Raw genomic sequence first — 139,910 nt, 5'->3', positions numbered from 1 at the left:
TATAAAGTGTACAGAGGTCAGTCTCCTCTTTCTCAACTGTGTCTTCCAGTGCCTAAGCACGAAGAAGTTTTACTAGAAACTATTCAATGCATCTTCACATAGGGCTCTTAAATGCTACCTCATCAAAATGAGTTTGTCATAGCCACTGTAAAAGTTTGTTAAAACAAAGAGTTACTAAAGAGTATGTACAGCTATGATTAATATATTAATATATTTTCTGTAATCAGAGCTGAATAGATGCCACCATTTTGGAGAAAATAGCGCATTAAGTTACATTATTTATATCTGGATCACATCAAATCATAGAAGTATTGCATGACAGCATACTATTCTATTTTGTAGTTTTGAGAGTATAAAAGCTTAGAATATTCTCTTAAACTCTAATATTTAGAGTTTTGTATAAGCGGTCAGCTTTTATTTATGTCAGAGCAGCCTACAAGAACAAATGTATGAGCTGTGTACAGAAAGATTACCTTCATTCTACTGCTTGAGAGAATTTCAGTTGTGCATGATGTTTAAAAAGCAGGCTTAGGACAGATTTGAAAAAGACAGCAATTTTTCTGTTAATAGGTATATAGCCGGCAAGTTACAAATGCCCCACGAGTGATTTGTGGTATATTATTAGTCTTTTTCCCCCACAATCAGCGTTTGTAAGTGTTAGCTCTTGCATGGCAGCCAGTAGAGGTCAGTGTCTCCGTCTGCAGTTGCCTCTGTTGGGTAGCATTAGGGAGTAATTTTAAGCCAAATTATTATTTTCTGGCTACATCTTTTTAGAAGGGCGTTTGCGTACATAAATCCAGGTATTCTACATAAGACAACAGAGATTTAAAAACAGTATTGTGCTCTTTTTATTTGATTTACTTACTCTTCCTCCCCAAAACAAGCCGTTTCTGTATCTGTCCTATAGGCTTTGCAGAATGTGTAACATCTCATAATGTCAAATGTGTTTATCGAGCCAAAAGTAATGGAATGCTTGTTATTCACACAATTGCCACTTAAAATACATTGATATAATACTATTGATCACAAGTAGTTTAATCCATTGGTATATGATGTAACAGAATAGTTTCAGAGTGCCAGAGTTTGTGAAACATTTGTTCATGCTGAGAATTCCTTCAAATCAACCTGATGAACCTCTTACCCTTTAAAATAAATATGACATAAAAAATGCATGTTGGTTGAGGTTTTTTGCCTTCTTGATTTGAGGAAGAAGGAAGGTGCTTGGCACAGTGTTCAGTTCCTATATATATATATATATACACACACACTTATTCACTTACTCTTAAGACATTCCTGTGAGGATCCTTCATGGAAGAAACCTTCCAATGGAGGAAGACTGGGCAAAACACTCTCATGATAGCAGTTGCCCCTTATCAGCCAGCTTCGTAGGGGTAGTGTGCGTTTTCTTTGTTCTTCCTGGTCTTCTAAACATTTGAAGCCACGTATGCATTTTAAATTCCCATAAGCAATAGCATGGAGTAGCACCTTCACACACACATGATCATAAAAATAAATGCAAATAAACTGCTTTAAAATGATGGCGTCCTTATATATTTTATTAATCTGCTACTGTCCACTGTTCCACTTTACTGGGCTCTCTGACTCGCTTTTTTAGGTAAGCTGGTACAGTGGTAACACTGAGGCAGATCAATTTATAATCATAAATGGTACAGATGTCTTCAAGTTATTCAGTGCATACAGTATCAGTTCCTAGATATGCTGTATGTATTTTTAAACTTGGTGCCAAGTTGTTTGGTTTTACATCCTTGAGTATTTGAAACTGAGCCATAGGATTTGTACTTGCCAGTTCTAAATTTAAATCTAATTTATTATCTTTGTCATGCCAAGGAGAGCAAACCTGCAGGCACCTGCTCACTCGACGCACCTGAGAGATTTGCTGCTGAGTAAGCTGTATGTGTGTAACTTTTGTGGCAATGGAAAAAGGAATAAGTGTACTGTCAACATAAAGGCTTGAAGTTGGTCATGTGAGATGTCTGTATGGTTTTCATCAGTTTTCTTCTTTGGAAGCCTTGTAAAATCTGGTGGATTTGTTGTTTTCTGGTCACTTTATTAGATTCTTGCAGTATTATTCCATCAGTAAGAAGAGAATGAGGTTGTAACTCATGAATTTTTAGCAGTTATAATAAATGTTTATTTTATTCATCTGTGCCACCTTTAGGTTTTTAAGAAGCTTCTTGTATTTAGTTGCAGTGCTGCATCCACCGCATATACTTGTTAGTAGCCAAACTCCCTGCAATTTGCGTCATTAGTTTGTACTGGCAATGAGAGGTGTAATTGCGAGGAGAGACTTGGCTCAGTCCTAGGCTCTGAGCTCTGTAGAAGCACCATGCTCAGAAGTCTTAGAAAAGACCTTCAGAAGTATGTATTCAACTGTCCTTAATTCTCTTCTGAAAGGTTAAACTGAAGTAAATAGGTCTGCTCTGTACTCACCCAGCTGGCAGCCCTCTGTGATACTACACTCAGCCCGGCTGGTGGTTGAAGTGGTTCCCATCCCTAGCAAACACAAGAGCACCTGGGTACCCTCGTGCATGAGTAGGAACAGCTGTGGAACTATTTGTCCCTGTCCTGTAAGAAGATTATTTCACCAGCCACTGGTTCCGTCTTCCTTCTCTTGGAGCGGTGAAACTGCTCATGCTGATACTTGAACTGTGGCAAGCTCTTTACATTCCAAGTGTCAGCACCAGCACCTTCCCTCAGCTGATGCCAACGAGCACCTGGCACACCGAAAGGCACAAACCTTCTGAGAGGGAAAAGTGTAAAATTTTGCAACCATGAGAAATTTCAAAGAAATATTCAACGAAACATGTTTTCTGACCTTTGTATTATACACAGCGTGCTGGGAAGAATGAGATGAGGATGACTCATCTCTAAAATGGGCTTTTTTGGTTATAAACCAAGAGTTATAAACTGTTGACAGAGGGATCAGCATATGCACCTACCTCTACAACCACATACAGGCAATTCTGTATTTCAGACAAGTGGGTACGATCTTCACCTCTTGAAGAGAAAGGCCTGTGGAAGCTTAAGGACATTCAAATTTTGATTGAGTAGAATTACGAGGATACTTCCTCCTGTTGGTGCATATACTTGACAAATTCTGATGTATTTCCCATGCCTCTTTTAAACACAGTGAAACACTCTATTTGTTGTTAGGCAAACTCCTTTAGGCTTCATGTCATGACAAAGGCTTTCTGTCAAGGGGATAAAGAAGAAAGAAGTCCATGCTATTGTGTCACAGGAATATTTCTCCTTTAAGACAGTGGTGTAAATGAAAATTATTCATCCCTACTATTAAAGATCTGAGTAAAACCAGTTGATTTTTCTCCTGGACCTCAATGAATGTGTTCTGTAATTAGTATTGTTCCTACAGGAATGATCCTGTTGCCAAAGTGAAACCCTTCATTTCAGCATTTGTAAAGATGGAGCTCTGGAGTCTAGTGCACATGTGACATCAATCCTACTTTTCCAGGACATGGCTCTGCATCCTTTGGATGAGTGAATTTGGAATCAAGAGCGTTTCTCTGCTGAGTGTCTTTGAATGGTGAAGTACTTGGGGTGTAGTCTTACACTTTAACCTTAAAATGCTGACAGGCTTGTCATGACAGAGCAATCTCAGCCCATGCTCCATTTGCCGGTTCTCATATTCATAAAAGACAACACTGCCCGTGAAGCCCAAGAGTCCTTTTCTGGGTGGTGAAGGTCAGTGCTTCACATCCCTTCAGATGGAGGAAGCAGGTGGGGCTTCTGAAAGGATGCTGAAGGTGTGCTTTCATGTTCTCACATAGGGTTTCAAATGCAATTGATCTGAAACAGCATGTTGCTGCCAACATGACAAAGTCTTTTCTCTGTCCTGCCTTTCCATTCCCTTTTTTCTGGTTTCTCCCCATCTGAAAGCAGTTGTATGTACACTGATGAGAGGACACCAAAGCTCCATTTTTATATGTGTTAATATTTACCAAACATTTTTTGCCAGCTCTACTTGTTTTTTTTCCTATTGTGAGTAGGCATGGTAAGTGAATACTTATCCATCTTAATGGAGTTATTGTATTTTGGTTGTGTTTAAGATTGCAAGTGTGATATTTTACAAATAATTCTCTCTTTTGGGGGGAGTAGAGTTAGTTATCATTGTGCTTGACCTACCTCTGCCCAGAAAGCTCATAGTGGCTCAAAGTACCACATGAAAAGGAGATGATGTGCAATTAAAAAATTAAATAAAAGCTAAACTCTTTGTTGCGTGTTCCGTTCTGTAGACTTGAAAGATAGAACTTCTGTGAAATTTTCTTTTTAAGGCTGTTTTCATTACAGCCTTATTTCTGAAACCAAAGATTTTGTTCCTAATTTGGGCTATCTCACGAGCAGCCAAGTGTGCGTGCAACAGGGTAAAGTCTTCAGGAGGCAAAAGGGCAGTGCAACTGCCAGCCACGTTCAGAAGGAAAAGATAAATGGAAAACTAAGAATAGCTTTGCCCATTTTCAGGAAGGAACCTTCCATCTGATGAAGCCCTTGCTAGCTCTCCACTGTGCCTCAGCAGGTGATTCCTTCTGTCCTTGCTTTGCAAGTTCAAATTCCCTTCCAAATTGTAATGCTCTGTGGGAACAGACAAGGTCTGAGGGCCACAGAAGGGTGCATGAACCTGTATTGGATCCATCAACACGAATGCCTCTGCTTGGTGTATTTTCTGTAAGCTGTGTTGGCCTTGGCTTTCCATTTTGAGTAGTCGCTTTCAGACACGCAGAACCTGAGGTAAATCTGACAGTGCAGAGGTGACTCTAAGATTACCTGTATGTCACTGAAATGCCCCAGTTGTGGGAGGTGATGCCTGGTCCCATAGCCATGCAGGACAGAGGGGATGACATCCTCTCTGCTCATCGCAAGGTATCTATAGAGCAGGCTGGCCATGGCCCCACTGTAGAACCCTTGGCCCTGCATCTCCTCTGGTTCCTGCATAGTGCCCCTGCTATCCTAAGGCATAACTGCCCTTTTTCGTTTTTAATTCCTAGCAATGAAGGCACGCTTCTGTTCCCCAAGTCCTAGTCTTTTATAAAAAGTGTACTAACAGAGGCTACTTTCACCGCTTTGGCATCTTATTTTTTATAATGTAGAATAAGGATGGTGATGCTCATGTGTGTTCTGAAAGTGCATTAAGGTTTCTTGTGAAGTACAGTGATATTTCTACACATCGATAACTCAGTCCATAATTAACTGCTTATTGCTCTGGGTGATAGGAGGATGCATCCCTCACGCTACTGGCCTTTTCCATCCGAATAGTAATTAGTATTGCTTTCTGGAAAAGATCAAAAGAAAACAAAGACATTTCCCCGCGTATCCTTTATCAAAATTGCAGTCAAGCCAATCAAAGCTTTCCGTTTATCTACCTAAGTTTATGCTTACATTTGTACTTCTGTCTGTAAAGTAGTAGTAATTTGCAAGTTTTTAGGACAGCATGGATGGTGACTTGGACCCACGATCTCAGTCAGTCTCAGCAGACCCCTTGAAGGAAGATGCTGAGCGTACAGAGAGATGTGTTTGTGGGCAAAATACACTTAAAAGCTGCAAGACTGCAGAAGTCCTTCTTGCTCTGCATGGCAGAAGCACAATAAAAAGAGCAATAGCAGAATGAAGTGTATAATTGGACAAGTATCAAGTTTGAATGGATGTTATTAATAAGGCTTGGGTCTTATTACATGAGATTTCTTCATACGTGAGCTTTCTTAGACTTGTAGGATGCCATTTAAAGGCATCTTTCAAAATAGTTTCTTTCCAGAGTCCAAATCTGGGCTGCACCTGAGCTCGACCTTAGGAAAAAGTCAGTCTTTGCCAGGGAATAAGAGGCACAGGATTGAAGTTGGTATTTTGCTCAGTGTCTATCCAGGGGTGCAGTGAATTAGCAAAACATTCTTCTGATAGATAAACAGAGTAATAAAGCTGTTGACAAAATATTACCATAGTGCATAATTAGAAATGGGAGAGGTCGTTTACATTTGACCAGATTTCTTACTGCCTAACCTCGATGTAGTATTTAGAGAGTTTGGAAACTCCTTTTATCACAGACTTTCCTTCTGACTGGTCCCTGAAAGGGAGGCTGACCCCCGCACATCAGAAAAGGGCAGGAAAATGTATTAATTTACAAGTTATTAAATAAATAAACAACCCTGCAGAGGCATCTGTTTTTCTGGGTGTAGAGTTACTTGTGCTGGGTAGGGTGAAGGATTTCCTGGCTTGCTTTACGCTGGGTTGCAGAAACGAGTCTTTTGAGCTTCACTTTGCGGATCAGCTCTTGCAGTTTCATTGAACAAAGCCCCTGCAAAATCCCTGGGTTATGAAATATTTCCTCTCCGTCAGATCCTGGACAAGAGATGGCATCTGCAGAGCCAGAAAAGGAAGTCCTTACCTTATAGAGAATGCTCTCAGTGTGACACAATGGCTGATATAAAGTGTCGGGGAAGCTGAGCTGAAGGCAAAGGAACAAAGGAAGATCAAGATTCGGTAGCTGTCTTGGACAAAAGGAAAGCGGAAATCGACTCAGGGATGGATAAATTCAAGGCTGCGCTTGTGCTGGCTGCGGTAGGAGATGCTCTCGGTTATCGTAATTTCTCCCGAGAAAACAATGCCTTAGGAGCAAAAATCCAGCAGGAGCTGAAGGAAATTGGAGGGCTTGAGAACCTGGTGCTCTCCCCCGACAAGTGGCCAGTAAGCGACAACACGCTCATGCACATGGCTACAGCAGAGGCTGTCATCACAGGTAGGTACAACAGGAGTGGCAAATGCAGTCTAGAAAGGAACAAAACTGCCAAGCTGCTGCATTTCTTAGAATAAGCCTGAATGCTGGGGAAGTCATAAGAAAGTGTGTCAGAAACGCTGCTTCTGTGAATGATAAATGTGCATTAACTTTTGCTCCTCTGCGAGCATAACCTTGCAACCACCACGCAGACTGGAGAGTTTTGATTTCTTGAGTATGGAGGGTGTCCCCCTATATTTTCCCTAGATTTGTTCAGTTGGTTAAAGCTTAAAGACTAAAATGCTATGTCCAGCACAATAAAAATAATTACTAAGTAGATTATCTGTACACTGGAATACATCAGGGAATAATATAGCCATTAGAAATTCTTCTGTAAGAGATAAGAGCTCTTCTAAGTGCATTTTTAACAGACTTGTGCCCAGAACACCAGGCTGGAGTGGAATCACCTTAGTATCTCTTTCAGGGTAAAATCAGTAGCGCTGTCTCCTCTTTACTGCCCCTTGGGCAAAAGGTTGCACCTGGAAGGCCAGAAATGGAACAATTTGCTCTAATAGGAGATGTCTGTGTCTTCAGTCCAAATAATATTCTAACGTACTATGTTTATAATAAAGTCTATCAGAATAGTGAAAATTATTAATATAAGTCTTCTAAGATCAGAATAGTCGGAAAGCAAACCTTTGTTTTCTGCTTGAGGTAGGAACAGTCTTTTTTAAGACACAACAATATTTATCTCGAGACCTACCCACTGAACTAGAGCTCCCTGAGACTGTGAAGATCATAGAATCATAGAGTGATTTGGGTTGGAAGGGACCTCAAAGATCATCCAGTTCCAACTCCCCTGCCATAGGCAGGGACATCTCCCACTGGATCACGTTGCTCAAAGCGTCATCCAACCTGGTCTTGAACACCTCCAGGGATGGGGCATCCATGACTTCTCTGGGCAACCTGTTCACAGTTAAAAATGTCTCCCTATTATCTAATCTAAATCTCCCCTCTTTCAGCTTAAAACCATCACCCTTCATCTTATCCCTGCACTCGCTGATAAAGAGTGTCCGTGTCCCCCGCCCCTCCACAGCTTTCCTGTATGCCTCCTTTAAGTACTGGAAGGCTGCTACAAGGTCCCCCCGGAGCCTTCTCTTCTCTAGGCTGAAGATCATCATCAAAAGTACAACAGAAGACAGTAGCATTCAGCAATATTTTGCCTCTTCAGAATGAATTTTTTTTTTTTTATCTCTGTAAAAAAAAAATCCTCATTTTTCTCTAAACACATTAACACTGGACAACTAACAGTAGCAGAAGCTCACAATGTAGCTGAGTATCCTTCACATCAATGAAATTTCCTTTGTGCTTCTGTTTCGCCACTTTATCTGCCTGCTTCCAATGTGCTCTAAATTTAGCACATAGAGATCAGTTGAAGAGTGTGTTGGATGCTTCATACTTGGCTATTAGCTAGCCAATGGTTTAAGGGGTAGCTAAGACCCTAAAGATAAGGGTAAGATGTCAGCCTATCAAGAAAAAAGATGACTAACATATTTCTGAATATAGGCTATGATTAAATACGTGTCATATGTTTGTTGTTTATTGAGATCTCTAAAACTATAACTTCTGGTTAATCAAGCCAGTTAGACTAACACTAAAACAATAAATCTTATTTCTTAAATATAGCAGGAGCACAGTGGCTCTAAGGAAAAAACTTCTGAGCTATAATTCCCATTATCTCTGTTTATCTTGCACTCTCATTTATTTAGCTTTATCAGGCAAGCTTTTTAGAAATGTGCTTTTATAGGCTGGTGAGAAAGCAACAAGCTGGAGTGGGGAATTTTAGTAAGAAATCTTCATTTCTTTGTAATGTTGATGAATGGGGGAAAGCAAATCCTACTTTTTGCCTCCTATAAGGGAAACAGAACTGCTCCTGCCCACAGCAGTGCCTCCTGCTGGCAAGGGGAATGCCAAAAGTCACTTGGGCTCGCTCATGGCACAGCCCGCATGCAAAATCACTCGAGTCAACAGAGTCAAGATAGAGGAGGGGAACGTGAGCCTGTGAGGCCGAAGGCAGCTGGCACTGGCCCTGGGAACCTGCCTTCCTCATGTGGCAGGGAGCTGTTGCAGCCATGAGGCTGAGATTTTAAAAAAATATATTGGGTGTCTGAAACACGACCAGCCAAAAAAAAAGGAGAGGGAATAAGTAATAAAAATATTCCTGTCCCTCATTGCTCCGCTCCTGGCGTGTCTTGTTCACCTGGCTGGCCGCCTGCTGGACACAGGCAGCATCCCCTGAGCGTATACCTCCAGGTACATGTGGGATGCTTGCAGGCTTGGGGAGACATGCCCAGGACTTAGGCTCACCATGGTGTCTCATTACTGAGGAGCTGCCCTCAAGGTTGATCCGAGCAGCAGCCATGTGCAAAGTGAGGGTTTGCGCTGAGGATGGAGGAACTTCTCAGCCACAGAGGCAATTTTGGCTAGTACTTTGCCAGTTGTGTGAGAACATAGAATCATAGAATCACCAGGTTGGAAAGGACCCACTGGATCATCGAGTCCAACATTCCAAACACTCCCTAAACCATGCCCCTCAGCACCTGTGGCCAAGAAGGCCAACGGCATCTTGGCTTGTATCAGAAATGGGGTCACCAGCAGGTCCAGGGAGGTTATTCTCCCTCTGTACTCGGCACTGGTGAGACCGCACCTTGAATACTGTGTTCAGTTCTGGACCCCTCACCACAAGAAGGATGTTGAGGCTCTGGAGCGTGTCCAGAGAAGAGCAACAAAGCTGGTGAGGGGGCTGGAGAACAAGTCTTACGAGGAGTGGCTGAGAGAGCTGGGGTTGTTTAGCCTTGAGAAGAGGATGCTGAGGGGAGACCTTATTGCTCTCTACAACTACCTGAAAGGAGGTTGTGGAGAGGAGGGAGCTGGGCTCTTCTCCCAAATGACAGGGGAGAGGACAAGAGGGAATGGCCTGAAGCTCCATCAGGGGAGGTTCAGGTTGGATATCAGAAAAAAATTCTTCACAGAAAGAGTCATTGGGCACTGGAACAGGCTGCCCAGGGAGGTGATCGAGTCACCTTCCCTGGAGGTGTTTAAGGAATGGGTGGATGAAGTGCTGAGGGACATGGTTTAGGGAGTGTTAGGAATGGTTGGACTCGATGATCCAGTGGGTCCTTTCCAACCTGGTGATTCTGTGATTCTGTGTGATCCCTTAAACACCTCCAGGGAAGGTGACTCAATCACCTCCCTGGGCAGCCTCTGCCAGTGCCCAATGACCCTTTTTCTTAAATTTTTTTTCCTGAGTCCAGCCTGAACCTCCCTTGGTGGAGCTTCAGGCCATTCCCTCTTGTCTTGTCCCCTGTCACTTGGGAGAAGAGGCCAGCTGCCTCCTCTCCACAACCTCCTTTCAGGTAGTTGTAGAGAGCAATGAGGCCTCCCCTCAGCCTCCTCTTCTCCAGGCTAAACAACCCCAGCTCTCTCAGCCGCTCCTCGTAAGACTTGTTCTCCAGCCCCCTCACCAGCTTCGTTGCTCTTCTCTGGACACCCTCCAGAGCCTCAACATCGTTTTTGTGGTGAGGGGCCCAGAACTGAACACAGTACTCAAGGTGCAGTCTCACCAGTGCTGAGTACAGAGGGAGAATAACCTCTCTAGACGTGCTGGTCACGCCATTTCTGATAAAAGAAAGGCCACAGCCAGAAGCTGTGGTGGCTACAGACTAAGCTGCAGACTAAGCTGGCACTCCCCAAATCCACCATGTGCAGAGACTGATCCCACAAAGAAGGATAAATGAAACACCTGCTTTCAGCAGGAATCTTTTCCATAGGAGAGGAACAGAAACATCATCACCAAAAGCAAAACTACACCAGCAGCAGGGAAAGCCTTTCCCTTTCCTTCTCTGACTTAAATGCAGGTTTGAAAAACGTATGGATTAATTTTTAAAGAAGGAGCCTGTCCTACAGACTTAACGGCTGAGACGGTGTCCTGGCTCCAGGAGCAGGAACCATACTGGCCCAGGCAGCCCATTGCTACTGGACCTCAGGGACTCCGGCTGTAGGGACAGGGCTTCTGCAGAAGCTGCAGGGCTGTAAATCCGGCTCCTGGCTCCCATATGGATACAATGACACCTAATTCCTAAATCTGGAAAGAGTCGGCAGCTTGAAAGTATCTTGTGCCTTTATAATTGTATGTGGAATGGCCAGCGTAATGGATAGGGTGCTTTTTTATGTGAAAGGAGGAGAATTTTGGTTTTACCCTGCATCATCTTTATTTGCCTATCTGCAGAACTGGTAGTTTTGATGGGCTCTGGCTTACAGCGCTCCAGACTTTATTTTAAATTAAACCTTTCTTGTGGATTCCAAGAAATCACCAGTCTTTGCTCATTTGTTGTCATTTGATCTGTGTGTCAAACCAAGTTTTAAGCGGGGCTTCTTTAAGTACATAGAAAATATATAAATGGACAAATCTCAATGGCCTCCTCAGCTCTCGCTGATTACACGACTGTGATGGATGCCAGTGGAAGATTTTTCTTGGAAAGGATGAAAGGCAGGGCTCTTCAAGTCCAACAGCAGCCAAAAGAAGTAGCTATACTGAAGAAAAAGCATGTGTTTAACAGGGAAAATATTCCTCCTTAGACAAGACTACAGGCCTTAGCAAAAATAATCAGAAAATAGATATTGCTAGTGATGTTATTCCAGAGTCATAGAATGGTGTGGGCTGAAAGAGATCTTAAAACAACAGTCCTACACACCCTGCCATCGGCAGGGACACCTTCCTGGTTCAGGTTGTTTAAAGCCCCATTCAACCTGGTCTTGAACACCTCCTGGGATGTTGCTTCCACAACTTCTCTGGGCAATCTGTTCCAGTGCCTCACCACCCTCACAGTAAAAAATTTCTTCCTAATCTAAATCTCCCCTCTTTCAGCTCAAAACTGTTACCTTTCATCTGCTGGAAACACTATAGACAATAAGGATTTACTACTCTGAATTATCTTTATAATCACTTTTATAAAAGCTCTTTTTTTTGGTTACTGTACTGACATAAGATATTGGAACTCCTGCATGAAAGATCTACAAATTTTAGACAAAATAAATATAAAATACAGATTAAATTACAAGGTCACTTATTTGGGTTTGCATTTAATCATGCATACCTCATTTTAATGATTCAGTGTTGATTTAAATAAAACAGACTTTCATGTTTAAATTGGATTCATATATGCAAGGGATGGCAAAGGCACAGATTGAACCAGGCACAGCTTGCTTCAGGTGTACATCCAGTCCCTCCAGCGACAACGCACTTACCTTACAATTGGACACCTCTGTAAATGCTTCACGCCATGAAGCCTAAATAAAACCCCTGAGCAGCCACTATTGATGTACAGAATGCCTTCACCTTTCTGATTAAAGGAATTAAAATTGGAAAGGAAAGTGGGAAAATACAAGAACAGAAAGATGACACCATTATCCCTCCAGCCCATTGTCACAATGCGTAAAAACATGTTGACAGTGGCACCAGAAACATGACTCAGTGTATTGGAAATGGAAATAGGAACATTTCTTAAATGTGTAGTGTGCTTGTTTGCTGGTTTTCGGCGCTCTCTTGCTCTTATGCCTTCATACAGCAATCTTCTCTTCCTTCTTCTGAGCAGACTACTGGTGTTTAGAAGACCTGTACCGGGAGCTGGTAAAACGCTATGTGGATGCTATTGACAAGCTCTCGGGGAGGCGGCCAGACCCCGCTACCATCGAAGGCTGCAAGGAATTAAAACCAGACAACTACCTTCTTGCTTGGCACACACCATTCAATGAAAAGGGTACAGTACCACTTTCCATTTGTAGATCCTGGCTTGAATAATGCATGCTTTCGGGGTTTGTGGCTATATGGAAATTGTTTCCTTTTTCCTCCTGACATCAAAGACTACTGCCCCGAAATATTTCCATGTTTGCCTGAGGATGGCAAGAGATCTGCCAAGAATTCCTTCTGTAGGGCACTATGTCCTCTTGTAAATGAACCCTTCCCTCTTTAACATCTATTTAAAGAGACTTTGTTCTTGGCTCTGTGCCTCTGGGTCCAGATCTTTGTCCTTGAGTCTAATGGTTATTTTAAGAAATATTTCCTGCCATTTTTCATTTAAGCATTTGTAGACTTGGATATTTTCGGCGACAGCAGATCTGAAACAAAAAGGCGAGCCTGTGAAACGCTCAATCCACCAATATGTCCACTGGAGGGAAAGCAGGGATTTTTCTCCAGGTGGATGGCTGTTTTGCTGATAATCCCCAATATTCCTAGCCCTGTTTCCTTACTCACGACCCTCTGTTTCTATCTCTTTAAGATAATTTCATTTTATGACAAAATGAATTTCTGTTTCAAGTTAAATATCATACAAGCAGCTATGTGCACGCACATAAGCATGTAACGATTCCCATACAGTGCAATTAATCTTGAAAGACTGTACAGACACCACATCATCAGAAGAGGTAGACACAGAGAGCCACAAGACAATGGCAGTTCATGTAGATATCACGCTGTGTTGGTGTGACACTCTACCACTGCAGTACGTAATGGCACCTGTCAACAGGACTACATATTGATGCAACATCGTGGCAAAAACCCAGTGGCACAATGCCATGGCTATTTCTGGGCCTCTGTAGCAAGTTTTCTCTGACACAAAAAGCACCCTTCATGCAGTCAGTGCTCCTCACAGCAGCTGCCACAAGGGAAAAGGATCCTCTCTCTGTTTATTCTGCTCATCCTGCTGTTAGCCAGACAAATCTGAGAAAGTGCCCCTTCGACACTTGCCGTATGTTTTCTGATTGACAGTAAGTAAAATTTGGTCTAAATAATTGTGGGAACTGATAGTGGGGCTCTTGACACCTCCAGCAATGGAACACAACTATTCCCTGAACCATTGCCATGTTGGAATCACACCTTTTCTCTTAGCCTTCCTCCTCCCCACTTTTCCATGCCAAGCTATTTGCTCTTGTGATATTCTAGGCTAAAATGATCTAAAATGGATTCCTGCCTTGAGACCTGGTGGCTGAAGTCCACCTTCTCCTCTAATTTGACAAATATCATCCTGAACATCTCAAGAAGCCTTTTTTTCACCCTGAGAGCAAAAGAGCCAGTGACCTGAAGTGGATATATGCAGCCTACTATGGGACGTGAGACTGCTATGGACATAATTAGCTTTCTTCTCAAGGCAAAAACATTCCACAGTGTTGAATGCCTAGGAGTCGGATAGTATCTTGCATAGGGTGCAACAAAAGCGCTCTTTCCCCATGGTCATTCTGTCTTATCTCATTTTTAGCAAAAATTTACATTACATTCTTCACGCAATAGTGAAATAGCTAATTTCTAATTGCTTATATGAAGCTCCTCTGCTCAAATCCATGTGGTTATAGTCAGCAAACTGAGTTCCTGAGTTCTCAAACTGCCCTATGTATCTCTTTGTCACCTGTTGTCATGTTCACTGCAGAGAGACCTAGATTACGTTAAAGGCTGGCGAGATTCCTGTGACCACCAGAAGACCTGCCCAAGGCTAATACCTTCCATTTTAAGAGCTCGTTTCCAGTTCATGACATGGATAAGACTGAGGCTGAAATTTTTACTGTTGAGTGTTTGCCTCTGCTTGTCTGTCAGGTCTTGTTTAAAGATTTGATGCAGATGAATCTGCCGCCTCTGAGGTGTGGTAAAAATTACTTATTCCCTTGCCAAAAATTCAAAATGTTCATGTCACTGGTATTTGAGAGCTGGAACCAAAATCTGAATAAGATGGTCACGTTTGAGCCACAGATGTGCCTTTGGAGCCATTGTAAAAGATCAGTCAAGCAACAGCTTGGCTCTACATGTATTTCACATATTTCAAGCTGAGGCCGAAGTAGGTCTTTATTTGCAGCTACTGGAGCAGCTGCTGAGCTTCCTACTAGTACTTGAGAACGCCGGTGGCATTGGAGCGCAGCATGAGGAAGAAATATAAGTAAATGTAGAAAGTTGGGGAGCAAAAATCAAGAGAAGCATAACCCATAGAAGGACAGGAGATAAAGGGGTCTATAGTTGAAATAGACACATTCTTTTCATGTCTTAGCAATTGTTAAATAGATCTTTATTATTATACATATTTAGAGCGAAGAAAAGCACACTGAGGTATTGCATACTAAAAGAGAATAATGTCATGCATGAATGAAAATGATGTAATAAGAATCATGCAGCTTTTGTGAAGAGAAGTCACGCCTCAGAAATCTATTAGAAAGCTCATGGAGTAGCCAAGAAACAGAAGGAAAAAGACACTGTGAAGATGGTCTGTTAGGATTACCAAAAGACACTCAACAAGATCCCTCACCAAAGGCACTAAGCAATGAAGCACTAAGTTGCAACAGGATGATCGAAAAACTCTCCTGTGGATAGAGAACTGGTTAGAAGACAGTAAAGGAAAAGCAGGAGGTTACAGTCTGTTTTCTCCATAGAGATGTAGGTAGCTGTGTTGGGCCTCTGTTGTTCAACATGTCCACAAACTATCTGGGAATGCAAGTGCACAGTGGGTCAGTAAAGTCAAAGACAATACAGTGCAGAGTTGTGGAAGATGCCTACAATGATAAATAACTGTGTGACACTGTAGGAGAACCAAACACAATGCAGATAAATGAAAAGTAATATGGGCAGGGAGGGGGGGATAATATCCTAATTTTATAGACGTAGTTAGCATTGTTGATTCAGTTACCATTCAGGAAAGTGATCATGGAGCTATGGTAGTTCTATACAAACATTGCTTCAGTGTTCACTAAACGCCAGAAAGCAAATAGACTGTTAGAAATGAGTCTAGGGAAACAGGAAAGGAAGAGACAACAAAGCACAAAATGTGTTTGCACCACTGTATAAAACCAAAGCTGCTGTTTCTTAATTACTATGTATAATCTTGTCCCTACCTTCTCCAAAAGAATGTAAGAGAAATAGAAAGGATATGAAAAGGATGGTTGGATTAATAAAAAACTGCTTCCCTAGGCTGTGACACCTGGGGCAGTATGATAGAGAGCTGTAAAGTCATAGATGGATTGAAGAACACGAATAGGGACAGAGAAAACATACTGCCTCCACCAGTACAGGAACAAGGCACTTCTAATGAAATGGGAAGATCATGAGTTCAAAGCAAGTAAAAGAAAGCAGTTCTTCACACAACACCTGATTAAACTGCATAACTGTTTTCCAACATGAATTTGCAGATGTTATATTTGCAGCAGTCCAAAAAGTAGCTCGGCAAATTCATCCAAGGGAAATCTTTCAATGATTATTAAGTAGAAAGAAGAATAGCCAGCTGCCTTGTGGATCAAGGAGATATTGTCAACAACTTAGTACAAAAGAGTAGTGCCATCATACTTTTCTTTTACTCTTTCTTAAGTATCCTCTTCATTGGTCACTACCATGATAAGTTAGGTCAAACTTTGGTCTGATTGTGGCCACTCCTTACTTTCTTACACATGTCTCACCACTTGCTGGAGGAAGGCTAGAGGAACACAATGAAGTTGCAAAGACAAGCACCTTCAGACCCACAATCAGATTATTGTAGTGCATCCTCCAATTTGGATGTACTAAGAGATGTTACTTCATTAGCAGTTCTGTGTAGCACAACACCCTTCCCTCTTGGATAACCAGCTTGCGTTGCGTCCTTTGGAGCAACCAGGATTGCAGAGTGAAGAAGACTCATCTGCTGCAGATGGTTTAATGAATAGTTTAGCCTTGCAAGTAGGAGAAGATATGTTCTCCCAATTAAGCCGACTGCTGTTCTGGAAGACTGACTCTTCCTTGTGGTTTCTGTGTGATGCATGGGGTAGGCAAGCATTTTTTTCTGCTCCTGGCTCCTTACTAAACAGTCACTACAGCTACAGCATATGTGAGATACAGGAGCAAGGGCGACATTTGCGAGTATCTAGCCTTTTCATCAGGAGCAGTGGTCAAAGGCTTGCAGGGAATAAAATAGAGTTTTGCAAAGGCTTTCATGTCACATTTATCAGATGTTTGGCCATTTTTAAACTGCCCTTGGTGGTTTAACCTACTTGGAAGAGCTACTGCACGCAAAATTTGCACATTGGACTCTGAGGAGGAAGGGAAGAACTGTCTTCAGCTAACCTAATTAGATCACCTAACCAGGGTGCTCACTCAAGATAGCTGCCCTCCAGGGAGACAAAGAGCTCTTCTCTCAAGAGAGAAATTCATATTGGTCCATGTTGCACCTGGAGATGTCAGTGGGTGGCTTATGTTACTGTTACACTTTGGCCCAGGCAAGTACTTTTCAAGGAAATCTTCCTGTCACCCCCACTACCGCTCTTCAGGACACCTGAGCTAAAGCCACTGGGGATGACACTACATGGCAAGCAGTGCTCCAGGAGAGCCCCTGGCACTCTGCACCCACAGCAGGCACAGCCCAGGGGAGCAGCCAAGGGCTCTTCTGAAGGTAGGTGACTAAAAGCCCTAACCCTTCATCTACTTCTTCAGTTTTCCCTGGTCCATGAATTGCTCCTACTATGCCATAGTACAGGCTAATGAAGATATAGCCTTTCTCCACGCTGCCTGCCTGGGAAAGACAGGGGGACTGTGCTCCTAATGCAGGTTCTACAGATGCTAAAATTAGGTGGCATAAATATGCCCGTTATCTTCCAGGGTCCAAGTAGAGAAATGTTGATTGCTTTCAGCTATACCCAAGGTCACTGAGAAGTGTGATTGAGCAAAGACAGTGCTGAAAAATGCCAAGTACTTTGAAAATTCAAACCCTGTCCATCTCACAGTGGGTGCCTGCAATGAGTTAATACTTTTTTGGGCATTGGCTCACCAGCTGCAAAGAGGAGATAATCACCTCGCTAGTGTCTTGTGAAGATAAGCTCATTAAAACTTCTGTGGGATCCTGATATTAGTGTGATAAGTACTTTAGAGAAACACACTAGTAAATTTAACTCTTTGCTCAATGAAGCATTTAAAAATTGAACACCTATAATCATGCACTCAGTGGTGAGGATTAAAAAAATACTGAATTAGCTATTCGATAAATAAACTCCATTCCGCAGTAGGCAGAAATTCCCAAGACAAAGCTCACTCAGTGCAAGCTGAGGGCACACAAGCACTAATTTCAGGTCATATGAGGAACCTCAGCTCTGACATTGCCTGATTTTGGAGGGTTTGACTCCATAGCCTGTAGTTTCTTTTTGAACACATCAGTTTTGGAGGTATTCACTATTTTGTGAACTAACTGTGGGGCTCTCTACGATGAAACGTGTTAAAATTGTGAAACCAACTGCGATACTCGTATAAAGTATTTTAATTGTGTGCTTTCAACATTGAAGACTACTAAAACAAGGGCATAGTAAAAGTGTATCTGTTCCTCAAACTTCTATTTCCAGTGCTGGCAGCTGGAGCAAGGAAAACAGTGGCGTCAGCCAAGAGTGAGTAAAGACGGCATGACAGTTTGAATCAAACCAGTGCTGTGAACAAGAGAGCACACTACTTTCTGAAGCTACTAGGTTCTTTGTGGCACTTGAGAATATTGGAATATACCTGTAAAACCAGAATGATTCCATAGAAGCAAAATTCCTTGCAAGAAACTTTCAAAACCTGTAACTCGTTTTGCATGCTACAATGATTTCCCATTCACTGAGGAAATTCCCACTGTGTGGGAAATTTCCCACAAGAGTTGTATTAATAGATGTGCTTGTTTCACATTTTATCAACATATTTGTGTATCCTTTTAAATGCTTGGCATTATCTTTTTGCTTCAGGTTCTGGATTTGGAGCATCCACAAAAGCCATGTGTTTAGGGATGCGATATTGGAAGCCGGAAAGGCTGGAATCACTTATTGAAGTGAGCATTGAATGCGGCCGAATGACTCACAATCATCCTACAGGTAATGTCCGCTGACATATCGGTGTGCTGAGTCCCTAAGGCTGCTTTTCACTTCTGTGAGAACTAGCAAGGGTCCCCTGAATTCACTTGGTTAAACATCTTCTGCATTGTAGACTCCAAGGCCTTGGTTTGAGTTTTGCTTGGATACTATAGGCATGTATATATTACTTATATTACTTATATTACTTATTTTACTTATATTACTTATATTACTTATATGAGGTTGCAAATAGCAAGCTCAGGCATAGGAGTTTGCCCTCCTAAAATCCCAATACTTAAACACAGCTTGTTTTTTCCAGAGCGTGTTAATGTTACTTTCCCTAATCAAATTTTAGGATTCACATCTAGATGACTCACCATTATCATGCAAGTTTATGGTTCAGAGCATAATAGCATTTTTCTCTTGACAGATTTTGTCATATCCAATCACTGTAGGTAAAGGTAGAAAGCCAAAAAAATCTAACTCCTGCTATTTTAGGACATAATCTGAAACATTCTGTAAATGAAACATAAATAATTAGATTTAATATTTTGAATATTCAGGTCTGTCATTCTGATAATTTTATGCTATGTAAGCATGTATTCGTTCTGTCTGCTTTAAACAGCAATAAATAAAAGCATAATGAATGGTGACATGTTCAACACGCTCAGTGCTTTGAAGTAGTCAGAAAAGCCATCAAGATGGCACAAAATTAGAGAAAAAGAATTCAGAGCAGAGCAGAAAATATCATTAAGCCAATACATAAAGCCCACGGTGCATTAGCAGCAGTAAGACTGCTTGCAGTTCTGGGTTTCCCACCTCAGAAAGGACTTAATAGGGCCAGAAAATGGCAAATGGCAGCAGGAACTTCTAAGTCATCGAACGCCTTCCACACAAGGAGAAATTGCACACAGAAGGAGTTTTCATTTGGGAAAAGAGAAAAGTGGCATGGTGGGGAGGCAGGGGGAGAGGGGTGGAAGAGTTGCCATGAACCTCACCTGCCATCCTAAAAGGTGCCAGGGAAATGTCAGTTGTGATTCTCATAACTCAAAGACAGAGAAAACCCAACTAACATGTCAGTCAGGACTGAAACTAACAGACAAAGGAGACACTTCCCCGTGTGGTGCATACTTAAGACCTTGCTGCTACAAGCAGCTGCAAAGTTCGCAGATATGGGTTCAAAAGGGATCAGGCAAGCCGACAAGAATAGCTGTCACTGTGAAAAGCAATCAAGCTGTGTAATTAAAATTGCCCCTAAGCTAGAGCAGAAGCTCTGGGGAGCGGAGAAGCCAAACCAATTATGCTCACTGTACACATTTGCACTGCCAGAAACAGTGTACGTGTTTATAGAGCCATTTACAGAGCCAGAAACCTTGGCTGGAACTTGCTTTTTTCTGGGGGACATGCAGAAGGCTACGTGAAGGCTGCTGTTTGCAGGGCAATAGCAGCACAAGAAGGAGGCTACTTGAGGAGTGAGCAATGTGAGGAGCCTTCAAGAGAGACTCCCCAAACCTCTGAGAACATTCCAGCCTCTATCACCCTCTTCACCACCCACTGCCCCCTGCTGGTCCTTTGCTTCACCCTCTAAACCCCCCGCTGCTGCCTTCATGCTGAGTGTGATGCTCCAAGATCTTCATGGCTGTTGAGTTAGATGTTGTCTATCTGGCACAGGTTGCCCAGGGAGGTTGTGGATGCCCCATCCCTGGAGGTGTTCAAGGCCAGGTTGGATGAGGCCTTGGGCAGCCTGGTCTAGTGGGATGTGTCCCTGCCCATGGCAGGGGAGTTGGAACTAGTCGATCTTTAAGGTCCCTTCCAACCCTAACTATGCTATGATTCTATGATTCTATCTGAGTGAGACCCTTTAATCTGGCTCTGCCTTTTTTTTTTTTATTCTTTCTGTAATCGTCTATTGGATACTGGGTTAGATGTGCCTTTGGTCAGGACTGGTATTGCAAGTCTTATGGCAGAGAGAATGAGTAATCATCTCATCTGGACTTACAACCTCCTTAAATAATTTGTTTTTTCCTTCAGCAAAACACACGAACTTCATGCTTACCTCTATGCATGAATGGAAGCTTTTGGACTCACGCACCAAGAGAAGCATACACATCAATACTTTGCTTACCTGGGACTTATTTAAATAACTGATTTTTTTTCTTAATCTTCTGATGCATGTGGCATTGGGTTGGTTTTGTTGCATTTGACAGAATGCCAAAAGAACAAGCAAATATGAGAAATGAGGCCCTCTGTTTCTGACATCATGGAAGTGTTAAGTGCCCATTAATGAAAGTTTATCTTAAACATATTCATATCCAAAATGGAAGACCTCGTTAGGCAGGCAGATCACATGTCCTACTATAACAATTGCTTCTTCCCTCTAAGGCCCATGTAGCCTAAGAGAAGAGAAGAGAAGAGAAGCAATTGTCCAAGACAGACATGAACTTGACTCCTAAGAGTAAAATGAGCCAGAAATAGTGACAGAAATCTAACAACCATAGCCCTTGAACTGGATGACTCGATAGGCAAGGTGATACAGCTTGTAACAGAATCACTTTGCACAAGTCAATTCTTTCATGTGACTTCAATTAGAAGATTTTCTGTATCACATTAGTGGATGATGTTTATTTTTGACTCCTACCTCAATTTCAGTCATGTTACGTCACTGAGAACAGAAGCTTCCTTCGATGTAAATAAAATAAGTTGTAAATGAAAAGGCACCATGCATTAGCCAAAAATCTCATCAACCCACAATCCAGCTTGCAAACAGGCAGAAACAGGTTACGTGCATTTGCTAATCTACCTGACAACCATGAGGCATTCCACTAATGATTTTACGAAGGGCTTGTCAGGGGTGGTAAAAGCACAGACTGTACTTTGGTAATCATTGTTATCTATGAATTCTAGGCTTTCTAGGGTCCCTATGCACAGCACTGTTTGTGGCATATGCAATACAAGGAAAACCCCTTGTGCAGTGGGGAAGAGACATGATGAAGGTTGTGCCCATGGCTGAAGAATACTGCAAGAAGACAATTCGCCACATGGCAGGTAAAATGTCTGAATGAAAACAGTTGTTTTCTTATGTTTAGCTAGAAAGACAATGAAGAAATGTTACTCCCTGGTCTCCATTTTGCTGCTTCTGCCCCCTCTACTCCACAGGCTGTCCTCCTGCTTTCTCTGCTCAGACTGTAAGCTCTTTGCACCTTCTTCAACTGTCTGGTAGTTGCCTTGTATATTGGTGGCAAAAATACAAAGAGAAATAGCAATGATCATGCCCTGCTGCGCAGTTCTATTTTTAGAAGGTCTTCAAAGATTCCTGGGCAGGGGGGAAGGAGGAAATGATATTTAGCAGATTATTAAGCAAACTGACTGCTGAGATATGAATTATTGAACTCTCTTCCATCAATTAGCACAGTCCCATATTTTCCATAAGAAAATCCACTGACATTCCTCATTTTGCTGGACAAAGTTCACTTGCAGATGCCTCCTGACCAGCAGTCAGCTTTTGACCACAAATTCAGACTTGACTTTTTGCTTTTCTGAAAAATATTAAAGATACAACCTGTTCTATCCTCATTTTAAAACAATTGAGTATAACACAACTACCGAAGTCGATATTGCTGCTTTAGTAATGTGTGTGATCTTCAGGTATTTTAGTCCCCTGTTGCCAGGGAGTGATGCATTTGTAATGGTGAGACCTGCCATGGACAGATGAGTATCATTACATTAAAACATCAAGGAAAGAGGTTTTTCTGTTAGTCTCAAGGAAGGGTTGTTGAGAAAGACTTAATTTAGTGGAAATATTTACTCAAGAGCACCCAGGAATGAAGATTCACTTAGGAAGGAAAGCTGCCACTTTGAAATCTGAAAGGAGCACCAGAGAGCCTTCCTGGAAGACTCCGCATTTTCGTCTGCGCCTCATTGCACATCAGGATTATTTTAGCCAAGACCTATGAGGAGCAGGTGCAGGATTAGTGTGAGCGATCTCCTCTCTGAGTGGCTCTGCAGCAGGTCCCTGTCACTCCACCCGAGCAGGATCCCTCGGCATGGAGGTATGCGCGTTGGACTCCTGAGGCACACTCTCGGGCTAGTGCCCATATTGTTGGGTTTCATCCTATTTTGGTAGTGGGAAAAGTCTCCTGCATTAAAGTTAAGCTTCTTGGCTGGTGAGATGCACTGCAAAGAAATCCTGCCAGACGGAGTCCTCCAGTTTTAGAAAACTCTTAGCTGTGTTATCCCCCATGGATAAGAAACACAGTGTTCAGTCGCACAGGGCTTGACTTAGTACCCCTCTCTCATATTCGGTTGCGATTATTTGCCAGATAGTGTCATGGACCTGAATGTGACTGTCACCTCAGTCTGGGCTCAAAGGAAAGGGCAGAACCATGCTAGGGATGGAAGCATGGGATTTCTGACCATTGTCAGAAATTGTGGAGTTGGCCACACAACCAAAATTCCCTGCAACGGCTTGATTCTTTTGTTTCTGGTCCTGTACAATGGAATAATCAGACTTCCTTGCTTGGAGTGTTGCATAAAAAACATTCATTCTTGAGGCATTCAAGTTTTGTGATCATGGAGGAAATAAATAGAGAAAAAAGACAGATACTCTGTTAGGTCACTTGCATTTCTAAAAGCAGTTTTTTAACCAGCTGATGGATCGGTGTGGGTAGTTTACGTCCACCAACAACACTGTCCTTGTGTGACATTTTTTTTCTCAACATCTTCTCCTTGGCCTGGTGGCTGTGAGTGTATTTTTCCTGTTTTTCTAACAGTAACCCCCCTCTATTTTTAGGGTTCTAATGAATGGTCTCCTTGTACTCAGAAAAAAATGGGGCATGGACTCAGGAAAAGGGCAGCTGGGCATTTCCTGACAGTTTGGGCCACATGGTTGAAGGCTCATCCCTGTATGGGCTGGGGAACTGGCAACCTTGTGAAAGTGTCAAGTCCTACAAGGCAGCTTGGATTTTTTTACACGGAGTTGTATCGTTTGGAAGATCTTCATTGCCAAAGATGGTCACTTGTATGGCATTTTAGGAAAAGAAGCAAAATCAGACTACATGCTTCAAACAAGTGGCTTGGTCCATGATCCTCAGCCACCCGCAGCACACAGCTGAGCAGCAAAGGAAGACAGAGCCACGGAAAAAACACCAAAGCTTAATTTTATTTTAAACTGTGTGCCAAGAGTCCCATACTGAATCACAAATTCACCTTGGCATATTTAGAGGTCTTTCCCATCTCACTGAATTCTAATTCCTTACCCCATTGACTTCCCAGGCAGGGTTTTACTCGGGCCTTAGGGTGTGTATTTATGCACTTAACAGGTCAGTGTGGCTTATGCACCTTTTTAAGCCTTTATAAAAAGACTGAAACAGAGCATTGTCTTGAAAATAAATTGAATTTAATAAGATTATTCACATAAGCAAAGTGAAGCATGTTTAGACATGTTCTTCCCAAAGTGACAGAAAAAGGAGAAAGTCCTGTGGTTATTAAAAAAGGCTTATTTGTATGGGCACAGATAGCAGATATGTGTAAGTTATTTATCCCTTTTACTATCCTTGGTATGTATTATAAGCAAATGACAATCTTGGTCTTTCCTATCTGCCTTTTTCCTGAAAAAAACCCACAAAAATATCGTGAGAACAGAACAGAAATGCTGGAAAAGTTATGTGAATTAAAACTGCTAACTGGGTAGGAGGCAATTTGTATTTAGGACATGCAAGGATTTTTAGGTATGTTTAATCACAGCGAAGTAATATAAATATTGGCATAGAAATTATTTTTCTCCTTTTTTTTGTCAACTCTTATCTTTTCCTTTCCTCAGCAATTTGTCTAAAAATCTCATCTTGGTGTATCTTAATGTAATTTTAGTATACCACAAAAATAGCACAAGACTCTGTAAGTGTTTTCTTCTTTCTTTCATACCTTCTATTTCCAATTAAATGTCCCACTTCATAGCAAAATGTATATTCAGTACATATGCTTGGTTAACCTATGTTACTGTAAAATACAAAGTTTTTCAAGTAAGGCAATACTGTCATTTTCTTTAACATTTATTTAAGTAGAACTGAAAATGTTGCTGAGATGAAACACTACATCATTAATTTCTTTTGTATTCAGAATATCAGGAGCATTGGTTTTACTTTGAAGCCAAGTGGCAGTTTTATTTGGAGGAGAGAGAAATCAATGAGGAAAATCAGAATAAACCTGTCTTTCCGGACAACTATGATGCAGAAGAGAGAGAAAAGGTAACTGCAGATTCAGAAAGCACTCAGAAATGCTCTGAATTGAGAGGCGTATTTGCAAACACATCAGTATTTTTCAACTGTTTCCAGTGCCAGAACAGTCAGGAACTCTAGTTTTTTTCTGAAATTTCAAGAAGTTAAAAAAACTGCTCTCATCCTTAGTTGATATATGTGTTAGCATAAAAAAGCAGTTGCCACCAGTCCTGGGTTTGCTGCAATGGAAGGAAACAGTGAACGGAGGTGAACGTAATGGCCACATAGGCTGGTGTTCAGAGCAGGTGCAAAAGAAAAGCAAAAGGTAAGACTATGGGAGTGTAGTAATAGGAAGTGGGGTAGTGGTTTTTAGCTGGAAGAGGGGAAGAACTTTTTTACTGTGAGAGTGGTGAGGCACTGGAACAGATTGCCCACAGAAGTCACAGATGCCCCCTCCCTGGAAGTGTTTGAGGACGAGTTGGATGAGGCTTTGAGCAGCCTGATCCAGTGGGAGGTGTCCCTGCCCATAGCAGAGGGGTTAGAAATGGATGATCTTTAAGGTCCCTTCTGACACAAACCATTGTACGATTCTATGATTCTACAATTACAGGGTTGGAAAAGGCAAGTGTCTTGCCGGGGCCTCTCATGAAAACCTGATGGATGTGTGGTCCAAGTCCCACAGAAATCCACTTGGGTACTAGGACTTGGAGTTGGTTATGGTCCTTCAAACAGATGACAGCTATCCTAAGCAATTCTCTGCCAACACAGGCTGTGCCCAGGCTAGTTTTAAATGTCTTGAGAGATGGTGTTTCATCACATCTCAAGGGATACTATTTTATAGCATACATAATCTTTCTTTTGCCTCATGACTTCTGGTTATACCTTCTTAACTCAAGAGAAATAATGTGTGTTCTCCTCTGGTGTGTTTAGCTTTCTGATACATGCTGGCACCTCTTAAAGCTCTCCACTTATCAGCTAGGCATTAAGCGTGGGGTTCTTGTCACCTTTTCCCATAAATCAGTCCTTTTTCCCAGGCTATTAAAGCACAGTTCTATTCTGAGAAGTCACTGTGTATATTTTTAAGTGTTCATCTACACAGTGAAAGGTGTCATTGGAAGATAGATTGACTGTGGATAGTATGATTGCTCATTCTAAACATAAAGAATATATCTCCTTCCAGTTTTATTTTGTCAGTTCAGTGCCATGAATTTGTTACTACTTTTTTGTTCCTTCCAGTTCTGCCTGAGTCTTAGCAGAGCTTTAGGAGAGATCAAACTCAACAGTATTTCCCTGTGACCATTTTGAGAGACAACTGCATGAGTTCCTAACGCAGAAACAAAATTTACCTCCATTGCCCAAGACCAATTAGTTTGGCCTATTGAGCTATTTATTTTGATGCACAAGAAATGAAAATGTTTCTTGATCCTCAGCCTCCACCAACAGCAAGAGATCACAGCCTGAGAGAAGCTGAGAGGCTTAGTTTATTTATAAGCCGAGTGTGCATACAGCCATTGAAAGAATAAATGAAGAGAAAATAACAATCCTGTCTGCCTTTTCCCCAGAAATGCTTTCCTTTGCATTGCCTCCAAACTAACTGGCTATTTGTGTCTGGAGGTATAGCCGATTGCCTTTCTACAGCCAATTAATAAAGCGCCAATATCTGGCAGTACTCTTGTCAAGGGGTGCATGCACGCTCCGGCTCAACCAGGTGCACCGTTCTTCAGGTACATACCATCCGCAGAAGGTGTGAAAGTGAAGCCCTCATATGCGGCTTGGATTGATCTGAGTATGCTGTGATGGCAACTTCCCTCTCTAAAAGAAATTACACCTCAAAATGCTGAGCAGCAGAGATGACATTTTATATAAGCAGGTAAAAACCTTAAATTTGTAGATAACTAGAAATGTGAGTATTGTAAAAGGCAAATTACGCCTTCTTGAACGTATATATATAACAGGGACTAATGTTGGATAAATCATTTTTCAATGACACACTTTTGGAACATATAAGATAACCTATGAACAGGCAGAAACCACACACAGGATCAGCCTTGCTTGTGCAAGCAAATCATTAGCCTTGCTTTCCCAGCCTGGAGATGATGTGCAACAAAAAAAACCAAACTAAAGTCATTCAGCCCATTTAAACTCTGATGATATTGTCCCTTTAAGATGGAGTTGCTTAAACCAGCTCTGTGAAAGGACCCAAAAAGGGGAAAAAAAATGTGTGGAAAGTGCTAGGCAGCAATGGGTCGGCTCCTGGAGAGTAAGGAAGTCAGAGGCAGCTACAACCACAGGGGTTTACAGCAAAGAGGAGACACGTGAATTACCTCCAGCGCTTGGCAGCAGCTCAGTCCTTCAGCAGGAGGGAGTATGGGTTGAGATCCACATCCATGCACTTCGTGCTGCCACTCCCCACCTGCCTGCCCCAGGGAAGCTGGGCTGGTGCCATGTCGCAGGGCTGCACAAAGACACAGGAGTTGAAAGGAGGTTGTGCTTTTGAAAAGGTTGAGAAGTGCTGCCTCAATGCAGCTAAGTCCCCCCTGACTCTGTCCCAAGGACAGCTATCCCTAGTGTAAAGTTGTTTCAGTAAAGCAAGAGGACATCAGATGTGTGCAGCGCACCAGCGATTTTAAGGGCTAAATGGAGCGACACTTGAGCTGCCCACCCGCGCACCCAGAATAGCACATCCATGCTTAGTCCTCTTGCCTTTGGTAGTATTACATGTGTGTCGGTACTGTTCCACCAGCATCCAAACTGCAGTAATAAGGCTGGAAAGTCTATATGTGTCCAACAACAACATAAAGACATAAATACTCTCTCTACTTTGCAAAAAAAAAAAAAAAAAGAAAGTGGCAGAGTGAAGCTGTAGTCCAACTCTGCCTTGTTTGATGCGTACACAGTTAAACCATAACCAAGTATGTAAGGTGTAAGGGCTGAGGTGAAAGTCAATAGATGGAAATGCAAACCCTTCATACATTTTGCAGAAGCCAAGAGCCAGCCAAGCAACAGCAATTCAACGTGCTGTAGTGTAACTTCAACTTCAGGAAATAAAGCTGCCCATTTCCTTTAAAGGAAGAGTTTTTTTAACTATAATTTATTAGTGTTGAGTTCATTTGGGGATTTGGGGCAGGAAAAAGTGAGTTCTGGAGGTAACTCCTCTAAACAACATTGATTTTCCTTTGCAAACTTTTCTGTGGGTTTGAGTTTTTCTTTCTTCTTCCTTCTCCTGGGGAAGAAACCTTTCATACCTCTGCAAATTATTTTCCCTTTTCTCAACAAATGCGTGTAGAAGAGGAGAGAAAAGGTTTAAAAAAAGAAAGTCAGAGAAGTGGGCTTGAATTGGCATAGTCTGAAATTGAGCCCCTAAAGAAATTATTGAATCAGAATGTTTTCACGCTGCCACATAAAACTTGGCTAATCAAAATATTTGCAAGAGTGTGACAAGGGGAATTGAGAATATTTCCAAAAGGCAGGAAAAGGACTGACAAAGTAATCCTTACCAATCCTAACTTTTTAAATAACAAGGAATTTCTAGAGCGTGAACTTGGAATTTATCTTGATTTTACTTTTTTGCCATTCTTGGCTTGCTTGTATCAAGACAAATTCTTGGTCTGCCAAGAACGTGGTGCATTAAGCTTGGGTACCAGCTCATACGCGCACCCCAGGCATCACCTAGGTTGCAGTAGCTGCCGCTTTGCTGGCTCATCCCATGCTGGGAAGCAGTACAGGCAACACAGCCTCCTACCATCCTTTCCCCTCTAGACAAGCTATTCCCACGTAGCAGGGAAGAAGCCACCCCAGCGCAGCTGCATGCCCCACATCCCGATTTCCAGTGCCCTACCCTGACGCTGCTGTCTCTCTCACAGACGTACAGGAGATGGAGCTCTGAAGGCCGGGGGGGCAGACGAGGCCACGACGCCCCCATGATTGCCTACGATGCCTTGCTGGGCTGCGGTGGGGATTGGACGGAGCTCTGCAACCGCTCCATGTTCCACGGAGGTGAGGGCCCCTTGTGCCTCTGGCTCCCACTGCCTTGCCAAAGGCAGGAGAGAGTCCACGTGGCTATCGGCTGCCTCTGCTGGCCAACCTACCATGTCACTTGAGACACCTGTGCCCCTGGTTTTAGCCCATAAGCCCTCCTCTTGCAGCAGCAGCTGCCACACCAGATGTTTCCGATGCTTTTCAAATGTTGCTCCATCTGAGACTCATGGTTTTTCCAGAGTTGCACAGGGAGAAAATTCAGGATGGCTTTGGAAAGGGCTGACATCTTCCCTTGCCGAAACGCTGGTGCCTTTGTCAAACATTTTAGCTGCCCACAGTGAAACTGAGTAAGGGAGAGAAATAATACAGTGCCCAACCAAGGTCCAGGCAAATAAAATCTAATGCTTAGAGGCACACAGTTAATTACTTCTAGAGCTTTGCAGGAGAGAACTCTCTTGCTGGCAGCTTATCCTACCGGGCTTTCAAGAGGGCTGACACAGCAGTAGGGGCAAGGACCCCAGCACCCCAGAGCACTCGCTCCCTCCTTGCCTGTCTTGGCCATCCTGGCCTTGGCGTTGCCCTCTTCCCTGGGCATCCTCACCTGGCACCACCAGAGACAGGACACAGGGTGCTGCAAGCCTTTGGCACCGACCCAACGTGCCCCTAACACACTCCATCAGCAGTATAGTATTTCTTCCTCCGTGCAGCGTGGGTTTGGGTTGTGTGTATGAAGGCAACTCTGAAAGACCACTGCAATTGTGCTTCAACTTGCAGGAGAAAGCGCAGCTACTGGGTCTATCGCCGGCTGCCTGTATGGCTTGGTTTATGGCCTAAGCAAGGTCCCCAAAGGCTTGTACCAGGACCTAGAACAACGGGAGAGGCTGGAGTACTTGGGAGAGAATCTTTACCGACTATCCATGGAGGAAAAGTAAAGCAGTTTCTGCCATTTTCTCTTTCTATAAAGACTATATCAAACCCTGTAGATAACTGACTGGTGTTCATAGTGGAGGAATTAGCCGAGAGTTAGTCTGAAAGGCTGTATTTAGACTGTGTGCAAGCAAAGATAGCTGAATTATTCAAGACTGATTAGATACATATGGTCTTTGTGGATTTTTTTACAGATGCAGGGATTTCTGAGTATAAAGAGTGTTACTTAAAACCAGCCAGATAATCTCAAATGGAAAAAAAAAAGAGAAATAAAACCTCTTTTGATTGATTTCAGTCTAACTTGCTATAAAGCCACTTCCTAAACAGCTGTGACCAGTAATTACACATACAAAATTAATTTTTAGAACTAATGCTTTCCTGCAAAACTAATGGTAGTACCGACTTATGGGGATATTCTCTGTATATTTGACAATCCTTTCACCACTGCTGCTCCTCCTTGTTCTCAAATCTAATATGTCTGTGACACTTGTAAACCTAATGTCTCACGGATTAGCTTGTAATGAACCACTGATCCTCGCATCAGCACTGTGGTGCAAAGTATTGTTACATTAGAAGCTTCCAGAAAAGGAAAAGCCAACACTAAAAATACCCACAAGGAACAGCAAAGCATCAGTGCATCTAAAATTTCTGAATTGCACTTTTATCACTCTCCAGTCTTCAGAACAAAAGTTTTTTTTAAATATAACTGGCTGAAATATTTGTAAATAAATTAATCTTATCCTATTTTCTAAGCATCATTCTTTATTTTTAGATAGAACAGATTATACGCTGCTGTATCAGTATCAGAATTTTTGGCTGAAGTCTTCAAGCAATTGTAATAGGTCAGCAGTCAGGCTGTGATCCATTTCACAAGTCTGAGCACCACAAAAACGCCAGGAAAAAACAGTTATCACTGCTATAACTTTTCCTCTTTCCTTGTCTTTTTTTCCCTTTTCCTTTTTTCCCTTTTTTACTTTTTTCCTTTTTTCTTTTTTTCCTTTTTTACCTTTTTTCCTTTTTTACCTTTTTTTCCTTTTTTCCTTTTTTCCTTTCTTTGCCTCACCTTGTCCCACCTCTCCAGGTCCTTCTTCAATCTTTTTCAACTACCTCTTCTTTTTTTTTTCTTCTTTTCTTTTATTCCTTTTTCTCCTTTTTCTTTTTCCCTTTCCCTTTCCCTTTCCCTTTCCCTTTCCCTTTCCCTTTCCCTTTTCCCTTACCTTGTTCTTCTTCTTTCCCCTTCCCCTTCCCCTTCCCTTTCCCTTTCCCTTTTCCCTTTCCCTTTTCCCTTTCCTTGTATCTTCTTCTTCTTTCCCCTTCCCCTTCCTTTCCCCTTCCCCTTCCTTTCCCCTTCCCCTTCCCCTTCCCCTTCCCTTTCCCTTTCCCTTTCCCTTTCCCTTTCCCTTTCCCTTTCCCTTTCCCTTTCCCTTTCCCTTTTTTTCCTTCCCTTCCCTTCCCTTTCCATTTTTATTTTTATTTTTATTTTTATTTTTATTTTTATTTTTATTTTTATTTTTATTTTTATTTTTATTTTTATTTTTCTTCTTAGTCTTCTTCTTCTTTTCTAATTTATTTTCCTTTTTTTAAGAAAACCAACAAACTATGATTCAGTTAAAAGTTGTATAAACAGACAAAATAAACAGTAGACCCCGGTGAAGGAGATTCTGATGCACCTGCAGCAGCACGGGCACAAATCTGCAGTCTTCAATGAAATGACACAGAAGTCACCTCAGAATTTGTCCTTGATGTTTAACCTATGTTTTACCTATGTTCAGAAACTGAGGTCTGCATAAGACCTTCTGATCTCCAATATGAGTGGCCTACATGGTGTTGGTTTCTCTTCTCTTTCACCAGCTGCTGCACTGTGTTTTAAAAGATAGCTAAAAATATATAAATACTTTCCTAGCCCTTCTTCCATGTAAGCAATTGCTGGAATCGTCACTGGGATGCTATATGGCAGAAAGAGGAGCACGTGATCCCTGTCATTATGAATAACAGCCTGCATGACAATATCATTATGAAAGGGTTTTCTGTACTACAAACTACTTCAAACACTCTTCAAGCATGTTTTCTCTTTGCAGCTTTGCAACGTGCTTTCTTGTTTGCTTTGGAGATATGTTAAAACAAAAAGAGCATTTGTGTCAGTAGCTTTTGATGTAAGAGAATGCCAAGACTTTCTGAAAACATTGCTTCTAGTTTAGAATACCTCTAGCATACCTGTAATAAATTCAGCAATAGAGAAGAGAGAAGATCTCCTGCACAAGGTAGTATTTTCTCTAGTACATGGGCTTTTCCTCTTCCTTTAGAAAAGAAAACCAAAAAAGATAAAGAACATTCACAACCATTCCCACTTTACCTTCTATCCAGGCTGAGGAGGCCCAAATTTCTTTCAAAGACAAATAAGATAATCTAACTTAAACGGTGGTTCCCAAAGATAAAGCACCACTGTGCAGTTGTTGAGGTGAGTGGCGTGTTGGCCGTCGTTTCCCTGACAACTCTAAAAACATCTGTGCATTGGTCTGAGTGGTCAGAACAGCTCCTGGTTGCCTTCCTTAGCTACAGGCAGCTCTTTGAAGCAAACACCATGCAGAACCAGCTGCCGATGTTGATGCTCAGGGACAAGGAGGCCTATGGGATGCAGCATCTTGCGTGCTCCAGCTCGTGGCCATCTCCCCAGCACCAACTGGCAGCAAATCAGAGAAACCCATCAATCTCTGGCAGCTTCTGCAAGCCATACAGTGTTTTCCAATTTTTTTTCATGTCTTTTGATGAAGTCCTCATCATGCTGACTCCTCCTGCCCGTGTCCTGTCCTGAGTGTTGACCCCTCAACACCTAGTCCTCCAAGTTGCCGTGCTGTGCAAAATGGTAGTTGGATATTTAACACGTAATTTGGGATCAAGAGACAGGACCTTCTCTTCTCCACACCAGAGGTGGTAAAACAGAAACTCCTTCAGCCATATGCTTTTAGCAAATGCCACAGAATGCCACCACTTCACCCCTCCACTACTCAACAGCCCCTGGAGCCCTAACAGTGGAAAGGCAAGAGTGCATTGTTGCAGGAGGATGAAGGCAAGGCTGGCGGAGAGCACCAGCTCAGCTCCCTCTGCTGTGGCACAGCAGCTCTCCTCCCCTCCTTGGCACAGTTGTGTCTGCTAAGGAGGTTTCTCTGGGACAGGCCAGCCAGCAGGATAGGGTTGCACCACTGCCCATTAGCATATCAGGCTGTTGCCACTCAGAGGCTGCCATGCTAAGTGGCACCAAAGAACCTACAAATAAATAACTAAACTGCCTGTCTTACACATCTTAATTATTTGTGGGCCAAGAAGATAGGAAACTTTTGAAGGTGGCCTTTCCTTCTCTGGAGGTGCAAGTAATCTGTCCTCCAGACACCGAAAAGCATGCAGCAGTGCTTCCAGAAACTAGCAGCATGCCGAGGCAGCCCCACATGCATCAAAAATGGTGAAAATCATCATCTCCAGGGGAAGAAAGGGGTGTAGAGGCTGAAGTCGCTACTAAGGCCATTTCACAATATCAGGGAGGAGCCCAAGTATCTGCTTTGTCATCTGGCATAACTCGCACTGCTGGGAAGTGACTTCTGCTGTCTTGACGTTCCCCCTGTGCACAGTTTCTCCCAGACATACGTGGAACTAGAGTTGGCTATCTGTGACCATATTTCACTTACAAGTTACACAGTTTAAGAACTCCAGGATGCAATACTTGGGAAAAGGTGATGAACAAATATCAGGGATGATTTCTTGGGCTGTTGAAAATGGTGGCCATGCTCCCAAACCTGAGAAACCCTCCAACTTTGCCCTCCTTTCTCAAGAGGAAGCACGCTGTTTTCCATACACTGGGATAAGGCAGCTTCATCCACTACCCCCATTTGCCGTGATGGTCTCAAAATCTAGTGTCATTGTATCACAGCCCTTGCACAGAACACATTTCATACTCACATGGTCATAAGGCTCACTTGCAGCTGAGGTCATCTTGGAAGAACTGCAGATGCCATAAATAAGTGCCATAGCTGCTGCTTGCTGGTGATTGCAAATCAAACACTCAACCCATGCAACACGTCTTGGTACTCAAGACAATACAGTACTCCCATAAATGCTACCTTTCAGGCATCATCTTACAAGAATGCTCTAGCATATATTTTACCAGCAACATAAAAGGAAAACTCTGAATAGAGCTCACTAGAAATGTATATTAATAAAGCTGTTCAAATTTTATAGCTCATAAGTGATTAATTATTGTGAGTATTCCTTGCTGAGAGGGCCTGATCTTCGGCTATGCTGACCTCACTGAAAGTAGGACTTGTCCATATTTTGCTGTGTTCATTTATTGTATCCAAAGTAGTCTAGAATAGAGAGGAAAGTGAGGCATCTGGTTCCACTGCTGATCTGAGAGATCAGAAATGACCCTAAATCATGGTGGTTGATGGCCCCATATGTATTTCTGAATATACCAGGCACCTCTTAGGGAGGAGAGGAGCAGTCTTCTCCCATGGCAAGCTTTCAGTCAAGATATCAGTAGAATGGCCCTAGTAGGGAGACTGAGCCTGGATATTTTTAGCTTTAATTATACCCTAAATTCTAGGATTTATTCTTATTCTGAAAATAGTTGTGGCAAATGGAGATCTTGGTGTAACACAGAAGCCTTGCTTCCTTGGCTGTGGTCAAATCAGTGAGGGAAAGGGTGGGTGTTACCACATTGTGGATGTGGGACCGTGCACCTGTGCTATGCTGAAATGTGGTTGTGCCCAATCAAAACCTACAAAGTATTGTTTGTCACATTAGATGTGTGCCAGTTGTCATGCTTTTGTCTTTTATTGGCATTTAAAAATATCTACAAAGTCATTATAAATAGATCTTCCATTCAAGATGACAACTTCATCCTGCTGCTGAGGGATGTAATTTTCAATATGTGCACTTGAATGTAGCCGGGTGGAATCCAAATATCACAACCCAACTGGCTGAGGACCAGCCCCCCACTTTGCAAACAGCTTCCCTAACATCACACTCTTTCAGAGTCTGTGGGATACCACAGCTGGGCCTTCCCCAGCCTTTGAGGTCGACACTCTCTGAAGGATGAGCCCCTTTTCAGCTCTTTTTTTCAACATGTGGGCTTAATTTAAAGAATTTTTAATTCCATTTCTGCTCATAAAGCATAATCCCCTCCAAGTATGCAGGCTGCATTCTGTGCGTGAAGATATTTCACTACACGGTGAAGTAACCTTCCAGCTTTTGGTGGTGTCAGATAGCTGACACCTTTTGGGTTTTTTCCCCTCCTAGTCCCATCTATTGTTATTGACTTCACTCTCCAGCTTTTGCGCTGAGTTCAGTATTTTATTTAGTAACTGATCCACACCAATTAAAGCCTTGCCTAAATCCTCAGCTGTCCAAGGGCTTGATTTTTCGAACTCAAGTGTAGGTCCGATATACCAGCCTTCTTGCTCCAGATTAAGGCGCGTTGTAGTCAAGGGACATTGCCAGGGTTGCTGCAGTGGTGCTACACTTCACAAAGCTGATTTAAGAACATGGTCCTGATTTGAACGCTATTAAAGAGAAAACCATGAAAATCCTGTGGGTTTTTGTTGTTTTTTTTTTTTAATTTTGGAGAGGTACCTACTGACTTCTAACCTGGACCAATGGCCAAAACTACCAGTGATATATTTGTGCTCCTCAACCTTGATATATTTTTTTAATAGTTTGACTCTGGTTTTATAACCCAGAGGCAGGATGATGTTTTCCCGCTAATTGCATTCCCATCACATTTATCTTTGCCTACACTTTACCTAGCAGGAGAGGAAAACATCTTCAACGTTGCCCTCACATTAGGGTATGGTAATACTACATGAGTAAGGAGTGGCATAGAGGAGATGTGGTCACCCTACACTAGTGTTGCTTGCTTCCCTAAATGCTTCCACTGGCCACAAAACACAGAAGAAAGCATGGACAGTGCTATATGGGACGTTGTGAAGCCCCACAAGCTCCTGCTGCGCCATGTCTCATGAAGCTCGCCAAGCGCTTTGCATGCTTTTTAACACCCCACTAATGACAACTCTTTTGAGACGTTCTAAATTAAAGTTTGGGGTTTTTTTGCATTTTGTGGGTAGCAGCATGCCATTAAAGCAAAATAAGGTGGTAGCAGCAATGTTGATGACTTGAAAAGAACATCCATATTTTCTCTCGTGCAGCACCAAAAGCAAGTACTCTTGTGAAGATGATAAGATGCTGGTAGACCCTTTGGTGCTGAAGAAGAAGCTCAATAAGATGGCAACAGAGCAAGGGGCCTTTGCTGTTCTCAGCAGCCTGCTGCTGTACGTCACCGAGCTTGCAGCCAGCGATCCACAGCTGAGGAGCAAGAGGACAAAATGGGCAGAAGGTAAAGAAAACAAGGTGAGTTATAAGCAGCCATGTCCAGATCGAAACAGGGGCCAGTATCCAACCAGATTCCAGCTCTTGCGGTCCAGATTTCTAAACAACAATCGTGAGCCATATACCAAGAAAAGAAGAGAAGTGGGCAAACTGGTCATTAAAGAGAAGTTGTGGGTGAGCAGGGCTGGTAACAAGCTGGACAGAAGTAGAGACAGGAAAGGAGATGGAAAAGCAGTGGAGGAGGATGCAGATACAGTGGCCAGTGAGAGGGCCAGATGGAGCAGCATGAGTGGGAAAAACACAGTGAAGAACATCCTGAAGAAATTTTTAGCTGCTGAAGAAAAAGAAGATAAGGAAAAGTCTCCCAGCTGGAAAAAGAAGGGGCCAAACACCAGTTTGCCAAAAATAGTCAACAAGAATTCAGTCCTGTCCAAACTGAAGGAGCAGTTTGAACAAAGTGCTCTCCGCTCAGCTGCAGAGGTGAAAGCTTCGCTCTTGCACAAAGGTGAGAAAAAGACTAAAAACTTCACAAGTAGAAAAGCTATTCGTAAGCCAGAGATTAGAGTGCTGCGCACAGCAGCAATGACAGCCACAGATATAACCAGTCCAGAGTCCCAGTATTTAGTATGCTCCAAGGTCCCAGAGCTCAGACTCAGCATTGCTACTGAAATTAACCATCCTTGGAGCTGGTCAAAAAATAATGCCGCAAAGAAGCCTTTCAGTCATGACACAGCACTGAAGGAAAAGAGGGGGGCTGACAGAGGGCCTGGTGAGAACAAAATGCCAGCAAATGCCACACAGGACAGGGAGGACAAAGAAGAGTTACTGGTGGCACCCAAAGCTGTGTCTGGTGCAAAGGATGATGCTGAGGATACAGAAGATTCCACAGAACGTGGACCCAACTTTAACCCTAATCCAGACAGCTCTTCTGCTACCCATAAAAACAAAGCTCCTGAAGACTACATTCCTCCTTTGGCTGAGAGTAGTCTAGACTATGACAAGAATAACATGCCAGCTGGGCCTGATACATCTTCACTGTTGGGGAGTACCAATACTGTACAACGTGTTAAGGAAGACAGAACACCTTCTAACTCACCTTACTCTAGCACAGCTGTAGGATGCCAGGAACAAAGTCCCCAGGATACTGGAACAGGTGAAATTCCTGAAATAACTATGTATGTATACAGTTCGGAGGAAGCTGACACAGAGCTCATACAGCCAGAAAAGGATCCATTTTTTGCAGGCCAAAAATGTTTTCCAGAGCAAGCACTGGAAAACATTCAGCCATTTCACTCTCCAGTTCAAGCATCTTGTGAAATTGAGCCTCTAATGGAGGATCAACAGACAACTGTCCTAACACCAGCTTCTGGCAAAAGGCCACCCATAGTCCAAAAAGAGGCACCAGGTTTAAGAGACAGATGTTCTGAGGAAGATAAAGGAGCAAAATATCACTTTGAAGACAAAGTATCCTCTACTTCCATTAAAAATAATAGTGATGTCCCAACGAAAAAGGTAGAGGGGAATAAAACGCCCAACAGCCAAGTGCAAAATGAATCCAAAACCAAGCAGCCACAGCTTCCTCAAATGCCCAGCCAACAATATAACTCGAGCAACTGCAGTGCTGACATACTAAATCCAGATGTAAATCAGATGAAACCCACACTCTCCTCAAATGAGGGCCAGGAGCAGATGCCCCGTCCTGCAGAAGAAGAACATGTTTCTTCTTATCTGGAAAAGACACAAAGCCCTTTGCTAGGCGACCTTGTGAAGCACAGCTTCTACAACACAGAAGATTTTGGGGAGGACAAATTATCTTCATCAAATGAAATGCTGAATCATGCAAACAATCAAGCCCTAGGGAGGAGTACCTTGACTGACTTGGAGACCTGTCACAATCAATCCAAATCTTACATTGAGTGTGAAGAGACCACTGCAGATGAGATGCTCTGGCCTGACTCTGAGTCATCACAGTTGCCCCCATCAAATCCCTTACCTACACCGATCAGTGGAATCGCGGAACAAAGAATTCATCACAGTCTGAGAAATCCCCTGGCTCTTCCACCCACACTGGGGAGACAGGGAGCTGCTAGTGTGGAAGATAAGCATGCATGCTGTGGCTGTGAGAAGAACCCACTACCCACTCCAGATGAGTTGACAAACTCTGGGAACGATACTACGGTGCAGAACAAAACTGCATGTGATTTAAAAAACCAAGTGCTGCCCTCAAACCAAGCAACAGAAAATGAAAACTCTACAGCTGAAGAGACAAATACATGTCAGAGCTTTGAAAACAGTCTTTCACTTTCAACCAAGAAGCCAGGAAAACAAGAAAATAAAACCACACTAGCAAGAAAGCCCCTATTACCCTTGGAGAAGAACCAAACACCAACTTCAGATGAAATGGTGAAGCAGGGAAGGGATATGCTGGAAGAGATCCCATTTCCTTCATCGACTGTATTGGTCTCAGACCGAAAGAACCATGAAAAAGGTAGCAATAAAGTCTCCAGAAACAAACAGGATAGCCTCTTGTCATCAGACAATGACATGAAGCACAAGAATGATAAGATGGAGACAGAGGAGAGAGATGTGAGAAACGTCTTGCACAAATCTGAGGAGGAAAAAGTACCCACACCAAGTGCTATGATGGATCATGATAATAACTCTTCTAATAAGAAGAAAATTCCTAGACCTCAAGCCTCCCAGTTACCTTCACCAGAGCGTGATAACAGTGTTCAAGAGATGAAAAATACTGGGCTAAGTTTGAAGTGTCCAATGCCTTCAAATGATTTTGTGAAACATGAACATGACCTGACATTAGATGAAGACATACACTGCAATAATGAGAAACGTCACTTGTCCTTATCAAATGAACCTATAAAGCATGCAAACAGCAATGCCAAGGAAAGAAATATCAAGCCAAACTTCAAGAATTATTCAAAGCCTACAAAAAATACATCAAGGCAGGACAATAAGACCAGTAATGAGGAGAATACTCCTCTTAATTTGAAAAAAGAACCAGTGCAGCATAAAAAGAGTTGTGAAGAAGAGAGGAACATTTTGTGTGATCCTAAAAATCAAATACCATCACCAAATCAATTGGTGAAACAAGACAAGAAATCATCCCCTCTACAGATACAGAAGCAGATGTCACCAGGTGACTTTGTAAAGCCTGAAACTAAGTCAGTCAAAAAACAGACTAAACATAACTCTGAGAAGCCCCAGTTACATCCTTCAAACAAAGTGCTGAATCCTCAAGAAAGAAGCTCTTCAGGAGAGAGGAAGCAAAAGACACCAGCAGCGGAGGACACGAGGCCATCTGAAACAAAGGCTGTAAAAGATGATAAGGAGCACCAGGGTTCTGGGAACCACCAGCTATGTCCTTCAAGAAAAACAGTAGAGTGTGAAGAAAACACTACAGGTGGAGAAAAGCAGCAAAAAGGATGGGAAGATTTTATGATGCCTGATAAGAATGCTGCAAAAGAGAAGAATAAATTTCCAAGTTCCAGGAAGTACCGATCAGTATCTTCAGAAACATTGGTTAAGCCTCAAGAAAAAAACACTCCAGAACAAAAGCAACAAGCACCAGCTTCTGCAGGTTTTGAGAAGCCTGGTACTAATGATGTAAAAGAAAAACATGAGGATCCAAATTCTGAGAAGTCATCCTCTTCAAAGGAAGTGGTGAAGTCCCAAGAAAAAAGTACTTCGGGAAACAGAAGACAGAAGACACCAGCAGCAGAGGCCATCACATCATCTGAAACAAAGGCTGTAAAAGAGGACAATAAACACCACCACTCTGGTAACCACCAGTTACCTCCTTCAAGTAAGTCAGCAAAGCCTGAAAAAAATATTCCAGAAGGAGAAAACCAACAAACTGTATCTGCAAGTTTTACAAAGCCTGATGCAAGTGCTGTAAAAGATAAAAGCCAAATTGTAGGCTCTGGGATGTGCCAGTCCCCACCTTCAAATTCACTGGTGAAGCCTCAGGAAAAGAACGTCACATCCAAAAAGAAGCAATTAACACCACCAGCTGATGAAAAAACAATGTATAAAACTGGTAGTTCAGAAAAGAAAAGCAGACCTGAGAGAAGAGAGAAATACCAGCTGCGCTCTTCAGCTCAAACAGAGAAGCACGGCAGTCATGGCTCAGGAAAGGAGGGCCCTGCAGATAACTTAAAGAACTATCAGACTCCATTGCCAAATGATGACATAACATGTAAAAGCAATACTGTTCCAAAAGAGACCAGTTTGTCTAATACAGAGGAGTCCCCCAGACCATCCGTATTTCATGATGCATCCAAATATGAGAAAAATCCTGCTGAAAATAGGGAAAAGCAGCCTGGATTCAAGAAGTACCAAGCACTCTCATCAAAGAATTTGGTGAGGCATGAGAAGGATGTAGCTGAAAGTGAGGGGAGCTGGCAGGCAGCTGGCAAAACAAGTGACAGAAAAGCAGAACTGGAGGACTGCTCTAAAGCAGTGTCATTTGCAAAATACACAGTGGAAAGCTACAGTGAAAGACTCCTAGATTCATCTTTCAAACCATTGATCATTAGAGTAACTGACACATTTAAACATCACAGCTAAAAATATGTCTACAGCTTAGGCAATAACTTATGACTGATCATGCCACCAATTCTCTCCATCTTTCTTTTTTCCTTTACTCTTCAGGGCATTATATTATCATTTTTTTAATCACAAGGACATTGATGTGCATCTATCTGAGCTGGGCTTTTTTTTTCCTTTCTTAAACATTAGCCTAAAGACATGAATTAAATTAATGACTGCAAGTGAATTTGCTAATCACTGAATTAATCATCAGTTTATAAATTAAATATGAGACAGGCTTTGAATTCAGCCCTTCTCCAGACTCTCCTTGCTAACTAATGGGTTTTGTTTATAACAAAGACGACTGTTCAGGGTGAACTCTATTTGTATTTACTTATTCTAATGAAACTCTGCTAGTACTTCTTCCAGGAATGGTGGTAGGCAGTGTCAGCTTTAATTATGTCAAAAAGCGCTTGTTCTAAGCTCTGCCTTTTCAGAGATTAACAGGAACTGTTGATCTATTGCTGCACTGAGTGACACTGTTAGCAGAAGTGGTGAGAGAAGGAGGGCAATGCTTTTTCTGCAGAAAAATCCTCAAAGGACATTGGTGCTACAAGAGGATTTACCACAAATGCAAATGTTCAGCCTCATTAATATTAATATTGGAAAAATAATGATTTAACCTCCTCTGAAGCTATTTGCACTTTAGTCATACGCTGTATGCATTATTGTTGTAAAGATACGCCATTTCAAGGGGTTCTTAATTACTGCAGATGAACACGCAACAAGTGTAAGACCTCAGAAAAGCCTGACATTGAAAGACTCTGCGGACCTCTCCTGAGAACAATGTAAGCCAGAGAGACACGGCTTTGCTGGGGCAATTCAGCTCTTCCTGGGACATCTGTCCCACTTCAAATGCGCAGACATGAGGCAGGTGCCACAGTTCACATTAAAAGTCTTAGGAAGTGTTCATTTCACAATGCGACGAGAAACGGAGCAGTAAGAAGCAGCCAGTGTCACTGAATTCCAATAAGGGCATATGATTTTTTTGTGTTTACAGTAATAGCGGCTTCTGTGCAAAGTTTGTGTGTGACAAATGTTGATGGCAGGACTTCTGCCTTGGCTGTCGTAGCAAAGCTGTGAGAGACAGAGACATCTTACAGCACCACTCTCCTATTTGCTAATTTAGATTAGTGTTGCAACCACACCTTCAGGTTAACGCTTACTGTGGAGCAACCCTACAGGCACATCCTAAGGACCAGCTTTCAGAAAGCTGCAGAGCTATCCAGAAAGAAAGAGAGTTTACTCAAACGAGGTCTCACTCCCCCATGGCAGTGGCTTCTCTTTAGCCTTTAAGATGCTCTCTACAACCACACTCTGTACAGCCAAGGGTTGGCTGTTGCTCCAGCCCAGGTTGGCCGAGTGCCCTGACCCACTGCCAGTAAGGGAACAGGAACAAGAGCAGGCTGTCAGCAAGCTGAGATCAAACCCATTTGCCAGCACAATACACACGAGTCACATAAGTGACAACTGGGCTGGCCCTGCTCGGGGTGCTGCCAGGAGGAAAAGGGGACGTGAACATCGTGTCCCCTGAGTGCTGAAGAGGCTTAGGCTTAGGCTTTGAATTCTTTTCCTTCACAACATGGCAAGAATTAGGATTTCTGACATCTGGAGGCAGACAAAATGAAAATCACATATGTATATCACACCGGTCCTCAAAACAGAATCTAACCCGATTTTATTTGTGGTACAACACTGCCCTTCTGTGCAGAGGTGTGTTTCACCCACCGAGCTTTTATGAGCTGGCAACCACAAAGGCCACTTTTTACTTAACCTAAACTGTAATTTACTTTTTATTGTCCCTGATTTTGTTTCCCATTTGAGAAAAGCCTTTACAACATAAAGCATTTGCACCAGAATTAAATAGTAAATTCTCTATAAACTGGATTCGCCCACCAACAGAGGACAAACCAGTTTAGTTATTCTTTTAAAAGAAATTTAAAGGAGGGAAGGGGGTACCCCTTATTCACACCTGGAAATATCACTTCCCTGTCAAAACTTAAAGGACTTCTCTCTGCCAGATATTAAGCAGGAACCATCCAAAAGAGGTAGTTGGTGCATATCAACTACCTTCAAATTTACACCTGCAATATCTGTTTTTCTCAACAGAGATACAGCACTAAGGGATTAAGCACCCTATATTCAAGGCAAGTCAGACAGAGTCATCTTGTAGGGGTTAACTTTTAGGTTGCTGTGCGCTCCAATCTCCACTCATATGACATAAATCATCCATCCAAACCAACTGACTGTTTCTCCTTGAAGTACAGTTAAGACAGAGGTTTGCACTAAATGCATACTTAAGGGTATTGCCTCACTTAAGCAAATCACCAAGTTTTATTTCAGGACCTGACACAATTGATCTTCCTCGAAAGGAGAGAGTGAGGCCATATGAATTCCACTGGAGATGGCTAGAAGAGCAGTAGAAGACAGGCGTGTTTTGCAGTTAACAACCCAAATCAAGCCACTGCAAACCACGCAGGCAGGAAATTTAGCTCTAGTGAGAAGCAAAGAAATGTCAGAAATGGGTATTTCAGGAAGAATAGGAGTTCAAGGAGGGGTAGCAGATCTATGACAGCTGTGCCAGAAGGTCTGCAAATGGCAAAGCTTGAACACTCCTGCCTAAGGGAGACACAAACAGAAAATAATGTTTCATTCCCAGCACTCAGGAGCCCTTTCTAGCCTCCTTTGCCCCAGAGGAGAGGCCCCAGTCCTCTGTTCTCCTTTAAGCACGTCCCACCTTGTCACAGGTGAGGCAGTGAAGGGAGCCCTCCTGGGCTGCTTTTTCAATTTGTCTGACCAGGTAACATGTTTTTGATATTTCTGCCAGCACATCTCTTGGCTTTGATAGTTTTGCACAACAGGTATAATTTCTGTACAGTTCTCCTCCACCATGCTACAGACTTTTGCTTTACTAAAACACATCTCTCAAGGTCACTGAAGGAATTAGGTCCTTAACCCTCACTAAATGTAGCAGGGATTTTTTTTTTTTTCCAGTTTTAGTAATGCTTCCTTAAAGCTCTGGCTTAGTTGTCGATACAGACAGTCAAAAACAGGCCAAGCACAGGGAAATAAAGAAATAACAAAGTCCAGGTGGAAAATGGTTTTCAAGGTTACTCGTTTGTAGTGATGTAGTTTGAAATTTCAGATTCTTATGGAATAAGCCTCTCAGAGAGACAGAGTATTTTAAGGATACTGGGGGAAATTAATCACAATGTCATTTCTCTAGGCATAGCCCATTACTTTGGATTCCCCAAAGTGTGGATTTCCTGGAGTTTTTGAAAGAGATGAATAAAGCAGGTTTTTAAGGGGAGTCCCAACTCTGAGCTGAAACTGAGGTACTTGAAGGATCCCAGCTGAAGAAGCAGATTTGAGAGGGGTTCAGTGGTAAGTGGTAGGGGAAGAGGTCAGGGCAAGCAGAGAAGCCATGCAGGCTTCCAACAGCAGCCATCGGTAAAGTCTTTCAGATTTTTTATGTCATCTCTAATTAGGCCATGGTAAAAATTTCCTGTAGCACTTCACATCAGCAGGACGCTTCTCAGATGGGCTTAGTAACACTTGATTCACAAAAGAATTGGTTTGGGTGATTTGGGTAGTCAAGCATAGACCCTAAATAACCTGCACACCGCTGTGATAGTACAGTCCTTTTCCCACACTTGAATATTTGGCCATAGAATCACAGAATCATAGAATAGTTTGGGTTGGAGGGGACCTTAAAGATCACCTAGTTCCAACCCCCCCGCCATGGGCAGGGACATCCCACTAGACCAGGCTGCTCAAGGTCCCATCTGGCCTGGCCTTGAACACCTCCAAGGATGGGGCAGCCACAGCTGCCTTGGCCAACCTGTTCCACTGCCTCACCACTCTCATAGTGAATAAATTCTTCCTTATGCCATCATCTCCAGCAGCCTCCTTCACCCTCCTGCATTTCTGACTAAAGGACAGACCTCTGTGGTTCCCAAACAATAGGTCAACTGCTCTCTGGATGTGCCTCAATCTCTCTCCATCTCCCACAGCAACACAACCCTCGACTGAGGGTCCTTAAGCTGAGTGGGGCAAAAACATGCCTAAAAGTCCCAGCTTTGTAAAGAGACCACCACTTTCTCCAAAAAGTTCATGAAGCAAATATGATGCTTGTACTTCAAGTGTTGAGGGAGCTCAGAGAGACTAGGAGAAAGGCTAAGAGCTCCCTCTCCCCCCCGGCCCAGAAAGGGCTGCTAAGCTGTGTTTGATAAGCATTGTCTTCATGAAACTAATGAAGAGTTCCTGCTTGCTGATTTCTTAATTTATATTTTTTAATTGAAAAAGGCCATATAAATCATAGCTACTCTCAGCAAAAAGAGCCCAAGCCCTGCAGAGGTTCACCCAATGGAAGAACTCCGGCCAGTGCAGTACCACGAGGCATGACTGGTTCGCATCAGAATTAGGAAATGTATCACTACTTTTCTCCAGATCTCGAAATTGTGAAGAAACCGTTGTCCCATTAGTGCTGTCAGATTCCAAATTTATCAAATAAAAAAAAAAAAATTAGTGAATGCACACTTCTGTCCCTGACCTGTGAAATAGTTTAGTAATTTATCAGTATCTTGCAGAGTTGTTTTGCAGACAACAGTTAACAATTCTGCATGAAAAAAAAAAAAAAGACAAGAGACCAAGACCTAAAGCTGTATGATTTGTCTCAGGTTTTCCCTGTTATACTTTTTTGCATGTTAATGGAACTGGTAATAGAAGAAAGCATTAAAGAGAATAGAAGAGAACCCAAATTAAAATGTAACTCTCCCCCCCCCTTCCAATTTTAGCATTTTTCATTTCCACCTGCAGTCAGCAGACCCCGGCACGCAGGGATTATCCTGCACTTGGGTAAAGCATCCCTCTGGGTTGCGGACTGTAGAAACGCTCCACCTAATGGCTAAATTTGTAAAGCAGTTTGCAAGCAAGCAGTGATGAATACAGAGTAAAAGTAAGAGTAGCGGTGCGAATAGTAGGGAAATCTAGGGAATCATTTCTTCCCTTATTCCTGTGCCAATAAGGACTGGACACTATCTGAAAGGAGCTTGTCTTGTGTGATTAGAGTAACCTTACAAGTACGGTTCCTTATAGATTTTGGAATCCCCTCCCAGAACTTGTTGCTCTGGAACAGTGATGGTAATCTCCCTTACCTGCTACCTTAGAAATAAGCACAAGAGTATTATCAACTATCAGCAGAAACAAATTTATCTACTGTACTCACTATGTGGTTTCTAAAATACATCATGTCCTCCAAGCTTTACTTCTCTTTTTCATTTCCATAAGCATCTCTTCTTATAGAATGAAACATTTTTCAATCCTTGATGAGAACTTCCAACATAGGGGAAAAAGTCTTTCTGGGTATCCACTTTCCTGCCAACTGAAAGGCTTTTTGTATATTAAACAGCCAATGAAGCAGCAAGTAAATATTTTACCTCTTATGAAGGTCATAAAACAGTTTAGGGAATTGCTAGACACCTCCTGTTACAGTTCTGGGTTCATCCTTAACATGCCTTCATTTGCTTGTATTTCACTGAGCTGCAGATGCAGGAACGACTTTTTAAAATGGTTGGATTTTCACTTGGCAAATGAGAGGTACAGCAGGCTTTCAATGATGCATGTCATACAACAGCACAAAGGTACTGCCGGAGGGAAAACTTTCTGAGGTAATAAAGACATAAAAATCTATAATGCATTGAACTGGTTATCCTCAAAATGCCAAATATAGGGCCTATATTTTTGAAAAAAACGGGTAGTGACTCTGAATGTCCAACATGGGACACCTTACCAAGCATATGCTTTCTGGGGAAGTGCTTAGCACTTGCTCTCTGAAAACCAAGTTTCTTTCATAAGGTGTCTAATTTTAGGCAATATAAGCCCCTTCTAAAAAAATTGATCCAGATTTTTGAAGAAGACAAGAGTTTCACAAGCACCTACTTGCCCCTGCATCTACAAAAAAAGACTGTGAATGAAAGAATTGGCATCCAGGGACCAGTCAACTCACCACAGCTCTGTGGGTGAACGCAGTTGAGTGCAGGTTGCTTTTACCATAAGGAATTGCAAACACTTTCCGCAGACCACACACCTTTTTGGCCTGCACCACGGCAGTTTTTAAGTCTGTCATTCTGATGCTTGCGGGGAGGTAAGAGAGTTTTTATATGGTTGAGATGCAGCCTAAAAAGAAGGTGAGTCCTTCCCATCATTGTGCTCCCCAAGGTTTCTGGAAAGGAAGCTCTTGGACACTGCAGAGTCAGTCTATCCTTACCAGAAAGAACTGTGTTTGATTAAGTTACGTCATCAGAGTGAAATGTTTGTGTCCCTTTGGATTCACACCAGTACAACGGACTACCCAAAGGCAGCTCTGGATTGCTAGCCCGTTACTGAGATTTTTCACTCTTCTGATGAATGGGAACAGTGTGGTCAGTGGTGACCCAAGCATCCAAACAAGGTCCCACCAAATGTATCTCGGCTGTAATGACCTTCAGGCTCCCAGAAACTTGCTGCAGAAGAACAGAAATCCCCAAGATGTCTTCTTTATTAACTCATTTAAATTATACCCATCATGTAACAAGAAAGTCTGTACCATTGCCATACCATACAGATTTCTTAATAAAACTGTTTTCCTTCTTAGATGGGTTACTTATTTGTACTACTGAGTCTTACTTGTGTGTTGAGGAGATGAAAATAATAAAAGCATACAACATAACAATCTTGTAATCATTCTGTCATTATCAAGGAAGGAGCATAAGAAACAAAGACAAACAGTGCCTGTAAATATCTCATCAGCATGCAAACTGTTTTGCTTATGCCCAAGAGAGCTGACACATGCTGAGCTTCATGGGACAGCTGGAAATAGGTAGAAAATGAGGAGTATTAATTATGCAAATATTGTGGCTTTGAAAAGAGCACGACAAGATGCATTTTCTGCAGCTTTCTCCTTGCTGCCATGTCCCCACCAGCTCCTCAGACCTGGGCAAAGAGCAGTCTGCATGCAAAGGAGATGACTCCAGCCATCAAAATAGGAGCAGTGATAGGCTAAGGGGCAGGTTAGCGGGACTAAGTCCTCCTCCCATGCTGCCCATAGAGTAGGGGTGGCCAGCCAGGGCTGCATGACCTGGCATGACTTCCTATCTTGTTTTTGTCTGGTGATGGCAGTGATTTAATTCATACCTGAAACAAACCTGCTGCCACAGCAGGGCCAGATCAGGTTTGACTGTCCATGATCCAAGGATTCAGAAGAAGCCAGTAACCTAATGACCACATTAGTGCATTAGAGCTGCAGAAGGGCCTTGGGCAGCTACTCCTTCATATACAATTTTAAGTGAAACAGCATTATTATTACAATTGCCAGATGCTGTCCCCTCCAGAACACAAAACTCAGGAAAAATTTAATATGGAATTCAATTTCCCTTGAATGTGGAAATACAGTTATCCACAGAGTGGTCCAGGGTGACCTACAAGTGCTGTCACAAGCAGCCCTGCCTGCTGCTCAGCTGGAGCAGTCAAGCAAACCTGAGGGTAGCCTTTGAGGAGAAAACCCTGGGAGATCCCCAGCCTTTGCCTGAGGTGGGGCTTTTTTCTGCCTCCACGAACACCAGTGAAGGGAAGAGAGAGATCAAGCTGAGGGTCCATACTGCCCCGTCTGAAGATGTTTTGGAGGAACCAAGTTCAGTTCTGTTCCTTTTCATCACAACCTATGCAGTCATTGGCACTAATCTGTCTGTGTGTTCCACCTGCAAAACAGAGGATGCATTCTGCAGGCAGTGGGGGCCTTGGGTGCCAGTGTGGCCAGGGTCCAGCAAGCACCCAGTTTGGACCTACCACTTGCATGTGAATGTCATGGGGGAACCAGGACGGAGGCACGCTCACATGCAGGTTATCAGAGCAATTCCACACACAGGTATGCTTTTTCAGCTGTATATCTAGTTGGATGGTGACTACCCTGTCATTACCGAAACCAATGACTGCAGTTGCTTGGGGCTTTTTGATGTTGCTCTGGTGTTTCTCTTCACCAGCTCATAATACCCATGTTTGAAAAAGGCACAAAGGGTTTCTGTGAAGTGCATGGGAGCACAATTCCCAGCAGGAGCAAGTACAAAGCTGAACGTCACTAGGAATTAGAAGAAATGGACTTGTACAAGTACCACATGGAAGCAAACAAATACCAGCTGTACCTAAGAAAATACAATAGAAATTCAGGTAAGTCTTAATATGTCACCCTCCTAATACAGTAAGTCTGACGTCATAAGAATCAACTTCTTCCTATGCGTTACTTCTTTATCTGCACAGTGGGAATGAATGATTTTTCCCTTCACCTTGGTGCCTGTATTTTTATATATGATATATAAGATCTCTGGGCCACGGTAGTCTGCAACAAATGTATACATGTTGATGTACCACGTTATGTGACTGTGCCAAGAGCTCACCTGAATTTTCCAGGCAATGCAAAAACTCAGACTGAAGATTACAGGTATTACTCTCTATTCACTTCAGTGCCTTGTTTTCAGAATTCATGTAGGAGCCACAGAAATGTGGCACAAACACAACCTTTGGGTACTTCCCTTTGAACAAGCTAATAACTGAGGCTTAGGTTTATATCATGAAAATCAGTTTATGAACTTTTAAAGTATCTTTTTAAATTAAGTGGCCAGTGCTCTCCAATGTACACCACTAGTGCCCAACTCTAGGCAAAAGAAGAAATGCAGTATCAGGTCTTTCTTTATGCTTTCTCCTTTAGAAACCCAGGTTTAAATGAAAATTCAGCTGTTTGCAATTCTCAGTGGCTAAACTGCGATGAGATAATTGTCCACTTCCCAAAGGCTGAAGAATAGTTCATCTTCACTTTGGAAGGCCATGAGATCATGACAGCCTCCATGAAGATTGTTCAAATTCCTCTTTGAGTGCCCTGTGACTCACGAAGGATTGGAAGAGTGTATTAAGTCAACCAGCAGTGACTAGACTAGATTTGCTGGGCAGCCCCTTATCTGGTGGCTGTTCTCCTTGTAACCCTACAGCAGTGAAGCAGATCCCTCTGCAGCAGAAGCTCCTGGTGGGACAAGACCACCAAACTTCTGATAAGAGCGAGAGAAAGTCATGGCAAACTGGCTTTGATCTTGCTTACAGTTGCTAGGAATGGTAAGGCCAAATGCACAGTGGATCATGGGCAGCAAGAAAAAGGCTATGCTGTTTCTCATTGGAATGCCGCATGATGGTATTTAGAACACGCTTTACAGGGCTGGCTGCAGAGTCTGTTTCCTCTGTGGTGCTTATAAACCCTTGTTTTGCTGGAGAAGCTGGACTATGAGTATTTTCCTTTTGGCAACTTTGAGATAGCTTTTATTCGAAACAGGTGAAACTGATGTTGCCTCAGTGTCCTTTTGTTTTGTTTTGTTTTGTTGTGCTTTAAAGGACTAAATGGAAACTATATTATAAACTCAGAACATTTTCTCTTGGTTTAGACTTTTTGCTGTTAGTTGGATGTGACTGTGATTCCTGAGGACTACAAGACAGCTACTGAACTAAGGTAACTTTTCTCCTTAAAATTTCTATCAAATAGAAAAAATCCATTCCAATAATGTTCCTCCAGCCGGACAAAGAAAGTTCAAACTTCCTGAAACACTATGTTTTGGTATCTTTCAAAAATAAAACATGTTCTCATGGACAAAAAATATGCTTAAGAAACAGTTTGTTCCGATCAAAACCATATTTTGGGGGGGAACCATCACTGATATCTGGGGGGGGGGGGGGGGGGGGGGGGAATAGTGTTAAGGCCTGGGCTGGGAAGACAAAGGCAGCAGGAGCCCTGCAACATGCTCTCTCTTTGCAGCTGAGACACTGACCAGGCATGAGGAGATGGCTAGCAAGTGAAGCCTGCTGCTGCAGAAAATGAACATCGCGTTTAGAGAGTATTGGTCAATGAGTTGGTGTCCATGTGGAGATCCGTGACAACTGGTATCCATCAAGGCTCCATATTGGGACCAGTGCTGTTTGATGTTTTCATTGATGATATAGACAGCGAGATTGATTGCACCTTCAGCACGTTTGCAGATGACACCAAGCTGAGTGGTGCAGTTGCCACAGTGGAAGAATGAGATGCCATCCAGAGGGACCTGGACAGGCTGGAGAAGTGAGCCTGTGTGAACCTCATGAGGTTCAACAAGGCCAAGTGCAAGGTCCAACACCTGGGTCAGGGTAATCTGCAGTTTCAATACAAGATAGGAGACAGCATGATTGAGAGCAGCCCTGCAGAGAAGGACTTGGGGGTGCTGGTTGATAAGAAGCTCGACATGAGCTGGCAATGTGTGCTCAGGGCCCAAAAGGCCAATCAAATCCTGGGCTGCATCAAAGGAAGCGTGGCCAGCAGGTCAAGGGAGGTGATTCTGCCCCTCTACTCCTCTCTTGTGAGATCTCGCTGGGGTATTGTGTCCAGTTCTGAAATCCCAACATTAGAAGGATATGGAGTTGTTGAAATGGGTCCAGAGGAGGGCTACGAAGATCATCAGAGGAATGGAACACCTCCCATATGAGGACAGGCTGAGAGAGTTGGTCCTGTTCAGCCTGGAGAAGAGAAGGCTCCAGGGAGACCCTACAGCGACCTTCCCATACCTGAGGGGGCTACAGGAAAGTTGGGGAAGGACTCTTTACAAGGGCATGTAGTGATAGGATGAGGGGGAATGGCTTTAAATTGGAAGAAGAAAGATTTAGATTAGACATTAGGAAAAAAATCTTTATGATGAGGGGCTGGCACAGGTTGCCCAGGGAAGTTGTGGGTGCCCCCTCCCTGGAAATGTTGAAGGCCAAGTTGGATGGGGCTTTGAGCAGCCTGGTCTGGTGGGAAGTGTCCCTGTCCACGGCAGGGGGCGCTGGAATTAGATGATCTTTGAGGTCCCTTCCAACACAAACCATTCTATGATTCTACAATTATTTTTCACAATATTTTTTAACAATACACTGGGATAGGATTAAGCCTCAGAGACAGACACTTAAAACTGCTCTGGGAGAACACCCGAAGAGCAATTTCCTTTTGCTAACTGGCACAGAAAAGTACAGGAAATCCTAAGATCTCCATAAGCAATGTGTCTCTGAGCTTGCAGGTGTGGTTTATTCCCCAGTCCTTGTGAGCGGTCTTGCCAGCCTGCAGATGGCTGGTTTGCCATTTGGAGATGGGGGAAAGCCCTGCATCTTTGACAGAATATGAAAAACAAACACTCAGTAAAGATGATATCTGAAGATTCGTGCTTCACTCTCCCTAATGCCTCTCCCATAATACTTAAATTTGTACCTGTTTACTAGGCATGAGAATATTGCCCTGAAGATGGCAGTATAGATACTTTGGCTGAACATGGAACACAATTATTTGCAATGGGAACAGGGAACTTCATCAACCAATTGAGCAGCAGCCACAGTCCACAGCATAAAATCATTAAGACTGTTCTTCCAGGAGGCTAAGTAAAGGTTTACGATGATCATGCTATCATTTTCTTGCCCTCTCCCCAATGGTCTTTAGTAATACACTGACAAGAATTAAGAGATATCCATCCTGATTGATTGACTCCAAAGGTCCCGCAGCAAGATCCAAGACTGAGACTCAAGCAATGACTTACAGCTCTAGTGATGTCTGCGCCACGATGAGTCAAACCCCTCAGAAGGCCAAAGATTTTGAGTCTGGGCCCTTCTGAATCATCACATACTTTTAGGAAAATACGTTTTCTGTATCTGTTTTTAGAAATCCATGTCTGTGTTCTAAACTCATCTGGAGTCCTTCCCAATTCACAATAGTAAAAATATGAATACTTTGCAAAAGTAAAAAATATGCAGTTGAAAAGGGTACTTTTAGTAAACACGAGAATACATGTTTTTCCCTGACTACCTACATGGAAAGGTCACTAAGTTCATCCTGTGACACACATATTTCCTATTGCTGGTTTCCCCCTCTTCCTTTCCACTTCCTTACCTTTCCCCTTACATTTCTGTCCCGTCCAAGGGCTACAAAATAAGGCTGGAATGTGAATCATGTTTCCAAGAAACATAGAGAACTTGCTCTGCAGGTCAAATTCTCAATAAAGACTCCTGAGCCCTCCTGAGAGCCACATAAGTAGGAATGTCTTTCCAAATGCAGCTGCTTATTAATTCGTGGGAAAACCCTTCAAACAAACAGAGTTTTTAGTAACACTGCAATCTTTCCATTCTGAAGCTTCACAGTTCTTTTGTTAAAGAAAACACAGCCATTCAAAAAAAACCAATTTCAGTGTGCTGTTTCAATCAGCAACACAAACACACACATGTACAGCATTCTGGCTGCAAATCTCAAATTTGGTGACAATTTTGTGCCCAAATAACTAAAATATTTGCGGCGGGATTTCTCCATCCCTCCTGTTCTCCAATAGGGTACCCACTAACTCCCTGGATAGCTTGGATCTTTCTGTCTGCCCCCAGCCCAGCTGCAGGAGGAGCCTTGAGGGAGAGGAAGGCAGGGTCCTCTACATCTTGGAGTCCTGGGTAGCACAAGGAGCAGGCAGCTGCTGTTGCTGCCCAGATTGCTATGGAACAGCATCCCCTTCAACATCTCCAACATTGCAGAAAGAAGGTATCTTAGCTATCAGACCATAAATGCACTGCCAAGCCAGGCCTGTTGTATTTGCAGCAGGGCCAAGCTCTGCCACGGTGTTCATCCGTACAAGCTGCAAGATCAGTTGAGCTGTGTGTTGTAATACAGCACTGATTTCATACCTTGTGTAAACATCACCCGCCCCGTGCTCTGCCACAGCCACCTCTGTCAGCTGCTTGCCCACAGGGAAACACTGGGTTTTGCAAGATCCAGAACACATACATGAGTGTCTTTGTCCATGGCTTTTCGTCTACACATCCAACACCCAACATTACAGGGCTTATGACTGGAGCAACCCAGAGACTCTAGTTCCTTTCTAGGTCTTAAGAGCTTATCTTTGACACCACAAAATTTTGTGGGCCCTGTGTGCAGAGCTAAGAGGAGCAGAAGCAATGCCTCACTAGCATATTTCATTAGTCTGGAGGCATTCTCTTTGCATACACAGCATTTTTTGGCTGAAAATCCCATGCATTTTTGGCTGAGTAAACCTGCCCAGAGAAGTCATAGAAGCCCCACACCTGGTGGGGTTCAAGGCTGGAAGGGATGAGACTTTGAGCAGCCTGATCTAACTGAAAGTGTCCCTGCACATGGCAGGGAGGTTGGAACTAGATCTTTAAGGTCCCTTCCAACCCGAAATATTCTGTGTTTCTATGATTACCTCTGCATTTCCCAACGCATGTAGGGCTTTCTGGCTCTGCTGAGAGTGAAATTGCTGCAGGATCTTAGGAATACTGGAACACTGGGGTCTTAAAGCCCTGTAACCACTTGGCACAGAGCAGACTTTTATACGTTATATAATGGAAAACATTTGACTGCTGCCCCAAGCTATTACTGGCAAAAATAATCCCAAGGTTTGCTGTCATTTAAGATGATGCGGTGGTGCAGGCCTGAGATTAAGATTGCACCCCTGGTAAACCCTCTCCAGTGAGAGCATCGGCTTCTTCCATCCAACACAAGTCATTTTGAAGGGCTCCCCACCCAGATCTCTGCAAATTCCCACCACTTTGGGGCAAAGGGTTTTGATGTCGTGTCGGCAGTGGGCTCAGTAGCTGTGCTGAGCACAAACCAACAGCAAAGTGGCTCTGCCTGGTCAGAGCCCCTGTGCTTTGCAGGATCTGGCTTTTCCTTCCAGTTTTCACAGGGTCACATAATGGTTTTGGTTGGAAAAGACCTTTATGATCAAGGAGTCCAACCACTGATCCAGCCCTACTAAGTCTGCCATGTCCCCAAGTATGACATCTACTCATCTTTTAAACACCTCCAGGAATGGTGACTCAACCACCATACTTGAAAAAGTCTGGAGGGTGTTTTGCTGAAATCAGCAATCAAATCCTCCATAATTTGCTTCAAAGCCCTTTTGACAGTACCCAATAGCATCTGCACAGTGATTTCCCTAGCTGTTTTTCTGCTTCGGGCACAGATGAGACTCTGCTGCCTGCTCCCCAGCTGCTTGCCACTCCACTTGCATTCCCCAGCCACCACAGCTAGTCAGAAGGTTTTTTTTAACGAGGGTACTTTATCACTTTTGAATATCGCCATACAGCACTGCGGGTAGATCTGTGAGCGAACAGCTTGCTAATAGTAAATGGTGATAAGAAAGCCACCCTTGGCAAAGTCAGAAGGAATATTGTCCTGCAATAGCTTCCTCATTCTGGGCCAGCTCAGGACGCCCTTCTGACAGCCAAATGTGGGTTTATATGGCAAACATGTTTGTGTATCCCCTGCTAAGGATTACAGGCGTTTTGCTGTCTATGGTTCTCAGGATTAAGTAATGAGGGAGACAAATTTCTTGGTAAGGGTTGCCTTGCTTGCCAAAATGTTAGAAGCACCACAGAACAGCAGTAAAAAGAAGGCAATAGGAAATATGGTTACCACCCATAACACACAAAAAAATCAGTGTTTTGTAGAAAATCCATTCACTCCATTAATTAGTAAGAAGTAAAGGCTGTAAAATTACTCTCCAGAGGTAAAAGGTAACTGATCACAATTCAGGTAGTCAAGCTTCTCTCACCTCCCATTTCAAAGCACAAATTAACCTCTCAGGACTGCCTTTAAACATGCCAGTAGGGAATATTCATGGGAACCAGTGTTCTGACTGGCATCTTTGTGACAGACCTTCCTACCCTCCTTTATCAGATTTAATTGTTAATAGTCATAATCTCTTACCCACTCTGGGCAGTCAGATCTCATACTCAATTGAACTTGCCCAGTCTAATGCCCCCTCAGCCACCCTTCTCTTCACACTCCAGACCTCCCTGCTCTTGGGTTGGCTCCACATCATTCATTTATCTCAGATTAATATTGCTCATGGGAACTTCTCAAGACTGACTGAGTAAATCCTTTGTTCCACACAGTTCAATTTTTCAAAAAGGCAACCCAAAGGGAAAGAGAGGTAAAAGAGAAGAATAATTCAATTTGATGGAAACAAAAAGAATTAATTATTATCACCTACTTGGCAAAAATGTGCTTTAGCTAAATCCACGTGATGTTGCTGGCTCTAGGAACGTGGTTGTTGTCTCTGCTGGCAGTCATTAGTGGTGTTGGTGTATACAACCGGTCCTCTAAAAACAGGCAAGTTCAACTCAGAGCTGCAACAGCCCTGATGCAGTGATTCTCTGTGGTGTCCTGTCTCACCTCCCGTCACACTCATCAAAGAGGAATTTTACCTCATTTCTAAACTATTTTTACCCATCTGTAACAGTAGAGACCATTAATTCATTTACTGTGTTGAATACCTGTGTTCAGGGAGGAGATCTCAGATGCCTTTGGTCAACATAGGCTTTCGGTTTAATTAAAGGTAAGTGCTAAATTAGAAGTGACAAGATATGCATCTTGCATGTCCTTATTACCCATTTCAATGTTCAAAATTTTGCTCTTTGTAACCACCTGCTGCAATTTTCTCAAATATTATTTGATGTTACTCCACTGGTTTTCAAAAGGGTATAGTGAGAAACGTTAAATGCACTCCGGAGCAGAATATTGGAAAATAACTCTGTAGGTCAGGGAAGCAAAAGTTGGAAAAGCCAGTTACACACAGGAGGATGTATTTACAAAAGATATTGAAGGATGCTTGAGCAGAAAAACAGGCCATTGAAAAGCTAAAATCAGGCATTGATGCTTATGCAAGTCTCACCTAATCATTATTTCTTCCTAGAAAACAGTCCATCAGAGCTGTCTCTTGTTTAATTATAAGTGTAGTCTTTTTGAAGACCCTTGACAGCAACTCTGAGGTTTTAAAAAAGTGTTTATTATCACCACATAAGTTAGACTGCAAGGACAAGTGTTAGCTTTCTGCCTTGGAAGTATGAGTAGTATTGCCAGCAACACACTATCATTGGTGCAGGAAATACAACACCTTGCTAATTTGGCGTTTGTTTCATATCAGAAACTACACTGCAAACATTAACCATCCCTTTTAGTAACCACACATCAATATTCTAAAATGCAGCCACTGTAATCAAAAGAGCCACTGATGTTTTTCCACACAGAGTGAGGCCCAGTCATGCTGCTGAATACTGATGGTGTACTTTGAAAGGCTGTCTCCTCCCTTGAAGAGGACTTCCAAGAATTGTCGTTGAGGAAACTCTCTGGTTTTTTTTTTTTTCTCTTCTGGAGCACTGGGTGTTCCTCTTTCTGAGAACGTTCTCAGGAATTTGTCCATCTTCTTGATATCTGACCATATCAGCTTGAATACAGGTGCTAGACTTGCAACTTTGCTGGGAGTTACATTTGATCCTATGATGTGCTGAGGGGAAATGCTGTGCTTCCACCAGCATTTTCTCTACTGGACAGAAGGCTGAAATTGCTTTCTCTCTATTTGCAGTTCCTTTATGTTTGCTTTCCATGACTACTCAAATGTGAAGCAAAACTGGTTGTACCTTCACATTTGAGATCTGGCCTGCTTTAACGTATAGCCCCTGTCTCTATTTTATCGTAACACAAGCAAAGAAATGCCATGTGAGAGACAGAGCAGCCACATGTAATATATTTTGTGAGGGCTAGCTAGTTCCTTCAGGCAGAGACTGGATATTTCTTGCTAGAAGGAGTGCTAGAGCTTCACAGCAACATTTCTCCTGGCTCAGTAACCCCTGACTCACTTGAGTCTTTGGGGGCTCCAAGCCTTGTGTGGGCTTCAGAGCTGAGCACCAGAGCTGGAGAGAGAAAGCACTTTTTTCACTTGGGTGAAGGTGAGAGTTTTTCACAGTGGAGAAGAATCATCTCCTCTCCTTAAGTTATCTGTATGTTCTCTGGCTGTGCACTGCCACATCTGTTTGAAGCCTGGGGACTGCTACATGCTGAAACAAAGAATGGAAAATGATTAAGAGAGGCATGATGAACACTCAGACCCTTTCCTGCTCATGCCAGTGACTTCTGTGGGATGGAACCTGAGCTTTCTTTGCTGAAAGTCTTTTTATTTACACAAATGAACCTGTTGCATGCTTACAAAGAGCCATTATATACTTAAAGTCTGTAATTCTCAGGAAATTTTATACAAGGCATTTATGTTACCACCAAAGTGCAAAAAGCTGTGTCTAAGAGGTATTTCCAGAACAGTGTAGTTAAGAGAACTGCAGCTGGAATTACTTATAGACTCATTCTTGGAATGCAAAATGGTTTAATCACATGTAGATATCATGGGCTAAATTGTAATTGAGAGTTACAGAGCCTCAGAGCCCCTACAGAGCATGTCCACAGCTGGCAAAATTGTAATGACCCAATGTCAGTTCTAGTTATTACATACGCGTTTTGGTGGGTTGATTAGCATCTATATACAAATAATGACTATGGTAAATTTTCCATCAACAATTTTGCATCAACATCTAATAGCAAAATGTTTGCACTCTTGCAATCACATGAAAAAGAATGATTTTGCATAGATCAGGAATGATAATTATTATAAAGCTTACTTGAGTATGTTCAGACGTTTATCAATTTCTCATGGAGGACTGGTGGTGATAAGATGTCATGTAAAAGAAAATTACTATGAAAATAATACTATTGCGTTTCTGAGAAGAAAATTTTGGAAAAATAGATTGTAGAGAAAAAATGAAAATACAGAAATGCAAAATTACAAGGTACCTGTGGCAGAAGCAACACAAATGTGCAGCACAGTCATATGCGATGCTTGCTATGGCTCATTGGATAACAATGGCAAAAAGAAGTTGTATAATTTTTGTAAGTTCAAGCACAGCTTAAATTAAATTTCTTGGTCAAAAAATAAGCTGGTGTATTGTTGACATATGAGCTACACTTTCAGTGGAAAAAATAATCAAATAGCTGGATGAAAACATTATTTTTGTAACCACTTATGCAGAACACCATGGAAATACTCAAACGTTGTTTATAATTTTCAGTGCTACCCATCCCACCTTAATTTAGTAACTTTAAGATAGGAAAGAACATTAAAGAAATTAAAGGAAATTTAAATTAAATCATTTCAGTGTTTATAATAGATCAGCTAGGGATAACATCTGCAAATTAAGACAAAATGAGGATTTCATTTTTCCTCCAGTATTAGTCATGTGTAACCTGACAAAGTAAGCCAGAGAGAAGTCATAATTTGATCTTAGATGTTGCAATTAAAGTTTTTTACCTTTCACAGTAATTTAAAAATAACATGATATTTCAGTAAAAACCTCAATTACATCTAAATACTGAGGCATATGTGTACAGATTGTTGTTGCTACAATCTCAAAGATGCTCAAAGAATGCTCAAATGCTCAAAGAAGCTTCAGTGGTTCTTGCTGTCAAACCTAGGTTTGGGGTTTCACAGAATTTATTTTTCTTCAGCCTGTGAGCTTGAAAAATGCATAGGAAGTAAAGATGCAGAAAGCTACAGTGAAGAATAACCTCCTTGGGAGCACATTATCTTTGTGGAGAGCAGTGCTCCAAAGCTGGGAACTTACAGAAAGGCAATTTGCTGATCTGACCTAAACTGAGTACCCTTATACCTATGCATTATGAAATAGTATTTATTTTGCAGAAACTTAAGATTATCTGTGTTCCTAGAAAACTCCTCTCATTCCATTCAAGGAATGGATGTCTTTTCCTGCATGAATAGCTATACCTTCTTTTTACATCAAGCTGTGTCATCACTTTAAGGATTTCTTTTTCCTTTATGCATGATTTTTAGAGAAACCCTTAACTGCTTAGAGACAATTAGGTAAAATAGATAATGTTCTTCATAGCTAACACTATGTATTTACATGAAATTATTGTATTTAAATACCTGTAAAGATAACTCTGCCTGCTCCTTATGGAATAGGATACTGCATGAGACGACTGAAATCAGAATCCTTACAGGAGTCTTAAGGCAGAGGCAGTTGAAGACCAGAAGGTTTGCCTTCATTTTTCCGAGGTAAGGACCATCACAGTAAACAGCCAGAGAACATTGAAGTTAAACCTCACCACTAATCAGTAGACCTTGGAGCTGATAGATTTGCTAGGCATGATACCTTCACAAATAGGAACAAGAAAGAAAAGGGGAAAGGGAGAGGTAAGAAGGAGTTAATAATCTCCAACTCTGACATCTCTCCCTGGGGAATTTCAAAGTTCATTTATAAGACCTGTGCTCATGCAGCAAGGAAAGTAAATATCACCAGCATGAATTTAAAATGCTTTCCATATACCCTTTATGATCATTCAAGTAGATAGGAAAAACAAAACAAAACTCAAAGCCATTTAGAAAATATTATACTTCATTTTGTCCATTGAAATAATAAACTTGTTTTAGAAAGTTGCAGCCTAACGTAAGCTAGATTAATGTAGTAATTAGCCACTATGAACCTCCCTTTGGTTTACTCAGTTCCACACCTTTGGGTTACTGGTCTGCGACAGCTACTGACCTTTTCCCAAGGACACGTGTGTCTCTGTCTTAGGAATTCTTCCTGTTAATAATGTGGGGAGGTTTTTTCCATATAACTTCAGACATATAATTTTGCTGTATTTTTCACACTGAGGGCACTACCATATCATTTCTCACTCCCTCCTATTTCCAGCATTGCCACTTACAGCCTTCAGCCTTCTTTTCTGACACAGCTGGAGGATGGCAGCTGAGTGTAAAAACCTATCTGCAGAGATTTCCATGGGAAATGTTGATTCTCCGGGCGGCTGCAGTGCTATGCAGCAAGCTTTAGAGCTCCTTTTTATAGCTGCTCATATCAGTGTGCTTTGACTCCCGGGGCCACGGTCATACTGAGGGTAATCAACATACTGGCTACACATGGGTTTGCAACTTGTCCTACCAGCTAGTAACCTTCATAGACATGAAGCTGTGAAGCCTTCGGGGCATGGAGAAAATTGTTTTTTTAAAATATATTTTTCTCCTTGCTATGCAGCCTAAAGTTCAGTCACTGCTATTGGAGCCATTCACATGAACAGGTTTAATCAGGCTACAATTATGTAAGCACGATGCAATTTTCTGGGACAAAAATATGGAGCAAGTTCAGCTTTTTTTTACCTGTCCAGAGCCTCACACTATACATAGGTGAAGGCTGACTAAACTTACTAGCAGCTGGTTGTAACAGAACCAAAGGTGTCTGGGTGTGACAGTGCCATTCCTTAACCTCATTAGCTGGATGAGTTGTCTAACCTGGAGCACACTGTGCCTAGTTTAAACTTGCAGTGATTTTTTTATATATATACACATATGCACACACGCGTTTACTTCTTGCTAGATATTTCTATATTGCCAAATCTGCTTAATCTAAATTGTTTTGCCCTAGTATGGAGTAGCAGATGTTTTTTTTTCACATCATGGGAAAGTAGTTCAAGCCAAATGGATGCAAAGCAGAGCTCCAAGAAAGCAGGGTACACTTGCATGGTGTGGTTTACTAAGTATAGACACATAGATGACTGGCTGTATGACAAACCACACAAGCTAGGGAAGCCACGTATGTTATGGGAGTTCCTTTACTTACTTGGGATACTAATATAGAAAGAAACTCTCCTCTCCAATGCTGCTGCATTCACATTTTCTAAACAGGGGCTCTTAACCATTTTGTGAGTGATTAGTGGTTTTTTAAAACTTAATATCTGGATCTGGAAAAGCAGAGCTGCTAGCTTTGCTGGATAGGTGTTTCTCACTGGCATTTCTCAATGAAAAGACTCACCTGTGCTGTCTCAAAAAGAGTAGACATGCTATATCCACACAGACCTTCTTTATCCACAAAGATTTTATCCCTTTTTTGGTCCTATTGTGATTTTCTTCCCCTTACCGGTTTCTTTTCTTCCTGCAGCCATCAAAAAGAACCTTAGGCAAGAAAACTGACACATTTATGATACAAAATAATTAAAATATTTCTTCCATTCTTGGATGAATAAAGAATCCTTACAGCCCCAACAAGCATCTGAGGAAATACTTCCATGCACAGGCATTATCAAAGAATTTCTCCTGATACTCTTTCCCCAGTTCTGACCAAAAAGTAACAACGGGTTGGGGTTGGTATGTGAGGAGCTAGACCACATTTCAGTGCTGCTGATACACCGAGCACACATGGTGTAACACACATTTCACAGTTCTAGGATGTGTAAAGCCACGCCACACTAATTCCTGATAAGGCTGAAAATGTTGCTGGTATTGTTTCAAAACTGCTCTGCAAATACAAGCAGAGAAGCCTTCCTCACTAAAATACAGGGTATAAACAAAGCTTTGAATGCCTCAGCCTGTGAAACACTTGTCTGCTGTCTTCATCTGCCTTTGCAGGGAACACATAAATGCCTACCCTTACAGGGAAGCCGCTATTTTAAGGACATACACTGGCAGCAGCGCAATGGGAATTTCTACCAAACACGTTCGCCATAATGCAAAAAAAAAAAAAAAAAAAAAAAAAAAAGGATCAGGTTCAGATGCAAAGGGGTAAAACCAAAAGCTACATAAGATACATTTTCATTGTTCCAAATGGTAGGTAGGGAGGCTGTGAGTTTCACAGATCTGGATGTCACTTAGATCTGCCGTCCCACACTCTGCCACTGCAACCAACTCCCTCAGAAGTAAAGGATCCAAAGTAGATAGTATCCTTTTCTACTGGTTGCAACACCAAAAACATGCAGTTTTTGTATCTGGGGGTTTAGGCCTTAGTTTCTTTAAGTGCCTTTAAAAGCACCATGATATAATCTGCCCAGAAGAGAGCAGCATTGACTCCCTGTGAAGGACAACCAAGGTATTATCTATTGCCACAATATGGGGATCCAATTATTGCACTGAAATTCAGGAATTATTTCTATTAATCTATTAACATTCTAAGCAGCTTCCGTAACAGGAATTATGTGAAGTTTCTTAACAGGAGTTAATAGGAGTTTTCTTGTGAAACAGTAATAAATCTGAGTGAACCACAAAGTTATTATGCTTGTATCGGAGCAACAGAAACTGTATATAGCATTTAAGGCTTGCTGATGCTAAAAATGCACTGTAGTATACACAAGGCTACCCTTGATGCACCGCAGATCTACCCTTAATTAATCACAAAAGCAATCTGCTGCTTGCAGGGAACTTTTGACACATCCATTTTAAAAGGAACATGCATCAAAGAGCTTGACCTTGTCAGGTGAAGTATGACCCTAGTACCAAATGAGTTTGTGGCTTCAGGATTTGGGAAAGAAGGGGGTATTCAGCCTAACTGCAGCTTCCCCCTTCTCTTCTGTGGCACAGCATTGCCTCCTATTCACAGCTCTGCCAAGGATTTTCTATGCAACTTTGACCAAGTCACTGGGGCAGAGCTGTTTGCAGAGTGTGCTTCAGCCTACGCTGCGCCAAGGCAACGCTGGCAGGATGTCAAAGCACAGGCTTGGCACAGGCACCGGCTGGCTCTCCCCAGGCTGGTTTGTAATCAGGTTCCAGTCCTGCCAGTATCCAAACGTGTTCGTGACGCTGCACAATAATTTGAGTGGGACCACCCTCCTGCAAAAGAAGCCTGCTGAAGCACAGAATTTTCCCACAACAATAACAAAAAAATACTGGTTTTTGCCAAATAATCACAAACTTTTACAACCATGGCAGTTAAACCAAGTACAGATCTGTATGTTTTTCCCTGCCACTGTAGCTGAACTACTTCCACATTTCTGTGTGGGTGCTTGCCTTTGATCCTGCAGAGAGGAGGTAGCTTTGTCAAGGAACGTGCTGGGAGGGAACAACTGTTGATCTCCCTTGTGAAATCCCATCTGTTGTCTTCAGCAACTCTTACTCGCTGACTGAACAAGATAATGTTTCTCCAGCAGTAGCTGTAATTTTCCAAGCACTTTGCTGGGTGCAAAGTCAGAACTTGGTTCAAAAAGGGAAAGCACAGATATAATTTCTCTCTCTTCCTTTTGTTATGGAGTGTGCTATGAATTAGGCTGGCAGTCAGGTAGGGCATAATCTGTGTGGATTTTGGGGTTCGTTGGACACCTCTGAACATGAAGAGTTATGTGATAATGCTAGAGGCTGGTTCTGGAAATGGGGAAGCCTTTTTTTGGTATTATTTTCGGTATTAGTACTCCATGGTTTTGGCAACCTGCGATTTATTATTTAAATCATTACAGAATCATGGAATGGTTTGGATTGGAAGAGACCTTAAAGATCATCTAGTTCTGCTCCCCCTGCCATGGGCAGGGACAGCTTCCACTGGATCAATTTGCTCAAAGCCTCATCCAATCTGGTCTTGAACAACACTTGCAGGGACAGGACATCTGCAGCTTCTCTGGGCAACCTGTCCCAGTGCCTCACCACCCTCACAGTAAAGAATTTCTTTCTACTATCTAATCTGAATCTCACCTCTTCCAGCTTAAAACCATCTCCCCTCGCCCAGTCATTGCACTCCCTGATAAAGAGCCCCCTTTAAGTACTGGAAGGCCGCTATAAGGTCTCCCGGGAGCTTTCTCTTCTCTAAACTTAACAACCTCAACTTTCTCAGCCTGTCCTAGTATAGGAGGTGCTTCAGCCCTCTGATCATCTTCGTGGCCCTCCTGTGGACTCACTTCTAACAGATCCATGTCCTTCCCGTGCTGAGAACTCCAGAACTGAATGCAGTACTCCCAGTGAGTTCTCATAAGAGCAGATTAGAGGGGCAGAATCACCTTCCTTGACTTGCCAGTTACACTTCTTCTGATATAGCCCAGATATGGTTGGTTTCTGGGCTGCAAGAGCACATTGCTGGTTCATGTTGAGCTTCTCTTCCACTAGAACCCCCAAGTCCTTCTCTTCAGAGCTACTCTCAATCCATTCTCTGCCCAGCCTACATTGGTGTTTAGGATTACCCTGACTCAGGTGTAGGAACTTGCACTTAACATAAATAATACTTAAATGATTGTAAGTTTATGGTGGAAACTAAGTCAGCAGAAGCTAGAGTTGGTAAAATTTCAGTGTAGCAAAGCAAAAACATTGACTCTAATGAATTATTTAGGGAAATTAAAAGGAAGAGTGCGAGGATTTGGGGGGGGGGAAGCCAAAAGTAACAAAGTGAAATTAAATATGAATACAACCATATTGTTGGTTTGGGGCGAAGCCATTCAAGAAGGGTCTGTGAAGACCTTATAGCAGCTTTCCAGTAGTTAAAGGGGGCCTACACGGATGGGGCTCTTCACCAGAGAGCGCAGGAATAGATGAGGGATAACGGTTTTGAGCTGAAAGAGTGAAGACTTAGATCAACTATTAGGAAAAAAAAAATCCTGTGAGGGTGGAGAGGCACTGGAACAGGTTGCCCAAAGAAGTGATGGAAGCCCCATCCCTGGAGGTGTCCCAAGACGAGGTTGGATGAGGCTTTGAGCAACCTGATCCTGTGGGAGGTGTCCCTGCCCATGGCAGGAGAGGCTGATCTTCGAGGTCCTTTCCAACCCAAACCCTTCCACGATTCTACGATTTGCAGGGCCGTACCCGAAGCCTCTCTGCCCCCGTGTTAGCGAGGCGGGCACTTCCCTCGCACGAAAACATCGGAAGTTTTTTTTCCCAAGGTGTGACAGAAAGGAGGCAGAGAACGACAGAAAAGTTTGGGTCGGGAGGGACCTCAAAGATCACCCAGTTCCCCCTCCCCCGCCCCGGGCAGGGACATGTCCCCCCGCCTCGGGCTGCTCACAGCGCCCCGAGCTCACCCGCTTCCAAACCCCCCGAGCCCCGCGGCCGCCCCCGGAGCCGCCCGGCACGGGAGGCGGGACCCGGCGGGCTCCCCCGCCCCCGGGAGGGCGGCAGGAGAGTTGGGAGAGCGGCTCGGCCCGAGGAGAGCGCCCCGCGCCCGATGGAGCGGCCCGGGGGCGGGCGGGACTGGCCGTACAGGTAGGGCGGGGGGCGCCTGCCGGGACCGCTGGGGCCGCCGGGGGGTGCGGGGGTGCGTGTGCGTGTGTGTGTGTTTGTGTTTGTGTCTGTCTGTGGCTCTGTGTGTGTGTCTGTGTGTGTGTGCGCGCGCGGGGCTGTGTGTGTGTTTCTGTGCCTGTCTGTGTGCGTGTGTCTGTCTGTCTACGTCTGCGTGGGTTTTTCTGTGTGCGTCCGTCTGTCTGTGTGTCTGTGGGTCTTTCTGTGTGTGTGTTTCTTTCTCTGTGTGTGTGTGCGTGTGTCTCTGTGTTTGTGTGTCTTTCTGTGTGCATGTGTTTGTTTGCGTGTGTCTGCGCGTCTGTCTGTCTGTGTTTGTGTGTTTGTGGCTCTGTGTGCACGTGTCGTTCTGTGTGTCTGTCTGTCTGTCCGTGTGTGTCTGTGCCTGTGTGTCTGTCTGTCTGTTTGTGTCTGTGTGCGTGTGTCTTTCTGTGTGCGTCTGTCCATGTGTGTCTGTGTGCATGTCTGTGTATGTCTGTGTGCATGTGTCCATGTGTATGTCTGTCTGTGTCTATGTACGTGTGCCTGTATGTCTGTGTCTGTGTGTCTGTGTACATGTGTCTGTGTGTGTCTGTGTCTGTCTCTGTATGTGTCTGTCCATGTGTGTGTCTGTCTACGCTTAAAACTACCGCTTTTCCAAGTTCCCTGTGAATGTGCAGCACTTTGAGGGATCAGTGAGTGAGCAGGGAAAAGGAGCGGTGACTCCCAGCGAGTTCAGGTGCTTTTGGTAGTCCCTCACAATAGCCTTTCCTGCTGCTGGGATCTTGCCGGTGCTTGGAGGAGTCAATCACAGAATGACCTGGGATGGAAGGGACCCACAAGGATCATTGAGTCCAACTCTTATCCCTGCACAAGACAATCACAGCGTTCACACCATGCGTCTGAGGGCATTGTCCAAATGCTTCTTGAATATTGTTAGACTTGGGGCCATGACTGCCTCCCTGGGGGGCTGTTCCAGTGCTCCACCATCCTCTGGATGAAGAACCTTTTCCTAATATCCAAAATAAACTTCCCCTGGCACATCTTCCTGCCATTCCCTTGGGTCCTATCTTGGGTCACCAGAGAGACCAGCACCTGCTCCCCCTCCTCCTTTTGTGAGGAAGCACTGAACTGCTATGTGGTCCCCCCTCAATCTCCTCCAGGCTGAACGGACCAAGTGACTTTAGCAGCCCCTCATACTAATTTGGAGCTGGTTAACCCGGGAAGAGCGACACATTTTACTTGGGGTTATGAGGGGAGAGGGGTGCAGGTAATAGCAAAGGGTGGCAGGAGGTGGGAGTGAAGAGAGGTTGCCTCCCCCGGGAAAGGCCTGGCACAGACCCACAACGCTCGAGTGAGGGCACCAGCTCAGAGCAGGTTAAGGAAGGTAACTTCCCTAAAGCCACGCTTCCTGGCTTTTTTTATTTTCCCTTTCTACCTCAGGAGTGGGTTTGAGAGTGAGATTAATGTGTACTCACTGCTTGGACAGTGGCAGTCAAACATATAAGATGTTTTTTTGTGGAGGTGTTAAGGTTTTTGTGTATTCGAACTTTCCGTGTCCTCAGAGAAACCTGTATCGGGTGGGGGGGAAGAGGGCAAGGATGTCGGTGTTCTTCACGCCTGTGCTTTGTTGTGACAAATTTGAGGAACACATGAATGCTCTCTGCTCTTGTGAGACCTCACCTGGAGCACTGTGTTCAGTTCTGGAGTCGTCAGCACAGGAAGGACATGGATCTGTTTGAGCAGGTCCAGAGAAGGCCACAAAGATGATCAAAGGGCTGGAGAACCTCCTGTACAAGGACAGGCTGAGAAAGTTGGTCGTGTTCAGCCTGGAAAAGAGAAGGTCCCAGGAAGATCTTACAATAGCCTTCCAGTACTTAAGGGAGCCTACAGGAAAGTTGGAAAGTGGCTCTTTATCAGGGAGTGCAGGGGTAGGGTGAGGGGGATTGATTTTAAGCTGAAAGAGGGGAGATTTAGATGAGACATTAGGAAGAAATTTTTTCTTGTGAGGGTGGTGAGGCACTGGAACATCTTGCCCAGAGAAAGTCGTGGATGCCCCATCCCTGCAAGTGTTCAAGACCAGACTGGATGAGGCTTTGAGGAATCTGTCTCAGTGGAAGGTGTCCCTGTCCATGGCAGAGGGCTTGGAACTGGTTGACCTTTAAGGTCCCTTTCAACCCAAACCGTTCCAAGTTTCTGTGAATACCAAGGTGACTCTTCTAACTGCCAGCTAGGTGATATGAGTTTGATGTCTGAATATTAAAATGTTCCTCTTCTGATTCATACTTTACTACCTATGACAATCCCGTGAGCCTGAGTTTACCCATGGCTGTGCTGGTGCTGCTCCATGAGCAAACTCCTTCTTCAGGAATGAAATGGGTAGTGGTTTTGGAGTTCAAGCCTCAATGGCTGTCCTGCAAACTTTTCTGCGTGGACAGACCCCTCTGCCTGTTTAACTTCCAGAAAGCCTGTGTACTCGAGTGATAATCAGCAGGCATCCTGGGAAGTTGCCATAAACCTACTTTAGCAAGGTGACTTGTTATATCAACATGGAACAGTATCCGACTTGCAGTTCTGAAACTACATCAATGCTGAGCTGTCTGAGATAATGTGATGTAACATTGAAAAAGATTTAAAGATAAAATCAGCATTTTTGATATGACAGGTGAAGAAGGTTGACGACACAAGGATTTGTGTTTTTTTCCAAGCTGTGTACCCTCATGAAGATAATTTCAGAAATAAGCCCTTCTAAGATTAAACTTTGAACTTGTGCTTTTTTTGTTGTCATTTTATTCTGTTCAGAACTGAGGGGAAAGTGAATTCAGGCTGTATTTGAGCTGTTGTACTGTACCTTCAACTGAGAAAAATACCTCCCAGACTTCTGTGTGGTCATAAATTGGGTCAATTTTGCACACAACAGATCCTTTGCTCTAAAAACTCCTTATTTCTAAAAGTAGTGAAATCGGTAAAACTGACTGAACAGTGCATGTTTAAATTCATTTACTTAAACAGCTTTGATGTGCTAAATGGAGTGTAACAGTTTGAGTAAAGTATTTTTTTGTTAGGAGGAGGGAGTTTTGAGCTACTTTTAAAAATACCAGCTGGAAGTTATTTAAAGAATACTTGCACATATTTTTCTTCTGGCTATAGGTATGTAGAAACATTTGTATAAGAATTCTTTTTCATTTCATAGGGTTGATCCATATGGGTTTGAAAGGCCAGAAGATTTTGATTATGCATCCTACGAAGCATTCTTTTCCAGATATCTAGTGGTACTCACTCGAAGAGCAATAAAATGGTCCAAGCTACTAAAGGGGAAGAACAGTATACAGAAGAGTTTAAAAGGTGAGCTCTAAGTCTGTTTATAGGTAAAAGCGCACTAGGTCGGAACCAATGTAAGTCATAGTAAAGTGGTTTACACTTCTCAATGTTAAATACTATTTTTGTCTTCGAAGGAAAAACAGTATAAACAGTAATAATACATAAGGAAGTATGCTGTTGTTAGGAGGGAGGTTGTTTTGATTTAAAGCTTGCAAAAGAGTAATCTTTCTTTGGCATCACCATAGTATCTTATTACATCAGTAACCCGGAGATTATGGCCGCTGGCACTTCAAGATGCCATTTTACAGCTGTTTGTTTTATTTCACTCTGCTCCGTGCTCTCTTTAGAAAGACATGGGATAATGTAGAAGACACTGTCTCAAACCCCCAGGGATCAGGATGTCAGGGATCTCAGTTGCCAGCTCTGCTGAGATTTTCTTGCTCTCCTTATCCTCCATTTGTAAAACGATGTTCACCTCACAGCTAGGGAGGCGTGTGCTAAGAACTGATACTAAATGCCTTATGAAGTGAAGAAAGCAAAATTAATGTAGGAGCTAATGAGACATCAAACAAAATGCTGATAGAACTGTTAATGGACACTTCAGAAAGCAAGAAAACCTCTAGTAATGTTTTACTTTGCAAGAGAGACAGAGAGAAATAGATCATTAAATCATAGAATCTGGTTGGAAAAGGCCTTTGAGATCATTGAGTACAACTGTTCCTGTCCACTGCTAAACCATATCCATGAGCAGTCAGTGGAGGGAGTCAGAAGGTGACAGGGAATCCTGTGAGACCAAAGGGTGAGGGGTTTTCCTCCTACTCTTTCTCTGGGTTACCTTTTCATACAAGCATCTGAATTTTCCTCTTCACTCTTTAATGATACTGTTCAGGTTGCTTTCTTTTGGGAGTCTTTTGGAGTTGAACACAGTTCTATTAAAGTATATTAAAGAAAAAATGAGTAAAACTAAGGAAAAGTTCAGCAGGCGCTATCAGCTGAATATTAGATCTGTGCTTTTGGTGCAGAGTTTGACTGCTAATTCTGGTGGGTTTGTTGTTTTGGGGTGGTTTATTTTTCTTGGCACCAAGAATGGGATGATAACTATTGAGACATTTTAAGGATAACAATGTATTTAGTGTACAGATGTCCATTTTAAGGCTGAGGAATCCCAGAAAGTGTAGCTTTGAGCTACAGCTGCCGGGTCCTATGCTGCTAACTAGAAAGTACCTATTTCTACCCTCTGCTTTTTCTTACAAATGTAAAGAAGCTTTAGTTTAGGGTCTCAAGTTTGAATATAGCCATAACTGTGTGGTATTTTGAATTAGTGAGGATTTTGAGATTCCGGAGAACTTAGTTTTCTAGTTATTGTGGAAAAATAGTGTCAAGCTTCAGCACCTTCTGTTTTTAAAACAGGCAAACTCTGACAGTGGCAGCTTTAATAAATTTCTGTGGGTTTGTTGCATTTCTCTTCCCCTGTGTACCCTGTTCCAGTGCTGTAGGCACAGAATGTTACTGTGATAGGAACAGTGCGGATGTCTTTGGTCTTATTTTGGAGCGAAAACCTTGGCCAAATCTCTCAACGTGTCCAGCAGGCTTCGGTACTGATTGTCACGCTGTCCCACTAGCCATCTAATAGCAAACCTTTAATGGGGTTTAGTCATCTCTAACAGGCTACTGTTTGTGAAAAACAGGATACTGTAAATCTACTGAGTGGACACGGGCAATAGCTCTTGACTGTAGCAAGCCCCCATGGGCTGGTGCATCATCTTTGACTTTTCTAACTTTTGCTGAAGATGCGTGAATTTGTAAACTGTGCATTCTCATGTATATGTGTAATATGTAATTCTGAAGAGAGTGGCTGGAGTAAATAACGTTGAGGAAGTGTAGTCTGAGTTTAAATTCGAAGTTGTTACAATAAGCCTCCCTCATTGTCAGCTGATACCTTGGAAGAGGAGAGCAACAGCTTAACCTGTACAATTACTGACTATTAAATAATTCCCTTCTTATATTAGTATTAAGATTGAAGTCAGTGTCATAAGCTCCTAGAATTATGTAAGTAGTTGTTTAGGTGTGTGCTTTATCCTGCGAGGTGATCCTGCAGCAATTTCCTCCCAGGCAGTCAGAGAGCCAGGTGATGCGCTGAATTTCCTTCTTCCAGGATCTGACTTCATTGCTCCAAAGCTTTTCACAGGAGCTGCTGGTTCTGTTTAACTTCTGCTCTGCTGCAAGCTGGCCATAAGCTGGAATTGAGACGAGTATTTGAATTGCCACTTCCACCACCCTGAATGCAATAGTTGTATCTCCAAACCCATATCCTTGTTTTGAGTTCTACTGAGCCTTTTCAAAATGCATCCTACTGTGAGTAGTGGTGAGAGAGGTATTATATGTGTGGTATCTGAGTAGCTACACACCAGTTTGTCTTTACAAATAGAGAAGCTCATACCTATTGTCTGACTGGACAGGAAGAAGTGATGATTTTTTTTAATTTTCCAGTTTGGAAATATGGCGTTGTGCACATGCTGCTGTGTTTGTCTCACATTCAGTGTGGTATATGTGTATATAATTTTGTTCTACTCTAAGGAAAAAATAATTAGGTTACATTTTAACAACGGTAATTAAGTAGTGTATCCTGTTGTTCTGGATTACAGCCTTCCGGCAGGGCGGGTCATGGGAATTTTGGCTGGCAATTCTTTTTGCTTGTTCTCCATTCTCTTCCTTTTTATTATTTTCTAGTATTTTCTTTCTCCCTCCACCCTTGTTATCTTCACTGTCTTCTCTGCATATGTGAATTTTCACTCACTGTTCAGTCACTCACTTCTTGTCTCTCTGATGCTACCAAGATTGTCTAAATTTTTTATTTTCTCTGTTCAGCTGCTTCTTTGTGAGACCAAAAGCCACCTTTCTGCTCTGGCTTGTTTACAAGATGGGCAGCAAACTGTCTAACCTAATTACCCAAAGTAGCTTAATTCTGACCAAAAGTGTGCTGTGTGAAAGAATTTGGCTGCAAGTGGATTAGTCAAAACTGACCAGTAGCAGAAGGTGCTTTCCAGTCTTTACAGCTGCAAAAACACAGTGAAAGGTGAAAGTAATGGTACTTAACAGTGGTTGTAACAGGAGATGTTCTGTTCCAGACCAAGGCCTGGGGGAAGGAAAGAACATCTTAGAAAGTCAGTTTTTGTGCTTGACTGTAACTTTATAGAATCATAGAATGATTTGGGTTGTAAGGAGCCTTAAAGACCAAACAGTTCCATCCTCCCATGCCGTGGGCAGGGACACCTCCCACTGATTGCCCAAAGCCTCATCCAACCTGGCTTTGAACACCGGATGGGGCATCCGTGACTCCTCTGGGCAACCTGTTCCAGTGTCTCACCCCCGTCACAGTAAAAAAACCTTTTCCTAATACCTATTCTAAATCTCTCTCCTTTCAGTTTAAACCTGTTACCACTCATCCTATTCCTTCACTCCCTGACAAAGAGCCCCTGCCAACCTTTCCTACAGACCCCCTTTAAGTACTGGAAGGTTGGTATAAGATCTCCCTGGTGTCTTCTGTTCTCCAGGCTGAACAAGGACAGTTCTCTCAGCTTGTAACCTGAACATTTACAGTGCAGATCTGCTTTGTTTCCTCCACGATGTATTAGTGAAATAAAACTTTTCAGTTCCTTGTATGCTGTTTTCAGCTCTTTTGTAGAATTTTTCCTCTGGTGTCCAAGTTAGCATTCAACTTTTTTAGTAGCTGAAAACAGTAACTGAAAAGTGCAGATGCTTCTGAAAAGTCACACACTTACAATATTTTAGACCAGATAATTTTTGTTTTCAAATGGGATGAAGTAATGTTAATCTTTATCTACAACTTGATCTAGAAACTAAAACCTCCAAAATTCTCATATTTTACTGTTAAACATGAACAGGTAGGTTTGAAGTGGTTTACTTATTTTTAAACCTTTTTACTATAAGTAGTGCATAGTATTGGAAAATGTTATTTTCTGCATATCTTTCTCTTGAAGTCACTTTGGATATTTATGTGCATTTCTAGACTTCTTCCCTGCCATGTAGCTGTTTTTTCTCGTAACAGGAAAAGCATATTAATGAGTGTCACCCTAAACCTGCAGAAACTGGCACTGGATGTCAGAGGTAATGAATTATTAGCACTGGTTTTGTTTGCTTAAAAGTCGATGTTTCATATTTTGTTAATGAACAAAGGCAAAAGTTTCACGTCAAGATACTGCTTTTCTACACATGTTTTAAAGCTTAGACTGCGCTGTGTACACTCTGGTTGTCCTGGGAACGATTCTGCACATGGAGACTCAGGACTTGGTGGTATTCAGCAGTGCTGCTTTTGAGATCGAGCCCTTGGTTTACAGTCGGAGTCAGATGTGTAATTGGAGACTCATGCACAATCTGGTTTCATCTGTGAAAGCTTCTTAAACGTTACAGTGGGAGGATATTTGGTGTTGTGAACTGCTGTTGTGGGCTTTTTAGTTCTTCAGGATAGTGTGGAAGAAGGCCTATAGAAAATAGAATGAATACATATTTGTAGAAAATTATACAATTTTATATATAGGATATGACATATAAATTATATATATATATATAAAAACCATATTGAATTGCAACTGTCTTTATTTTCAAAATAACTTTACCGCTTCTTATGCCAGTTTGCAGTTGCTGGCAGGTATTATAATGATGTGAGGAAGAAAAGCACCATGTAAAAGGCTTTACCATTCCTCAGGGAGTGGGGATAGGCAGTCACCTGGGGCGATACAAGCCCCTGGCTGTCTATTACCACGAGAACGATGACACTGAGAAATAATGAGTGTATGCTGTGCTGCAGGGCTGCTTTGCCCTTGTGCCAATGTCAAAGGCTTGTCCCTGCTTCTCTTGAATTTAATGTGCATTATGGGATGTGGATGTTGGCTGTGCATTTAGAATTGACAGTTGTTCCAGAAAAAAATACCCTTGGAATTATATGTTAGAATATGATAATCCAGTATTTTAGCCAGTGAGTTTGCTTCTAGAAAGATTTGCAAGCTTCAATTCTTGTTGACCTAAATGTGACTGTTTCCTCATAGTCATTCCTACATTTGCAGTGGCCGTGTATAGGTTTTCTTGGGCATTAGAGTTAAAAATCTTGTAAAAAAGATAAAGTGGGGATTATTAAACAGCCATGAAAACAAGTAGATAATTTGCTGTCTGTCTCAAAGAAGGTTGTAGTTAAAGTTAGTTTACAGCTAGAACAATAGAGACTGTAACCCATAGTATAAATCCTCATCAAAAAGCTAAACAAAAACAGTGCCCTGAAGACCGACCAGTTGTTTATTGCAAATGTTAGTGGTAAAAGTGTTTCTTTGAGAGAAAGTACCACATTTCAGGTGGGTGAAATGCCCATTAGAGCTGCACGGATCTCTCTGTTGACATTGGGGAAGCAGCTTTGGCTCCTAAAGGATAGGCAGCTGCAATTAGGTGCAGTGTGTTTAGAAGGTGGCTGACTTGAGTTGTAAAACCTTGTTTCACTTTGCTGTTTTTAAGGCCGTTACTTTAGGCAGCATTTATGTTGAGTTACAGATCTTTGTGATTGGATAAACCAGATATGGTGTGTGTTGGTATGTTTGTGTGCAGAATAAAAATCCCCCACTCATTTGAGTCTCATAGAATGCCGGGACTAGAAGCTGAGACTTTAATTGATACAATCTCATTCATTTAACAAGAAATGTCTGGTTTCTTTGTCAGTTTCTTTTCCCTGGAAAAAGCAGGAGGATCTCAAACATTCAGCTGTCTTTTGGGGTCAGAACGAATGATGCTGATTTAGGATTTTGTACCAATAAGAAGCACTGGCTCCTTATTAATATTTTTCATACCATGCCCAAGAGGAAACTGCTTTGGCTGTAAGTAGCCTGATGCTTCTTCCTGCAATCTTAGCATCCTAGTTATTTACGCTGAATCATCTGCTTAAAAAAACACTAAAGTACACCCTGATGATGAATGTGATGCAGGAGAAAAGAGCTACTTTAGATTTGAAAAGACTTCCACAGTTATTCTAGGAAAAATCATCTGGTGCTCACTCAACATCTCCAGTTCTTCCAGAGGCTCATTTAAACAGTAGCCATATATTTCAGACTTCTCAGTTCCTGTGATGATTTCGGTGATCAGGTGCTAAGCTGAAGTCCCAGGGTTATGTTAATACAGCCTTTTGTGCAAGAGCATAACCGAGCAAATGGAAAGGGTTATCATGTCAGAGGCCATTAGTGAGGTATGGAAAGAAAAAGTCAGTGCTTGAAGGAATGTCAAAAGGACAAAGATCAAGGGGAAGCTTTGCTGTTCATATCTCAATCCAGAAAAGCAGGAAGAAGAGGAAAGAATTCAAAATCCTAATAGAGGACTAGAGGAGGGAGGAAAGCCTGGGTCTGGAGATCTTCCTAGAGAGTCTGGCAAGAGTTTAGATGTGAATGTAAAATATATGATGTGTCTGAGAAGGAAATTATTGTCCTAAATGGTAGCATAGGTGAGAAAACATCATAATATCTGGTCAGGGGTTTTCTTATGACTTCTCAGCTTTCTGTTGCTCATTTCCAGAAGAAAAATACAGCTGGATTTTTTTTATTTATTACAAGAAACCTAAAGCACAAAACAAACAAACCACCAAATTTCTTGTTTTGCAGTGAAGAGGTATATCAGGAAAGGCATTCCCAATGAACACCGTGCATTGATCTGGATGATTGTGAGTGGGGCCCAAACCAACATGGAAGAAAACCCTGGATATTACTACAGACTGCTTGAAGGAGAAAAGAATGACAAGCTGGTTGAAGCAATTAAAACAGGTTATTGTCTTGATAATGCTGTTTATCCGTGTTTATCCGTCCTATGTCCTAAATGTTAGAGATCAAGTTATGTCATGGAAAACTTACATTTCTGTAGTAGTGGTTTAAGTGCTGAATTAACATGTAAATTAGATTAGCCGTAAGCTCTTTAACAGTACAGATCTTTCCAGGTTCATCATGTGGTCAAAAGCATTAGGGAAGATTAGAAATTATTTGGGAAGGAACAGAGAACAAACTGGAAAACATTATTATGTTGTCTCCTAAGTGATTGAAGACTTATAACTTTGTACCATGAGACCTGCCTTTGGATTTGTTTCTCCTTACTTCTGTCCCACTGGAAGAGCAGCAGGGATGCTTGAAGATGTGGTACAGAGTCTGTATGAGGCAGATGAAATATGCTGGGATTTCAGCTTGAGGAAAAAGGCTGCCGAGGAAAAGGTGCTGATGGTGCTATATGAATTATCAATGGTTTGGAAAGGGTGAATGAATAGCAATTATTTGTTTCTTGTAATATAAGAACCAAGGATGCTCAATGAAATTTGCTGTGCTGAAGGTTTAGAAGAGCGTATAAGAGAATTGTGTCACTTGTTATTGGAGAGTCCTGCTGAAGCCACAAGTATGAACTGGTTTGAAAAAGGAATTTGACAAACTGAAGGGTGGGGACATCCACCTGATGTGTGAAATCCTAAACACTAAATGTAAATCCCTGAAAGAAGGGAAGCATAGGAGGAGAAATACTCCTTCTCTACTAATCCAGCTTCATATGCGCTGTCTGTGAACTTTGATCAGTGGCTAATATTGGTGACAGGTGACAGTGCAGCCAGACCTTACACTGGCCTCTGGGTGTTTAACATAGGCAGTACGGGCGGACAAGCAAGTAGGAGTTAGATGTAACTGAAACTTTTCATCCTGCTGCAGCAGGGCTTTTGTAGAGAAACTGATACTGGCTGAGTTGCCCAATTAATGAGTCCAGAGGTAGGACAAGCACAATGCTGGGGTTGTTTCATTAGAGTGAAGGTGCAGTTGTCATCTTTTTTTCTCTTGAGAAGGCCAGTTAGTTAAACTTGGAGCTTTACGGATTTTTATTAGCATTGGATAACCATTTGAATGCTTTTTGGTTTATGCTGAGTTTCCCGTCTGCCTCTCCTCCTAACAGCAGCAGCAGCACTGTGGGCTTTTGGGACTACACGCCTTAGTAAGGCATTTAGGAACATGGAAGTTTATGCCGCACCAAATATGAAGACTAGCCAGAAATCTTCAGGCTCATAGCCTGCTTGGAACTAGAAACAGTAGAGCTTTAACTTGATGAATACAGAGGGAGCTACTAAGATGACACTCCAAAGCCAGCCTTGCTAAGGGCTCTGGGGAAGGAGCAAACAGTATTCAGCCTGGGTGTTGCAAACAATTTATTTTGCAGTACTAGACAGTGACACGAAGGGTCATGTCATGACAGTAGGTGGCTTTTCACACAGGTTATACAGTGAAATAAAATATTTTTCTGAGGAGGGAAAATAATGGAAGAAGGTAAAGTTCTGCTTATGGATTATGGAGGAAATAAAGTTTTGGAAGAGCTACTGCATTGATTGGAAAACTACAGAAGAGAAAACTAACAAGGAGCAAGTAAGGGAAGGGATAAAGAAAAATGGGTTGAAGGGTTTTATTGGAGGAAAAAAAATAAAAAGAATACCTCCGACTCCAAGGTGATCAGTCTGCCTTCAACAAAGAGGGAACAGTGTGAACATATGAGGGGTGGAAGGAGCAGAGTACTTAAGGTGAATAAAAACTTCGTGTTTAATCGTAGAATCATGGAATGGTTTTGGTTGGAAAAGACCTTTAAGATCATTGAGTCCAACCATCAGTCCAGCCCTGCTAACTCTGCTACTACACCATGTCCCCAAGTACAACATCTAATCATCTTTTAAACACCTCCAGGAATGATGACTCAACCACCTCCCTGAGCAGCCTGTTCGAACGCTTGACAACCCTTTCAGTAAATAAATTCCTCCCAATATCCATTCTAAATCTCCCCTGGCACAATTTGAGGCCATTTCCCCTTGTCCTGTCACTGGCTAACATGGAGAAGATACCAATCCCTCCTCCTTTTAGGCAGTTGTAGGGAGTGATACGGCTTCCCCTCAGTCTCCTTTTCTCCAGACTAAACAACCCCAGCTTTCTCAGCTGCTCCTCATAAAGCTTGTGCTCTATACCCTTCACCAGCTTTGTTGCCTTTCTTTGGACAAGCTCCTATTAACAGTCCAAGTTTTATAGTGATTTGTAACTGAGGACTGTTCAGTGCAAATTGTTGTCTGACATTCAGTTTCTGTTTCTGCCCGTGTTGTCTTCCTGTCACTATAGGGTTTTTTAACAGTAAACTAAAGTAAGATGTGGAATCCTGCTGCTGTTCACTTTTCATGTCTGCAGTTTCCAAAATTTTCGGGCAGTTGTGCTGTGTTTAGTCCTGTGGTCCAGCTCTAAAGTAATAGTCCAGGATGATGCTGCAGTTTAAAAACAGGGAGAACAGCAACCACACTTTCTTTTTTCTACGGGAAGGGGCAGGAGGATAAAGCTAATCAAAGACTCTATTTCAAATTCAGTTTAAAACCTGTGTAAAAGCCAGTGTATCCTGCTTCTTTTACATACCCAGAAGCTTTGAACAATTTTCATGTGTGTCATGTACGTATTTTCTGTATGCAAATGTCTTTAATGGGATATAGTCAGGTTAAAAAGTGTGGGTGGACTGTGCAGAGAAATGGTCTATCTGTAAAGAAAAATCTAATTAGTAGCAGCAATAAAAGTCTTTCAGCTAAAGAAGTCTAAGCTATCCTTTCACCATTTTTGCTCTTTAACTTGCTGATTCTTAACTGATGAGCTTTATTGCTGTTTTTTTTTATATGACACTTGCTGTATGAACTTACCTGCTTTTTTTTCTAAGAGAAGTGTAAGAGAGAGCAGGCTTCTTGCTCTGAACATGAAAGTAAAAGCGTAAAGAATGCAGGTCTCTAAATTTTGATGGAAAATTTCATGGTTTAGTTTACGTACATATTTAGAAGGTCATACATTCCTAATGAACTTTGTTGTTCATTCCCTATTATAGTTTAGTAGGACAAATGATGATGGTAGGATAAAATGTGGCTGTCCTCCTAATGCAGAGGCTATGAGCCAGTTAAATAAAGGCTAAGGTGTAAACTGACATAGCTTCCTTACCGTAAGCCCCACTTAGGCTGCACCATTGCATTTCAAAGTATGTCTGTGTCTGCAAGTCCTCTGTAGTGCACATGCAGCTAATATCCACATTTCCACTTCTGCACGAAGAGAAGTTGTAGAATCAGAGAATGGTTTGGGTTGGAAGGGACCATGAAGGTCATCTGGTCCAACATTCCTGCAGTGAGCAGGGACATATTCTACTCAATCAGGTTGCACAGAGGTCTATACAACCTGATCTTGAATGTTTCCAGGGGTGGGGCATCTACCACCTCTTTGGGCAACCTGTTCCAGTGTTTCACCACCTTCAACGTAAAAAAATTCTTCTTAGTGTCTAAGTCTAAACTTTTCCTCTTTTAGTTTAAAACCATTACCCCTTGCCCTATTACTGCAGGCCCTGCTAAGAAGATTTTCCCTGTCTTTCTTATAAGCCCACGAGAAGTATTGAAAGTCCACAATAAGGTCTCCTTGGCGTCCTTTCTTCTCCAAGAGTTGTAGGTGCTGTGAAACCCAGGTATTTATCAGTCTGTCCCTTGAGCCTGCCCTGTGCCTCATCACTGCTGACAAAACAGTCTGGCTGCTCCGTGGATTGGATAGTATTTGCAGTATCTTAGTTTAGTTTATAATGGGTTCAAGAAGGTTTAAACAATAGCCATTGCTACTTCATTGGAGACAGTGAATATTTTACTACCAAAGCACTAATATGCTTCTCTGAATGGGTTTAAGCTATTACTGAAGGCTGGGAATTGTCATGTGAGTTTAGGACATTTAACCACGCAAGAGCAAGGGGAACAGCAGTGTCAGCTCTTCTGTTTTTGTGTAAAAGCCATATCAGGTCACATCCAAACAGCTACCTCGTCTAGTCTTCTGTCTGCCAAAACAGCGAGAGGAGAACTGGAGGAGGAAAGTGTGTGGTGATACTTCCTCAGAATGTTTTTCCTGGTCTCCATTTATCTGCGGTTTGGGAAGTTCCCAAGTCATATGCCGCATGTTTGTAGTTAGTAATGCTGGATGGAAAAAAATCTACAAAACCCCTCTGGTTCCTCCTTTTTTATGTCCTTTACCTTGCTCATGATTTTGCATATTTCTATCTTGCTTATAAGCATCTCCTTCCAAACTCTAATCCAAATCCTAAGAAGCTCTAATCCACCTTGTTTCATACTATGTATGGAAGCCATTTCATACCCATTGTCTTCCTTGTTGCCATTCTCTTCTGCAACTTCTCCAATTATGATATCCCCTTTTGAAGATGAAGGGGACAGGAATTGATGCAGGTGTTTCTCAAATTTATACAGTGGCATTATTGTTCTTTTGTAGGAAATCCTTGATTGCTGCAAGCTACTGAGCTGTTACTGCTGGTGATGGGGCTTGTCAGATTCGGTTTCTCTACTCTTAGTTGATAACAAACTTGATCTTCACTGAAAAAGCAAATCAACCCCCCTCCCCCCCCAAGAACTTCCAAAGTGATTTCGAGTTCCAGGTGTTGCAAGGAAAAGCTTGAGATGAGTCCTCAATGTCAAGTTATGAAATTAAAATATCCTTCAAGTGTATTACTTTTACAAGTTATAGTTGATGACCTAACATCATCATTCTGCAGGTTTGCAATGGAGTGTTGGAATGCTTCTAGTTGGCAGTTGAGGTGAATTTCTGTTCTGTTCTTTACTAAGCTAAAGAAAAAAAAAACACCTGCCTGGAAGCTCTTCAGAGCAGAAGCAAATTACAGACGTAGCAGTAGCAAAGAAGTGACCCTAAGTGGAGCAGAGGGTGTTAGTTATAAAAATACTTGTGTGATTTACTGGGCACCAAGTCTGGGAGTGGGAAGCACCTGGATATGAAGGTAAGAACAGAAAGGATAGGACAGCAATATGAAGAAGTTTGACTTGCTCAACTTTTGAAGTACCCTAAATATGAAAAGGACAAAACTGGTAAAAAAGCATTAGTTTTCTGAACTGCTTAAATCTCTTTGCTCCGGAAACACCCATCAACAATTGTGATTCCAGCTACTAAAATAGATGTCTGGTTTATAAACTGAGGCTAATGTGGCTTTCCGCCTATGTTTATATTACTGAATGAGAGATAGAAATACTGCAGCACTGTGAAAGAGGAGATACAAGCCGATAGTCATCTCATGGTTGCTGCATAGAGATAAACAGACAGGAGAGGAAAGCTCTTGTTTTTATTTCTGTTACAGTTTAGCCCCATCCCGGCTAAATTTCGGCAGCTAAAACCATGCAGTTCAGCTCTCAGATCCCTTCCCCTCCACCCCCAGGGAAAGGAGAAATGAAAGGAAAATGAAAGGAAAAAGTCTTGCAGGTTGGAAACTAAAACTACAGCTTTAATGAAATAGTAATTATAATGATGAAAATGTTGTTGTTGTTATTAAAATAATCACAAAGTAATAAAATATATACAAATATATGAGATTGCGCTCCCTTAGATGACTATACATCACCACAAATACTGTAGAGCAGACACAAGGGAATGGCTCCACAGCTAGGAAGAAGCTGAGCTCAGGAACTGGATTCAGGAACGCATAGATTGGGGATCAGGAGCAACCAGACAGATGAGGTCCTCACTGAACATCAGCCATTGTGGAAAAGAATGAGACCCTTGTGATGTCTCAGTTTTATACAGAGTATGACGTATATGGGATGGAATACTCTTGTCAGTCTGTTTAGGGTCACCTGCCGTATTCTCTGCTTGCAGGTGCAGACCCTTTTCCACCAGCTTGAGGGTGGCCTTGGTTAATATAGGGATAAGTATAAGCATTGGCCTTGCTGCATACCAATGCCCTGCATTATCACTTAGAGATAAGAACACTGTCTCAAAAACATGTGGTTAGCTGTTGTAGAATGAAGTTACTTAGAGTGACTGAGTTCAGAGTTAGAAAACCAACTCTAATTTAGCTCAAACCAAAACAGTTTCACAGGAGCATAGCACTGCCACCTCACAGCACTGAAAGATCATCCGGAAAAAAAAATGCTATTGAGATTTAATCTGAATTTACTGCAAAGATTTAATCTGAATTTACTGCTCATCTTTTCTTTTGTGTCCTTCTTCCTGGTCCCATCCTTCTATAGTTTGGTTATAGCCAGCAGATCTGCATAGAGCCACAAGATGGTCACTGTTCTGGGATTTATGTGGCAGTGTAAAGTTCTAATGTTCATTTCCATGCTTGAAAGACTCTGTTCCTCTGTATGCCAATATCTATCAAGAATGAAGTAGGTTAATGGATAACAGGTGCATGGAGGGGGAGAAGTAAGTGTTTGGGCATCTCCTTTGGGACAGGTGTAGTGAAGTGGGGGTGAGTGCTTAAGTCAAATGAACAGCTCTCTCCTGCTCCTGTCCATTGCTTCAAGTCGTCTCTGGCAGTTGTGTTGTAGTAAGGTAAAGCCTATCAGTCTGTGTGCACTCAGGAGAGGGCTAACTTCCTTCACCTTGCAGCCAGAGGAGCCTCAGGGCTGGAGGAGGGGGAAGAACCTGCAAGTGGATCAAAAAGGAGGGGCTGGAGAGGAAGAAGGACACCCTCCTCTTGGTGTGCTCAGGCTAATAATCTGGCATAAGGAATCCTGTGAGACCATGCCCTGTATCTTTTATTAAGAGTAAAGACATAGAATCACAGAATAGTTTGGTTTGGAGGGGCATTAAAGTTCATCTAGTTTCAACCCCCTTCCCATGGGCAGGGACATGTCCCACTAGATCAGGCTGCCCAAGGCTGCATCCAACCTGGCCTTGAACATCTCCAGGGACGGGGCATCCACAGCCTCCCTGGGCAACCTGTGCCAGTGCCTCACCACTCTTACGGTGAAGAAATGTCTTCCTAATGTCCAGTCATCTCCCTTCCAATTTAAAGCCGTTCCCTCTCATCCTGTCACTACACGCCCTTGTAAAAAGTCCTTCCCGAGCTTTCTTGTAGCCCCTTCAAGGTACTGGAAGGCTGCTATAAGGTCTCCCTTGAGCTTCTTCTTCTTCAGACCAAACAAGCCCAACTCTCACCCTGTCCTCATATGGGAGGTGCTCCAGCCCTCTGATCATCTTTGTAACCCTCCTCTGGACCTGTTCCAGCAGTTCCATATCCTTCTTATGTTGGGGATTCCAGAACTGGACACTGTACCCCAGGTGGGTTTTCACACTCTAGCTTTTGTATCTTATTTACTCTCTGCACATTTCCTCTCTCTCCAGACTAAAATGCTGCTACTAAATGTAAAGAAAAGTCCTTCTTAAAATTAGAAAAGACTTCCCCCAGTCTGTGTGGCAAAAACATACTCTGCAATCAGAAAGCAAATTGGAGAGGATTCTCTCATCTGCAGGCCTTCTTCAGATTGTGAAATTAAAAATTAGTTGAGTTTGAATAGTCTGTGCTCTATATGTGATGAACTTTTCCTCCTTGCCCCTCGCCTTTATTCTGAATAGTTGATGGGAAGAGCCGTAACTGAAATGTCAGCATGAATTTTTTTCTCTAACATCCAGCATATACTTTAATAAACAACAAATGCTGCTTATGCAAACTGTATGCTGCACTTCCTACCAAGAAGAAACAAAACAAATTTATTTATCGTGTAACTGTCTGGCTGTTGCTCAAGTCCTTTTAAAGATTGTCTTTTTCCTTATGTTTTTCTGTTCAGTCATGTGAGAGGTAAAGTGAAATATTATCCTGCCCTCCCATTTCTGTAGATTATTTGTTCACTTTTAAAAGGAAGGAATAGTGATAAGTATGATAACTTTTAATGCTTGTGACTTCCATGACACTAATCTTGATTTTGAGAGGCATTCTTCCTTTGGTTGCTCACAGCTCAGCTTTGTGTCAAAGCTGTAACAGACTTCTTTTATGCAAGGAAAACTGATAAGAAGTGATAACTCTTAGGACATAAATATCCGTACAGCAGTGCTGTTACTAATTTTTTTTCTTACTTTAACCCAGTTTTTTGTTGTTGTTAAATATAACCTAAACAATTGTTTGTGTTTTATTAGTCTTGGATTTTGAAAATCTTCAAAGTTAATTTTGAATAGGATTTTCATCCCCAACTTAAACTTGTAAAAATCAGATGCACAAGTATGAACTAGTGATCTTGGGTTCTCTCTTTATGGAGAGAACCAAAAATTAACTCTGCCTGTTTCTTTCCAGCAACTAAATGGAGTTTTTGGGTTAACAGTTCAAATTTGCGTGTCTAATTTTTAGACTGTTGTAAGAAGAGATGAGTCTTGCTCTTCGTGTTTGATCTGGAAGAAATGAATGTTTTGAAATCTTGGTGATTGCATAGTCCTTACCTGGTTTAGGATTGAACTTGAAGCATGTGGAAAGTGCTCGGCAGCTTGGATATCAAACATAACTCTCCTTTTCGATGATCTTGCACCAATGAAGAAACAACTTTTCTCATGGTCACATTATGGAGAAACTTAAAAACCTTCAAAAATACCATGATTTATGTGGAAGTCACAAGTTAAAGGAATGGGACTTCTTTTTTTTTTTTTGTTTTTAGCTGTTTGGGACTGTTTGGTAGAAGTTGACTGAATAAGTCAATTGAAAGTTCATCTGATTTGTTAGGAGACCGTGCTTTCCTAGAGGCATAGCTCATTTCACGCTGCTTGGGTAGATAAATTTGGTACGTGTTGTTGCTGTCAGTCTAAATGTCCGGTTTGCTTTCATTTAAAGCTTTGCAGTTGAGAGAGTCCAGTCTGCGGGAGAATTTCTTTGGTCTGGCTTGAAATTAGTTTCTGTACACTAATAGGATTAATATTTCTAGGAATAGATTGTTCTTGAATGCAGATGGCCTTTTAGCTAAAATGGAGGTAAAGCTGTTTCTTACAATTCATCCACCAAAACTACAGTTTTAGTGAGCTATAGTGAAGTTTCAGTTGTACTTCATAATAGCTGTAAAAGTTTATTTGGAAAGTGAAGGAGGGAATGGCTCTTAATTTTCATCTTTTTTTCCCCGTTTGTCTAGACATGAACAGAACTTTTCCAGATAATGTAAAATTCCGCAAAACTGCTGATCCCTGTTTGCAGCATACGCTCTACAATGTGCTGGTAGCATATGGGCATCATAACAAAGCAGTAGGATATTGTCAGGTATGTAATCACTGGCTCTTAAACAATGCAAAATTTCACCAATACCAATTGTTCTTGCCCATTTGAATGTGTGTTTTTAGAAGCAGATCCACAAACTTTCTGGTTTTTAAATGGTAAGGGAAAAAATGGATTGCTTCAGTCAAGTTCAAATGTCCTTGTGAATTTCTCTGCAGCCTTTTTTGTAGGTTAGTTGATCATGTTTGGTTCCAGTCCCTAGCTGCAAACTAAATGTTTTATAACATGTGGTTGTGTCAAGATTAGTCGCTTTGGAGAGGAAGAAAAAGCAAGCTTGTCTTTCCCTCTTCTTCCCTCCTTTCCCAAAATAGTCCTTGGTATGTACAAGGCACCATGAGATCAATTTCCTTGGTTTTCACTGTCAACATTTTGCGGAGCACAAGGTGACCAGTGTTCACGTAACATCTGGAAAGGTGGTAGTATTTATTTGGTGCCATCTCTCGGTATAGACAGGCAAGTAGGAGGAAAATTTGTTTGAAATTCAAACTGATACTACTGCTTAGATGGCAGCTAAAAAAAGCTCCTGTTCTCACTGCCAAGTACAGTAAAGTTTCCTGTGGGACACAAAGAAGGTAGAAGTTGATTCACGGCAGTCAAGAACAAAGAACCCATTGTTAAGGATAGTAAAGAAGCAGGAACTGTCATGAGCACAGTGTGTGTTCGGTTCACTTACTAAGTTCTCTCTTCTCTCCTCCCTTTCCTCACCAAGGATCTGTGTGCTCACCTATGCTTCATGTGAGCTGAGGAAGTTAGTACAGTAAATGCAACTGTTACAAAGTTAAAAGAATATGAATGGTGTTTATTGAAATCTCTATAGGAGAAGACTCAGAGGGCCTTGAATCTAGACTGAAGTCACTAAAATAAATTCTTTTTGTGCATCCCAATCAGTTTTAGTACAGGAATGGAAGTAAAAGATTAATTATTTCTATTATTTTCAGTATTATGTATTTATTAAAATAAAATTTTAATATTTTGAGAATAACAGAAGGGGTAGAATTATGAATGCTCTCTTTTGCAAGTGTCAGGCTCCTATATAGAGGTAGTTATACCCACAAGCATACACAATTTCTAAACCATGCTAGCTTCTACCCAAAATATGTGTCTAATTGTTTCTAAAAATCTTTGGCACATCAACCATTTAATGGGCTAATCTTTGTGTTTTAATTTGGCATTGTGAACACTGGAGGTGAAAGAAGATGACTTACAAAGACTTACGTGATTTCTTTTCACCTAAGGTCTCCCTGCAGGGTGAATGTTATCTTTTCTGGCTAAATAATTAGAACATATACCAAAGGTCAGCATCTGCTTTCCAAGTTGTGTCATAAATCAAGTGAAGCTGGAGGAACTCACCTTTTCTGCTAGTGAAGCAGCAGGCTTCATCGAGATAGATATAGTGATACCCACTGCGTGATAGGAGAGACCCTGTAAACACTAGAAAACTTGGAGTGAAAAATGGATTTTTTTCCAAGTGTGTGGCAGTGCTTTTACAGACTGAAGGCTCTTGAGGGGACATTTTCATAATGCTAGTACATTTTTGATTCTTACTGGCATTTAAGTCTCCTGTCTGGGACTGTATTAGGCTTTGCATTGTCGTGCTGTGACAGTGATACGGTGTTGCCTGGTACAACCAGCAAAATTCAGTGTCCTGTGAATGTATGCTCCAGAGTAGGTTTTTGCACGTGGCATGTTAAAAGCCAAACAGCCTCTCGTCACTGCAGTTGCAATTACTAAGCAGACTGTTGGCATGGAAAACACATAGCTGTCATCCTAACTAGAAGACCAGGCACCATGTAAGGTCGTGCAAGGTCTGTCCAAAGCATTTGTGTAAAAACTGCTGTAGTAACTCAAAGCTTGAAAATGACACATTGGAGAAGCTGCAGTGTCCTAATATTTCCACGTTCAGGGAGTATTGCTAGGCCTTCTGAGATGGGACAGGTAGGTCAAATCCATTGAGTATGAGAGATCTCATTTTGGAGAGAAAGTTGTAGCTCCCAGAGTCTGCAAGGGGTGTTCTTTTTGGTAGCTGTTGTAATAGCTCACAGCCATAGTTAGCAGCACTGAAGGATAATTGGAGACAGTGGTGCTGCCTGTGGTGATAGATGTGTTGGAGAAGTCTGGTTTGGAGGGAGAGAGAACAGGGAGAAGGCCAAAGAAAGGGATGAAACTGAAGAAGGCGATGTAACAAACACCAGCCTTCATAGAATCATAGGATCATAGAATGGTTTGGGTTGGAAGGGACCTTAAAGATCACCCAGTTCCAACCCCCTTGCCATAGGCAGGGACACCTCCCACCAGACCAGGCTGCCCAAGGCCCCATCCAACCTGGCCTTGAACACCTCCAGGGATGGGGGGCATCCACAGTTTCTCTGGTCAACCTGTGCCAATGCCTCACCAGCCTCATAATGGGGAATTTCTTCCTAATGCCTAGTCAAAATCTTCCCCCCTCCAATTTAAAGCCATTCCCCCTTGTGCTGTCACTATAGGCCCATGTTAAAAGCCCCTCACTAGCTTTCCTGCAGCCCCTTCAGGTACTGAAAGGCTGCTGTAAGGTCTCCCCAGACCTTCTCTTCTCCAGACTGAACAACTCCTCTCAGCCTGTCCTCATAGCAGAGATGCTCCAGCCTTCCAATAATCTTTATAGCCTCGAAATATTTAAAGATAATTTTCTATTATCTTAGGAGGACTTTTGGGAGGTCTTGCACCTCAAAGGCACCTTTTGTATGTTGTCACATTGATGTGCTGCCTGTGTCATACCTAGAAGACATACATAAGAAATGCTTAAGATAGTGGACTGCTCTGCATGTCAATCAGTAATATTGCCGTAACTTAGTAGTGTTACGGTGGATACAAGGATAAAGGTACCTGAGTCAGAGGCAGTGTATGCCTCTGTTCTGTATGCCCTGTGTTCTGTATGCCAATTCTCCAGTCAGAGAGTGTCAGTGGTTATGAATATTGCACATCTGGAATTTAGCCAATCATGATTTGACTGGTTTTCACAAAATTTCTGGTGCCACTTCCAATCCCTCTATGCCCTAGTGTTTACCTTGTGTTTGCGTGTTGAAAGGCAGGAGCCACAGTGGCCAGCCATGGACTAGCATGTGGAATACTGGAGGTATTTTGGAAGCAAAAGTTTTGTATGCAGTCATTTGAGTTAAGCAGCAACAACTTGTAAAAGCTCCTGGAGCTGCAACTTGTTACTAAAGAGTGTTTGAGTCAGGCCTTCTCCTTCTGCAGCCGAGCTGTTTACCTGCAGGTGTGTTGAGTTTGTACTGCATATCTAAGACAGTTGTGGTTGGGTTCTGGTCAAAGCAGTCTTCAGTTACATTAAGACAGGGCTTTGGGATTCTTTTTTTCAAGGAAAAAAAAAAAAGGAAAATTGAAGGTAAATTATACATTACTAAGGTTTTTCGCCTAATTTTCGTTTCCCTGATCTTTGTTAATAATTCTTGTTAACTGTCATCAGACAGGTTTAACAGCTTTCTCAGCTGGTAGCCATTATTGCTAGATTTTACTTAATACATCCACTTTGCAGAACTGTAAGAGTTGAGCCCTTAATCAAAAGAAATAGACTAGAAACTCCTAAGAGAAGTGTATGTGTCTTAAAACTCTTCTTTCTATTTCAGGGCATGAACTTCATAGCTGGATACCTGATTCTTATTACAAAGAATGAAGAGGAGTCCTTTTGGTTGCTAGATGCTCTTATTGGAAGAATATTGCCTGGTATGCTAATAACATATACTGTTGTATTCGTATATTGGAGCTTGGCTTCTATTTTGTCTTTGCATTCTTCTCCCTTTTTCAAGATTTTGGATGTTGAAATGGACTTGCATAGTCTGAAGATTTTCTAGGATCCTGGAAACACAACACAAAGTCACAGAATACAGGCAAAACTTGTCTGTTTTGTGCTCAGATTTTAGTCTTGATGTGGTGGTTTATGCGTATGTTAATCTGCTGGTTTGCTTCTTACTCCCTACTTGTAACTGTTAGATGTCTTCCTAAATCAGTATGATGCTGAGAAATAGGACTTGTGACGGTGTCTGTGATATAGCCGTTCTGGTTGCAGGAATATGATATGAGAGACAGGTGAAACAGTAACTGCAGAGCACAGCGAAGATGAGAGATGTGCCTAGTTTGGGAACTGTGCTTTAAGTAGGAATTTCCAGAGGCTTGGCAAGAGGCAGTATGAGCTTTCTTCAGAGGTAGCTGGCAAGGTGGTGGTAGATTCTGTTAGGCACGATAGTTTCTGCCATGTCCCCCATTTCTGAGCAGGGATATGTTGTGTACTTTACAGATTGTGATTTTACCACAAAGCAAACATGTCGAAATCCCTGTCTGTGTCTGTGCTTGAAGTCCTTGTCAAAGCTCTGTTATGATTGATGCTATTCTAGCCAGGCTGGTCAATAGAGTCCAGAGGGAAAATCTGCACACACTAAGCTATAGACGTTCTCTGCATCTGGTCAGTTCAGTAGCTCTCTAGGTTCCCTTGCCGTGATCTCTTGGTTTGCAGGAGTTTACAGACTGAGTTCTGCCCCATGTATAAACTGAATCTCACCGCATGTGTGAAGTAGTTTAAAATCAAAAGAGACATTGGGCACAATGGTGTTTTATGCTTATATGGAATTTATTTGAGAAAGCTCTTTCTTGGGATTTTACTATAGATAAAGAATGGTTTCATCATGAAGTCTCAGTACTATCGCACAGGACCAACTACAGCTTCACCTTTAATGTAAAGCCATGCTCAAAATGCTAGTTTTTCTGTAAGGAGGCTTTGAAATTCACTGTTGGCTCAGTTTTGCTTTTGAGCATCCCTTTATCACAAGTGGCTGGAGGCTGAATTTAATATTACAGTGTCAGCTGAGTTCTGGTCAAGGACATCAAGGTTGGTATTTTTATTTCTGCTTTTTTCTGGTCTTGCTTAGGGTTAAAACAAATAAACAAGGTATATAATTGTTTGGTTCCTTGCTGAATGGAAAGGAAAGACTTGGAAGAAGAAGGAAAAAGAGCCAAGAGTGTCTTTTAATGCTTTTGAATGGTTGTAAGAAACTATTTTTTCTGCTGAATACACTGTGTAGGAACTCAGGTTTTCCTTGCATATGGGCAGGGTGGTTGGACTTGGTCTGCAGATTGAAAGTAGAGAAAGGCAGGGAGCGCTACAACTTGTTGAATCAATCTGCAAATATTTAAGGGTTTGCAGCCTTTAAGTTTGCTTTCAAGTTATAAAAATAGTCTATAGAAACCAACCGTCTGTTTCTTTTGTTCAGCCTGGAGAGCTATAAGCTGTGCAAACAGGTAGGAGACTGATGGCTGCTGTCTGCCACGTGACCCGCCCCTGGCTGCTATGGGTGGATGTCTTTCCATTGACATCACTATGAGAGGGATAAAGCCCTCAGTAAAAGGCAAGTTTCGTTGCAAAGTGATTTGTGGCAACTTTTGCTGTTAATCTTTTTGATGGTCTTATAAATTCTTATTTGCAGCAAGGGAGTACGTTCAGAATTTTTTTATTCATTGCTTTTGGTAGGGAACTTAATTTAGTTTGTCATCAAATCTTTAGTCCTTCTTGTATATCCTTCTTCTACACTTTCCTGACACCTAAATGACAAAAGTTGCTCTGCTCTTCTTTTTCCCTCTTAGTTGTTGAATTTATCCTAGGCCAGTAGCAGTGATGAGAAGAAACTCATAATGTGAAAGGCACTTACTTATTGTGTCTAAAAGAGTTGTACATTTACTGAAGTTATATTTATAGACATATGTTTACTACCATGTTTATAGATATATTTTTACTACCCTGTAACAAGAGTCTTGTTACAGACTGGCCTGGGTTCAGCACATCCAATACAGGCATCCAGCTGAGGTGCTGAAGTTACAAACCTGCGTGCTTACTTTTCTTTGATGGTCAGTGGGGAATGGGATATCTGGTCAGAATTGCTGATCTGAACGCGTCCCTTTCCCCTCCACAGTCAGTTTTGAGAGAGCTTGAGGTGTCTCTTTTAGCTTGGGCGCCTCAACAAGAGTCCAGGGTGGGTAGTATGAATCTTTGATGTAGTACAAATATTTTCATAGTCAGAAAACTTGTTGCTGATGCTCTTCCCCACCCCACCCCACCCCCCAGTTTGTTTGGAGTTTTTTCCCCTTTTATTCCCACTGCCCTCCTATATCATGGTTGAATTGTAGATTTATGAAATTGAAGGCAGGACAGATAAAATAATCAGCATAATTTCAGTGAAATATTGTGTTTATATATATGAGAGGGAAAAACTGTATCTATAAAGAAACTTAGTCAGATAAGTAAAGCATTGCCTTTCTGTTAGCAGTGCAAGGTATGGCATATTTTAATTTAAAGCCCTATAATTATTTGTTGGGGAAGCAGAGAAACATTTTATATTCTCCAGATCTTCAGAGGGGAAAGCAGCAATGATTTTTTGTTGGATGTGAACAGTTTGATTAGTCAACATTTTTCCTTGCTGATGCTCTTTTCTTCTTCTGTTTGCGTTAGAATCTGTTTTTCATCGCAACAGATATGCCTCCAGGACATGTCCTCATTTTCAAGCGTGTCCTGTCTCTGCCAGTTAAAGTGGTGGTGATTTAGGACAATTTAGAAATCCCTTCTCTGTCCTCTGCAGTGCCCCCATGAAAGCTTCCTTCTCGTGGCCCACATGCATTTAATTACATTAAACAGCTGCTTCTGTAGCTTGATGCTGACAGCAGATGAACCAAGCCAGCCACAGATCAATGTCATTGATTGAAAAATGTAGAACGTGACACATGGGAGCACTAGTGGTAGCTTTTAGGGGTCGTGACAGAGAAGGCCTCCCTAAGCTGTGGCTCACCTCCCTACTTGTACTGGGTTTTAGGTCTGGGTGGAGGTATGTGCTGTAGAATATGATGAAGGTATGACTGCTCCACCCACTGACAGGAGGGGGGACGACTTGGGAATGAGACCCCATCAGGAGTTTTCTCGCTGAATTGTTGTGTTCCACTCAGATGGAGTTAGCACAGCTGGAAGAGTGAGCCAGCAAAACTTACACGTTGGGTTGTTGGTATGTGGAGTTGTGTGCGCTCCATTCCTCTGGCTGAACGTAGCATTGCTGGGTACAGCTGGGTGAGGCCAGAAAGATCCTGCTTCTGCTGAAGGCAAGCCCAGTCTACTGCCTGTTGTGTCTGTCAGCTGCTGAGCCACGGATTTGGAGGGATTAGCAGCATATCTCATTTAAACACATCGAGGGGGGAAAAGAATTATTTGTTTAACTGAAGGTTTGGGTGTTACCAAGATCTCTTCTTCCCGGGTGCATTCAAAACAGATGGCTGGAACAGACAGTATTGCTCATAAGAAGCAGTATGGATTCAATTCAAGCTCTGAGTGGACGTGTCTGCAATATGCATTCAGTTTAGCTCTAGTGTTTCTGTTCTGTTCATAGCTCTGGTTCTTGTTGATAAATTATTTTGTTCTGTTGAGGAAATATTGGGGAGGTTGCTTTAGAAAGCATCAGGTAGGTGAGAACTTTTAACTATGATACTCTTGTATTTTATTTAAGGAGCGTATTTGTCATGTTTTACATATTTGTGATGAAATGGTGAGCTTAAGATAAGAAAAACTGGTCAATTTGGACTCACTTTAGCATTACAGTTATAGAATCATAGAATCACAGAATGCTTTGGTTGGAAGGGATCTTAAAGATCACCCAGTTTCAACCCCTCTGGGACACCTCCCACCAGACGAGGCTGCCCAAGGCCCCATCCAACCTGGCCTTGAAGGGGATGGGGCAGCCACAACTTCCCTACAGCAGAACAATTCCTGCCACCACCACTTCAGTGGTTCTCAGTTTGAAAGCAGCAGTGCCTATTAAGCTGTACTCTGAGAAGTCTACTGAACTATTATACTGGAGTTATTTACTCTTAATGAAAATCGGTTGTAAAGTACTCCTCTAGTGGTTGAGAGAGGTCTTATGGTTTCTACAGTAGCCTCTTCATCACAATTTTATACCCTTTTATTCTTGTGCCAGTGCTGACTTTTTTGGGAAAAAAAAATATCTTTCACATATTTTGAGGATACAAATAGTTTTACAATTATTTTGTATTACTAAGCTGCTTCAGTCAAATTTCTCTCTTGCATGAAAATCTTCTGTTCCCACTTTAACCTAATAATTATTTTGTGTGCTTGTTCCAGTTTGAATTGTTGGGTTTTTTTTTCAACTTAATCACAGTGGCACCCTTTTTTTTTTTCCAGTGGCAAATTTACCAGTGCCTTGTGCAGTGGCATTATTTTTCTTTTTTCACAGCTGAAATTGTTTTATTTGAGAGAGAAAAACTGTAGGATCTCTTTGCCTTTTTTCCCTTGTGGCACTGTGGTTTTGATTTGTGATCTCAGTAATAATGCATGTGCTATTGCTCTTCTCTCATTGTCAGTAGGTGTTTTATCCACAACTTATAGGAATTCATAACACCTTCTTGCTGAACTTTATTTGCACAGTCTTGTCCTTGCTATTTTAAATACCATGTCTCTTTGGTCTTTTCCCTGTCTTACTCTGTTGTGCCCTGTTTATTGACATGGGACAGTATCTCTCAGTTTAGGATTGTTAACCAATACCAGCCTTTTCTTTTTATCATATAGCATGGTTTTGGTTGGAAAAGACCTTTAAGATTGAGTCCAACCATCGATCCAGCCCTGTTGAGTCCACTACTGGACCATGTCTCCAAGTACCTCCAGGGTCAGTGACTCAACCACCTCCCTGGGCAGCCTGTTCCAATGCTTGACAACCCTTTCAGTAAAGAAATTCCTCCTAATATCCAACCTATATCTGCCCTGGTGCTTCTTGAGGCTATTTCCCCTTGTCCTGTCACTAGCTACTAGGGAGAAGAGACCAACCTCTCCTTGCTACAAGCTCCTTTTAGGTAGTTGTAGAGAGCGATAAGGTCTCTGCTCAGACTCCTTTTCTCCAAACTAAATAACCCCAGCTCCCTCAGCCACTCCTTATAAGACTTGTGCTCTAAACCCTTCACCAGTTTCATTGCCCTTCTCTGGACACGCTCCAGCATCTCAATGTCCTTATTGTAGTGAGGGGCTCAAAACTAAACACAGTACTCCAAGGTGCAACCTGACTAGTGCCGAATACAGGGGAAGGATCACTTCCCTAGTCTTGCTGGCCATGCTGTTCCTGATACAAGCTAAGATGCCATTGGCATTCTTGGCCACCTGGGCACACTGCTGGCTCATATTCAGCCAGCTGTCAACTAACACCCCTAGGTCCTTCTCCTCCAGGCAGCTTTCCAGCCATTCTTCCCCAAGCCTGTAGTATTGCATGGGGTTTTTGTGACCCAGGTGCAGGGCCCAGCATTTGGCCTTGTTAAACCTCATACAGTTGGTCTCAATCCATTGATCCAGCCTGTCCAGGTCCCTCTGTAGATCCTGTCTACCCCCAGGCAGATCAATGGTATCACCCAACTTGGTATCATCTGCAGACACTGAGGGTGCACTCAATTCCCTTGTCCATGTCATTGATAAAGATATTAAACAGAACTGACCCCAACGTTGTTAATAAAAATGTTACATTTATGTATAGCCTACAAGAACTCTCCAAGAATCAGTCTAGCAGCCTTCCTTCAGCCCAGTACTTGTTAGCTTTCTGGGTTTTTTTTTAAAGTTTTTCACCCTCATGCACTGCCTGGTTGTTTATCAATAAATAAAAATAAGAACAGTTTTCAATGACGAAGTAGTCACAAAAGTAGTAGACTGCACTGAACTAAGTGGCATTATCTACAAGGACACAAGGTGCTACACAAGATACCTCTTTGGTGGGTAGCTTAGCAGCCGCCAGTTAAGACAAATAAATGTCTGTGTATTGAGATAACAGATGATCTAACACATTTCTGTTCTGAGTTCTCTGTGGTTCCCAGTTGTATCAGCCATAGACTTGCAGGTACTGTTGCATAAGAGATTAGGCATACTAAGAGACATGAATATTTGAACTGAATAATAACATAGAATCATATGGTTGGGAAGGACCTTTGAGATCATTGAGTCCAACTGTACCTGTCCACTACTAAACTATATCCCTGAGGACCTCATCTACCCATCTTCTAAATACCTCCGGGGCTGATGACTCAACTACTTCCCTGGGCAGCCTCTTCCAGTGCCCAATAACCCTTTTTGGTGAAGAAATTTTTCCTGATGTCTCGTTTGAACCTGCCCTGGTAAAACATAGTTATGTATCAAACACTTGGATATACTCCTTCAATTGATTCATGTTATAACATTTAAAATCCCATCACATGGAATTCCAGGTTTGAAGGGAAGGGCCACTTGAGAAATGCAGAGTGCAATGCTCTGCTGTCTTTACAGTATTTCTATTTATACTGCTTGATTTTAGTTGCAGTTCAGCATGTATTTATTTCGTTCTTGTGGCTGAATTTACTTTGATACCCTGATTGGCTATTGCTAGGGAACCTCTGCCTGTAGTACTGGCTAGGTAGCTGCGTCTCTTAAGACCTGCATCTCCAAATGGGAGTAGAACTTTTTTTTCACATGAGGCATTTTATTCAGCTGTGCAGACAAAGGAAACTTGCTAGACCTTAAAAGTAGTAACATTAAGCTGAATTTGCAGCCTGTGAAGGAGACCATCATGATGAAAAGCACGTCCTTTCACATAGAAGACTTGAGCACTGCTTTTGGTGTGCAATGCTCCTTGCAAGATGATTTGTAATATGCATGACCTCATGTTTGCAAAGTAGCTTTTGATAACCAAGCTTTTTTATAGCACCATCAACCCAAAATTATTCAGATCAATCAATTCTGTGCTGTTTGCTTATCTTCTCCTCTGGGAAGCTATAGGGCTGTGAGCTGGTAGAGTTCTCACTCATCCTTAGAAAGTTCCTCTGTGATCACGCATGAAGCCATAGCAGTGCGCACCTCTGAAATATGACATCATATCTACCACTAGAGAGGAAGGCTTGGCTGGCAGGCTGAATAATTAGGAGTTTTGAACTGTGTGGTTCTGACATGTTTTACTGTTGCCCAGCAGCCACGATGAAAGCATGAATCTTTGAACAGTAGAGGTCAGTTGTATTTACCTGGGAATTAAGCATGCAGTGTCCTGTTAAGCTGAACGTGGAATGTAGGTGTCATCATGTGCCTGTATTTAGAAACCATGATAAGCCTGAAATGCTTATTACTTACAGGTCTGAACTGCTCAGGGATTTGAGAGACTTTAGCAAGGAGGAAATGAGTAACTGATGTTTTTCTTCTTTAAAATGATACATATATTTATACTTCTGGAATAACTTATTTCCTGTATATATTGTACGCCCACTCTATATCACAAGCCTCATGAATAAGAAAACAATCTCAGCATTCAGCAGGTGTGCTTTAGATTGCTGGGTAGAAGTCTTAGTTCGTCTACACCAGAAATTTGACAAGAATATATTCTTGTCGGCCTTACTTTTGTGAGGAAACGTGGTAAGTTTCAGCTATGCAAAGTGTTAACATCTATAGTGTTTAAAAATGCTGAAGAATATTGTGTTCCTTGATATGGCTGTATTGACACTGGAAGGAGGACATAAATGACTTATTCCACCCATAAAAGTCAAGTATGCCTCTCTCCTTCTGGCAAGCAAGCCTTGTATTAACATAACATCATTGTGCTGAACTTGAGGTATCTTGAATAGCTTCTCTGTGGTGCAGCTCTGGATGGGACTGCAGCCTCTGGCTGCCTGTGCAGGCAGTGGTGTTTGCCTGTTTATCCCCTCAGTAAATCAAAGTTTCATCTCTTTCAAAAGCCACCAGCAAAATACTTCTCAAATGAAATCTTACTTCAGATAGGACTGATCAAGTAGAATTCCCTGGCTGCATACAAAGGAGGAAAGCAGGGAGATGGAGGCGAACACAGAAGTGTGGGTTTGGGGGAAGAGTTTGCTCAATGCAGATCCTAATGTACAGTTTTGTGTTTTAGCTTGTAAATCCTCATAAGATGTATTCGTATGCTTGAAGTAATCCATGCGTTGAATACCAAGACTCTTAAAATTGGAAATGTAACTGGATTTGCTGTACAAGAAGCCAGATGAGGAATCATAGAATGCGTTGGGTCGAAAGGGACCTTAAAGATTATCCAGTTCCAATCCCCCAGCCGTAGGCAGGGACACTTCCCACCAGACCAAGCTGTTCAAGGCCCCATCCAACCTGGCTTTGAACACTTCCAGGGAGGGAGCATCCGTGACCTCTCTGGGCAACCTGTGCAAGTGCTTCACCACCATCATTGTGAAGAATTTCTTCCAAATGTCTAGTCTAAATCTTCCCCCTTCTGATTTAAAGGCATTCCCTCTTGTCGTATCACTACATGCCCTTGGAAAAAGTCCCTTCCCAGCTTTCCTGTAGGCTTCCTTCAGGTACTGGAAGGGAGGTCTCCCTGGAGCCTTCTCTTTTCCAGGCCAAACAACCCCAACTCACTCAGCCTGTCCTTGTATGGGAGGTGCTCCAGCCCACTGATCATCTTTGCAGCCGTCCTCTGGACCTGTTCCAACAATTCCATACCCTTCTTATGTTGGGGATTCCTCCCGTTCCCTCTGCAGTGAACAAGTTTGGCTGGCACTTCTCTTTGTGAAAAGTCCTAGACTTGGTCTGAAAGAAATACCCTACCACCACTCCTGGTGGTGTGCTCAAACTATAAGTCACTCTTACTAAAAATGTTTGCTCTACTTTTTATTGGCATTTGCCTTGTTCTAACTTGCAGCTATTGCTTCTTTTTAAGGCTTCCTCTTGCAATATTAAAAAGCCAATAATGCCTAGAGTGTTTTCTCTATGAAGTGTTGAAGTTTGCTTTTAATCTTCCTTGCATAAATTATACAAGCAAAGATTCCTTACAGAGCTCACTTTTTGTAAATAGTGTTGGTAACCTTTTCTTTCACATCCTTTCCAGTTCTTCAGCTTCCTGCCTTAAATGTGACTATCAGGGCTCGATGTAGTTTTCTAACCTCATTTTTGCTTATGCCGTATACAGAGATGACATGCTCTTACCTTCAGTAGTGAATATATTCCAAAGTGAATATACTTTGGCTTTTCCTGAGCTAAGGTGTGCTTACTCTGGATTTATCATATTTGCAACTTAGGATTCTGCAAAATTGTTTCTTTTAAATTGCTCAATTGTATTTTCAAGGTTTTCTTTTTAATATGGCAGAGCATGAACAGCACTGACAGCAGGCTTTGTGTATCAAAATACAGTGTAATGCATATGGAGCATAGGTGGCTACATAAAGAATGTTTGTGGAAGGAGATGTGCTTTAGGAGTAAAGGAAATTATATGAAAAACATTGCACACAGTGGTAACTTTTATCTACCTACATGTGCAGGAAGTGTCACTGTTTAGTTTCCGAGAGATGCTTGGGAAATACAGCCTTGGTTGTTTCATATTCCTTTTGAATACTGTGTTCAGTTTGGGGATCCTCATTGCAAGAAGGACATTGAAGTGCTAGAGCGTGTCCAGAAAAGGGCAATGAAGCTGGTGAAGGGTCTGAAGAGCAAGCCTTAGGAGAGGCTGCTGAAGGAACTGGCATTGTTTAGCCTGGAGAAGAGGAGGCTGAGGAGAGACCTTTTCATTGTCTACTACCTAAAAGGAGGTTGTAGTGAGGTGAGGGTTGTCTCTTCTCCCAGGTAACAAGTGATAGAATGACAGCAAATGGCCTTAAGCTGCACCAAGGGAGGTTTAGATTGGATATCAGGAAGAGTTTCTTCACCAAAAGGGTTCTCAAGCATTGGAACAGGCTGCACAGGAAGGTGGTTGAGCAACCATTTCTGGACGTATTTAAAAGGTGGGTGCTCAGGGATATGGTTTGGTAGTGGACCGGTATGGTTGGACTCGATCTCAAAGGTCTTTTCCAACCAAATGATTCTATTTGAAGTTCAGAAGACTTGAATGCTTTACAAAGTTTTCAGTTTCTGGCCAGTGGAGAGTTCTCATTTGTTCCTCTTATAGCTTTAAAACCTGTTCCTTCAAGACTGAAGTTAATTCTCATTAGTTTCCTCAAGCTCAAAGTACGAGAATTGTAGCTTTCGTTCCCCTTCTCTTCAGACTGAAGGGTTGGATCGATTTCCCTTTCCAAATACCAGGCTAGAACCACGTGTGTCTGTCCAGGTTTCTATTTTGAGCCTCCTGCTTCTGTCCCAGTCTTTTAAGTAATGTGCTCAGTAGTTTTTATGACATGACTGTAGCGTTCTTGTAAAAAGCTGAAGAAAACGTAGCACAGAGGTGGTTCTTAAGTGTGAGAGAATCTGAATGGTGTGTTTTGTGCTGAGGTGTTAATTTTTGTCAGTGTGGTGACTGATAAAACAGCTGTTCATAATCACATAGAGGAATTAAAAAGCCACAGATCCAGCTGAAGTCATCAGTCATTAAGCCTCACTGTACATTTGTAATCATGTTTGTTTCCCCTACAGGTGTGATAAGCAGTTGTGCTGGTCTTCAGTGTTTGATTGTTCATGAATTTCCTCTCCATTTGAGGAATCATGGAATCATGGGATAGGTTGAGTTGGAAGAGACCTTAAAGATCATCTCATTGCAACCCCCCTGCCATGGGCAGGGACACATCCCACTAGATCAGGCTGCCCAAGGACCCATCCAACCTGGCCTTGAACATTTCCAGGAAGGGGAAATCGACTTCCCTGGGCAACCTGTGTCAGTGCCAGGAAACTGGTGTTAGAAGTCTATCCAAGTGTTTTGCAAATTAAAAGTCTTGGCTCCTGTGAGCATCGTCAACCTAGTGAACTGCAGCCTTCTCCAAAGCGTGCAACTCTTTATAGACTGGGGCAATTCATCGAGTGCAATGCCTGGAGTCAGGCCAAGCTGTTTGGAAATAGTGAATGACCCATGTCCATTGGTGTCTTTCAACTCACTGATAACTGTGAAAACCACACTAACCACAAAAAGAGCAATTCCAATGGTAGTGGATACAAAGAGGGCAGAGGAGGAAAAAGAGGAGAATTAGCCAACAGTATTTTGCTTGGAGCTATATGTTATCTGTACAGGAGTGCTTTGGTAGCTGTAATCTTAATCTAGGCTAGTTTTTAATGACACTAATGTCTCTACTGAGCAGCTTATATAACAGATGAGCTGCTGTTTTTTTAGTGAAAAATTAAAACATTAGACAGTTTTGCTCTCCTTAACTGGAATGTCTGAAAGTTGCATTTGTGCTTTCAAAGGTGCTGCCAACTTCAACTCGTTTCTCTGAGAGGTTACATGTGGAGTCTTTATTTCTTTGTATTTCATCACTTCTGTAATGCCTGGAAGGATATAATCTTTGTCTTTCTTTCCATTGTCTTTAGAATAAGCACACATCCCTCTGCAGTTTTCAAATGGTAGCAACTGCATCTTCTCAGAATCCCACCATGCTGTATGAAATGCAAATGGGAAACCAAAGGGCTCTTTCTACTCCACAGGATCCATATTCCAAATTTGGGGTCAGAAGTAAGAGATGAATATGGGTAGATAAGATTATGTACCTTTCTGTGCTTGCTGAAAAGGTGTTAATAATTTCTCAAAATACTTTTATAGAATCATTAGGTTGGAAAAGACCTTTGAGATCAAGTCCAAGCAAACCTGTCCAGTACTAAGCCATATCCCTGAGCATGTCATTTACCCCTCTTTTAAATTCCTCCAGGGATGGTGACTCAACCACCTGCCTTGGCAGCCTCTTCCAGTGCCTGAGAACCCTTTATGTAGTCTCCGTATCACAACCAATAAGCATACATAAAATGCTTGCATTCTCTATTTTTTCTAAGGTAATTCTGCCACCCAAAATTAATTGGGCTGGTTTATGTTTTTTTAAAGCTGAAGTTCAGTTGTGAATGATAGAACTACTGCTGGTTCTGGCGTGAGTTCGGTACCTCGGGGACAGCAACTGTGGTTCAATTTAGTTCAATGAAGGACAAATAAAATATGGCTTGAACCTGGTTTGGATTGTTTGTTGGGTGGTTTTTTTTCAGTTCCCTGGAGGATTACAAACTTATGTTTTAAAAATAACACAGTTAAGAGTTCATCTTGCCATTTAACCACCTATCTGCAGGATATCGCTTTGGCCAGAACATCTGCAGGGGGTCACTTTGGCCTGATATTGCAAAAAATAATTGGCAGTACTCTTGGTTTTCCTCCTTTTCCTGTTGTGAATTTCTGATTTCCTCAAAACATAGATTGTCCAACTTTTTATGCCGGGCATGTGATGTAGATTCTTAGAAGACCTATTGCACTTTTTTAGACTATCCCATAGCAGAAATAAAAAGTTGCCGTGCCTTCTTGGACGAAGCAGGTTTAGAGTCACCAGCAGGGAGAACAAGTGAGTCAGTAAATGGAGGAGGAACAGCATAAATGGCATTTACGTGTTCTGAAGGTGGAAGGGACTGCTATCATAATCTAGTTTGACCTCTCTGTAACTGAAGTCATGAAACTCATTCTGTGTGCGTTGCATGAAGTTCATAAATTCAGCTATGACAACGTATCTTTTTGGAAAGGAAGACTTTGCACTGCCAAAGTAATTTAAAATAGTTCGTATTCAGTAACATGAAAACAGCTAAGTTTTTATAGTGAAGGATTACTGGAAAGGATTTTTTTTCCCCCACAAAGGCACATGGTGGAATCTGTTTCTGTTTTGACTTGAAATGTAGAACTGAATGCTTTTCATGAAACTGGCCAGTTCTGACCATGGCAGCCTCTGCTTTTGCCTGTCAGCACTGGGGCTCTGTTTGTTTCTTCTGGATTCCAGTAAATCCAGTAGCAAATGGTAACATGAATCTCCAGCAAGAAGACGTTTTAAATGTTGATATGGATATAAAAATAAACCATTTTTGCTTCTTTGGAGGAGGAAGAACTTTAATTCCCCTATTTTCCCTCACCATGGCTGTCATGGACATTGTAAACATATTCTTGTGAATAAAATACTTGATATTGCCTGTGGCTGTGAGAAAAGTTAAACCAGGTAATTCTTGATTTTTCAGTTTGGGCAAACAAATTGGACCTCTAAGACAAATCACTGGGTTTGACACAGGCTGGGTTATAAAGGCTCTTGAAATCACAGTTAGAAATGCTGGAAGATAAGCAGCAGAGCTGAGGTCTTGTCTTGAGTATTTCTGTAGCGCTAAGAATTCATATCATGCCAGTTCCAGTAGGAGTATTTATATTTAACCTGACATATGCACAACAGACTTAAAGGATTCTTTTTTAACTTGTGCAGCTCTGACTTGTAGAGGTAATTTAAGGCTCTAAGAGTACTGCTTCTTCAACTTGTATTTTTGGAACCTCTTAATCTATTCGTAACAGAGAACAAGGTCGTACAGTCCCTACAAGCTTTATCCTTATTTCCTGCAAATCTCATTACTGCTCTGGAGTGCAAGCACAGTTATGTCTTAGTCCTGGACATCCTGGTAGGATTCAGAGAGGTGCTAATTATTGTGATAGGTACAGTGAAATATAGTTTAAGGAACATCTCTGCCAGATGCTGAACTAGAACAGGTTTCAAGCTAAGTGACAGAATGCCACAGTTAGTGCTTTTTCTTAACGAAAAGCCCATAAAACAAGGAAAAACATCCCTTAATCTCATCTCCTGTGTTGTACAGTAGCATTAAAATATCCGCCAGTTGGTGAAGCTGGCTTTTCCTTTTTGCTGCTCAAGGAAGAGAAGCTGACAATCCTGGCAGAGCTGTGGGGCTGCTATTCAGGGTCAGGACTTGGAGGAAGGGATGCTTGGTGGGGTGAATTCCGTGTGGGATGCTGCCTGCATTGCCCCCTGCTGTGTTCTCGGGCTCTCCTAAACTTAGCTAAGTATCCAAAATGCATAGGCAGGCACCAGGAATGACCAACTAAGCAAAGCAGTTGAACGTGGGTAGTAAGCAACAGACAAAGGAAGGTTGACAGGAAAATAAGGAAGGCCAAGGACTGTTTTACAAAAGAGCTTGGAAATGTGGAGTTTCATACTAGGAAACTTAATTTTCATCAAGACATTTTTCTGGAATTTAGTAATAAGCATTTACTAATAGAATATAATAATACTTACAATACAATATTTCATTCATTGCCTTCCAGAAGAAGATGCGATGAAAATTAGTGTAGTGTGTGATCACCTTAACGTTATTGCTTCCATTAGACAATTTCAGGAATAAAAGGAAGTGATCTGGCTCTGTGTTTTTCAGGGGGATATATATTCCCCTGGGAATATACACGAAAGGCAAGAAATGTGAAATGTGATTGAAGGGGAATGCAGTTTGTTCTGTGAATGTCCAGAGGACATTCCTATAAATCAACCAAGATCAATAGATACACAATATAATCAGCCTACATATGACTTGACTTTTTTTTTCAATCAGTAAGTGGCAGATCGTGAGCAGTTACTGACTCAGATCCATTCTAGGTCATCAGCTACTCAGTATTTTGCCAGATTGTTGAGAGGGAAAAGTAATTAATATGCTAATTAATTGTGGATCATGCAAACCTAGAATCATAGAATGGTTTGGGTTGGAAGATCATCTTAATTCCAACCACCCTGCCATGGGCAGGGACACCTCCCAGCAGACCAGGCTGTTCAAGGCCCCATCCAGCCTGGCCTTGAACCGCTTACCTTGATGAAGGGAGGGGGCATCCACAACTTCTCTGGACAGCCTGTGCCAGTGCCTCACCACCCTCATCATGAAGAGTTTCTTCCTAATGTCTAATTTAATTTAAAGCCATTCTCCCTAGTCCTATCACTACATGCCTTTGTAAAGAACCCCTCCCCAGCTTTCCTGTAGCCCTTCCAGGTCCTGGAAGGCTGATATAAGATCTCCGTGGAGCCTTCTCTTCTGCAGGCTGAAGAACTCTCTCTCTCAGCCTGTCCTCATAGCAGAGATGCTCCAGCCCTCCGATCATCTTTGTAGCCTCCTCTGGACTCGTTCCAACAGCTCCGTATCCCTCTTATGTTGAGGATTCCAGAACTGGACACAATAATCCAGATGAGGTCTCAAAAGAGAGGAATAGAAGGGCAGAATCACTTCTCTTGACCTGCTGGCCACGCTTCTTTTGATGCAGCCCAGGACGTGTTTGGCCTTCTGGGCTGTGAGTGCACATTGCCGGCTCATGTCAAGCTTCTCACCAACCAGGACCCCCATGTCCATCTCCACAGGGTTGCTCTCAATCGCATTGTCCTCCATCCTGTATTGAAACTGCAGATTGCCCTGACCAAAATCTCAAATAATTTGTAAGATAAGATATGGAAGGAACATAAAGCTAATGTATTTTGATGGTAGGCGAGTAAAACTAATTTGCTGCGCAGGATCTTTGTAGTGGACAGGAGGGCTAGGCTTATGTAGACTTGTTTGTAAACAGGATATTTTGACTTTAGGGAGAGATGCTGGCCAGAGCAGCCAATTATAAATGATAATGGAAATTGGGCACACAGTGAAATGTTTGCAGCGAGGGAGAACTGCAGGATTTTTGCTGAGGGGACGCTTCCAGAAGGCTTAGGGATTGGGCATCCCTAGCAAATAAGAACAGAAGAGCCGTGGAGGTTAGATGTTACCAAACACTTGGGCACTGGACCAAGTTAGAAAATCATTTTGACTAGCGAGACCAGACGCGGACCATGAACGGTGGCTTGAGCGTGATGATGGATACTCTTCTGACTCCCAGTGTACTTCTGGCTGTCCCTGTGTAGCCCTGATAACTTGATGCGTGTCCTTCGGGCAGAGTACAGGCCAGGGTGCTGCTGCCTTTTGCTCCGGGGCAGCTGTGCCTGGGGGCCTGGCACCGCTGCAGGGGTAGCGCTGCCCTGGGGAGAGCGATGTTAGAGCTGTAAGGTTGGGTCTGTGCTGCCCCTAGGCTACTGCTGTGCTGTTACGTTCCTTGTAAATGATCTGTGGGTAAGGTTTGCACAAATAGGTCTTGCAGGAATGTTTCTGGAGGGCTGGAAATGCAGGTGTCCCAACTTGGGGCGCTAATTTTGTGTATATATACTTATATGTATAAACATGTGTGTATAGAGAGAGTAAAACTAGACATATTGAATTGTAATTGTATATTACATATAAGTATCATTAATACCCACAGCAGCTATAATTAACGTATAACAATTACATGTAAAATTGCCTTCCATGCAGATTCTTTTAATGCAACTTCTTTCTGGCAGCCAATAGCCCGGCAAAAACCTGCTACTGAATTATTAGCATTTGCATAAACTCATTAATCCCTCCTCCTGCTTGTTTTGCAGTGGCGCTGTACCAGGATATAAGGGAGCCACTCCCGCTCCACAGGAACAGCAGGAGGCTGCCCCAGATAAATGAATAGCTCCTTCTTGCTTTCTGCCCAGCAGTACGATCTAACAAACCTGAACGAAAGGTTAATGTACAGGGAGGACTCCTGGCTGCTCCAGTGGTTCAAGGAGTGATATTTGCGGGTTGCCTGGCTGTTAACTTCTTACTCGCCAGCTTTCAAAAAGCTGGGTGGGTGTTTGGTTGCATTTGCACTGAGATCCTGACATTTACTTTGCTGTACAAATTAAAAATAGCAGCTGCTGTTAGTTTCGGCATTATCGGATGATTGCAGCAGCGCAGAGCAGAGAGCGTGTGGGCTGCTGTCCTTCCTCCTGAGGACACTCTCGCTGGTGGTAACTTGAAGAAGTCTTAAGTACTCGCATTTCTCAGGAGCACAAGAAAGAAAAATAATGGCTTGTGGATGTATGCAAGGAGGAGGAAGGGGTAGGAAAGGGAAGAAATGTGATTGCAGGGGAGGGCGGTTTGTTCTGTGAAATGTGATTCTTTGGTTTTCACTTACATTAAAGCAGCATTTAAAAAAAAGGATTACTTGGCCAGTAATTACCTGCATTCCAATTCACAAATGAGCACAATGCTAACACAAAATATGGAGAAAGAGAGGGGTTTGTGTCATCTTCAACATCGTGGTGTGATTTCTTTTGGTTTTGGCACTTTTTTTCGTGGGATTACTTGTGCTTTAGCTCTCTGAGCTTTCCCTGCAAGCAACTGAAAGGCAAATGGTTAAAGGAATGTATATAGTGGCAGTGACTCTTAGATCTGTAGAGGACTTTCACCTATCATTCTTCAGTGGGAACAAAGAAAATAACGATCACAGACAAAAAGCTAATTTGTAAAAGTTGAATGTGATGCTCTTTAAAACCGTATAAACTCCTAGAGATGTACTGCAGTTTGAACAGGACAAATGGAGAGCAAATAGCTCCTGGGGTAGGAATTCTGTTCAAGAAAACTATTGGCACAGAAAAGAGTGGAATGTGAAACTGCTCTTGTGATTTCATTAGAGAAATTAAAGTGGTTATGCATGTACTGCATCATTTGGACATCTTAAACTTATTTGTGGCACTGGGAGGTTTTATTTAAATTATTTCAGACAAATGGATTTTGCTGATTCTGTCACTCATGTGAACCACTGGGCTATGCTTTGTGTGTGTCTGTGAACCGTGGCACAAGCCAGCTAAGTTAGAGAAACCTGAATTGCTACTTTCCACGTTCAGTGAAGGAAAGAAGCACGTAGAAAGGTGTTTGTGTTATCAGTTATTTCTTTCAGTAAATGTTAATAATGTAGGTCCAGTCAGCAAAGCACTAGTGAATCATCATGATGGCTTTCCAGGGCTGGAGCCATTAGGTTCAGCTTAAATGTTTCCTGTCATCACCTAAACCAAAAATATGAATTCCTTAAACACCTCTGTCAGTTTTGTCCCTTGTCGGGCACCTGAACTCTTCCAAACTAAAATACTCTTTTTCTTCCTTTAAGTAGCCCCAGAACTACTTGTTTATAGAATGGAAGTGCTTGTTATTCAGCCTGCACCTTGGTAATAAAAACGCTTGCCCTGTGAAACAGGCTGTGGAGTAATAGTTGTGTGCTCTGTTTTTGATAGAACCATAGAATTATTTGGTTAGAAAAGGTCTTTGATATCACCAAGTCTAACCATACCTCGAGTCCAACCTTACCTCTGCCCATCTTTTAAATCCCTCCAGGGATGGTGACTAAACCACCTCCCTGAGCAGTCTCTTCCAGTGCCTGACAACCCTTTTGGTGAAGAAGTTTTTACTGATATCCAACCTAAACCTTCCCTGGCGCATCTCATCCTATCGCTTGTTACCTGTGAGGAGAGACCAGCACCCACCTCGGTACAACCTTCGAGGTAGTTGTAGAAAGCAGTAAGGTCTCCTCCTCTCCAGGCTAAACAACCCCAGTTTCCTCAGCCACCTCTCATAAGGCTTGTGCTCCAGCTTCTTCACCAGCTTAACTTTCTTGATTTTGGATTTAATGGATTAGTGCAGTGACCTGCAGTGTGGGATATGCAAGTCTAATTCCAGTCCATCTCACGGATAAATTAAGTAGGAAGAGATGTTGCCTTGGGGAACCTGTCATTCATTTCCTTTTGGAATTATTCTATGAGAAGCTGGATTTTTGCCTCACGGAAAAGAAAGAAAAACTTCATTTAATGGCTAGGTCACACCCTAGAGGTGGTGTCTGGCCTCCAGCAACACTGCACAGCTGATGCTCCCAGAAATAGACATTTCTAGTTTGTGACTGGACTTAGTCTAAAGGCTATGGGTTGTTTTGGGAAATTCTTGTTACTTGTCTGGGTATTGTGTGGACCAGGGGCTGCAGACCCCACACGTGGGAAGGAGGTGGTGGTTATATTGAACTGCTTAAATGTGAGTAAGGTTTTTGTAGTTTAAGCTAGTAGTTAAAAATTTTGCCTGCATTATCGTTCCTTGGGAGGGAAAAAAAATTACCACAAAATATCAGAGAGAAAGAAGCTACTTTGGTAGGCACGAATGAAGTGTTTGTGTAGAGGGATCAGGCCTGGCTGAAAAAGAAGTGCTCTATGACCGCAATGCAGACATCTTCGCTGCACGGTTTAATTTACTCCAACTAGGGATTCACAGCCTCATCATGCCTTTACATACTCAGGCGTACAGGATGTTCTCCTCAATTTTGTGGAAAAATCACATCCACAGATTTCTAAATTCCAGTTTCTTCTCTCCAAGATTATTACAGTCCTGCGATGTTGGGCCTGAAAACTGATCAGGAAGTCCTCGGAGAACTTGTGAAAATGAAAGTTCCAGCTGTGGCAGAGCTGATGGAAAGACATGGAGTCATGTGGACCCTAGTGGTGTCACGCTGGTTTATATGCTTGTTCATTGACATTCTTCCAGTAGAGGTAATCAATAACAGAAAGTTCTCTTAATATAAACTCGCACATTATTTCATCTGTAATGCTTTAGCAGTCGTTACCTACTGGAAATCAACAAACTGTAATCTGAATTCTCTCCTTTCCTGCAGACTGTGCTCCGAATATGGGATTGTTTATTCTACGAAGGGTCAAAGATCATCTTCCGCGTAGCCTTAACGTTAATTAAGCAACATCAAGCTTTTATTTTGGAAGCCACAAATTTCCCTGACATTTGTGATAAATTTAAGCAGATCACCAAAGGAACATTCGTAACTGAGTGTCACAGCTTCATGCAGGTAATTTCTCTGCGGCTTTTAGTTGTTACAAATTGAAAACAAGACTGACTGAGAAATGTTTTCATCAGGCAAAAAGATGGATTCAGTTAGGAAAAACATATCTGTAGGAATTTCTGAAAGGCTGAAAAATATTTTTACACAAACCTTTTAAAGAATTACAATCTAAATCCACATATAGTAAACCATTACTGGTTTACTGGCATTATCTGTCATACAGGGAAAAAAAATCTTTTTACCCTTTTTACCAGTTAATGCGGGAAGTCTGATCAGAAAATAACTTTAATGCATCCTTTTAGTGACCTCTGCATTGTGTTTGTGTGCTTTTTTCAGATGAATTCTACCAAAATATTGTAGAATAGCTACAAAGTGTGTTTTAAACTTGCATTGATAAATCCTCATAGTTCCAGAATATAAAGCATTATGTCAAAGAAGAAAACGGTAGCACCAAGTTCTTTTCTCGAGACAAAATTCATGAAGTTGAGGACGCAAGACTTATGACAACCTGCAAACTAAGCATTATTCTTTTAAACTATTAATAGATTGGATGCCAAATCTGTATAAAACACCCGATTCAGAGCTTAAGTCAGAAGATTGAAATGTAAAAGATGTTAATTGCAAAAAAAAACCCCAACAAACCCAAACAACAGGAACAGATCTGTCATAAATCACTTGGCCAACTCTGCTACTGTTTGCTAAGAGTGCACAAAACTGCATCCCAACAGGTGACTCCTACTCCTAAAAATGTTTTGCGCTCATGTCACAGCTCTCTGCTTAGGTTTGTCATAGCAGAATATCATTCATGTTTTGTCTTTGCTTGCATAGAAGAAAAATAAACTTAACTTACTGGTGTAAGTTAAAATAAATCTCAGATACAGCTTAATTTAGAAGGGAGGCTCATAAAGGGTTTAGAAATAGGGGTTTTGTTGAATGTTAACTGCCATGAGAATACCAGTTCAGAGGCCAATGCAAATGCTTGTCCTTGAAGGACTCTGCCTCCCTTCCCCCCAGCTTTAATTACATTACATTTTACAGCAGCTGGTTTTAGAAAATCAGCTACCTTTTTCTTGCAGTTACTCTGAATAAAACATTTATTTTAACTGTGTGGGATACTGTAGTCAGGGAGCTTTCAAGGCTATTAAATCAAATAAACAAATTAGGTTCTTATATAATTTTGAAACATGTACTTTTGAGTTTGGTTTGTGGGTTTTTTCTTGTTCCCAGCAGTACACAGTGTGGTACCGATGGAATCATAGAACAGTTTGGATTGGAAGGGACTGTAAGGATCATCCAGTCCCAAACCCCTTCCACCATATGCTCAAGCCTCATCCAACCTGGTCTTGAACACCGCCAGGGATGGGGCATCCATGACTTCTCTGGGCAACCTGTGCCAGGGCCTCACCACCCTCACAGGAAAAAAATTCTTCCTAATATCTTAATGCATGTTGTCCAAAGCCAGAATTTTAATGGAGTTTTCTCCTTTTGCCTCCAGAAAATATTCACAGACCCTGGAAGCTTGTCCATGGCAACCATCAACAAACTCCGAGAGACTTGCAGAGAGAAGCTGCTTTCTCAGGGATAACTCACCAGCTTTAACCAGGTGGTCAGATACTACAGCAGATGACACATTCCTCTATTTGCACTGACTAAAGCACACTTTAAGCTTTCCATGAGTTAACTGTCACTTGACCAATTTTTCCTGCCTTTCCAGTAAGTGTTGTTCCTTTGTACTGTAAGTCAGAGTTCAGAACTGCAACCAGTGGTTCTGGTTGTGGGGGAGGGGTTGTTTGTTTTAAGGATTAAAGTAGAATGTGATCAGTGTCAGGACACTCCTTTTAAAAAAAAAAAAACCAACCAGTCACCGTTCTTGTCTCTTCAGGGCATTTTGTAATGTTAAAATAAAACAGGTGTATAAAATTACATATGCTTCCTATTGTATTAACTGTGACACCATTATAATTTGTACAAAATAAATTAATTTAATTTGTCAGAACGTCTTTCTTGGTGTGGAGAGAGTAAAATATCTGATCTCTTTCCTGACTGCCAATAATTGACTGGAAGACAAAACATCTTCCATTTTCCTTGCTGCTATCACTTAAGGAACTCAGTAAATATGGCAAAGTGCAGGGCAAGATGGCAATGAGGAAGGTGATGTTTATCTTCACTAGCAGTTACTCTGTGCAGTGTAGAACAGCTCTTCAGGTCATGACAGCAGGGAAATGTGGAAGCCCAGGCTCCAGAAAGCAGCAGCATAAATTCCTCTATAACCACCTTTAATATTTTATATGCTTATTCTGGGTGTTCTTGTTCTAGCACAGTAGGTACCGAGTAATTTGCCTCGAACCTGGAAGTAGCATTTTGTACTATCTGGTAAGGGATGCTGAAAGTAGCTGCTGTACTTGTTCTTTGTGCTGGTGAACAGAGGTTGTACAGTTGCTATCTCCTCATACACAGTGCTCCTAAAAAATCTGCGAGAAACATTTGTAAAGATGGCTACAGACCATTCTTCCTTGATAAGGTGAGACATCGGGTTTCTGCCCCTGGGCAGAAACAAGCAAAGCTGCAGCCATGCCCCTAAACGAGGCCACTTCCAGCCCGGCTGAGGCCAGGTGCCTGGAATTTGCTTTCTTGTCCTTACAGAGCCCTCTCCTGGCCAAGGCCTTTCCATCTCCTTCCTGCTGGGGAAGGAAGACTGAAGAGGCCTTTTTTACTCTCCTTGTTGAACGCCTCACCTATGAACAGCACACTCCTTTTCAGAATCCATGCTACTGTCAGTTCCTGCCAAGGAAGGCTTACCCCACAGACTCAATTCCTGCCCTGTGCAGCTGGTACTGTTAACACCAATACATTTCTGCAGGAGGGAGTCAAGAGAACCTTTAAACACAGAAGTTCCTTGGCAAGCACATTACAATGCACACAGACCTCAGCAGACACACGTTTCCTACTCTGTAGTAAGAATCTAAATTCAAAATAAAGCCTAAAATGCCATTTATGCAGTCATTACACGGAATACTTTAGCAGCACTTTCGGAAAACAACGCTTTAGCAGGGCAGACCCATCTACTGGCATTTCTCAAACAGCAATATAATGTAAAAGTTAAGTTCTCCAGATCTCAGGTTACTAATACATAGAAGCTTTACTCATGTCCAAGCCCAAACTCCAAAACAAGGGACTGTTTTGAAGACACTTACATAGTCAAGCCTCACCTCTGTGCCACTCAAGAGGAAAAACTTAAACATTTTTTTAACAGAACCTCACACAAAGGATTATTTAAAGCTTCCAAAGTAGAGTGAAAGGCTTTACCACTTACCAAACAGTCAAGTATTTTTAAGAGTGATCAGCAACACTAAGATATACAGAAAAAAAGTGTCTTTATTAGCATTGTTACAGGCAATGCATACATAAGAACTGATCCTTAAAGTGTACAACCCCCCCTCAGCCAAGTTTAAAGCAAGAGAATCAGCAGATTGAGATCTATATTGTACACATGTGCAGTAACAGGATCTCTCTGGACCTTCCAACAGAAGAGACTGAAATCACTTTACAAAAAAACGTAAATAAAAATAACACCCATTTTAAAAAAGTACCAGCTCCTAACAAGCTGGCAGAGCATCAAAAATATCAAACAGGGGAGTCGTCCAATCATAAAGAGTTCCTGTAAGGTTTGAGTATTGCGTTGTTCGCACCCTGCATGTGCCAGGCATTGAGTTTAAAGCTTAGTAAAAAAAACCACACACCTAAGAGGCAAGGTGGAGTTCAGATCTTAAATTTCTATTTTGTCAGTTGTTACTGAATTTCTTTAAATGCATCATCAGTATCGTTAACATCATCACTGAGTGGCAGCGGTACGAAGAGTGAACCTTTTCCCTTTTGTTAAGAGTTCTGAAATTGAGTCAGTGTATTAGCAAGATCTTTCTCGCTCTCTGGAATCTTATGCTGACACGACCTTATGCCAATTCCAAAAAACGCACCCTTAAAAACTTTTAGCTTGTTTCTAAGTGGGTAAATATTTCAACTAGTTAGCAAAATTAAACACCAGAATTTTCAGAAGTTATTTTTGTGCATAGTTAAATGCTGCAAGATGATTTCACATTTAATAAAGCAGACTTTAAGAAGCAGCAATTTGCAAGAAAAGGTGCTCCCTTACAATATCAATCGTAGCTCAGGGGAAATGTGTGGGGTGTTTTTGTTTTCCCAGCTTCTTGCAATTGCTTTTCCTCTACACTGGGTTTTAGTGCAAGTCATTATTAAATGGTTTGATATCCAGCATGGCTCCTCTTTCTGCCAATCAAGTAAGCAATCAAGACAATTAGAACAAGACCAGCAAGGGCTGCACCAACTATTATAGGGATCAGCATGTTATTTTCATCCAGTTGACATTCTTCCACTGAAGAGAAAGAAAAAGACTCATGTTAGGCACTACTGCACCAACAGCTGGCTATACTCAGAGCTTCGAGCTCCTGCTCTCAGCACGTAAGATAAAACTGGCTCGAGTTAACTTCTAGCTTAGCTCACCAACAACCAAAAGGAAGCCAAGTCCAACTATGACCATTCAGGATGAAGTATTTCTAGTACTTAGCTGTATGCACAATATTGAGATTCATGATAATTGTTTCCTTAGGAAGAGCCGTTACTGTTGCGTACCAGCTTAGCCATGCGACTCCTCCCCTGCCCATTTGCTTTAATGACAGTCACAAAGGACAGCATTAACTAAAAGAGGTAGGAACTTCCCAGAACTTTGCCCCTTTCACACAACTGCCTGCACACAGTTAGGAGGGAAAGTTAATGCTCTTCCTTAACTCTTCTCTAGACCACAAGGAACAAACAAGTCCTAGGTATTGCAGAACTCTTTACATACTTCTCATGCTATTCCCCACAGTATCTGCAACAGGGCGTGCAGAGACTAAGCACGGCACTCACAAGCTGACATGTGACTACAGAATATTATCTGTTTATATCAAAGTGCACTTCACAAATCTTAGGTGTGTCACCCTCCCCAGCCCAGTACACTCCCCCACCAGTGTAATCCTCTTACCTGCCCCAAATTTGTCTCCGTCGATCTTAAAAGCCTGGATCTGAACATTAAACACATTGACAAGGGCTTTGTCTGTGACCTGGAGATTCTCCTCTGCACTGCACTTGTAGGAGTTCCCTACTGTAGCTCTCAGCTCATTCATGCTGTTGTTTGCTGCTTCAAACCTTGGAACTGTGTAAGAGAAAGTCTTATTACAGAATCCTGAAGGGTGGGAGCTGTAAGCTCACAGAGCTCTAATTTGATGCACTGATCCCCAACATTTGTAACACATTACTTAATGCAGGCAACCCTTAATGTTTATAGTATCAGTCACTGAAAGTAGACTTCTTGGAAGTCCCTACCTTTGGCTTCAGAAGGCAGAGTTGTGCTCACAGTCACACCTTGCAGGAAGAATTTTTCAGAACTTGCATTCTTTTCAAAAACAAAACACAATGGTAGTTGTCATTAAAGCTGTTATGTTCCAGTTCAATTCTGCATGCATTTTGAGAAGGGTTTTCAAAGGATGGGCCACAACTGGGATTAGCATCCAAAGCAAGAGCTTAGTTTCAGAGAGAAAAGCTACAGAAGTTTAACACCTTATGGAAGATTACTTTGAGGGAGGGAAGAAAGGCAGAGAAAGGGGGACTGTCACCCCTCAGACTGCTGATTTGACCTCCGTGCTAAAGGTACAGCACCAACTGTACCAGGCTGGTACAGCCATCTCATCTGCACAACAGATACAGCTCTAGAGCAGCTCGGTTCCCCACAGAGATACAGAGAGTCATTTAATAGCAACAGGTCTAGGTGATGACATTTAGTCAATCCTGTCAATATTAAAAGCAGCAGGAAGCTAACAAACAAGGTGGATTCAGTCCTAAAGGGCACACAGCTCTAGTACAGCACTGAGGCAGGGCTGTGGAAAACAGGATTTCCAGGCATCACAGGAGCCCATAAGACAAGCACACATAGCTCTTGGGCTGTACACAGAATATTAGCAGGGACTTAAATCCAGTTCCGCTCTTGTACAATTAGATGAGATGCCTATTCGTTACGTGCTATTCCTCTGCTAGAGGCAATATAATCTTAAAAGAAAATTCCCATTCCAAACGAAATAGATGTCTGTCTATATGTATGAGGTGTACATACGTGGATATTTTCTTTCCTCACAACAGTTACCAAACCTTCTAAATCCTAGTATTATAACCAAAGGAACTATTTACTGTAGTTGCATCTTTTCTCTCTCGTACGAGCAAAAAATAAGTTTTCCCACCCAGACCCTACACACCTTGCCTAGAGAGCCTTACCAGTGCAAAGTGGAAGATAACGTTTGTTTTCTCAAAAGTCAGATTCAAGAAGGCAGACGTATTGTCGCATGTTCCAGAAGAAGTTGTGTTGCGTGGTATGAAATTCAGCAAATCCAGTCCCATCTATGGGAGAAGAGGATCAGTTATGACATTAGAAGAGACTCCTACATCACCACACATTTAGTTGACCTGGATTGCTTGTACTCACATGCATAGTGTTGTGTTTGCCCACACATTTTACAGACAATTGGGCAGATACGTGCACAAGTTACAGGCTGGTGTAAGCTGCATCTGAGTTACCAGAGAACAAAGGGCATCTTTGCATGCCTAACAAAGCTTTCTGCAGCCCTGACTGGCGGTGGCAAATAACCCGCTGCCTTCTCCACACTGAGCTTCTTTGGTCCAAGCAGCATAAGGGAAAACATTAGGAACCACCACTATGAAGGAAGCAACAAGCTATAAAAATACTGCTTTGACATAATCAAGGGAACAGCCTGTAAGCACAGTCATCTTGCACAGCACTTCAGCTCAAAATGCTTTGCCCATGCTACATGATTTTATACTGTCCTGTGTGTGCAGAAGGCTGTGGGTTAAAAGCACTTGCTGAAAAATCTTTAGTAGCTCTCAGCTGACCCTCTTGTGACTCTGAAAACCCCATCTGTCACCTCCTCACTGGTCATTACACTGGAAACTAGCTGTTCCAGCAGAACTAGAATGCCACGCTAAAGGACACAGCTTCAGGAATTTCACACAATTAAGGTGGCTAAAACACAGTCCATCATAACCAGCTACTGTACCACCACACACCAACTATAAGTGCTCATGTTTTACCCATCAGTCACCAGAAAATGCAATAGATACCTTTGCACCACCACATACAGCACTAACAGCTAAATCCTACACAGATACCACCCCACTCACGCCAGGTCCCTTATCACCAAATTACAATGTAAACAACAAAAGCAGCCATAATTTGTTTGCCACCTTTTGTCTCGTTACCTCAGATTAAGCCACAGGATAGGAAAAAGCAGACTGTGATCAAAGGTCCTTATAACAAAGCTTTACCGAACATAAAAGTTCGCTGACCCTTGGTCATTGTTTCCTATGGAGGGCCTTCAGCAGTCCCTTTGGGATTATGCTCACCTACTAACTGCTAAGGCAAAACAACAACAGGTTTGCCCAGGGGATGACAAGCTGGGCTTTGCATCAACAACGGAAGGAAAGAACCTGTGCTGGGGCTGAATCTTATGTAAATCACGTAGCATTTTTATTGTTAAAATCAGCCATTAAGCCGCTCTTAAGCATTACAGTCAAACCCATGCCTCTTCAGTGCTGCCTGGAAGTTAACTAAGTCACAAGAATGTCCAGTTTTACAGTAGTAATAATTTTCCTTTCCAATAGTCATCCTCTGTTTTTATTCAGGTGCCTCAGGCCAGATTCCTGTATTTTATTGAACAGTTTAAAAAAAACCAAAACAGTCTTGTTTAAATGGCATTCTTGACAACAGAATTCCCCTCCTCACATCTTGATAAATGTTACTGTTTCTGTAGAATGGCCGTATACACTGAGTGGATTTGACAGACAAGTTTAGTACTCTTACAGAATGGAAAACTGTTTCCCGACAACTTCCAGTAGCACTGTTTGGAATTGTCACTAGTAAGTGAAGCAGTTCAGTAGAGGACAATCATGGATGAACACTACAAAGAACTGGGATTTTTGAAGAAAAAAGTTGGCCTATAATAATTTACTGTGTTTTCCCCAAAGGAAATCTAAAGGCTTTGAAGAGACAAAAGAAAATTTACCTTTCCATCTTTGTTTATATAGGTGATATTAAGCTGCAAACCCATGGAGGCAAGTACACAGGTTCCATTCGGACCAGTCACGTTGTATTTACCCACTGCAGGATTTGGAGGCAATGCAGTTGGTGCTGGGCTGGTTGTTGGAACCTGGCTAGTGGTCTGTTTCGGAGTTGTAGGCACTACAGCAGTCGTGGAGACCATATCTTCAGCACATTCTGTCTCTGGAGAGAAAGGAAAACAGCCATTAGCAAACAAATGAAGCTCTGAGATGCTCTTTTTAATCCTCAAAGGAAAGGAGGACAATTTCAAGTAGCTTTTCCTAACAGAAGATAATAAAAGCTGAGAAACATCATGGTAAAACACTACCTAAACTCTTGTTGCAACAGTTGACACGTTTAAAGCCTGGCATGTGAAAATAGCAACTCCGCTATTATTTACAGTATTTCATGGCAACCACATCTGCTTTTATTCATGTCTGTCATTTCACCTTGCCATCAAATCAGGATAAATGAGGTACTGCTGTGCTGACAGAGATGGCATTCCTGCTGTACGTTCACTCCAAATCTGAGATGACTCCCCCCTCAGTCTCTCTGAGCACTCATGCGAGAAGCAGAGTAATAGTTCTTCCACCTGCTGTTAAAAGTGGTCTCTTAGGAAATGTGTTGTTCTCCTTCTGCTCCCTCCCTCAGTTATGCTACCAGGCTGTGAGGACCCTGTGTCATCATTTTGGCAATACCCACAATAACATTAAAATCCTTCTGGATCTCTGAAGCAATCATAGTAGAGCCACGGCTCTTCTATCCTTAACAAAGGGATTCTAAGACACTGCTTCTGATGACAAATGTTTTGCTGTACCTTCTCCCTTTGGGTCTCACATCCATCCTTCCTTTTAGTCCTGCATTAGTGACCACCCATCACTAGGGGTACAAGGCTGAGTGAAGATGTGTAAGTGCCTTCTCTTTTCATCCAGTCCAGCAGCAAGTTCCAAGGCAAAAGGAGAAGAACAGTGACTCTGATTTATTTGCCAGAGTACTCAGAAACACCTGACAGCAAGATCTCAACTTGGTCTGGGAGCCAAGAAGGCTCCTGCATTGCACATACAAGCCAAAACCAAAGGTCAGAGCAAAGACGTTACTGTAGCAGAGGCTTCCATGTTCCAAGCCAAGGTCATCTCCATGATGAGATGTGATAACAGCTTGCAGCTTTATAAGGACAAGAGCAACTGCAGCAATTAAATCTGACTCAAAGAGCCTGCTTTTAAAATGTAATCCATTCATATCTTGCAGATACTAAATATCCAATAAATAGTCCCTGAACTTAACTTTTGATTATGGCTCAGAAAAAGGAACTCTGATCACACCGTCTAAACTCACACAGAGTCCCACATAGCACACTTTCCTGCTTCTCTGTTTCTGGAAAGTGAAACAGCAGAGAGAAGGTTGACGAATGGAGGAGTGACTATCTTTTGTAGATTTAATAGATACAGGTCAGGTCTCAAAATATTTTAATTTCCTAACAAATAAACCAAACAGCTGCTTTACTTGATACCTCAATGGAGAATCTCTACCTGTGCAAGACTTCAACACACGGAGCCTCTTAACAACCAAATCACTTCAAGTGGAAGCTTGTCCCATGTAGAGCCTTGATACAGTATTTTTACTGGACTGATTTACAGCATGACTCCTAGTAACTCAAGGCAGATTGGGAGATAAGACAAAATTCTTAGATCTTTTTCTGACAGTTGTAGGAAAGCAGCTGACAAAACTACCAACAGATAAAATGAAAGCTTCCTTTTCTTCAGAGCTGCAGATAATCACATAACCTCAGTCACTAAATTATAGTTTTGTTAACAGAAGTTACTGTTACTAGTGATGCACAGATGCACTCAATACTGATTCTTCTTCCTGATAGTGAGACTTTCCCAGATCACTAGCAGAAACATGCACTAATCAGGAGTTACAGGGGAAAAAAGGGAGAATTCCAGATAAAAAGTTTATCAATAATGAGCTGCCTAAAGGACAGGGGAAGCCTTAGGCCTACAAGAGTGGAAAGAATCATAGAATCGCTTGGCTGGAAAAGACTTTTGAGATCATCAAGTCTAACTGTAACTGTCCACTACTAAACCACATCCCTAAGCACTTCACAGAAGGAAGTGATCTGGAAAGAATGACAAGGTGATTTCAGGGTCAAGATTAAAAAAGGGATAAAGTGAGAATTCTTTAAGCATCTGAATAAAAAAAAAAACAAGGAAAAGACAGCTCATTGTGCAGTAGGAATAGAAACAGTATCTGGGTGCAGTTCAAAGATAGTCATAAGAACTTAGAGATGATGGCAATTTAAAGAAAAAGCTAGGTGTGGCAGTATGGGTAACAGGAACGTGGAAACAAACACACAAATAAACACAAAAAGCTTTAACTCGGACCAAACAGTGTCTACCCAAGGATATACCAAGGATATACCAAGGATACCAAGGGTTAGCTCAAGGTTATGGTTTAGTAGTGGACAGGTACAGTTGGACTCTGTGATATCAAAGGTCTTTTCCAACCAAACAATTCCATGATTCTAACCCAGGATCATAGGAAATCAGACTGGTTTTTGGAGGATCAATAGTTTTATCAACACAATGATAGCAAAGGACAGAGAGAAGTAACTCCAGGGAAAGTGATCCTGGCAAATTAAAGTGTTTCTATTACTCTGAAACTAATTAAGAATCGAAAAGAAAAAAAAACACTGACAAAAGTTGTGCTGCATAAGGAACAACCTCCTGAAATAATGCAATATTGATTTCTTATAACCAAAGGACGGGGTAAGAACAGAATATAGGTGGTGTTAAAAGGAATTAGACAGTAGGAGATACTATTGAAATTGTATAGAACGTAAAAACAACTTTTCCCAGTATCAGGGCTTATGTTCAAGCCTGCTGATAACCAATCATGCTTATTCAGTATAATAACCATATCAAGATATCATATTTAACAAATGAAATAGTTCTGAAATCTGGAGTAACAGAAATAAGGTTATTTTTTTAAAAAATACAAATGTAGGTCCACATCTTTACTGCAAATGAGTTCAGTGAATGGAAAAGACTGATCAAGGGAATGATACACACTGAAATCTGAGCCACTTATGTGAGGTAGCCACAGAAGTCAACTCCAGTATTATCATGCATCACACAAGGCATTTTTCAGAGACTCAGGACAATGTATACTCATATAGAAAACACTTGTTCAGTGTATCCACCACATGCCAGCACTAACTATCCTAGTTTAAGATTCATTTCTGCAGGTGCATAAATGGGATTAACTACATAAGAGAAGTTCTACATTTGCCAGAGATCAGACTTCTTTCTTGCCCCAAAAGTAAGGGAAATATTTATCACTCCCTAAGATACCACGGGTGATCAAATATCGAGAGCCATGTAAACTGAACACTGTGGCCACAAAAGCAAGAGGATGTGAACACAACACGAAGTAGTTTGTCTTCTAATCATTATAGCAGTGAAATTCCAAAATGCTTTTCCGTACGAGCAATCAGGACAAAAAGCCTGACAGAGAAAGAACATTGCTGTTACAGCTTATATAAAGCCTCCTGCAGGAAGATGTACATATCTGCTCCCTAATGACCAGTTCTCTATCGTCTGCCATTACATCACTAATTTACCCCAGAGTGCACTAACTAGTTCAAACTACTTTAGTAGAGCCGTAACACTCAGAAATTATCAGATATTTCTTAAACTAGGATTTTGGCCATGTGGCCAGCTGACCTATGACAGCATGTGTTTACACTCACGAAGGAAGGAACGATCTCCAATATCTGTACAAAACCCACAGGAACACAGTGCGCTACCTTCTAATCACAGATGCTGACATCCCTACAGAGGAAACCGAAGCAGGTCCATTCATATCAAAATATGTCACTATCAGAGCTTCAGATCCTGTTTGTATCTGCCTAAATATGATTATTAATAAAAAAGAAAACTTAAAAAGAAATAATCAATGACTGGAAATATAAGCTCACCAAATACACTTTCCTGCTACAAGATACCTACTGTTTGTACTGAGAGTGCCATTCGTGAGATAGGCTTCCAAAGTAACATTGCTAAAAGTAATATTCACATTCTTCATACTGACATGCTTGGAGTTGATGCATCTGAATTGTGTGCCCACATATGCCTGAATAGTAGTTTTACGCAACACTCTCTTCACTTCTCCTGCAAAAAGATTACATTGCATTAGTATGTAACAGTGTTCACAGAAACAGACCAGTATTACATCTGGGAGGGTTGTACAATGAAAACAGCAAAGTTTTCATTTTACCTGCAGTTGAATTATGGAATAAAGCGGCATCTGACAGATTGTAGTGGAAAACTAGCTCTTCAACTTCATACTTGTCTGAAGATTCTGAGAAATTCAGGCTTAATGAGTGTCCTGCTCCAAAACCCAACACCAGAACTGGATGAGAGGTGTTACCTTGACCACATGAGCTCTGTGGCTCTACTGTCGCATTTTGTGGAAGAAAAAAGTGTGCATACTGTAGGGGAGAAAACATCACATGTAAATGGCATGATGTAACAGCTTTTCCATACTGTTTTTAAAATATCATAGAATAGTTAGGGTTGGAAGGGACCTTAAAGATCATTTAGTTCCAACCCCCCTGCCATATCCTACAAAAGTGTTAGAAAACATAAAGCTGACATTCATTTACACTATGAGATGTCTACTCATATACCCGTATACTGCAAGTAGTATGTTACTGACACCTCAGTTTCTAAGAATACCGTTCTCTGAAATTTGAGGACAAAACCATACACACTCACAGCACCTCTTGAGTTTTTCCTCTCCCTTACCTTCCCTAATATCCAATCTGAACCTCTCATCCTATCACTTGTTACCTGTGAGAAGAGACCAACTTCCACCTCACTACAACTTCCTTTCAGGCAGTTGTAGAGAGCAATAAGATCTTCCCTCAGCCTCCTCCAGGCTAAACAACCCCAGTTCCCTCAGCTGCTTCTCATAACACTTGCTCTCCAGACCCTTCCACCAGCTTTGTTGACCTTCTCTGGACACACCTCAGCATCTCAATGTCCTTCCTGTAGTGGGGTGCCCAAAACTATATGATTTTTTTAATCTTGCATTATGCATTACACTGATGGTTAGGAAAAAAATAGAAAGCAACCAAAGTGCCTGAAAACATGCAACTTCACTGAGATTATAAACAATCCATAATTCCTGTTCAATAATAAAGACATTCTTCCAGCTCTTCATGGAATTACTAGGTAGGAACCCCAGGACATGGTCCTCCGAGACAAAAGGGAACGGAACAGAGCTGGAAAATATTTAAGGAAGCTTTCCACGAGGCGCAAGAGCACTCAGTCCCCGTATGTAGAAAATCAGGCAGGAAAGGGAAGAGACTGGCATGGCTGAGTCAAGACCTGCTTGTCAAACTAAAAAAGAAGGAACTGCACAGGCAGTGCAAGCAGGGACAGGTAACCTGGGACGTGTATAGAGACGCTGCCTGGTTGTGTAGGGATGAAATCAGGAAGGCCAAGGTGCAGCTGGAGCTGATCTTGGCAAGGGAAGTAAAGACCAAAAAGAAGGGCTTTTACAGGTACATCAATCAAAAGATGAAGATCAAAGAGAATGTACCCTCACTGATGACTGGAAATGCAAATCATGTATCAACAGATGAGAAGCCTGAGGTACTTAACAACTTTTTTGCCTCCGTCTCCACTGATAACTGCTCTCCTTGCCCCTCCTGGGTCATGGGACAGCAAGGTAGTGATCAGGGGGGTAAACCCCCTCCCACAGTAGAGGAAGATCAGGTTCATGAACACCTGAGGAACCTGAACATATATAAGTCCATGGGACCTGATGAGATGCATCCCAGAGTCCTGAGGGAATTGGTAGATGCATCTCAGCCAATTGATTGCCAAGCCACTCTGCATGATATTTGAAAAGTCATGCCAGCCAGGAGAAGTCCCTGGTGACTGGAAGAAGGGTAACATTGTGCCCATTTTTAAAAAGGGTAGAAAAGATGACCCTTAGAACTACCGACCTGTCAGCCTCACCTCTGTGCCTGGGAAGATCATAGAACAGATCCTCCTAGAAGCTATGCTAAAACACATGGAGGGCAGGGGGGAGGTGATTAATGGCAGCCAGCATGGCTTCACCAGGGGCAAGTCCTGTCTGACCAACTCGGTGGTTTTCTATGATGGGTAATTGCAGCAGTGGATATGGGTAAACTGGCGGATGTGATCTATCTAGGCTTCTGTAAAGCCTTTGACACAGCCCCAAACAACATCCTTCTCTCTAAATTGGAGAGATATGGATTTGGTGGGTGGACGGTACAGTTTATAAGAAACTGGTTGGATGGTCATATCCAAAGAGTAGTGGTCAATGGCTCAAAGTCCAGATCGAGACCCGTGACGAGCGGTGCCCCTCAGGGGTCTGTACTGGGACCAGTGCTGTTCAGTACCTTTATCAACAATATTGACAGCGAGATGGAGTGCACCCTCAGCAAGTTTGCAGATGACACCAAGCTGAGTGGTGTATTTGCCACACCAGAAGGATAGGATGTCATCCAGAGGGACCTGGACAGACTTGAGAAGTGGGCCTCTGAGAACCTCATGAGGTTCAACAAGGCCAAGTGCAAGGTTCTGCATCTGGGTCAGGGCAATCCCTCTTTTCAGTACACAATGGGGGATGTGATTGAGAGCAACCCTGCAGAGAAGGACTTTAGGGGTACTGGTCAATGAGAAGCTCAACATGAGACAGCAATGTGTGCTCACAGCCCAGAAGGCCAACCGTATCCTGGGTTGCATCAAAAAGAGCGGGGCCAGCAGGTTGAGGGAAATGATTCTGCCCCTCTATTCCTCTCTTGTGAGACCTCATCTGGAATACTGTGTCCAGTTCTGGAATCCTCAACATAAGAAGGATATGGAACTGCTGGAACAGGTCCAGAGGAGGGCTACAAAGACAATCGGGGGACTGGAGCACCTTCCCTACGAGGACAGGCTGAGAGAGTTGGGCTTGTTCAGCCTGGAGAAGAGAAGGCTCAGAGAAGATCTTACAGTGACCTTCTGATACCTGAAGGGAGCCTACAGGAAAGCTGTAGAGGGGCTATTCATAAAGGCTTGTGGGGATAGGACCACAGGGAATGGGTATAAACTGGAGAGGGGGAGATTTAGACTAGACATTAGGAAGAATTTCTTCACCATGAGAGTGGTGAGACACTGGAACAGGTTGCCCAGGGAGGCTGTGGATGCTACAGCCCTGGAGGTGTTCAAGGCCAGGTTGGATGAGGCCTTGGGCAGCCTGATCTAGTGGGACGTGTCCCTGCCCATGGCAGAGGGGTTGGAACTAGATGATCTTCAAGGTCCCTTCCAACCCTAACTATTCTATGATTCTATGACATCAAAAAAGTAAACTGAAAAATAGAGTATTTGTGAATAAAAATTCTTAACATTCCATTAATGGGCTTTTGCTGTTAAGATGGAACAACTTGTATGCACTGCACTAGATTGTAGATACACAGAAAGAAAGATTTGCTCAGCGAGAGGATCACAGATTGCAGGGAAGTTTAAAAGCTACGTGCCAACGGCCATTTCAGTTCAGATTTAGTCCATGCAAGTATGACCAAGTTCACCAAAAGGCTACTGGTAGCATTTTTGCCTTACAGTTCCAATGAAAGCCATTTTAGCTACCAACAGGACTGGTATGGAATTTCAGTCACAAAAACAGTTTAACACATGTATGGTTTGTGGTAGTTTCAGGTAGCCTTAACCCTGTTTAGTTAGAAGAAGCATCAGTAATGAAGAAAAGTTGGCGCAACACAACTGGGAGGGGGCAATCTTTGCTGAAGCATTTCTTCATACTTAAATATTTGTTCGCAGTTTAAATACTGCACATGTAGAGAAACATCACACATTTTATAAGCACAAGTTAGAGACAAGCAGTGAGATACACCCCCTTACCTCTTTTTGCCCACTGCTTTTGTATTCCACTGAGAAGGCCACTGTCAGATCAGCGATTATGCAGACCTTACCACTTGAATCTTTCACCTCAAATGAAGAAGCAGCCTGTAAAAACCCTGTTAAGAATGACAAGAAGTTAACTTGGTGTCACATAAGTTTTTATGTTTGATCCCAAGGAGACAAATACATACAATTGTACATTTTAGGAGTACATCCCAAACAGCAGTTAAGCTTGGAAACAAAGGCATTAACAGTCTATGCTAGCTTCAACATCACTAGCAGATAGAGAACAAATTTAACACCACATTTATAAAAAGACAAAAATATCCAAATTGAAACAGTTGACATGCTGGTCCTCAGAGGGCATGAAAAACTTGCAACAAACACCAGTTGTACTGTTGAAGACAGCTACTCAGCATTCACCCTACACAGCAACTATTCAGCGAGCCTCAGCTAGCATGAACTTAGCAGATTTGATCCTGCATGCCTATAGCACTCAGCCTTCCCCCCGCAGCACACCATGCAGCCTTCATTCCTGCTGTACCAGGACACTCGGCTGTACTTGCACTGAATACAGCATTTAGAAAGCTTGGATTGACTGCAGATGTTTTGAAGTGGCTGCCAAAAATAGCATAATAGAGTGTGCCACCCTTGCCAGGAGAACTTCTCTAATGTCACTGCACACTCTGCACTTGAGAGAAGAACAGGGGCCAAGACCTTCACACAGACTGAGGTTATGTTTTCCTAACTGGTTTAAACTCACCACAGACTGAGCTGCTGACAAAAGCACAGCTTTCCCCCTACTCGTTCAGAGCACTCGTACAACTGGCCATGCTAGTACTGACTTAGCAGAGTACGAACATGTGGCAAGAGCAGCACAGGATCACCCTTTCCAACAGCAGCAGGGACTCAGGCCATAATCCACTGACAATGAAGCTTCATCTAGAAGCCACATTGCAGCAGGCTGGCTACAGACAGAAAGCTGGTTCTCTCATGTTTCGTTTGTGGTAAGGGCTAACTGGACAGTGCTCCTGTACTTGCAATCATACTAAGGTGTTCTGAGGTCTTTATGGTAGAGCATTCTGTGTTTTGGAGCCTTAGTTCATCACCATACACACATCTGAAGCAAACCTCACTGCAAAAAGCCTGCACCATTTTCATGCTACCACTTTATCAGCTTTCATTTGCAGCAACTTCAGTCTTACAGAAAATTTGAGGAAAAAAGTAGCTGCAAGACAAACCACTTCGTTTATCTTAAGTGAATAAGCTTTGAAGAGTTAAACATGCTAATCCATTCAACTGCTGACAGAACAAAAAGATCCAGCTGAGGGATTATCCATTAGCTAGTTCCCCTCCCCAATAACTTTTCAGAAAGCAAATCCTAACTTTAAAAATTTTCACTACAAAACTATGGCGTCTATCGTTGTATCAAGACAACTATAAGGAAAAATTTGACTTAGGTCAGCCTGACTTGGGTAGAAGGCATTTCAGTTGTAGGAACACAGTGGAAACAATTTCAATGGCACTCAGCAAACATTTTCCCTTGTTGTCTTCCCCTTAGCAACAATATACCCTCCCTAGCACTAAAGAGGCCAAAACTTAAGCTGGAATTCATGCACTTTACTCAGGTGTTTAAAGAGTCTAAACCTGAAACTGGAGCTAGAAGAAGAAAGAAATTGCTTAAGAATGGTTAGTGTAGAAAAACGATACTTCAAAGACCAAACATCCTACCTTTGACTTTATGTCCAGCTTATAATGTTCACTAAGGAACACATATTCACAAAGAAAATGTTATTTAATGCAGTTCAGCAGAGTGTTTGGAATAATCAATGCTCCTCCACATGGAGGTTTCAATTCGCAAAGCTTCCTTCAATTAAATTTACACTTTCTTGAAGATCTGTAGCACAGCATAGAGGCAGGGAATAAGTGTCCATGGCTACTTGAACTGACATTACCAATGGAAAAAATACTAGAATGAAAATCTTCAGTGTGCACACTGACTGCCCTATTTGAGAGCTATTAAAAAAATATTTGGCAATGTTAGAGCTAAAAATAAACAGGTAATAGGCAGTAAAAGACTAAAAGAACCAGAAAAAAAAAAAATCAGTTTTGAATAGAAATACAGGGGGAAAAAAAGACTGAAAAACAATTAATAAAATGTTGCTGAGCTAAAGGAAAATGTGACAGACAAGCCCATTACAGATGATTCAGAGAACAACAGAAGACAATGCAGAGGTACCGGAGAGCACCAAATGGAAGACTGGAATTAAGAGCTGACGAATCACCCTCAGCAAGTTTAAGTAATGGAGAATAAAGGGGTTTGAACAAACAGTAAAAAAAAAATACCACCTGCATAACCTTGAAAAATCCAGTAGTTAAGCCAACACCATGACATGAATCCTGATTTTGTTAGTGTGGGAGAAATGCTATAAAGCCCCATTCCCTCTTAAGAAATGCTCAGCAGCTGTTGTATTTGCAGTGTCAGTGACAGGACAGAAGCACTGAGCATGAGACACTGAGCTGTCCTTGATGAAGTGGCAAGGGGGCTGTTTCACTGCCAATAAGTCGATGTACACAAGGATAGCAATCAGATAGCACTGTGCTGCAGTATCAACTGTTCCCATGGTTCTGGGGCAGGGATGGAGAGGAATATAGACAGAACTGAGCAAAACACAAGTGATACAGAAGCAAAGAAAAATCAGAATAAAACTCACCCCACTGAAGAACAAATCAGGAAAGTGCAAGAAATAAAGTCCTGCCTACTCTTCACTTCAGCCAGTTTAAAGCAGAGGAACAGCTCGCCGGGTTTGGCAGGGAAGCAGTTGTTAAGTTTGTGAAGGCAGTTGCAGTGTCAACTAGTGATTAATGCATGAATCATCACCAGCCCACAAATAGTAAGAGCCAAAGTCAAAATGTCAAGAATACAGAAAAGCAAACTGATGTTGAATCGATCTGTCTTGGGAATACTTCTAATTAAGTTACATAAAGTAATGCACAATTTTATCATGGCCTACCTACAAGTTGAGAATATCGCTTGACCTTCTCATAATAGTATCACGCTCTGGTATTTAACACAAAAACTGATGCAAGCTCCACTTCAGACTTTAAATGCTCTTCATAATGAAGTGCTCTATAAACTCTCCGTGGCAAAGCAAGTACAGATTTGCACAGCCAAACAGCTCCTACTCACCTTTTGCTATTGAAAAGGTCACCATTAATTTGGCTGGAAATACTACACTGTGGATATCTAGTAGAGGAATCACCAAAAATGTACTAGCATCAAACAAGTTTCACTTGGATGAGATCCTCCCTTTGTATTCCAACAGGTTCCAAAAAAAAAAAAAAAAAAAAAAAAAAAGGCTGCTAACATATTCTAGCTGCATGTTTTCAATAGAAGTCATAAAATAATTCTCTTTTTATACCTCATTTCTGAAAGCATAGTCTCATGCAAGAAAAGACGGAACGTGACACTGTTGAAGTAACACCTGGATATGTTACTTTAATTAAATTTAGCATCCTTCCTGATCTAACATCCCTAAATCACAGAACAAGCAGAGTGTATTAACACTGAGATACAATAAACAAGTCAAACAAAACTAAGACTTCCTTGCTTATATAACAATTTGTCTTAATGAAATCTACCTCAAAAAGTTAAGTTGGTTTTAAGCCAAAAACTACAAAGCTAACAAAACAACGTAGCACATTTGAACAATCTAAATCTAAGCCCTTTTGAATATGGCTCTTAGAATGACAGGATTCCCCATCTCTTGGCCACATAAAGATGCTTTTGGGTTCCAAATTTTTTATTATTGAAATCCTGCTAGCCGAGCACAGCTGCCCTTGGGCTACTCTCCCATATAATGGAAACCTGCAAAGAGAGAAAGATTAACAGCTGTTGTGCTCTAAAAAAAGCAAGAAAAAATAATGTCACTTGTTTACACTGTCTGCTTGCAAAGAGGACTTCAGTTATTGTAGTTAATGATTTACTTTGTCGCCAATTTTATTGGAAACACCGAACACTGACAACATATTTTCAAACACAAAAAATTTTATATAATTTGTATTTCATTACTATATTCATGTTTCAGGCTTACAGAAACTCTTTAGTATTTCTGCCTCCCTCTAGGAAAAAAGGGCAGCAAGCCATCCAAATCCACCTGGGCACATATTCCACATTAGCAGCAGTTTAAGCGATACAGGTATCTAGTGGATGGGACTGTCTGCAGTTACACTGAGTGATTATGGCATTAAGGAAGAAAACAATGGTTGCAGCGCAGCCCAGCTAACCACTCCCTGCAAGCACCACAACTGTGTTTCAGGGTATCACACCCAGACACTGGTCATACTCATCAAACACCCCACTCAGGTCCAGCCTACCCCGTAATTACTGCACGGCAGCACTCCGAAGGTAAGGGATGCTTGTTAACTGATGCCAGCACTACACAATCACTGTGTGTCCAAGCTACAGCACTGCTGCGTTGCCCTGAACCTTTGCCCAGATGTTCTTTGGTTTCTTAGGGCATACGTGGTGAGCGTTCCTATCTACAGAGCATTAATCCAAGGAGATAAGAAATGCTGGTTCATACCTAAAGAACGTGTATTTCCCATTGCACATGTGAATGGAAGTGCCCAGTATTGTACTCATTCTCATGGTTCGTAAGGATCCTACCACTCAGTGCCATTTTGTGAACAACAGGCACTTCAGACTCTTAAGTTTATGCCAGAAAAGAGAATGGAAAAATCCCCGAGGAGTTAAAACTTTCCACTGATCACTTGTCTTCTACTGTAAGCATCACCTCCAGAGGGACACCTGGTACAAGTCCTTTCTCAGAAGGCCGAGTTAAGATCACTTGCTTAGGATAAAGGATGCAATACTACTTTGGGTCAGTATAGAAAATTATATATATAGTTTTGAAGGACCACACTACTTACCAACCCTAACATTTCAGGGGAAAAACTGATGTCAGGAAAATCACTTCACAGACTTGGTGTATGAACCACTTTGCATGACACAAGATGGTCTTCATAAAATCATAAGATATACTTAACCTGTCACTGATGGACTCAGAAGACTGAGCACTGACTACCTGGAAAAGGAAGGAAAAGACAAGGCTGGACTAGCTTCAGTTGCTGTTGGACACACTTGGATACAAACGTAGTGGTGGAAAAGGGGGACAGTTTAACTCAAGAGGTGGATGAGAGTACTTTGGGGGAGAAGAGAACCAGCTGCAGCACCTGATTACATGAAGTTCCTGATCCAACCCTAGAAGATGAATCTTTGACAACTAACAGGGACAAATTCACAGTCTCAGATTATGTTTTCAATGCTAGTGACTTCTATTAAGGTGGCAAACATTTTGTTTTCAGTTCAAGACTGCAGATGAATAACCTCCATCTTCATAAGCAAATTTATAAAAGTACAAAAGCGTTATAAAGGAAAGGCTATTTAGCAGCTGTACACTTGCCATCTGGCCAGAGAACTGCACAATTGCATCAAGTTTAGTCACATGAACTTTCTTTATGGTTTCCTATCTAGAGGAAGGAAGTCCTGGGACAGCTCTACAGCAGCTGATTACACGAGCCCACTGGAAGGTCTGAACTCCTGTGGCGAGACCTTTTCCAGCATTCACACAAGTTTGGTTTGCATTTGCTTTGGTCAATGCTGCTATAACACAGCTCACAACTAACATACATCCCTCAAGGCAGCCCCAAACAACGCTTTGGAAGGAGTACCATGTTGATAATTTAAAGAGAAAAAATCTTCCACAAGATTCTTGTGCTAAAAAGTCAATAAACCAACTGTAAGTAAACCACTCTCCTAGTCCTATGGAGGAAGGAGTTGATCTTGCCCCAGTCAAGGAAAGTACAGATGTAATGCTGTTCCCATGTCACACAGACTAAATTCTGCCTTGTTAAGAAACCAGAAGCCACTTAATTTTAACACAAGAAAACTAAATGTTTTAAGTGTGGGCTACTGTGCTCAAGCCTGAATACTAGAAAGGGAAGAGCCAGACAAGTGCGTGCTGCACAGAGCCAAACCACACTTGAAATTCTGTGCTCCACTGTCAAGGCACAACTGATGTTCTTACACTTTGAGTCACAGCAGAAAAAGTAGGACTGATAGTCAGTGGTGCTGTCAAGTGACAGAGGAAGTTAAGAAACTGCTGCCCTTAGCTGAAAGAGATACTGGCCCATCTTGAAGTCAGATGCACAAAAAAAAACACCATAGAAGCCTGTTTTACCAAGACATAAGATATATTTTAAAATAGCAGGCCTATAATTTATAATTAAGATAATGCAACAGTGTTCAAATAGCTGTTGTTAAGTACTGCCACACACATACCCAAAAGGGCCTCCTGCCAAGCTTAAGAGAATAAACACCAAGAAATCCATTATGGCACTAAGCTTTCTCAACGAATTCCTAAATAATCATGTCTGACTTGAGAGAAAATACGAATTGTTGCAGTTAAGCTGCAGCAAGCAAAGGTGAGGCATGCCGCCTTAGTGCTAGAAATAAGTTATCTTTAAGACACAGAAAGTTATCAGAGATAGCAGTAGTCAACGTCTCAATAGAATATCCATCTTTTCTTTGCGTGGAGTTCCTCCAATTCTTCAGTTTATCTTCTGCTACTGATTAGAAATCATCCTATTCACTGCCAAACAATCTAGAAGCAGGTTACACAAAACCCAAAACTTCTAAGTCAGCCTGAACAGGAACCTCAAGAGCACATTTCAAAAGCAGAGTGTCAGGGAGGCTATGGAGTTCTTATCCAGCAAGGAAGAAGTTACTCTTTACAAGTCAGAAAAGCTGCCCAAGTCAAAGTTGGGTAATCTATCGCATGGTGATAGGCTTGGGACTAGCACAGGAATTCAGATCCACAGACACCGTGTGTCAACACACTTTAAGAAGCTTTCAAGCAAACACTACCTTAAGGGCAGCATTTGGTAGAACAATGTTTCGAAACCCACACATAGTAGAAGTGGTTATATTTTGTGTAAACTATGCTCTGTCTCAGTTCCATGAAGCTAGCAAGGCCAGAACTGAGGAAAAGAATACAACATCAAATCACTGGCTGGAATTTATCAAGTTTCGTCTATCTCTACATTGGTTGCAGCGTTTGAAATTCCCCTTCGGACTGGAGTTGTGCAAGAGAAACACGTGGATTATGTGTCAATAACCCTGAAATGGCATCATGCTAGCTTTTCAAACTCATTTTTCCTTCCTCAAATCTCAGACATTTCATTATTTACTCACTGATATTGAACCCATGTCTGACTCTAAACTTAGATATATGGAAATGTTTTCTCTGATGTGTTTGTGTTTCAGTAAGGGAAAAAACTACATGCGCTCTAGAACTCAAAGAGCACAAGCAGCTCTGTTGGGCTTGGCACATAACCCAAGTGTTCCAGTGTGCTCAAAACCAGACACACAGAATCTTCCTCTGTATTTCAAACAACAGCAGCTGAGTTTGAGGGAGGCATGTCATTACCCACAATATCCTTTCCCTGTATTTATCACTGCATCACCTAAATCTTTTTTCACTCCATATGCACATTTGATATTCATGAAGAAATTAATCACAAAATACTTAGTGCTGACATATGAAACATTCCGCTTGGTGCTTGCTGCTAATGGGATTGTAACACTGAAAGAGTAAGTGAGATGTCATGAGGCATTCTGGAGGGGAAAAAAAAGTTTCTATTGTCTCAAAGTCAAGGCATTGCCAAACAAGCTTTCACATCTGACCCACCCATGCTAATCCTTCAGCCTCCTGTCATCTTTACCTTATCCTCATCAGCGTTCACTCAGGTGACTAAAAGGCTGCAAATGTCTAAAGAATTCAGTTCATATCTTCTCATTATCCTCATCAGCGTTCACTCAGGTGACTAAAAGGCTGCAAATGTCTAAAGAATTCAGTTCATATCTTCTCATTATCTCTTATTCTTCTCTCCTCACTATGGCCCAAGCCACTCTCTGGCAGAAGATGGTGGAGTCTGAGGAGGGGTGTCTATTTGCACCACAAAGTTTCCCCCAGAGATTGCAGAGCAATGTCATGCAGAAACACTCAGCCACCACACACTGGTACAAAGCCCTGTTTGTCACTAAATAGTTACTCTGTAGTAAAACAAACTAGCCTGTGGCCTCAGCTGCAACAACCTAAGAAATTGTACATGCTATAAAGTGACAAAGCTAAATGCACTGAATTATGCTGGTAACTGCTAATTAAGCAAAAGACTAGTACCATCCCAGAAAATATTATCTCTGGTACCACTTAAAGACTATCCAAGCTGATTAGAAGACTAACAAAAGCAATTCTTCATTTAAGCCATAACTATATAAATGAGCTACACAAAGAATTCCCACTACAACATCAGTTCAACACCACTTAAATTGTGGACGCCAATCCTACAAAGCAAGTCTGACAGCTCTGTAAGTCACCGTGCTCACTAGACTGGCTCACAAAGAGCTGGCTACTTGAACTGCTCTGCACCCCTTGTGAGTGACACCTTTCAGGCTCAGGGTGACAGAGAAACTGAAGTACTGTCAGTGACGATAAAGATATTTACTACCAAAGAAACGTTAGAAGAGCTTCAAAGGCTGTCATAATCTCCAAACTGAAGGTGGATAACCGTTGTCAACCGCTGCTTTATTCAGGAAATATTTTTGCTGGCTGCTAAAGAATTTTCCTTCACTGCCAAAGCCACATTTCAGAAACTTGATAGCGTCGTGTGATTTGGCTTTCAAGACAAGAAACCTAAAGCAAGGTAGTTATCAGTAAACAAGCAAGATACACTTCCTCATAAAACAGTCTTGGCTGCACCAACAGCTCTTCTCACTAAGACCCCAAAATCCCTCTATTCCAGTGACATTTTGGGTTTCGCTCAAGATACAGGATGACACCATAAAGTAGTGGGGTACGACAGGCCCGACAGAAGACAGCTACTTCTGAGCAATGACATCTATAGCTCCTGTGTTTCTGTGCCTCTTGAGAGGCAAAGGCATATTTCTGGGTTGGAGCGCGATCCCTAAATCCAGCACCGGGGTGGGTTCCCCTCCTATAAAAGGTTCCTGGTGCAGGGAGAGTTACACTGGGAGGAGGACACGAGCAGCATTACCACCCTCCTCCCAGGGCCCACTCCCTCCCCACAGCCGCGGACCCCCGCGGGTAGACCTGTCCTCCCTCCCCGCCCCGGCCCTAGCGCTGCCACCGCCCCTGGGAGGCCCGGGACCCCCCGGGCCGGCGCCACCACCCGGAAATAGCACCAGCAGGTGGGAGCCCGCCGGCGGGTTTCCGTTTACAGCCCGTGCCCCCTCCTCCCCCCCCCACTCCCGGTTCTCTCCCCCTTACCGAGCAGGGCGACCGCCGCGAGCAGTCCCCGCGCGCGAGCCATGGCGGGGACACGGGCGGGGTGGGGGCGGGGCGAAGCGGCAGGTTCGCAGGGAGGGGGCTGAGGGGGCCGTGAGGGCCGACGGCGGCGGCGGCGGGATGGAAACACCGCGCTGAGCAGAGAGCGGCGACGGCCCCCGACCCTGTCATGTGACGCGTGACGTCACGCAGCCCCGCCCACGCGCCCGCCGGCACGTGACCCCGCGCGGGCTGGGCGCCGCGAGAGCCGCGGGAGGGGAGGAGGAGAGGGGGAGGGTCTCGCGAGAGCGCGTGGGAGGGGGCGGGGCTGCCGCGCGCGCCCGCCCTGGAGGAGGAGGGGCTCTGCGAGTAAACAGGGGTGTGGGGGCATAATGGGGGGGATTGGGGGGTGTGGGAGAGGTGTGAGGTTGTCAAATGCTACCATGAACACAACATTGCCTTCGAAACCATAGAATCACAGTCACAGAATCATAGAATCACAGAATAGTTTGGGTTGGAGAAGACCTTAAAGACCATCTAGTTCCAACCCCCCCTGCCATGGGCAGGAACACCTCCCACTAGACCAGGCTGCTCAAAGCACCATCCAACCTGGCCTTGAACACCTTCAGGGATGGGGCATGCTGTGCCAGTGTCTCACCACTCTCATGGTGAAGAAATTCTTCCTTATGTCCAGCCTAAATCTGCCCTTCTCGAGTTTATACCTATTCCCCCTTATCACTACAAGCCTTTGTGAACAGTCCTTCCCCAGCTCTCTTGTAGCTCTTTCAGGTACTTGAAGGTCGCTATAAGATCTCCTCTGAGCCTTCTCCAGGCTGAACAGGCCCAACTCTCTCAGCCTGTCTTTGTACGGAAGGTGCTCCAGCCCTCTGATCATCTTTGTAGCCCCCCTCTGGACCCGTTCCAACAGCTCCATATCCTTCTTATATTTGAAATTCCAGAACTGGACACAATACTCGAGATGAGGTCTCACAAGAGATGAATAGAGGGGCAGAATCACTTCCCTCAACCTGCTGGCCACATTTCTTTTGATGCAGCCCAGGATATTGTTGGCCTTGTGGGCTCTGAGCACACATTGACGGCTCACGTCAAGCTTCTTGTCAGTCAGGACCCCCAAGTCCTTCTGTGCAGGGCTGCTCTCAGTCACATCATCCCCCATCCTGTATTGAAACCATGTCCACTCAAATGCCACGTTCCAACCCTGCTGCTGTGGGCAGGGACACCCTCCACTAGATCCGGTTGCTCAAAGCCTCATCAAATTCATCTTGAACATGCAGAATCATATAATAGTTTGGGTTGTAAGGGACCATGAAGGTCACCTAGTACAACCCTCCTGCAATAAGCAGGGACATCTTCAATGAGGTTAGGTTGCTCAAAGCCCCTTGCAGCCTGGCCTTGAACACATAGAATATGTTCATTATAGAATGGTGTGGATTGTAAGGGACCTTGAAGGTCATCTGGTCCAACCCCCTTGCAGTAAGCAGGGACATCTTCCACTAGATCAGGTTATTCCGGGCCCCATCCAACCTGACCTTGAATGTTTCCAGGGATAGAGCATCTACCTCCTCTCTGGGCAACCCGTTTCAGTGTTTCTCCACCCTCAGGGAGAAATATTTCTTCCTAATATCTAGTCTGAACCTCTCCTCTTTTACTTAGAAACCATTACCCCTTTCCTGTTGCTACAGGACTTGCTAAAAAGTTTTTCCCCATCTTTCTTATAAAACCCCTTTAGGTATTGAAAGGCCACAATGCGGTCTCCTGGAAGTCTTCTTTTCTCCAAGCTGAACAAGACAAAATCTCTCAGCCTCTCTTCATAGAGGAGATGTTCCAGGCCTTTGATCATTTTTGTGTCCCTTCTCTCCAACAGTTCCTGTACTGAAGGCTCCAGAGCTGAACACAGTTTTCCAGGTGTGGTCTCACCAGAGTGGAGTAGAGCAGTAGAATCACCTGCCTTGACCTGCTGACAATACTTCATTTGATGCAGCCCAGAGTACAGTTGGCTTTCTGGGCCACAAGCGCATGCCACCAGGGATGAGGCATCCAAGACTTCTTTGGGCAGGTTAATTCATCTAAAAATACAGGGGGGGTTCAGCAAAAAAATGTTGTATATGCAAAGGGAGTGCCCTCAGGCCAGTGAGGTATTGCCTCGGCTCCCCTTATGTCTGCCCACATGCCCCACAAACTGCTGTGCGGTCAAAGACAAGCTTGTAAGACCTAGAACTGAAGTAGAGTCTTTGGGTTGCTGGAGAGATGACGTACTAAATCATGGAATCGTAGAATCATAGAATCATTAAGGTTGAAAAAGACCTCTTAAGATCATCAAGTCCAACCACCAGCCCAACACCAGCATGCCTACTAAAACAAAGTGCCACATCTACATGATTTTTGAACACCTCCAGGGATGGATACTCCACCACCTCCCTGGGCAGCCTATTCCAAAGCTTTACCACTCTTTTGATAAAGAAATTTTACCTAATATCCAATTTAAACCTCACCTGATACACCTTTAGGCCATTTGCTCTTGTCCAATCACTTGTGACTTGGCAGAAGAGACCAACAACCACCTCACTACAACCTCCTTTCAGGTAGTTGTAGACAGCGATAAGGTGTCCCCTCAGCCTCCTCTTCTCCAGGCTAAACAATCCCAATTCTCCAGTCCTCGGAGGAGTCAGTTCTGTATTGCCTGCACAATATGTTTCTTGCCACTGAATTTAAAGACAGTTTAAGGTGAGTGTGATCAGCTTGCCTAGAATTAATCTAGTCCCAGTCGTATAAAAGCAGTGGAAGTTAATGGTCTATTAGCCCTGAAGAGATGCATCTATGTATACCTGTGTATACATAGAGTATATATACACTTGTGTTTACATATAAACATAATTTTATATATATACATGTAATGGTTGCAATCACATATCTGTTCCAAACTAAAACAGGGACTGCTAATGACTTGTGGCTGCATGGGTAAAATTAATTCCACTTTCATGTGATAAGAGTTTTAAGAAATAACTCTTTTTTTTTTTTTTTTTTTTGGATAAAACTGGAAAAAAATATCAGCATTCTCAGATGCTGGCATAGTAATGGAGATAGGAGCCCAGGCCATTTGATCACTTTATAATTCAATGGTCTTTCTTATCTAAGTTGTTAAGGATAACGTTCTTCATCTGAAACCTCAGAAGTACTTACTTTGAATGCCATTTCTAGTACTATTGGAAAGCATGCTAACAGCAAGGCACTTCAGCTTTCTCCAAATGACTGCCATGTCATCCCTGTCCTCATTACAGGGTACTCCAGATTGATCAGCTCGAAGGCAGAATCCTTCATGCTTCCAAGCATACATCTTTACTTAGAACCAATTTAAAATGCAGTTTGGCTACTACCAGGTGCTAAAGTCAAGTCTGGTTACTCTACACTTGATGACCTTTCCCTGATGTTTGTCCCAGTTCACTTACACTTCCTATTTCCAGAAAACATCCTAGAGAAGTATATTTGTTCTTCAGGGTGGCTTGGGGATCTGCCTTTCTTTTTTGATGTTCTTGCTACCAACATACATTTCTTTCTCAACACTGCATTTTTATCTGTGCATTTTTAGAGGCAAAGATGTCTGTCTTTGATTTTCCCTATCGCACTTCTAGCAGTTTTTACTCTTCCCATGTATTGCTGAAAGGCAGAAGCTAGAAAAAGGACATAAAAGAACAGCTCTGCTAAAGTGCTTGAATGAGTCATCTGCAGAGAAGTTGAGGTTAATGGAGATGGGACATGAGCTGTTCTCATTTTTTGATCACTGTGGAACTGGCACCAGGAGCACAGGAGGGTCAGTGGGCTACTTGAAGTCTACCAGAAAACAAAATAGAGAGGGAGGCCTGATGTCAGGTTTAAACTTGCTGTGCAGTAGTCTGCCCCTCTCTTGGTAAATAGGTGACTATAAATTGGAAAATGACATATGCTTGGATAACTACCAATTAATATCAATATATGAGTTGCATCAAGCAACAGTAATACGGCAAAAAATAGGTAAGAACATAAGGCTATTAGCAGAAAAATATGTTGATCTTGCATGCTGTGGATCATTGACTTACTGAGCCTTTTATAGTGGTGTGGAGAGAGCACAAAACTCAATGTCATTGTAAGCAGAAATACTACCAGGGTGTTTGTTAGCCTATTTTCCTAATGATACAAGTCTTTTGCAACCATGTGCCGGTACCTGAAAAGGCCCTGCAAGAAAGCTGGGGAGAGACTTTTTACAAAGGCTTGTAGTGATAGGACTAAAGGCAATGGGTATAAACTGAAGAGGGGAAGATTTAGACTAGACATAAGGAGGAATTTCTTCACTATGAGAGTGGTGAAGCACGGGCACAGGTTGCCCAGGGAAGTTGTGGATGCCCCATCCCTGGAGGTGTTCAAGGCCAGGTTCAATGGGGCCTTGGGCAGCCTAATCTAGTGGGGAGGTGTCCCTGCCCATGGCAGGGGGGTTGGAACTAGATGATCTTTAAGGTCCCTTCCAACTCAAACTATTCTATGAATCTGTGTTGGCCATCAGCCTCACTGCTGAATAACTTGTTGGCCAACATCAATCAAACTTGATAGCAGGGCAAGACATAAAACCCCAGAAGATTACAGCTTCTGTAAAAGCTGGTCTGTGGACAGCCTGGAGATGGAAATTGGTGCCATCATGGAGGGAAATGTAGTTCATACCAAGGCTTATGCATTTTTTTTTGACAGAGCTGCTGCCCAACCAACCTGCACGCAGTTCTAGGTGAAGCCTATGATATGGTATGCCTCCTCGCCCTGAAGAGCCATGGATACAGAATGGCTGCTCATGGGGAAGAATATGGGAAACACCCAGAAAACCTAGGAGGTGTTACTACAACACAAACTGTTCTGCAAAGTCGAGGCAGAGTACTAGCATGGAAGACAGAACAGGCTGACAATTTTTACTAGGAAATACTTTGCATGAAACATGACTCCAATTTTCTTGTAGCCTTTTGCTGCTCATTATCTGACTTCTTAATTTTCTTTCTGAAGAGACTTAGTAGGAATATATAACCAAGATTATAGTACAGAGTCCACTCTCCCTGACGCACCTGTCAATGATCATAAACCTACAAATAGGTCTATCTGCATAACTGATGCACCGAAAGGTGTGGTTTCTTTTTCTTCGAAGATCCATAGCAGAAAGGAATAAAGGAGCTGCAGCAGACCAAAGGAGTTAAATTATAAACCCAGGTTCAGATAAAGGAATACAGAGGAAGCTGAAATGCAGAACTAAGAAAGCAGGACACAAGGAGCGGGCAGGAAGGCGGCTTTTGGTGGCAGTTAAGGGTAACTGCAGTTGCCAGACTTGTGAAACACCTCCGAGTCAAGTCAGCCATCAGTCTGCATTCTCACACTTGCTTTCCCTCAGGAAATGTTGGCCCTTCCTTTAGAAAAATTGCTTTTCCAACATGACACTTGTCTGGATGAGATATGCAAATATTTAAATTAAATTGAATTGAATTGTAAAGTTTTGAGTTGAAGGTTTTGTTAAGAATGGAGAGCCTCCTCCTATATCACAGATTCCTGCTGTTATTCTCCTTATTCTCTAGAAGCTGCTACAGTTTGTTCCAAGGGTGCTACATTGCCAAGATCCAGGTTTTCAAGACATCTGAACACAGATGCCCTACAAAGGAAAGCTGTTATTTTGCTGCAGCCTGGTATCTTCCACGCTGGATGACCTTCCAGGAAGAAATGTTTAGCAACCTCTGCCTCGTGGACATAAATACACTGAGGGGGAAGCATGTGAGCCAAATAGCTGACATCAAACCAACAGCTGTTTGAGACTGGATGCTCAGCCAAACTCTATCACCAGCTATCAAAAAGCCATCTAAGGCAGCCGTTTTGCTATGAAGAAGCAATTACCACGCTGACTAATAAACTAACTGTGCTTACCTGTTTGGTTCAGCACATACAAAATCTTAGGAAGAGAAATTTGAGGAAATCAAATTATAAACGAGGACCTG

The 139,910-nt window shown here is 42.3% G+C and overlaps 4 protein-coding genes across 8 annotated transcripts in view; 3 read left to right on the top strand and 1 right to left on the bottom strand.

Moving 5' to 3' along the window:
* The window catches only part of DCUN1D2 (defective in cullin neddylation 1 domain containing 2), a 32,707-nt gene extending 28,738 nt beyond the window's left edge, over window positions 1-3,969 (top strand). For all 3 annotated transcript variants that reach the window (XM_054077744.1, XM_054077751.1, XM_054077760.1), the window contains exon 7: window positions 1-3,969. This exon is cut by the window's left edge and continues 1,285 nt beyond it. The gene's annotated coding sequence lies outside the window, so the exon portion shown is untranslated.
* A 2,259-nt stretch (window positions 3,970-6,228) lies between these two features.
* ADPRHL1 (ADP-ribosylhydrolase like 1) lies at window positions 6,229-30,487 on the top strand. Its single transcript, XM_009557879.2, has 7 exons — window positions 6,229-6,763; window positions 12,394-12,558; window positions 18,506-18,631; window positions 21,515-21,655; window positions 24,725-24,852; window positions 28,686-28,818; window positions 29,575-30,487. The coding sequence occupies exons 1-7, from the start codon at window positions 6,550-6,552 to the stop codon at window positions 29,730-29,732; spliced, it is 1,065 nt and encodes a 354-aa protein (XP_009556174.1). The 5' UTR covers window positions 6,229-6,549; the 3' UTR covers window positions 29,733-30,487.
* Window positions 30,488-65,133: 34,646 nt separating this feature from the next.
* On the top strand, window positions 65,134-112,689 carry GRTP1 (growth hormone regulated TBC protein 1). Of its 3 annotated transcripts, XM_054059532.1 has the most exons (9): window positions 65,403-65,561; window positions 68,767-68,918; window positions 72,964-73,022; window positions 75,548-75,706; window positions 84,853-84,977; window positions 88,616-88,712; window positions 107,983-108,155; window positions 108,278-108,463; window positions 109,953-112,689. In XM_054059532.1, exons 2-9 carry the CDS (start codon window positions 68,869-68,871, stop codon window positions 110,040-110,042), a joined length of 939 nt encoding a protein of 312 aa, XP_053915507.1. In that variant the 5' UTR covers window positions 65,403-65,561; window positions 68,767-68,868; the 3' UTR covers window positions 110,043-112,689. The 3 variants fall into 3 exon arrangements, with proteins under 3 accessions (XP_053915522.1, XP_053915507.1, XP_053915514.1); XM_054059547.1 differs by lacking the exon at window positions 72,964-73,022 and having other exon boundaries at window positions 65,134-65,561; XM_054059539.1 differs by lacking the exons at window positions 65,403-65,561; window positions 68,767-68,918 and adding an exon at window positions 71,228-71,249.
* Window positions 112,579-134,087, bottom strand: LAMP1 (lysosomal associated membrane protein 1). The gene is made up of 9 exons (XM_054059523.1): window positions 133,900-134,087; window positions 124,550-124,665; window positions 120,894-121,107; window positions 120,626-120,787; window positions 116,581-116,798; window positions 114,779-114,901; window positions 113,837-113,906; window positions 113,496-113,666; window positions 112,579-112,847 (listed from the first exon to the last, which is right to left on the bottom strand). The coding sequence occupies exons 1-9, from the start codon at window positions 133,940-133,942 to the stop codon at window positions 112,708-112,710; spliced, it is 1,257 nt and encodes a 418-aa protein (XP_053915498.1). The 5' UTR covers window positions 133,943-134,087; the 3' UTR covers window positions 112,579-112,707.
* Between the last annotated feature and the right edge of the window lie 5,823 nt (window positions 134,088-139,910).

The sequence above is a fragment of the Cuculus canorus genome, chromosome 1 (genome assembly GCF_017976375.1).
Source record: "Cuculus canorus isolate bCucCan1 chromosome 1, bCucCan1.pri, whole genome shotgun sequence".
In the NCBI taxonomy this organism is placed as follows: Eukaryota; Metazoa; Chordata; class Aves; order Cuculiformes; family Cuculidae; genus Cuculus; species Cuculus canorus.
The sequence above is the reverse complement of the archived record's forward strand: the minus strand, read 5'-3'. Positions and strand labels throughout refer to the sequence as shown.

Excerpts from the sequence above, each read along its gene's own strand:
- ADPRHL1 (XM_009557879.2), top strand. The coding sequence starts at position 6,550 with ATGGATAAATTCAAGGCTGCGCTTGTGCTGGCTGCGGTAGGAGATGCT. Across the intron at positions 12,559-18,505 it reads CACACCATTCAATGAAAAGG|GTTCTGGATTTGGAGCATCC; the intron begins GTACAGTACCAC and ends TTTTTGCTTCAG. Across the intron at positions 21,656-24,724 it reads GACAATTCGCCACATGGCAG|AATATCAGGAGCATTGGTTT; the intron begins GTAAAATGTCTG and ends TTTTGTATTCAG.
- GRTP1 (XM_054059547.1), top strand. The coding sequence starts at position 65,524 with ATGGAGCGGCCCGGGGGCGGGCGGGACTGGCCGTACAG. Across the intron at positions 68,919-75,547 it reads TATACAGAAGAGTTTAAAAG|TGAAGAGGTATATCAGGAAA; the intron begins GTGAGCTCTAAG and ends CTTGTTTTGCAG. Across the intron at positions 108,464-109,952 it reads AGTGTCACAGCTTCATGCAG|AAAATATTCACAGACCCTGG; the intron begins GTAATTTCTCTG and ends TTTTGCCTCCAG.
- LAMP1 (XM_054059523.1), bottom strand. The coding sequence starts at position 133,942 with ATGGCTCGCGCGCGGGGACTGCTCGCGGCGGTCGCCCTGCTCG. Across the intron at positions 114,902-116,580 it reads ATATAAACAAAGATGGAAAG|ATGGGACTGGATTTGCTGAA; the intron begins GTAAATTTTCTT and ends CTTCTCCCATAG. Across the intron at positions 113,667-113,836 it reads TCTGCCTTCTGAAGCCAAAG|TTCCAAGGTTTGAAGCAGCA; the intron begins GTAGGGACTTCC and ends TCTCTTACACAG.